The sequence below is a fragment of the Polypterus senegalus genome, chromosome 17, assembly GCF_016835505.1.
Source record: "Polypterus senegalus isolate Bchr_013 chromosome 17, ASM1683550v1, whole genome shotgun sequence".
NCBI lineage: Eukaryota > Metazoa > Chordata > Cladistia > Polypteriformes > Polypteridae > Polypterus > Polypterus senegalus.
Window position 1 is genome coordinate 10839559 of NC_053170.1, and position 117930 is coordinate 10957488.

The 117930-nt window shown below is 39.4% G+C and overlaps 2 protein-coding genes across 3 annotated transcripts; both read left to right on the forward strand.

Annotated features, from left to right (window-relative positions):
* Positions 1–9517: 9517 nt before the first annotated feature.
* stat5a (signal transducer and activator of transcription 5a) lies at positions 9518–84398 on the forward strand. The gene is made up of 18 exons (XM_039740705.1): positions 9518–9655; positions 13468–13624; positions 13916–14005; positions 28763–28937; positions 36076–36206; positions 36928–37079; positions 38181–38336; positions 45611–45790; positions 46682–46769; positions 46845–46967; positions 48783–48875; positions 54327–54533; positions 56106–56200; positions 56669–56811; positions 60100–60255; positions 69257–69308; positions 77906–78010; positions 79720–84398. Exons 1-18 carry the CDS (start codon positions 9528–9530, stop codon positions 79844–79846), a joined length of 2358 nt encoding a protein of 785 aa, XP_039596639.1. The 5' UTR covers positions 9518–9527; the 3' UTR covers positions 79847–84398.
* Positions 84399–89573: 5175 nt separating this feature from the next.
* ghdc (GH3 domain containing) lies at positions 89574–105106 on the forward strand. Of its 2 annotated transcripts, none has more exons than XM_039739997.1 (10): positions 89574–90457; positions 95593–95900; positions 95989–96185; positions 96276–96569; positions 100708–101005; positions 101594–101783; positions 102042–102113; positions 102202–102335; positions 102451–102539; positions 104536–105106. In XM_039739997.1, exons 2-10 carry the CDS (start codon positions 95609–95611, stop codon positions 104755–104757), a joined length of 1788 nt encoding a protein of 595 aa, XP_039595931.1. In that variant the 5' UTR covers positions 89574–90457; positions 95593–95608; the 3' UTR covers positions 104758–105106. The 2 variants fall into 2 exon arrangements, with proteins under 2 accessions (XP_039595931.1, XP_039595932.1); XM_039739998.1 differs by having other exon boundaries at positions 89574–90064.
* The last annotated feature ends 12824 nt before the right edge of the window (positions 105107–117930 follow it).

Genomic DNA, 117930 nt, shown 5'->3' on the forward strand with positions numbered 1-117930 from the left:
ATATATCACAGGATTATATCTCAATACTTAATGTTTTTACAAATATAAAAAAATTGTATATTGTTCTATTTTGCCCCATGTATCCCGATGGGTCCTTGACAATTGCCAACCCGTTTATATCCACCTAAAGGTTCTTTGCCATTTGAATATGCATAAATAAATGAAACATTCACAATTATCATCATAACTTCAATGTTGACTCTTAAGTTAAGTAACATGATGTAAGAATCAAATTTCAGAATCTGACATTTCACTACAAACGAAATGCTTCTCTGACTCATCTTTTCAGGGAAAACCAGAGTTTTCTTAAATTTACACTAGTTTTTAAAATGCTGTTTTAATTTCAATACTTCTGTCTCCCTCTTGAGTCTCCATTTCTCCTGTTCCATATATCACTCAGGCTTTGTTCTAGACATGTGCTTTGCCTTTTTTGGCTGGCAGGGAGGAAGTTGGCATGGTGGTTGCTAGTGTGTGCTTCTGTTTGGTCTGCACAAACCAGCTGACATGCTGCAAGGAAGTTAGTCTCTACCTCCCTTCTTCCTGTGATAGTGGGCGCTACCATGTCAGCCATCCGTTTTGCTCCTACCACCTACTTACTGACTGAAGTAGTTTTGGCCAGTGCCCTGTGAAACTGTACATTAAGAAAGTTGGAGACACCAGTTAGGGCGATAAAATAACTTGCAGTACACGTGATGAAACTGTAGTAAGTTAATGGCGTCCGCCGACTGTTCCTAACTGATTTTTTTTTTCTTGACAGAAACATAGAAGCAACAGTCAGGTAAGGGAATGAGACGGCTATTGCCTCAATATACAGTAGGTTAAATGTACGGTAGGCGGTGTTAGCAGAAAAGAAACGGGACTTATTTATCCCTTCCTTCCCTGTTTAGTACATTTTTGTACTTGAATGTGTGGTAAACACTACAGTAACTGTGTATGGACAATATTAGCAATAGACCAAAGTCAGCCTTCTTATGTTTTTTAATTTTATCATACTGTATTGTCATCTTAACTTTATTTTAGTAAGACTGATAACATTCTTTACACATAACAATGAACATTATAATTAAAGATTTCTATAATGATGTACTCTAAAGTTTCTGCCCACCAGTTTAATATTTCTTTGTTACATGTATTTTTTGTTATGAAAATATATCCTTTAAAGCAAGATTGGGCTTTTGTTTCTTGAGTATCCTGTGTACTTATGGATCACAGAACTTGAGGCAAAATGAACAGAATAAAATAACTTTGAATTTTCTGCTTTAAAGACATCATCACCCTGGAGCATGGCAATGAGTATTGGACTGAAGTTCCATTAGTTGGCTAGAAAACAAAATATCAAGTGACCATCAATCAGCATCAGACAGACAACTTGCAGGTTGTAATAAGATGCTTAGGGCATTTTTTTTTATTTATATTCCTTAATAATACTTCATTTTCTTAAATCCTAAACCATACATAAAAAAAAAACAATTTTAACTCACTCTGGCCACCACCAAGCCTAAACTAGATTGTCTCTATATATTCTATATATGATGCAGCGTTTTTTTCTGAATGCCATTTTAATATATTGCCATGGTTCTACTCATTGCTTTAAGAGTCTTTGTGTACATATATATTTTTATGTACATATGACACAGTTCATTAAAAATTATATCTCACTTTAGGGCCCTTTTATACATCACAAAGGACTCTGCATTTGAATGCAGTTACCTTGAGTCACGCTACAAGTGTTGATCTCATGTTACAGCATTTTGTTTCTCCCTTTTTCTCTGAAACATGCAAGCACTTCTGTCCAAATCTTGAATCATTACTTATGTCTTCTTGAATTTCTGCGTGTACTGTTCATTTTGAAGTGCCCCCTTAATAAAGAGAGAACCTTGTCTTTAACATCTTTTTTTATTCTTACCTCTGCTGTATGTGTAATTTCAGAACTATGATTCCTGAAATTTAGCAGGTAATTGTATTTTCAATTTTAGTCATGTTAATCAATAGTTCTTGCTTGGAGACTAAATTAATTTCATCATATACAAGGGTAGCTTGTAATTTCCCTGTGTATTTTGTCGATGACAACAATAAATAAGAGACCTATCTTACCAGTAACTGATTGATGGATACTTTTGATTTCTCATTGATTAATTAATGTGGAGAATAGTAAATATTTTGGTATATAACACAGTCACACTAGTGTAGTCTGATTGAGGTATATACAGTATAACCAACAGCATATTCAGTTGCTTAACATTAGTGCGTGAAACTTTAGGGCTATGTAATTGATGTGGTGGCCATATTTGTCATCTTGGCCTTAACTCATTATTGTGAAGTTTAGGGGTGAAAAACCTAATATCAAGAAATGTGGTCAAGGTGTTAATCTTTGACAATTGTGTACTACTTTTCTGAATACATTAATGTGGCTGGAATAGAAAGATAGTCTGTTTATATGTCCTTTGTTCTTGTATCCTTGTCTTATTGCCTGTGTAGCACTCATGTAAGCAGTATCTCGTTCTTAGCCTTCCATTGTTTGCTTACATACATATAGTCCATTAATGTGCTACAGCTATGAATTCCTGCCGATTTAAAGATGTTTTCAGACTGCCTTCTCTACTAATTAAGGGTTTACTGCTGTATGCAAGGAAACATGCATTACAGTGGTTTATTTTTTATATTAATAAGATGCTCTATAAACAGTGAAAGATGTCATAACATATAGTTATGTTTTTAAAAGACTACTGTAATATTTAACTCTCTAAACGAAGACAGTGAAAAAATGCTTTTGCACGGAAACCAAAGAGTTAGATTAAGTTAAACAAATACATTTAGGATATTTGGGAAAATAACACGTATCAGCATGTATGTTTTATTTGATTAAGTGAAGCATGTCAGTCTCCTAGTATTTACGTATGCTTAATAAAAACAGATTACTGTTCTTTCAATTAATAAACCAAAATAATTTTATGACAGATCTCCCATCAGTACTCTAAATGCTAAAATAACAGAATCCGTGGGGGAGATTGATCCAATTTCATCACAAAAATATCTCTAAATCAAAAATCCATTAATGTGCTTATTCACAAGAATCATATAATCCAAACAGAAAATTAATCATATATGACCTTTAATTAATGCTTGAAACTTTCTTTCCATGCAACCAGTTGTTTACCTAAAAAGATACTGTACTTTAAATATTGCACCTGAAAAAGTAACCATGTTTGGGGCGATTGGAGTACTGAAATATACATATTTACCTGTTTTGGCCAAACTGTCATGTATATATTGAATACTCTAGAAAGTGTATGGATTATCTAAACACAGATTATCTGCAACAGAAGCATCAAGTTAAATTTTTTAAGTTAGTGGCTCAGTAGAAACAGTTATGACTCAAGTGGATAGCTTATGTATGCATAAGGAAAGTGGTGATGGCTAACTGCACACAGTGACATCACTGGTAATGAGTTTAAAACCACCTGAGCTTTTCATCATAGATTCTTTTTGGACTGTCAGTGTTTACCCTTATTTTAGACTATTTTATTTTTGTCTAAATAATTGAAAGACGGATATTAAAAATATTACAGAAGTACTGTATTGTTTTTTCTCTATGTTTTGATTGGTTCTTTATAGAGATTATCTGGTTTTAAAATATATACACATGCAAAGTACTGGTTTTATCTTCATTGTAAGACCAAAAGTAGTTGCTTATGGTGATATTTCCATAGCCTTTCACCCGCTTGGCAATGCAATTTTGGATGGAAGTCATAAGTTTTTGTGATAGCTGGCTTTAGCTGTCTACTATGCTGCTCTTTTATAATTAGAAGAACACATTTGAATTTAGTTTGGAAATTAACTTTTTGTGCTCGGAAGATTTTTAAGACTCCGAAACAAGCCTTTGATTTATTCTAACAAGATCTAGCAATATACAAACATGTTACTGGTGTAATTGATCTCATATGTTGAGAGACAGTTAATTCCTTTATCTTAAAATTTTTGATTTAATAAGTAAATATACAGTCCCTACACAAACACTAAGTGGTTCTGAAACTATGCCAAAATGGTGAATAAATGGAGGAGCCTGTAGATTTCAGGAAGCCTGTATTTAACCAGGGCATACATAATAGAGAAATTAACAAAATAATGACATATGTAATAGAGGCATTGAATGATACCAAATAAAAAATAAAGTGAATCACAAAAGTAAATATGCTTGGTGCTCAACTTAAAGTAAAACATATTAACAAGCGATGTTTAAATTTTGGCTGAAAAAATAGATAATGCTGCTGACAAATAATGACTTCTTCGGAAAATAAATGTAAAACGGTTTTCAGTAAATATATAAACCCCCAAAACCGAGCAAGAATGAAGAACATTAGAGTTCCTGGTATTTGGGAAGAATTATAATGTGTAAATAATACCAAATTTATTTTGGAATTATTCACAAAATGTGTTGGAGATACTGTTTAAAAAAACCCTGAAATTGAAAAAGCTCATTACTTGTCTCTTTCTTGAAAAAGAGAATATGATAGTCTAGAGACAGGAGAGGTTCTGCTTCAGAACAATCAGATCTGCATTTTCCAAACTTTCCTTGGTAGCCACTGAGTAGAGGGCTGTGTACTTTTATGTAATGGCTATGAGCTGCAGTACTAAGATAAGGCCTCTGTTTTCCCAGCAAAAATGATGGTTATGATCGATTCAAGGTTATGCCTACACATAGAGCATTCCTGAAGGGGCAGAAAAACAAATTAATTCTCTGTCCCACTCTTTTTGAATTCTATATACAAATAAGCATTCTGAAGAAAGCAAAAGCTTCAAGTATTGCAGATTTCAGAAGACTTTAATGATAAGTAAACATAACATGTACTGTATATGCTTAGCATTGTATGCATCCTTAACTTCATCTGTTATATTTTAGTAGTTCACCTTTCTCCTAGTTACTTTTGTTTTTCTCTGTTTTCTTCCCTCTGTGTTCTTATTTTAATAGGGAAAGATGCTCTCTTAAATGTTTAACTCTTGTGTATCTTAGTTTAGCACAAATTATTTATCTTCTGTACTCTAGTCGTTGTTTTTTTTTCTTTACCTTGTCCCATTAATTTTGTTTCTTTATTATTTACCTGATTCATATTTTTATTGTTTTGACTGTTTTACTGATACTAGGGCTCACTTTGTCTATCTATCAGACCGACAGGAACTGCACTATATATCTGTCTATCATTTGTAACTAGAATAATTTCTTTGTGAGGAATGGTGCAAAGCTGCTTCAGAATCTGGCAAGAATTTGTCAGTGTTATTCTAAAGCAAGTCTGTTGGGCTTCAACCTGCATTGTTTTTCTTTAGAGCAATGTTTTTCAACCACTGTTGGTTGTGGCTGCCATGGTAGGTTGCAAGTTGCCATTGTTTACAATGGTAGTCGTACATCACGAGAGATTGTTCTCGTGTCCCCAAAACCCTTCATTGAACATTCTTATCCAGCTCAGTCAATCTCGCTCAGTTCCCCAAGGGGGATCATCCAACCCTAACTCCCCCACCAAGATCTTTCCTGGTTCATGAATGGGGAGAACTCTGATGATCACGCTTGATCCACTCAGGGGAAAAGTGGGTCGAGAAGACACTTGCATTGGAAAAAGTGGGTTGTGTCACCAGAAAGGCTGAGTAACACTGCTTTAGCTGTATTAGTGACATGCTGTGCAATAACTTTTATAATGGGCCTTTTATTCACACAGGTTTCTGAACTGTGTAGGGCTTGGGCTTTAACAGTTAATTATGACTTAATTAATTTTTAATTTTCTTTTGATTTTGAATGTTTTAATGATTGTATTTTTGAGATGTATGTTTTGCATTTTGCAATTTGGATTGTAAACTTAGCAAAATGTATTGAAAGATATATACATGAATATTACATAGTGCTTTACATCCTAAAGATAATTGTTCATATTTTAATGTAAGAAGAAGAATAAATAGGTAAATTTGACAGCATGCTGATTGTTATTTTTTTGTATTGAAAAGGGAAATGACTATTTTAAGTTGCCAATAAATGCTTAATTTAATTTTTTCCTTGGTACTAATAATTTGTATATTCTGTGTGTCAGAAGTATAGTTTTCTTTAAAAACTGTACTTTGAGCTTTTTTGATACTGCCAATAAGACATGTTTCATTTGGAAGGATTTCATAAATTTTCTGGGCATTTTCAAATTCTGGTCCCGAATCCTCTTTATGACATGACTTCTTTTTTTAAAAATCCTTTGCCCTTAATTTTATTTATTTACTTTTGAGGATGAATTTATTAAAAAAAATAGTTTAAATGTGGCACTTTTCCAAACCCATTAATCCAAGTCTGTGCTGTGTACTGTTGGCTTTTACTTGAGATTAATAATTTTCAGTGAGAAGTGGAAAACAAGAAATTCACTGTAGATGAAAAAGACTGTCATTGACTTTGAGCACTTTTGAAGTCAGCATTTTTTTGTGACTCTAAAGCCTTGATTCCAGGGAGTTTTGTTTGTCTTTAAGATATTTGGCCATTCCTTTGTCCTGTCCTTGCTGACTTGTATGTTCTTTTTCTATCTATACTTGGTAACACATTTTACATTTTAATGTTCAAGCTCTACTTACATTGGAACGTATCATTTGCTGCCCTGAGCCGATTCCTGTAGTTCAAGTATTTTGATTTGAATGACTGACTTTGTTTTAAAATCACTACTTCATGCAGTCACTTGTTGCCAGCAATTTTCTTTGGTACCTTTTCATGTATACTTTTAATTATCCATCCATCCATCCATCCATTTTCCAACCCGCTGAATCCGAACACAGGGTCGGGGGGGGTCTGCTGCAGCCAATCCCAGCCAACACAGGGCACAAGGCAGAGACCAATCCTGGGCAGGGTGCCAACCCACCGCAGGACACACACAAACACGCCAAGCACACGCTAAGGCCAATTTAGAATCGCCAATCCACCTAACCTGCATGTCTCTCTGGACTGTGGGAGGAAACCCACGCAGACCCGGGGAGAACATGCAAAGTCCACGCAGGGAGGACGCGGGAAGTGAACCCAGGTCTCCTAACTGCGAGGCAGCAGCGCTACCACTGCACCACCGTGTCGCTCACTTTTAATTATTTTCCCCTATATTTAACAGTGAAGTAATATTCAAGAAATTACCATCCATTTCTGAGTCAATAAGCTTGCCACACGTGCCCAAAACCTTGGATGCCAAAATACAGCAAAGAGACAGTCTTTTAATTAAGGATAGTAAAACTACATTTAATAGGGAAATGTTAATGTTAAATTGGTAATGATTCGTCACTCTTTTTTAGTTCATAAAGATAATGCTAATTTGTGCTTGATATTTTAGTCTGCATCTCAGTTATTTCCTGTATGTATGTATGTATGTATGTATGTATGTATGTATGTATGTATGTATGTATGTATGTATGTATGTATGTATGTATGTATGTATGTATGTATGTATGTATGTATGTATGTATGTATGTATGTAGTCCCGATCAAAAGTTTAAGAACACTTGAATGGTTGGATCTTAACAAGGTTCCAAGTAGAGATTCAACATGCAACAAGAAGAAATGGGAGTGGGACAAAACATTTTTTGAGCATTCAATTAATTGAAAATAACGATTAAATTGAAACAGGCTGTTTTACAGCTGATCAAGATTTTAGGACCACATGCCTTTAAAAGGCCAAAGATGTGGATTCATTGTCATTTTCTGTCAGGTAGTCACACGTTCTGATGGCAAAGGCAAAAAAACTCTCCCTTTTTGAACGTGGTCGGGTTGTTGAACTGCATAAGCAAGGTCTCTCACAGCGCACCATCGCTGCTGAGGTGGGACGCAGTAAGACAGTCATTTGGAATTACTTAAATGATCCTGAGGGTTATGGAACAAAAAAGTCAACTGGAAGACCCATAAAAAAATTCACCAGCACTGAGCCGGAGGATCCAATTGGCTGTCTGTCAAGACACTGGACGATCCTCGACCCAAATTAAGGCCGTTACTGGTGCTGACTGCAGCCCCATAACCATCAGACGGCATCTGAGACTGAAGGGCTTCAAAAACTAAAAATGTCTTCAAAGACCTTGTCTCCTTGAACGTCACAGAACTGCTCTTTTGGACTTTGCAAGAGAGCACCAAACATGGGACATTCAAAGGTGGAAGAAAGTTTTATTCTCTGATGAGAAAAAATTTAACCTTGATGGTCCTGATGATTTCCAACGTTACTGGCATGACAAGCAGATCCCACCTGAGATGTTTTCTACGCGCTACAGTGGAGGGGGTGCCATAATGGTCCGGGGTGCTTTTTCCTTCAGTGGAACAATGTAGCTTCAGGAAGTGCAGGGGCTTCAAACGGCCGCTGGCTATGTCCAGATGTTGCAGAGAGCATTCCTCATGACTGAGGGCCCTCGCCTGTATGGTAACGACTGGGTTTTTCAACAGGACAACACTACAGTACACAATGCCCGCAGGACAAGGGACTTCTTCCAGGAGAATAACATCACTCTTTTGGCCCATCCTGCTTGTTCCCCTGATCTAAATCCAATTGAGAACCTTTGGGGATGGATGGCAAGGAAAGTTTAAAAAAATGGACAACAGTTCCAGACAGTAGATGCCCTTCGTGCAGCCGTCTTCACCACTTGGAGAAATGTTCCCACTAACCTCATGGAAACGCTTACATCAAGCATGCCGCAACAAATTTTTGAAGGGATCAACAATAACGGTGGAGCTACTCAGTACTGAGTTCATGTTTGGAAGTTTGATTTCTGTTTTCGGGGGGTTTACGGGTTTTTTTGGAGGTGTGGTCCTACACTTTTGATCAGCTATAAAACAGCCTGTTTCAGTTTAATCGTTGTTTTCATTAAATTGCATGCTCAAAAAACGTTTTGTGTCTCTCCCATTTTTTCTTGTTGCATGTTGACGCTCTACTTGGAACCTTGTTAGGATCCAATCATGCAAAATATGATTTTTTGCCATTTTTCAAGTGGTCTTAAACTTTTGATTGGGACTGTATATATGTGCATGTGTATATATATATATATATATATATATATATATATATATATATATATATATATATATATATATATATATATATATATATATATATATATATATATATATATATATATATATATATATATATATATATATATATATATATATATATATATATATATATATATATATATATATATATATATATATATATATATATATATATATATGTATGTATATATATATATATATATATATATATATATATATATATATATATATATATATATATATATATATATATATATATATATATATATATATATATATATATATATATATGTGTGTATATATATATGTGTGTATATATATATATATATGTATATGGGAGTTTTATTCTGTTTTCTTTGAATTATGGTTCTTTATTGGAAACTAAAGGTTTATAACTACTACAGCAGGATGGAAGAACATCTGTTTTATTTGTTTTTGGTGCAACCTGTTTAGCATATGTTTATTGTTTTCTCCTTTGTAATGCAGGTTATAAGCCATGGCAGTATGGATCCAAGCCCAGCAGCTGTGTGGAGAAGCCTTGCATCAGATGCAGGCCTTGTATGGACAACATTTTCCAATTGAAGTACGGCATTACTTGTCCCAGTGGATAGAGAGTCAGACATGGTAAAAGAGTGGACTTACGTATTCATGGCCATACCTAATAAGACAAATATACTAAATGTGTTTAATTTGTTTACTTATGACTGTGGTAAGAGTTCTTTGGTGTATTTGTTTTATGCTCATAATGTTTCACCGTAATATGGTTTAAAAAAAAAAAAAAAGAAGACATATATTACTTTTCTGAACATGCTAATTCAAATCCAGGGTTAGTCGCTTCTGTTTACATTATAAAGAATTGTTATAAAATATTCTTAAAATTTATAAAAGAAAATACAGAATTATTTAAACTGAGCTAGATGTGCCGCATTGCTAATTTAATTGTTTTATTTGTGTTGTCTCCAAAAGTGTACAGGTTAATGAAAATCAATTCTAATATTAGCTTCAAAGAATAATTTCTGCCATTATTCATTGAAATAAAATCATTTTCAGTAAAAATATTTAGAACTAAAATGTAAATATAGCTCGCCATTAATGTAGCATCACGTTCATTTTCACTCAACATTGTATAATAGGATAGCAAGGGTCTGTTAGAAGTTGTTGGTATGTTTTCATAATTTTAACATATTGTTACCTTGGAACTACCCTTGCAATGACTTTCCAAAACTTTGTGAAAAACTGTCTTAATGGTAATTATTGGTTGACTGTATTTTTAGCTAGTGACCTAGTTTTTTTTTATTAATTTCGCATTTCTGGTTATATTTATTTGTCTTGCATTTCTTAATAATAAAATGTAAAATAAATGTGCACTTCTTTCATAGCCTTTTTTTAACTCGATAACATGAATTTGAATTAAACATAAAGGGACAAGTACAGTAATCCCTCCTCGATCAAGGGGTTATGCTCCAGACCCCCGCGATAGGTGAAAATCCGCGAAGTAGAAACCATATGTTTCTGTGGTTATTTTTATATATTTTAAGCCCTTATAAACTCTCCCACACTGTTTATAAATATTCCCCACAGAGTTATACAGCATAATCCCTTTGTATTCTCTTAGATATTAGGTAAGATTCATTGAAATTATGTATATAAACACACTGTTTATATACAGTAAAACCTAAATATTATTTTAAAGATATTGAGTGTCTCCGATAGCACATATGTTACAGCCATTACGATAGACATGCCACCAGCAATAAATACATACAATACAAGAAAAATAGTATACAGTAAATGTGTGTACAGTGACACTAAACGCACGTACATGTACTAAGTACTGTAAGTAGAAAATTAATTATGGTTACTCACCAACAATGACACGATGACTTGTCCGATAACAATGAGTTTTATTTTACTGCACAACAAAGGAGAGCGTTACAGCCCTTAACGGAGCCACTTCAGGCGATTGTGTAGCACCGCCGTTGTTCTTCTTCTGGCAGTCTTCAATGCAAATCCCTAAAGCAGATTCCATCCAGACTACTGCCTTATTACATCCACTTACAACTCGTTTTGCACCCTGGTTAAAAGGACACTGCGGCCGTAGATCTTATATTCCTTTCCTACTTTTAAATAAAAAGAATCGTAGCCTTCAACAAATCCAAAACGCTTACCTTTTCGCAATCATTAACATCTTCCGTTTGCGCTTGGGCACGGCCCCTGAAGCAGTAGCAGATCGTTTTGGAGCCATAATGAAGGGCTTGACTATGCACAAAGATAAACACAAAAGAGCACAACTCTTTACACAGCGAAACACGTTGATGCTGAATGAGCGAGACGAGACTTCCTGGTTAAAACTGCATTCAGCAGGCAGGAACTTAACTGCGTGCTCTGATTGGTTAGCTTCTCAGTCATCCGCCAATAGCGTCCCTTGTATGAAATCAACTGGGCAAACCAACTGAGGAAGCATGTACAGGAAGTAAAAAGACACATTGTCCGCAGAACCTGCGAAGCAGCGAAAAATCTGCGTTATATATTTAGTTATGCTTTCATATAAAATCCGCGATAGAGCGAAACCGCGAAAGTACCGCGATATAGCGAGGGATTACTGTATAAACAGTTTAAATTTAAGTACAATTTCTCATTTATTGACATGCTGTGCTTGATTTATGTACTTTGGCAGATATTGATGTAAAATGTATTTCTCCTCGTGTAAAGCTAAAAAGATTTAGGTTTGAGTAAAATTGCATCTAGACATTCACATCAAATTTGTAAAAGTTAGTGTATGTACAATATAAAAATTGCAAATGATTTGACTTTCTTAGGGAACATTGGTTTTCTTTTTTAATGTCTGCAAATTATTTGGCTGTGTGCTTAGTAGTTGTGTTTACTACAGAAGGCTTTACCTTTTGTTTCCTTGGGGTTATTATATGATCTCACATTACTATTAATGTTTTTAATTGGACATTTGCTACCTATGGGGTAGTGCTGTGCATGCAGAGGATTCAAAGCAATATTGTACCAACGTCGAATGTTATTTATTTGGCATGGACATGTCTGCATGCAGTTTTTGTGGCATTACACATGTATTTTTTGATCATGTCCGTGCCAAATAAATAACATTTGACGTTTTGAAGAAATCATTTTATGACATGATTTACCTTTATTTATTTACTTACTTCCTAAAGCCTAAAGTCACAAGTAGAGTGCAGAGGGCATGCTCAAAAATGTGTGTAATGCCACGAAAAGTGCCTGCTGACACTTTAGTATGCAAGCAATGGTATGTGCATCCTTGCTCCGATGGAGAAGGGAGCTGAGTTTACCTCTGTTACAGCGCGTCTATGTGAAAACAGCAGTGTCAGATGCGGCAGTGGGGTGTGTTTGGGCTCGTGAACGCGGCTGAGATAATAAAACTGACTAAAAAAAATATACCAAAGCTAACCTTTACAAGTATCATAAATTACACCGGCTGTTACAGACTGAAATCAAATGTATGTTTTTATTCTAAAATAGTAAGACTAAGAGCAGTTTACTTCTCAAAACAGAGTGGTGCAGGATTGAACTCGCGACCTTATGATTCCCAGTCGGCAGCTGATTCTAATGCGCCACGGAGGCAGTCATAATAAATGGGTGTCAATGTCGCATGTTAAGGCGGCTTTTTGTTTCTGTAGTTATATTAAGTGCAATTGTTGTGTTAGATTTGTATCTTTTGTGAAAGTATTTCTTTGATGCTTCAGGCTTCATACATTATATAGTTTATGCCTACATTTTGTCATCTACTAGTAGAATATAAAAAAACGTTTCTGTTTTAACAATGTGTTTACACAGATTACTGTAGAAACGTAACAGACATGAAATGCATGTGTTCCAAACAACAATCTATTATTTCCACTCTAAAACTCCCCTTCACTCCCAGAAAATCAATCAAGGCATGAGCTGGGAGAAGTTTGTGCACGTTCTAAGTCGGTGGGGGGATGGAATAGCCGGCTGCTTGCAGCCCGATTTTTATCAGCACATTTAGATGACAAAAGACGCTGTTGGAGAGCTGTGAACGATTTTAAGAAGCGATTTAAGGTGGGACGGATTTACGAGTTTTTTCGTAGGCTCTGGTAATTCTAGTGTTAATGCTATGCTACAAGACAAATTAATTGTGAAGACTAACATTGTTAGGGTGTAGCTTTTTGCCAATTTTCACTTTTATCCAGTTCTGCTACCTAAATTTATATTAATTTGATTTTCATTACACCAACATTATCTGTCATAGAAGTAACTGAGCCCTGTACTTGTGGAGTACATTCTCGTATGCAGCAATTTTATTTCTATTAAAATATATTTACATTTATGTGAGACTAATTTTTATATATTGGAATGTTTATAAATACATATTACTTAATTATGGTATGTTTTTCATTTTTTTTTCCTTATTAAAATAATAAATGTAGGGACACCATTGATCTGGATAATCCTCAGGAAGAATTCAGAGCAAAACGGCTGCTAGAAAATTTAATACAGGAGTTACAGAAGAAAGCAGAGCATCAAGTTGGAGAAGATGGTTTTCTCTTGAAGATAAAACTGGGACATTATGCTAACCAGCTTAAGGTTTGTGAATTCCTGTGGCAGGTATTAGGGAAGATTGTTGCTTTTTTATTGCCTTTCTTAAATCCTGTTCCTTGAGCTGATTGCTTTTAAACTTATCTCTAAAGACCACATGGTATTTAGTTACTTACTGGGTTGTGAAACGCGTTCACATTGTTTCTTCTGGTGAAATACAGATTGGAAAAAGTCCAATACCTTGATCATTCATACTTAAAACACATACACATTTGCTCCACTTGAAGACAGATTAATTGCATAGATAAATAGTCTTTTTTTTTTTTTTCTTCTCTCCAGACAACCTATGACCACTGTCCCCTGGAATTGGTACGATGTATAAAACACATTCTGTACACAGAACAAAGACTTGTGCGAGAAGCATCAAATGTAAGTGTTCCCTTCCAATTTATTCATTGCCAGTATTTGAAGTAGATGGATTTCTTTATTTAGACTGTAAATGATTCTTCTCATACACCATTTAGAGCAATTTCAATCACTTCTTGATATGTTTCATGTGTGTCAGTCTTTATTCTTTTCTTTTTGTACAAGAGGACTTTTCTTCATTTGTCAAAGATAGCTTTAGACTTTAAGTTGGAAAGTTAAAATGCTTAAAATTATGATCATCATTTAAAAGCCCTACCCCTATGAAGTCCACAAAGCTAGGTGACAAAAGGACCATTAGTAAGGAGTGTAGCGCTGCGGCCTTGCAGTAGGGAGATGATGGATTTACGTCCTGGGTCCTCCCTACGTGGAAGTGCTTTGAGTAGTGAGAAACGTGCAATATGAATGTTAAAGAATTATTATTAGTAGTATTATTAGTAGTACTGTATATTAAAATATATAAAGAAAAACTGAGCAGATGCAGTGGCCCATCAGGCTTATTTTAGAAGGACATTATTGAGTTTTTGACAATTTCTGGAGAAACTTTGCACTGTTCCTTATATAAATAAATGTGTTATTTTCTATTTGTACTATTTTATTAAAGCAGAATATCAAATGCTGTTACATTTAAAATAAGATGCTTTTCATAATTACAAGGCACAGTTCTAATAAAATGTTTGTAAGATGTCTATCAATAAAAGACGCAAGGCTAACTTAACGTTAAATTAGGTGCTTAATGTAAGAAGCATATTGTTACTAAGCAGCAAAGCCAAATTATTCTTTATCTGTAATTTTCTAATTCAAAATGTGAACTGCTGTACAAGGTTATTATAGTTTTGCCTTTTTATATTAGTTTTTATTTCTATATTTTTTCTGAACTTACTTGGAAATTCAGTTTAGTTTTAGCTTTCCTTCGTGTATTTTTAGTTTTAATTTAGTTTTTCTTTTACAAAGATATTGCTATTATATATATACAGTGGTGTGAAAAACTATTCGCCCCCTTCCTGATTTCTTATTCTTTTGCATGTTTGTCACACAAAATGTTTCTGATCATCAAACACATTTAACCATTAGTCAAATATAACACAAGTAAACACAAAATGCAGTTTTTAAATGATGGTTTTAATTATTTAGAAAGAAAAAAAATCCAAACCTACATGGCCCTGTGTGAAAAAGTAATTGCCCCCTTGTTAAAAAATAACCTAACTGTGGTGTATCACACCTGAGTTCAATTTCTGTAGCCACCCCCAGGCCTGATTACTGCCACACCTGTTTTAATCAAGAAATCATATAAATAGGAGCTGCCTGACACAGAGAAGTAGACCAAAAGCACCTCAAAAGCTAGACATCATGCCAAGATCCAAAGAAATTAAGGAACAAATGAGAACAGAAGTAATTGAGATCTATCAGTCTGGTAAAGGTTATAAAGCCATTTCTAAAGCTTTGGGACTCCAGCGAACCACAGTGAGAGCCATTATCCACAAATGGCAAAAACATGGAACAGTGGTGAACCTTCCCAGGAGTGGCCGGCCGACCAAAATTACCCCAAGAGCGCAGAGACGACTCATCCGAGAGGTCACAAAAGACCCCAGGACAACGTCTAAAGAACTGGAGGCCTCACTTGCCTCAATTAAGGTCAATGTTCACAACTCCACCATAAGAAAGAGACTGGGCAAAAACGGCCTGCATGGCAGATCTCCAAGATGCAAACCACTGTTAAGCAAAAGAACATTAGGGCTCGTCTCAATTTTGCTAAGAAACATCTCAATGATTGCCAAGACTTTTGGGAAAATACCTTGTGGACTGATGAGACAAAAGTTGAACTTTTTGGAAGGCAAATGTCCCGTTATGTCTGGCGTAAAAGGAACACAGCATTTCAGAAAAAGAACATCATACCAACAGTAAAATATGGTGGTGGTAGTGTGATGGTCTGGGGTTGTTTTGCTGCTTCAGGACCTGGAAGGCTTGCTGTGATAGATGGAACCATGAATTCTACTGTCTACCAAAAAATTCTGAAGGAGAATGTCCGGCCATCTGTTCGTCAACTCAAGCTGAAGCGATCTTGGTGCTGCAACAGGACAATGACCCAAAACACACCAGCAAATCCACCTCTGAATGGCTGAAGAAAAACAAAATGAAGACTTTGGAGTGGCCTAATCAAAGTCCTGACCTGAATCCAATTGAGATGCTATGGCATGACCTTAAAAATGCGGTTCATGCTAGAAAACCCTCAAATAAAGCTGAATTACAACAATTCTGCAAAGATGAGTGGGCCAAAATTCCTCCAGAGCGCTGTAAAAGACTCATTGCAAGTTATCGCAAACGCTTGATTGCAGTTATTGCTGCTAAGGGTGGCCCAACCAGTTATTAGGTTCAGGGGGCAATTACTTTTTCACATAGGGCCATGTAGGTTTGGATTTTTTCTCCCTAAATAATAAAACCATCATTTAAAAATGCATTTTGTGTTTACTTGTGTTATATTTGACTAATGGTTAAATGTGTTTGATGATCAGAAACATTTTGTGTGACAAACATGCAAAAGAATAAGAAATCAGGAAGGGGGCAAATAGTTTTTCACACCACTGTATGTATATATATATATGTATGTATATATGTATATATATATGTATATGTATATGTGTATATATATATATATATATATATATATATATATATATATATATATATATATATATATATAAAATATTTATATAAAATATATATTAGTTTTAGTAATTATGGTACGGTTAAAGAGCTACTATGTGTCACAATGGGATAGAACTGTACACTTAACAGGTTTGGATATAATATGAGTTTCATGTTAGTGGAAGCTCACTACATGCACTTACATGGTTTACTGTTTGGTTTTGGTTTTGTCTGATAAAAACAAGCATAATCAAAACCAGGTACTGAATATGAACAATTGCACACAATTTTATAATTTTTAAAATATATTCTGTCATTTGTAGTGAAAAAATCTGCGCTGACTGTTGACACTTTTTTCTCTTTTTTATTGCCCAGAATGGGCCAATTCGTTGTGAAATTTACGTGAATTTTAAGGATTGAGGTTTTTTTTTTACTCTTTACTCTAAATATCTACAGCACACAACATACAGTACCTACCCTGCTCCAATGGCAATGTGCTTATAATGAATGCCTTCACCATTGCATTCAAAAATCTCAAATATTAGGCTTTGTTATTTTCTACCAGCCATATTGATCTGTGATTCCATCTCAGATACAAACAATATATAGACAGAATTTTGTCACCTTTAGGCCTGAAAAGATATATAACATTTAAAAACCGAATCTGCTGTGTGCTGACAAGGTGTGACCATAAAAATCATGGGGGTTAGGAAGAGTGTGGCTCTTAGGCTTGAATCAGTGTGCAGACCCCACCTAGCTGTATTGAGGAAAACAAAGAAAAGCGAGCATGTGGTGACAAGGTTAGGGGCAGTGAGACTTGAATAACCCATCATAAGAACAGTAAACCCATATTGAGCAGAGTAAGAGCAGGTAATAAGAGTATGGACAGAGACAACATCCAAGATTAAAAACAATATATACATTATCTAAACCTGTTTATCCAGAGCAGAATCACAGGAAACCTGGAGCCTACCCTAGCAGATTTGGATGCAAGGCAGGAAAAATCCCTGGTATACAATATGTATGACATGGCTGATATTAAGAACAAAAACAATATGATGATTTAAACTATCTATTGAGTGAGAGACAGAAACATTGATAAAATGGGGACAGATATTTTAAAACATAATTCTACTACTGAATTATTCTCACAATTTAAGGTATTTTGAGCTGTGAATATTAACTAAAAAAAGATAAATTAATAAATATAGAATAAATACTAAAACATATTAGTATATTTAGCTTTTCATCACTTGGCAGACTGTGCTCGCCGAACTACCAGTAGTTCAGCAGAGACATTGCCAACTCAGGAATTTTACAAGGTTTGTATTTTTTTGTTGTTAAACAACATATTTAAACCAAAAGTGATTGGTCAACAACAATTTGATGACCTTGTCAGTCTGTCGATCAGTGCTGTTTTATTATCAAAAATCAGGGAATGGATATTTGAGGAGTAAACTGCAAGACAATGATTATATTATGTGCATTAAAGAACCATCAGCAACATATAAAATTAATAATATATTGAGCAATTATTTTAAAAGTAAAGTTGAATAAATTGGACTCCGCAGCAGCATGAATAAAAAAAAAATCGAGTATGTGTTCAGGTAAAGTACCACTTCTGGTTACTGGATTTGGCCCAAAAGTTAATACAGATCTACAATTTTGGTGTAACAATAACATGCCAAATTTCATCCATCTATTTAGTTGTGTTTTTGAGTTATCATGTTTATACACACACACCCACACACATACTCAACCACACACATACTGTACATAATTCCAAAAAGCAGTATTTTCGGATTCAGGGAAATATAAAACGTCATGATTCATCAAAATCTTGATGTAGAATTTTTTTTCATGATTATTATACTTTCTCTGTACTTCATGTGTGAAGTGGCAGGTGAATTTGCTGTCAACAAAAATCAGGCACCTGAGAAATAAACTGAAATGTTACTCACTCGTGATTTTTCAGTCCATACGCTAATGTTTTTGTTGACCAGCACATTCCAATTTCAGGCGTTTAAGTTACATCTTGATATATAACAAGTTTAAAGAAAGGCAGCGCGTACATCACTTTCTATTCCACATGCATTACGCACATATTCAGCTTGCTTTGCCACCGCAAATGCTATGTGAACTGCCACCCTGCCACGGGTGTCTCGTGGTGGATGACTTTCAATTTTAGAGTTAAAAGTTATAAGGGTTAACAACTAACAGCAAGAATATTTATTCAAAAATGAAAACTAAAATTATTTATAGTAAATTATTTTATTATTTCATTTATTCTTTCTAGCTTCTTTAATAGTTTTGTTTAGTTTTTGTTTTTAATTTTGGTTTTGTTAATTATTTTATTTCAGTTTATGAAAATGTTTTTTAATAATAGTTTGTTTTGATTTTAGTTTTCGTTAACTATAATAACCTTGCTGCTCTACTAAATAAAGCTCACTTACAGTCCACACTCAGACAAAAATTGTCCATTTTAATTCAAGTTCAAAATGAAAAGGCCTCAACTAACCAAAAGAACCTCTCTCTAAAATTCTCCCAAATACACACCTCTCTTTTTCCAGTGCTTACACTGTCAAGTTCAGCTGGACAACATAATGCATATATCTGCCCTTCCCTATATGCACACAAAGACCTGTATTACTTAACTTTCATTAAATGTGAAAAACAATTTTCTGGTCTTTTCTCTCATCTAAATTCTGTCTGTGTTATTTCTTACCACTAGGAAGTTCTGGAGAACAGATCAAATATTACCATTTTATTTAATGCTTTCCAACATATTGCAGAAATTGAGTTTGAAAAGAGTTTGACATTTCTTCATGATAGTGACTGTAGACCCATAAATTGTTCTTAAGGCAATTCTGGAATGTTCTCTAATATAATGTTACACACAAGTGAGTTGACTGTAATGTTTATTCAAATTAATTTTGAACCCAAGGGTCAGTAGTAGATTTAGTGCAATTGGCAATTGAGGAATTTAAAACGAGTAATGAAGAGAATCATATCTTCCACAAAGAGAGAGATTTTTTTGTTCCATTCTTTTATTTATAGTTCAGTCAGCAGTTGGATAGCAGTTGCAGAAAGCACTGATGATAGTGTGCAGCCCTATCTCGTTCAGAATTTGAATGTGAAATAATCGGTTAGCTTAAGTAAAGTCACATGATCCAAACACAGATATTATATTCAAACCCAGATTTGTTTAGCAGGTTAGAGATATTCCCATTCTACTCTATTAAATGCTTTTCTGCATGCAGAATCAGCAAGAGCTCTGAAAACCTGAAATACTGAGTGAATGTATAATACATCAAATATTTGTCAAAGGTATAACAATAGATGTACAGTATGTCCAATTTGATCTTGTGATGTCTAATTCTGTTAGCTAAAACTTTTATCAATACCTTGACATCATTATTCATTATTGAGATTTATCTGTGAGGTGCACATGCCAGAGTCATCAATTTATCTAGGACATTGTTAATGGGCTTTCCCTTCTTTACCCTTTAATGTGATGTGTATAATACTCCTTAAATATAGTAGTAATTTCCTAATTGTCCCTAAGTTTGGTTCTAGTTACATTGTTAATCTCTGTAAATTCATTCTATATTTAAAATTGTAGGTCAAAAAAAAAAAAAACTTAAAATTTAATCACATGTTCTCTATGGTCATAGTAGAAATGGTATGTCTTAAAAACTAGTTGCTTCATTTTTTTGCAGAAAGAATACAGTATATTTTTCTCAGAATTATTTTTGTCAAGACTTTGTTTCTCCAGTAAAAAGAGTATCCCTGTGGATCACGAATCACACTCTTGGATTCTTCTTGTTACAGCAAAATACTTTCTAGTTTCTTTTAACTTAAACCGAGGAGTGGTGTTTAAATGGGCCAACTACAAAATAAGTATATAGCATTAAAGAACTGCATTGTAAAAGCACTTTTATCTGTTACGCTCATGATTAAAACTAATTTCAAGTTCAAATTTATTATACATATTGCAATTCTTACTTACATGTCTTGTCAGAATAGTGATAGTAATAAAGTATCAACACAAACACACACACACAAAATGGTACATGCATATAATGAAACATGTATATATTATTGTGTGTGGGTGTATTTTAAAGTACACTTAATTTGTGTGTGTATATATATATATATATATATATATATATACTCAGCAAAAAAGCGTCCCTTTTTCAGGACTGTGTATTTCAACAATAATGTTTTAAAAATCCAAATAACTTTACAGATCTTCATTGTAAAGGGTTTAAACAATGTTTTCCATGCATGTTCAATTAACCATAATCAATTAATTAACATGCACCTGTGGAATGGTCGTTAAGACCTTTAACAGCTTACAGAAAGTAGGCATTTAAGGTCACAGTTCTAAAAACGCAGGACACTAAAGAGACTTGTCTACCGACTGTGAAAAACACCCAAAGAAAGATGCCCAGGGTCCCTGCTCATCTGCATGAACGTGCATTAGGCATGCTGCAGGGAGGCATGAGGACTGCTGATGTGGCTAGGGCAATAAATTGCCATGTCCGCACTGTGAGACGCTAAGACAGCGGGAGACAGGAAGGACAGCTGATCATCCTCGCAGTGGAATACCACGTGTAACAACACCTGCACAGGATCGGTACATCCGAATATTACACCTGCGTGACAGGTAGAGGATGGTCACAACAACTGCCCGAGTCACACCAGGAACACACAATCCCTCCATCAGTGCTCAGACTGTCCGCAATAGGCTGAGAGAGGCTGGATTGAGAGCTTGTAAGCCTGTTGTAAGGCAGGTCCTTACCAGACATCACCAGCAACAACGCCGCCTATGGGCACAAACCCACCTTCGCTGGACCAGACAGGAGTGGCAAAAAGTGCTCTTCACTGATGAGTCACGGTTTTGTCTCACCAGGGGTGATGGACGGATTTGTGTTTATCGTCGAAGGAATTGAGCACGTCTGGGACCTGTTGGATCGCAGCGTGAGGGCTAGGGCCATTCCCCCCAGAAATGTCCAGGAACTTGCAGGTGCCTTGGTGGAAGAGTGGGGTAACATCTCACAGCAAGAACTGACAAATCTGGTCCAGTCCATGAGGAGGAGATGCACTGTAGTACTTCAAGCAGCTGGTGGCCACACCAGATACTGACTGGTACATTTGATTTTGAGCCTCCCTTCATTCAGGGACACATTTTTAGTTTATGTCTTATGGTGTTGACTCTTTTAGTCTTCATACAAATATTTACACATTAAGTTTACTGAAAGTAAAAACAGTTGAAAGTCAGAGGATGTTTCTTTTTTTGCTGAGTATATATATATGTATGTGTATGTGTATGTGTATACACTAACCTAAAGGATTATTAGGAACACCATACTAATACGGTGTTTGATCCCCTTTCGCCTTCAGAACTGCCTTAATTCCACGTGGCATTGATTCAACAAGGTGCTGAAAGCATTCTTTAGAAATGTTGGCCCATATTGATAGGATAGCATCTTGCAGTTGATGGAGATTTGTGGGATGCACATCCAGGGCACGAAGCTCCCGTTCCACCACATCCCAAAGATGCTCTAATGGGTTGAGATCAGGTGACTGTGGGGGCCATTTTAGTACAGTGAACTCATTGTCATGTTCAAGAAACCAATTTGAAATGATTCAAGCTTTGTGACATGGTGCATTATCCTGCTGGAAGTAGCCATCAGAGGATGGGTACATGGTGGTCATGAAGGGATGGACATGGTCAGAAACAATGCTCAGGTAGCCCGTGGCATTTAAACGATGCCCAATTGGCACTAAGGGGCCTAAAGTGTGCCAAGAAAACGTCCCCCACACTATTACACCACCACCACCAGCCTGCACAGTGGTAACAAGGCATGATGGATCCATGTTCTCATTCTGTTTACGCCAGATTCTGACTTTACCATCTGAATGTCTCAACAGAAATCGAGACTCATCAGACCAGGCAACATTTTTCCAGTCTTCAATTGTCCAATTTTGGTGAGCTCGTGCAAATTGTAGCCTCTTTTTCCTATTTGTAGTGGAGATGAGTGGTACCCGGTGGGGTCTTCTGCTGTTGTAGCCCATCCGCCTCATGGTTGTGCGAGTTGTGGCTTCACAAATGCTTTGCTGCATAACTCGGTTGTAACGAGTGGTTATTTCAGTCAAAGTTGTTGTTCTATCAGCTTGATTCAGTCGGCCCATTCTCCTCTGACCTCTAGCATCAACAAGGCATTTTCGCCCACAGGACTGCCGCATACAGGATGTTTTTCCCTTTTCACACCATTCTTTATAAACCCTAGAAATGGTTGTGCGTGAAAATCTCAGTAACTGAGCAGATTGTGAAATACTCAGACCGGCCCGTCTGGCACCAACAACCATGCCTCGCTCAAAATTGCTTAAATCACCTTTCTTTCCCATTCTGACATTCAGTTTGGAGTTCAGGAGATTGTCTTGACCAGGACCACACCCCTAAATGCATTGAAGCAACTGCCATGTGATTGGTTGATTAGATAATTGCATTAATGAGAAATTGAACAGGTGTTCCTAATAATCCTTTAGGTGAGTGTATATATGTATATGTATGTGTGTGTGTATATATATTTATATATATATCTATTTATATATATCTATATATATATATATATATATATATATATATATTTATATATATACACATATACACATATACATATACATACATATACATATACATACAGTGGTGTGAAAAACTATTTGCCCCCTTCCTGATTTCTTATTCTTTTGCATGTTTGTCACACAAAATGTTTCTGATCATCAAACACATTTAACCATTAGTCAAATATAACACAAGTAAACACAAAATGCAGTTTTTAAATGATGGTATTTATTATTTAGGGTGAAAAAAAAATCCAAACCTACATGGCCCTGTGTGAAAAAGTAATTGTCCCCTGAACCTAATAACTGGTTGGGCCACCCTTAGCAGCTGTAACTGCAATCAAGCGTTTGCGATAACTTGCAATGAGTCTTTTACAGCGCTCTGGAGGAATTTTGGCCCACTCATCTTTGCAGAATTGTTGTAATTCAGCTTTATTTGAGGGTTTTCTAGCATGAACCATCTTTTTAAGGTCATGCCATAGCATTTCAATTGGGTTCAGGTCAGGACTTTGACTAGGCCACTCCAAAGTCTTCATTTTGTTTTTCTTCAGCCATTCAGAGGTGGATTTGCTGGTGTGTTTTGGGTCATTGTCCTGTTGCTGCACCCAAGATCGCTTCAGCTTGAGTTGACGAACAGATGGCCGGACATTCTCCTTCAGGATTTTTTGGTAGACAGTAGAATTCATGGTTCCATCTATCACAGCAAGCCTTCCAGGTCCTGAAGCAGCAAAACAACCCCAGACCATCACACTACCACCACCATATTTTACTGTTGGTATGATGTTCTTTTTCTGTAATGCTGTGTTCCTTTTATGCCAGATGTAACGGGACATTTGCCTTCCAAAAAGTTCAACTTTTGTCTCATCAGTCCACAAGGTGTTTTCCCAAAAGTCTTGGCAATCATTGAGATGTTTCCTAGCAAAATTGAGACGAGCCCTAATGTTCTTTTGCTTAACAGTGGTTTGCGTCTTGGAAATCTGCCATGCAGGCCGCTTTTGCCCAGTCTCTTTCTTATGGTGGAGTCGTGAACACTGACCTTAATTGAGGCAAGTGAGGCCTGCAGTTCTTTAGACGTTGTCCTGGGGTCTTTTGTGACCTCTCAGATGAGTCGTCTCTGCGCTCTTGGGGTAATTTTGGTCGGCCGGCCACTCCTGGGAAGGTTCACCACTGTTCCATGTTTTTGCCATTTGTGGATAATTGCTCTCACTGTGGTTCGCTGGAGTCCCAAAGCTTTAGAAATGGCTTTATAACCTTTACCAGACTGATAGATCTCAATTACTTCTGTTCTCATTTGTTCCTGAATTTCTTTGGATCTTGGCATGATGTCTAGCTTTTGAGGTGCTTTTGGTCTACTTCTCTGTGTCAGGCAGCTCCTATTTAAGTGATTTCTTGATTGAAACACGTGTGGCAGTAATCAGGCCTGGGGTGGCTACGAAATTGAACTCAGGTGTGATACACCACAGTTAGGTGATTTTTTAACAAGGGGGCAATTACTTTTTCACACAGGGCCATGTAGGTTTGGATTTTTCTCCTAAATAATAAAACCATCATTTAAAAACTGCATTTTGTGTTTACTTGTGTTATATTTGACTAATGGTTAAATGTGTTTGATGATCAGAAACATTTTGTGTGACAAACATGCAAAAGAATAAGAAATCAGGAAGGGGGCAAATAGTTTTTCACACCACTGTGTATATATATATATATGTGTATATACAGTGATCCCTCGGTATGGCTTTTGCGCCTTCACTCCATCGCGGATTTTAAATGTAAGCATATCTAAATATATATCACGGATTTTTCGCTGGTTCGCGGATTTCTGCGGACAATGGGTCTTTTAATTTATGGTACATGCTTCCTCAGTTTGTTTGCCCAGTTGATTTCATACAAGGGATGCTATTGGCGGATGGCTGAGAAGCTACCCAATCAGAGCACGTATTACGTATTAAATTTAACTCCTCAATGATATACGATATGCTTCCCGCACGGTGCTTTGCACGCTTCAAAGCTCTAACAGCCCGTTTTGATTTTTGATTGTTTGCTTTTCTCTGTCTCTCTCACGCTCTCTGACATTCTCTGCTCCTGACGGAGGGGGTGTGAGCAGATCGGCCATTTGCACAGAGGCTGTTTGCTTAGAAGATTCGGACGCTCCTCTAAAAAATGCTGAAAGACTACCTTCACATTGATCCCTTCATTGCGGCCGCTTTATCGCGGTGCTTCGAAAACTTAAAAGCCCAACAGCCCTATTGATTTTTGATTGTTTACTTTTCTCTGTCTCTCCTGACGGCCCTCCTTTGAAGAGGAAGATGTGTTTGCATTTTTTTAATTGTGAGAAAGAACTGTAATCTCAGTCTTGTCATGGAACACAGTTTAAACTTTTGACTAAAGGGTGTTATTTCATGTCTAGAGGGCTCTAATAATGTTAAAAAAACGTATTTAGAAGGTCGTAAACAACTTTTCTATGCTCTGACTGCGAAAATATTAGATTTATAAATAAAGAATCCTACTTCGTTGAAATTCATTTATCTGTCTGGAGCAGATTAACTGTGATAAACGATGGTTTAGTGTATAACTGTGCGAAGAATATTTATAAACATTGTGGGAGAGTTTCCAAGGGCTTAAAATATATAAAATTAACCATACAAACCTATTGTTTCTACTTTGAGGATTTTCAAGTATCGCGGTGGGTTCTGGAATGTAACCCCCGCGATCGAGGAGGCACTACTGTGTGTGTGTATGTATGTATGTGTATATATATATATATATATATATATATATATATATATATATATATATATATATATATATATATATACATATATATATATATACAGTGGAACCTCGAGATTCGAGTTTAATTCGTTCCAGCACTGAGCTTATATAGCGAGTTTCTCGTATCTAGAACAAATTTCCCCATTGAAAACAATGGAAATCCAGTTAATCCGTTCCGCACCCGCAAAAATATCAACATAAAAATCAATTTTCCTAACAAATAACACTGATAAATAATATATACAAGTGAAACCTCGGTTTGCAAGTAACTTGGTTTACGAGTGTTTTGCAAGACGAGCTAAATTTTTAATTAATTTTCACTTGATAAAACGAGCGATGTCTTGCAATACAAGTAGTATGGATACACTTTTTCTGCTGAGCGTCATGTGAGCATAACTGAGCTGATGGTTCTTCTCTCTCGTGCGCCTCTCTCTCTCCTTATCACTCTCGCTCGCACGTGCCTCTCTCTCTCCTTATCTCTCTCGCTCGCGCACGCGTCTCTCTCTCTCTCCTTATCTCTCTCGCTTGCGCGCCTCTCTCTCTCCTTATCTTGCTCGCACGTGTGCCCCTCTCACTCTCTTGAGGGACATCCTATTTTCCGTCTGCATGTCCGCGATATTTTTGGATACGCTTATTCAGCGAACTGCTACAGCGAAACAATGAAATCACAAGCGCACAAATGGGTAGATCCTCACGGTACGGGAGAACAAGGAACACTGAGTGAGCTGACGGGGTGGCAGCGTCAGCTTGGGTGAATCCCCGAGTCGAGACAGATCGGGAAATGCGTCACGCATAACCACAGCCTGGCTCGTGTCTCGTTATGCGAGCCAATGCTCGTATTTAGATCCAAATTTTTCGCTCTTACTTTCCTCTTATCTTGAATTTCTCGTATACAGAGGTGATCGTATCTAGAGGTTCCACTGTGTGTGTGTGTTTGTGTATGTATGTATGTATGTATGTATGTGTGTATATATATATATATATATATCCTATAGTTCTAGCATTGTTGCTGCCCTAGGCAAAGTTGAAAATGACTCCCCACCAACCCCTTTGCTTAGAGAGGAATCATCACTGCCAGACCTATACATTGAGACCTGGAGACAGGACTGGGGACAGCAAAGTATTTAAGACCTCGAATTTGCAATTTGAGAATGTTTAGTTATAGCAATGTCTGTTTTACAAGACTGTCTCAGAAAAAAAATATGGTGTTGAGGGGAGCCATTTCAGAAAGTAAGTAGGAATCGGGCTGTATTAGTAGTCTGTCTTCATTGCTTTTAATGTCTCTCTAAAGAAAATGAAATTAATAAACTAAATTGAAAATGTAGCATAATGACAACATTCTGTGAAACTGAGAACATAATTATCTTTAAATAGGAATCTTTACCCACAGTTCCTATTTACCCTATGCTCATTTATGCATATAATGCAATCTACCTATCCAAAAAAATGCATAACTGTTTTAGTGTGGCGAGAGCGAAATTCACACATGGTGGTGAGCAACAGAGGACAATATTTGCTTAGTTTTAACTAAAGTTTGTCCATTTGGAAGGCAGTCATAGTTTGGGTTAAATCAGGTTTTAGCAATTCACTCGAGCTACTGTCCCGTTGTCGTTCAGACCATTTAATTTTATTTTGCCATGTCTTTCTCTTCTGTACTGCAGTTTGGAGATTATTAATATTTGGGATTATCATTGTTGTTGTTCGTGTTATTGCTGGATTGTGTAGGGCATCAGAAGTTAAGATGGAAAATAATAGAAAACAATATAATCAGACATTCGGTTTGAGTCAGAGTGTTTGTAGAACTGTATTGTTTAAAAAAATTGTTGCATCACCCAGGGCCATTTCTGGGCAGCAGATTGTGCTGTACATAGTGCAGACAGTACGGGCACTGCTGAGGCCCACAACATAAAATTTTATTTGTGGTCCAGTCCGATCCAGACACATTTTTCTAAACAAAATAAAGATAAGAGTCTCTACATGGGGCTGCAGTAATGCACCCTGATCATTAGCGCTTGCCTAGACCACCTGTGTCCAGAAATGGCCCTGTGTGTGTGTGTGTGTGTGTGTGTGTGTGTGTGTGTGTGTGTGTGTATATATATATATATACATACATACACACATTCTTACACTTAATGTCCTGAAACATGCAAAATTATACCATAAACACATAAATTAGATTTAGTTTGATACCTATAAATTTACTATTGAATGAAGTTTTGTCCATTTTATCACTTGAATACCTTTGTAAATTTTGAGACCTTCTCAATATTAAAAAAAGCAAATAGTGTGGGCAAATTCTTCCAATCACTTTTGTGATGCAGCTTTCAGTTAAAATCAGTCTCTCAGTGCCTGTATTCAATTTCAGAGAAAGCATCTAACTTTCCCAATTGGATTCTACTACTGCATACTGTTTATCTCTCTTTCTCTCTCTCTTGCTATAACAAGTAATTTCTATATACCTGTCATAATGTTGTCTGCCGTGATTTTGTGATTCACAAAATAGATGACCTATTATGATTTATATAAAGTAAGAATGGACAGAGAAAAGAATGCCATTGGTTTATATAAAGTAAGAATGGACACAGAAAAGTATTTCATTGGCTGTTAAATCTTGGTTCTACAGTATTTTACCCATAATCTTTTGCTGGAGTCTTTTTGTTTGTTAATGTATGGCTGTTTTTAACCCCGAATTCTTTATATTTCTGGGAATTTCAGTCAAGCTCTTCTGGAGGTGGTCTTTTAGACAGCATGTCTCAGAAGCATCATCAGATAAACCAGACTTTTGAGGAACTACGGCTAATGACTCAGGACACAGAAAATGACTTGCGGAAATTACAGCATAATCAGGAATACTTCATTATCCAGTACCAGGAAAGCTTACGCATTCAAGGTGAGGACAAAAAAAAATATTTTTATTGTATTGTGACTACTGCTTTTACTGAAATTGTAGAAAGTTCACACACATTTTTATTGTCTGGTAACCTTCTAAAACCGTCTGTAGTAAAACATGTTGTTTTGTATTAATTCCCCTGTGAATATTTTGCAATTCATGATGCTAATTTGCAGATGTAGTTTGAAAGTTGCTGTCATTTTTATTTTATTATTTTTCCCTATGGATTGAATTTCCTTTTTCAGACTCTTTAAATTGTGTTAGGTGTCATAAAAAATTATTTTCTTAAAGCTGTTGCATAGCAGGTAATCAGTTTTTTGTTTCAACAAATGCCCATGAAAGATTTATCTGCATTTTTGTTAATAAACCTAATATGTCTCAAAAGTGTGGTATATGCTGGTGCAGTTGTAGTGACTGTATTCCTGAGACTAAAGCTAGGGAGGTTGAAATATTAAAAGTAAAAAGAAATAAAATGCCTAGAATGAATGAAGGGAAAGCTAAATAGCAGATATACCAAAGCAGAACAATAAAGTTTGTAGAATGTTTGGTTTTACTTATACATACATACATACATTCCTATACATCAGGAAGTTGTTCTTACACATTTCTGGTTTTCCATTTACCAAAAAAATCTTCCTCAACTCTGGTCTCAGAACACTCCCTCTTTCTATCTATGCACTGTTAATTTAGACATAGTTTCAATTCTCCTCTTACCTCTACACTTATTGGACTCAAGGCAGCTTTAAACTCCTCCTTTGGGATCAGTGTCAGACTAGCCTCAGAATCACTTTTGGTACAAGAAATTGGCATACGTTTTCAAAATGGATGCCAGATTAGAGGTACCTCTTAAATTGTTATATCTCTAGTTGTTATATCTTATTATATTTGATATTTATATAATTGGTTGTCTAGTAATAATAATTTGTCATTGCATAGTTTGAAAACTTTTAAAAAAAGCTACGGTAAGCAAATATGAAGGAGTCATCTTTACTCTTCCTCTATTCATTTTACAAGCTGAGTTACTTTATCTGTGTGACATCCATTGTCCAAAATAAACAAAATCAGAAACGAATGCTTGCTTTTCACAAGTGAACTTAGATGCATAGCTATCTTCCCTTATCTATATATATATAACTAGCAAAATACCCGCGCTTCGCAGCGGAGAAGTAGTGTGTTAAAGAAGCAATGAAAAGAAAAGGAAACATTTTGAAAATAACGTAACCTGATTGTCAATGTAATTGTTTTGTCACTGTTGTGAGTGATGAGTGTTGTTGTCATATATATATATATATATATATATATATATATATATATATATTTACACACACACACATAAATATATATATATATATATATACATATCTATACATATACACATATATACATACATATATATCTACATATATACATATATACACACACACATATAAAAACATATATATACATATACATACATATCTACATATATACACACACAGCTATTTCATTATCAGTGCAATACGCTGTTTGTTAAAACGGTTGACTCCGCTCTTACGTGCAATAACAAATCAAATCATTCAGTTGTCTTTGCTCATATGTCATTTTAGAGCTGGACGCCTGGCATCTTTTTGGCCACAAGTTCGTTTCTGTTTGGTGTGAGGTTCTGTGTTGTGGAGATTCTCAGGATGGATTGCAGGTGCTCATCAGTGAGGCGACTCCTGTGTGCTGTTTTGTTAGTCTTTATCACTGAGAAGAGCTTCTCACACAGATATGTGCTACCAAACATGCACAAGGTTCGAGCCGCATGTAGACGGACTTTTTGTTCATCAAAGTCACCAAAGCGCCGTGCAAACTCAGTGCGCAGTGCGCTCAGTTTATCAGCAAAGTGCGATTTGGGAACACCGTAGTGACGACTTGGTTTAACAGTACTTGGCAACAGGGAAAGTGGGGCAAGGTGAACTGGTGCATTTGTGTCTCCCATAAAAGCAGCTTCACTTGAAATCACTTTGTGATTGTGCACGCGGTTAAAGCGTCCGCTGAAGTGTCAGATTCTTATTTAATTATGCTGTTTTCTGTATCTTACCCTGATGCAAGGCAGCTGAAGCGCTGCATTATGGGATCTGTAGTTTATTGTGTTACCAGCGCTTCATATACCCGGGCTTTAATAACAATAATACAGTATATAAAATGATCTCGCGGGCGGATATAATTACACGGGCGGATGTGGCCCGACCCTTGAGTTTGACACATATGGACTAAATAGAACTTGAAAAGATATGTTTTTCAAATGTGATCGCAATTCAGATAGAGTTGGCGACTACAGCCTGCATGCCTCAATGAGTCATCCTCCCTCGCTCTTACTTTTTACCGTTCATCTAATGAATACACTGAGTATGGCTTTACCAAAACAATCATTGATGGCGAATAAAGTATCCATTATTCGAGTATGTAGAACGGGATATATATATATATACATATATACCCGCGTATCGCAGCGGAGAAGTAGTGTGTTAAAAAGCTAGAAAAGAAAAGGGAACATTTTAAAAATAACGTAACATGACTGTCAATATACAGTATTTGTTTTGTGAGTGTTACTGAGTGTTGCTGTCATCAAGGATTTGATTATCATTATTTCTTTCAATCAGGTTCGTATTTGTAGGATGTGTTGTGTTCAAGTTACATTCCGTGTTTGTCAATCGTTGTAAAGATGACAGGTTTCATTCATCGATTCGTTTCTTACTGCATCAATAAACAGCTTGTCTTCTTCTTTATCTGAGACCTGACACACTGCATGCACGGGTTTTTTACACTGTCTTCCTTTAGCGGGACATTGACTTTTTCCACCGTGTGCTTTGTTTCCACAGTAGCTGCATTTATGAATATGCTTATCAGGCGCTTCATATTTTTGCTGCCTTTTCAATTGTGTAATTCGGTTTTGTTCAGCTCTTTGGAACTGTTGCTTTTATCTGTGCACTGCGCCAGTTCACGTGAGCCACTCGGTGTACATGCATCGAAGGTTCCCAGCTGTGCTGGTGCCATCTCGTGCTATGTCCATGGCTGTATTTAATGTTACCTTAGTCCTGGCACTTAAAACTTTCTCTCGCAGTTTCGCTGAGTTTGTGTCAAACACCACCCTGACCATCTCATCTTCCTCTCCATAAGCACAGTCCTTCACCCGTGAATATTTACCCGTGGCAGTTTGCTATTGGATTGCCGCTGACGGACGGCCTTATATGGGCAGGCACTAAATTACAAACGCCAGCGGCAGCCTGTCTATGAACTTAATTTAAAGTGTAGGTTTACATCGTGCTTTGTTTCCGAAGTAGCAGAACTCATGAATATGGTTGTATATGTCACTCGCTCGCTTCTTATTGTTTCGCTGCCTTCTCAATTATATAATGCATGTTTTCTTAAGCGCTTTTTTGAGCTCTTCCTGGTTTTCTATGTACTGCGTGATTACATGGGAGGCGTGATGATGTCACCCGAAACTCCGCCCCCACGGCGTTGAAGCTCATCTCCATTACAGTAAATGGAGAAAAACTGCTTCCAGTTATGACCATTACGCGTAGAATTTCGATATAAAACCTGCCCAACTTTTGTAAGGAAGCTGTAAGGAATGAACCTGCCAAATTTCAGCCTTCCACCCACACGGGAAGTTGGAGAATTAGTGATGAGTCAGTGAGTGAGTCAGTGAGTGAGTGAGGGCTTTGCCTTTTATTAGTATAGATTCACTAAGGGCACGCAAGGCACTGAGGGCATGCAAGACAGTGAGCGCAAGCAAGACATCATGGGATACGCAAGACAGAGCCACGCACGCCAACTGTACCCATCCTCCCGAGTCCAGCGTCGCTCTCTCGAGGCACACAACAACTCGCCAAACACCGTCCACATGCACCTCTGAACCACATTGACTTTTCACAACATGCAAGACATAGAGCCACGATCGCCAACTCACAGAGCCCCACCTGCCAAATAACTTAAGGACAAGCAAGACAGAGAGCGCATGCAAGACAAAGAGCCCCGCCCGCCAACTCTAAGGGCAAGCAAGACAGGGAGCCACGCCCACCAACTCACAGAGCCCCGCACACCAACTCTTAGACCATGGGATATGCACACATTTAGTGTATAAATGGATATAAATAATTGCATGTAAATGATTCACCAAAATCTGTTGTATGTAAACGATACCGTTTAACACGTTATTGTTTTTTCATCTACCTGTATTAGTTTAAATGGCACTTTTACCACTTGCAATAGCATGGACGTGCTGACTTATCGTGTCGACTGGGCAACACATTGAATGCGGCGTCTTATCTATATGTTTATGTTTTCCGTAGCCTGCTATAGGAAGGTACTCTCTTGACCATTGGCATTGGTTTCACTCTTTGCTATTTTCGTTATACTGCGACAGTGGTTTCCTAAGCCTTTGTTATACTGAATTCCTTTCTCATTGTTTTCCGTTCCTATTCTTACACCACCGTATGCTACGGCGGGCTTCGGCTAGTAGTTATTAAATTTGGTATCAACCTGTAACTTGACATTTTAATTTTGGCCACGTTAGAGGAATTCCATTAAAACTGGTCTGAACACCGCAGGTACATTTGGCACAGAGTAAACACCCTATTGGTATTCAGATCCAGGACCCTCAAGTTTTAAGGCACTTTCCATTCAACCATGGTGCTGTATTTAATGAATCCATCATTCTTTCCTTCAGACATCTTTCTAATAATAATAACTTTTATTAATAGTGTTTTTTTTTTTACTCATTCTTTCTATCATATTTTAATTTCAATTAGCATTTTTAATTTTCTCACAAGCCAAACACTTGTAATACATCATGATAAAAAGCATTATGCATCAGCCATACACAGGCAGTCTCCGGGTTATGTACGAGATAGGGACTGTAGGTTTGTACGTAAGTTGAATTTGTATAAGTCGGAACAGGCAGGGCTGTGGAGTCGGAGTCGAGGAGTCAGAGTCGGAGACAATTTTGTGTACCTGGAGTCGGAGTCGGCAAAAAGTTAACCGACTCCGACTCCTACTAAATTTAAATGGGAATTAAAAAAAGTAAGTTGAAATGTCCCAATTCACAAACAGTCATAATGAACTACTTCTCTGCTGTAAGAATAAAGCCCAATGCATGCAGTGCATAATGTTACCACAAAACGAACATGTCAAGTAACCATGAAGCATGCTTTTCATTGAATGTATGCGTCACTATATGGGATGTAATGCACAGGTAAGGTGCGGCACCGCTTTCCATTGTGTCGTGTTTCACTGTTACAGGGAACTGTGAACCTAGCCTAAAGCCCCCCATACATTTACAGATGCACTGCCGATTTTTCGGCCGTTCAACGAGTCATCACGCGTCAAATGCCTGAAAAATCATCTGGTGTGTTCTCAGCTCCGTCGGCTCCCCTTCGCTATGCGCTAGTGAAGGGGGCCAAAGGAGCCGAGAACACAGATCTCCCTACCTGTCTCCAGCAGAGGCTCGTTCTGCTGATCAGCTGGCCGGTGAGTGACACAATGCACTAAACTTCCGGCTGGCTGACAGAGGAGACAGCCACTGCAGCAGACAGAGGCATCACATTACTTTGGATGGGGGCGGTGGTCGAGATTTTCGGCAAGCTGGATCTGCCCGTCCATGTGGACACCCGCAATCTGCGGCCGCCAATCAATTGCCGCGATTGTACACGCACATCGGTCGGTGGCAAAATCGGCCACGGATCGCTGCGTATTTGGGGGCCTCAACTCTCGCTGATAATTAGGTAAATGTTTTTTGCAGGACTAGAGACACTTGTATAAGTGAAGGGAATAAACTTAAACTTCAAACCTGACTATGGGATTCAAACATGATTCATGATTTCCTTTAACTATAACTGTATTCCAAGTTTAATATAGGTTTTCCAGATAATGTTTTTAGTTCATATAGTTAAGTTTTTTTTTTGTTTTAAAAGTTAAAACTACCAAAGAATGTGGTTTGTATTTTTGAACCAATACATTTCCTGTTCCTGATTTTTATGCCTGCTATTACTATCCAGACACTTGTTTAAAAAAAAATAAAATAAACAAAACCTTGTTTTCATTGTGTTTGTCTTTAATCTGGCATTATAGTAGAGTGTTGGCTTCCTAGCCAGTAGTTCTGTGGTGAAATGACATGTATGTTGCCTTCCTTTCCTTCAATGGATTTAGAAAATACATTAGCATAGTATATACATACAGAGGAGTCAGTCGGAAGATTTAGAAACTGAGGAGTCGGAGCATTTATCTACCGACTCCACAGCCCTGGGAACAGGTACATAAATAATAAATAAAATAGCATTAATAAATGCTATTGTTGACTGACTGTAACCAAGTGCTCTGCCAATGAATGGAGTTTCACCTCTCTCTGACCTTTTTATTTCTTCTTTATTTTCAATGGTGATGGTTTTTCTCTTCTTTACTGTATCACCAGCACTTGCATCAGTTTTGTGTTTCAGAGACATTGTTGAAGGGTGAAGACAAAAGATTAAGATGAGCTCTTCTGTGCAGCACTGTACACGCTATCACAGCAGGAAGGCACCCCTCGTCAGTACGTCTGGTGTACTGATGGGAGACAACTTTCTGCTATGTACGTAACAGTACAAGCAAGCTTGCTATTGAGAATGAATGGGCACATCGAGGGCAGTTCATCACCAGCCCACCTCACAGTCACCTCCACTACAGTATGCTGCCTGCAGCGTTCGTCCACCGAGAACGAACACGGTGCGGCCAAAGGCGGGTTGTGAATCGCCCTCATTCAGTAGGCAGCCATCTGATGCACACTACAATGCTACCCCCGTCGCCCCATTCACCCTCAATGGCCTTCGTTCAGCCACAACAGGGTCACCGCTTGCAGCATTACCAGCCGCCCACCGAGAACGAATGGAGTAGCCGTGTGTGGTGTGTGGGCAGTGAAACCGCTTGCCACCGGGAGCCGCCCGAGGGACGAGCAGCGAAATCGCCCCATTCCCAGTCACTGCTTGCAGTGTCCCCAGGCCGAAGATGATGGAACAGCAGTTACTGAGGCACGTGCGTTGCAGCTGTGGCCCCGTTCATAAGTCGTAGGTTGGATGTCCGTAACCTGGGGCCTACCTGTATATATGAAATATATGCTAATACTAAACCAATTTTTTTCTAGCCCAACTTTCCAGCTTGTCAGCTCTACCACCAGCTGATCGACTGCTCAGAGAACAGACTCTGCAGAATAAAAGAACAACAGTGGAGGCATGGCTGACAAGGGAAGCCAATACACTACAGAAATACCGTCTGGTAGGTCCAAGTATGGGTTTACTTTTAATTTTATTTTGCTTTGTAAATGAATTTAAGAATAATTACATATGAAGAAAGTTAATTTCTTTTATAAAGATTCACAAATCTGTTGAAATGAAAGTTGTTTTTACAACTGAATAGTTTGGAGAATGTTTGAATCACAACTTATATATGTGATTTAAAATCGCTAGTATACTAATTCTTCTCCTTTTGGTAAAATTAAAAATAAACTGATCAATGATGTCACCTTCATATTATAAATTTATAGCTAAAACATACTTTACCTAGTTACACAGTACACATACATGCCAAAAGACTATTACTATCTATTTAATATCACCGACAGTTGCCTTTAAAGTTATTGTTGAAGTACTGAAATATTTATAGCTTCTCCACATCTTTTATTGGATATTGTTATGTAAAAGATGTCATTACAGATTTTATTGCTTTTCTCTTTATTAATAAAAATGTTTCATATCCAAAAACGTTTAACCACGCTTTTCATCAAAGATGACCCAATCAATTTTAAAATTCAACCTTAAAACTTAAAACGGTTCAAAACCTAGAACCTTAATGTTAGTTTTGTTTCTCATTCAGCAGAACAATGAATTAATTAGGTTAACCTTACTAAGTACCTAAACTTTAGCATTTTTTTAAATTGGGCATTTGTATGAAACTTTTCTATTTAAACTTTAACTGAGTTTTGTTTCAATTTTAAAAGGATCTAGCAGAGAAACACCAGAAGACACTTCAGTTGCTCCGGAAACAGCAAACTATTATTCTTGATGATGAGCTTATACAGTGGAAGCGTAGGCAACAGTTAGCAGGAAATGGTGGTCCTCCAGAAGGTGGACTGGATGTTTTGCAGTCTTGGTATGTAAAGAACAGCATTCCCTCATGTATAGTGATATGCTGTCAAAAACCATTTCATATGCATCAATGGGTACTGTCTATTTGCATGCATTGCAAAAGTCAAAATTTAACTTTTGGGGCATTTTGTAAGGTCTTAACATCCCTCAGTTGCTGAAATGTTATTAGTTCATTTTTTTAACCTCTGAACAACTTTATTTCTTAATTCACTGAAATTTAAGAAAGCTGTTAAGATGGCAGAACTTATACAATTGTAGAGCATCCTGAAGCAGGAACAGACTTGTAATCTAATGCATAAAGTTTGTTACATAGTGTCTTGATTTCAGAACTTAAGGGATTTACATGTGGTTGATGACACAATGTCATGATTTTCCTTGATAATTTGTGCCAAAAAATTGTTTAAATGGATGCATAGTCAGTCACTCTGCATAATTTGATGTTTATTTGAAATATCACTTGCCTCATTTCTGAATTTTGCACAGTACAGTAAGTCTTGTAAAATTACTTACATTTTCTAACACACAAAAATAAGCTGTTGAGAGTTTTATGAGATAGGCCACTGTATGGATTTGCCATAGATTTTAAAGAGCTTTTTATGACTTTACTGTATGTACCCGATCTATGCTGTTATGCTGATAGAGACCCCATTGTGTTCATTAAAAAAAAAAATCCACATATCATACTTGTTTTTTGAATCAGATAGTTTTGTTGTAATGATAGATTTCTTTGGAATTTGACAGGGCAAGTCACTGCCATTGCACCACAAAAGAGATGCAGGTTGTTTTGGCTACGGCACAAAGCACAGCGGGATTCTTTGCCATTTTTACTGGATTAGAACTATTTAATTTCTGTGTAGCATACTGCAGCTATCTTTTATAAATGATTTAATGGCAATGGCAGAAAAGGAAGAGCTTATATTATTATGTGTTGCTAAAAAATTGGTGTCTTTTACTGTAACACTAAGGCAAATTGATTAATCGCTCTAAGTGTTAAATTAATGCACAAAGTATTCTTTGCTATATGTATGTTGGGAAAATTATCTGGTAGTATAGCAAGGGGCATTGGTAGAATTCCTAGTGTAACTGTTTTTGTTCTTGATAATAGGTGTGAAAAATTAGCAGAAACAATTTGGCAAAACCGGCAGCAGATCCGAAGGGCAGAGCATTTGAGACAACAACTTCCAATTCCTGGGCCAATTGAAGAGTTGCTCAATGATTTGAATGGAACGATCACAGATATTGTGTCTGCACTAGTAACCAGGTCTGCAACACTTTTTTTAATGTTTAAGGAAACAGAAAGTTTTCACTTTAATATCTTCCTTTAGGACTTAATTTTTTTTCTATATGCATATGCAACACCTTTACTATAATTCTTGTTAATGCTTGTTTTCTAAGCATTAGATTCACAAATAGAGGTTTTAACATACATAACTGCATTTTAAAATATATAATGAACAATATACCAGAAAAATTAAATATACAGTAGCATGTACACAATAGAAGCTAGTGCATGTGCAACCAGGGTTAGTAATGATGGATTGCAATCAGTCATTTTAAGGCAATGAAGATGTCTGCTGCATGGCAGTAAAACATTTTATTGAAAAGTGTTTGTTATGGCATTGATTGGCATTTCTTTAAAATGATTGCTTGATTCCCATCTCAAGCAATATCCCTTCAGAGTGTATTTTTGTATGTAATGTGCTATAGGATACTTGATTATGATCTGTCTACAGAATCGATGGCCTTATGTTCCCCAGCCTTGGAGATGCTTTCTAATTATGCACAAGAAAACCTACTAGTTACAGAAGTTGCTTTTGTGTGATCATAACTAAACTGTGCAGTTCCATATTTGAAACTCTCTATCCTGAGCTTACAGTTGCAGGTCAAGCAAATTCTAATAAATGGTGGCTCAAAATACAGAATTTTTTGTTTGAAATTGGTATAAGTAGACCCTTTATCAGATATTTCCACTCATAAGATTTAGCTAATAAGGAAGGTGCCAAGGAGGCTGAGTGCTTGTGTGTTTATTTTATGTTCTTTACTGTAGATGGTGTGCTTTAATTTTTGTTTAACTAGTTTTTGTGTTAAGCATTCATTCATTATCTTCTTTGTTTTTACTAGATGTAATTAATTATTTGTATTCATGATATTGCATTCATAAAATATAAAACTCTGCTTCCCTGGAGTTATTGACATCATTCAGTAGGGCTTCTGTTCTTGGAAATTGAACATAATAAATTTGATTTACTTGTCCCTGGTGTGATTTAATTAATAATATGAAAAGCATAACTTTTCTTGGACAAAAACTGTTGCTTGATCAAAACATTGCGAAGTATTCGCATATCATATATATGCACCTTGCAGAACAATCATCATCACCTTTCTAACATCCATTTTTCGGGTTTACCCAGATTACCCAATACCTGCACCCCCATAAATCTGCTTACTCCTCTTTTCGTTGTCCTGGGAATCCCATTTTGTTCACATGATCTGACGCCATTTCCAATCACATCTTATTTGGCCCGCTCCTGGGCTTCTTCCTTTCCGCGTCCATCTTGGTGCACCTAGTCCCCCAATATCTTCTGCCTTTCCCAGTTCTTTTCTCAACTATACGTTAATCTAACTCTCACTCTCTGGCACTCCACACATCCATTTCAACACTCTTATCTCTGTTCTTTCCAACTTTGCTTGATGCTCTGCTTCCATCAATGGTATCTCACTCTCGTAAAACATACTATTTTTCGCACAATATTTATAAATTTTACCCTTCACTGCTAGAGAGATGACTTTTAGAGTCAGAATGTGGTCAGTTACAAGTGTTTCTTCCATGCACCTCTCACACTTGCTTGCATCTGCTTATACCTCTGTGTACTGTATCTTCACATTCAACATGTCACCTAAGTAAGAGAATTTTCCTACTTTCTCCAGAATAACTATAATGCTGATGTCTATATTCAGTCTCCTTATATCACCATTATGTATCTCAGTCACACACTTTCTAAAAACAAAATTGGCACTTTCTACCTAAAGGTTATCTATCCTTCAGTCCACCACCCATTTCCAACAAATATTCCATTTGGTTGAGCTTCTCTCAACATCTTTAACCCATATGGCCATAGAAAGACATCGTTCATGCCTTATGCCTCTTTGCTTCCAAAAATTGCTTTGGTCTTTCCCGCATTTACCTTTCACTTCCAAATCTACTTCATTTCTATTTTCCACTTTCATTGTCTATTATCCCATCTGCTGTCATGACTGCTGTTTGTGTTTCCATATACATTGATATCACTCCAGACATTAACCATCCACCCACACTTTTTTCAAAATGCCCACCTCAACTTCCTGTCAGATGTATTCTCTAGATCTATATAAATATAATGCAGCTTCTTCCCTTCATCAGATAGTTTTACTTTACTGACTGGGCTGAAGTTATAATCCTGTGACTTCATGTCAGAATAAAATTTTATACCTCTTGTTTATCATAAAATGGGGCTAAAACAAGCCTTCTTCATTTTTGCTTGATAATGAGATACAATGATAAGAGTTACAACCAGCATAGGCTGGTTACAGCTCATAGTACCACATGGGTTCGACCCCCCCTTTGACAGATGGAACGTGGCTGAACCACAGGCAGGGGAAATCAGTTTCATGATGGTCCTGAACCTGATTCAGTGGGGAGGCTGCTTAGATTGCAGGGGATATGAACATGAGTTAGTGACTAAGAAGTTTGAAGGAGTTAGTATATAAGGATTACAGAAGGAAAAATATGTTGCTTACAGGAGAAAAGGTGGAAAGATGAAAGCTTAGGAATGTTGTTTGGGAATGGTGGGAGGTACAAGATTGTATGGCATGTGGAAAAGTGCTAACAGTGCTGCAGTTGGCACACTTACGGTATGTCTGAAAAAAGGGCAAAATAGTAGAGGTGAAGAGAGTGAATGAATGTGTGAAGATGGGTGCTGAGAATTTTACTATATTCTCAGCATGTGTCCCACAGGTTGCCAGAAGAAATCAAGTGAAAGATGAGTTTTGAAATATTTTGATGGTGGTGATATCTTAGGTGCCTCAGGAAAAGTGATTGTAATGGGTGTTGGCTTCAGTGGATGTCTTGGAGACAGGGTTGGTCAGTACATTGGATTTTCGAGTCTATATTTAATAAAAATCAATACATAAGAGTCAATATTGCAAGGGTAAGCATTGTTGTTTGCAGATGATTTAATTTTCCCATTATGACAGATCAGGTAGTACTGAGTCTAAAGATAAAACACATATTACTGCATATGAAAAGACTATCCAGGCAAGTGATGCCTCTATAGGGCCCATTAGTATCCATGGCAAAATGGGCCCATGCTAAGCAAATTTGTAAAAAATGAAGTATTAACAGACAAGCAGTGCAAGAAAATAACAGCTGCAGTGGCTACCATGTTGCTTAGCACAGTTTTACCTACAATTTGAGGCCAGAAAATACTCATACTTTATCAAGTGTTCAGATAAATGCAGTAGCCAGTAATTCTCATCACACCAGAAATGACACATCCATGCAGTGTGCAAGACCTCATCTGCCCATTTCATGTGCATTTAGCTACAGAAATGCTACAAGCACGAATAAAAGCTACAGCCTTCGTGTTTTTTTTTCTTTCTTCAGTGTTCATATATCAGTTATGGGATAAACTGCATTACTAGGACTTATTTTTCATGTTTAGCTTGTTTGTTTTTTTTAGCTGGTGAATGTAGCTTTTTAAAGACCGTGAGAAAGTTTGTTCCTAATGATTGTTACGTTGTTGTGTTGTCTCATCCCATTTAGTGTTCTTTTTTGTCTGTGTTCTTAATAAACTTTGTGAATTGCTGCTTTAAGAAACTATAGTGCCACCCTGCAATGTTTAACTTCACAGACATGTGCGTCTGTGATCAAATGTAACTATATACTGTACAAAATTAAAAATACATGTTAAGATTAGTTAAAAATGCGTAGATTAGCCATGTCTATGTTTATAATATTTGTCTTTAGTTATATGTTACCTTTCTACCAAGCATTCATTCACATCTTTAAATGTGGTATGTGAAAGCATTTGCAGTATGGTGTTTTTTTGTATAGATAAATGTAAGTTACTTTTCTACAGGTTCATTTTTAGCTTTGTTTTGTGATTTTGTTTTAAGAACTGGTGGATAATGTTTTAAAAACAATTTTTACTTGAACTGTCAAAAGCACTATCAAGATATTTTACTCATGATTTCATGTAGTTTAACTGCTCTGTTTAATTATTTATTTTAGATCAAACATAAAAATAAATGTTATTAGACTAAAAAATGGGATTTTCTTATTTTTTTTTAAATTTGTCAATAAAATAATTAGATCTATTATCATCACCCTCTGTGCTTAATTCATTGACTCTGACTGGAGTTAAGAAATATATGCAAATACATAATTTAAAATCTTTACAAATTATGTAAAGCATAAAAATGCACATGTATTACAATATGTGATTTGTGAGGTAATTAAAAGCTTTGGTTTTCCATATATAAAACAGTCAAACAGACAGAGAGCAATGTTTACTGACTGGCAGACACTGGTGCCGGCATGGCAGGCAAGAGTTTAAACATAATATGTACAGTGGAAACTCAAACACAGGTTGAGAAGGCATAAGATAAAAATTTCCTATTTGAGATGTTTCTTTGAGGCAAGGCTGTTCATGAAATTGTTACATTTTGGGGGAAACAAGTCGTCTTTGTTAATATTTAGTATTATTGTGAAATAATATACCAGTTTTATGGTATGGTATAGTTCTGAACTTTAATTTTAAGGTATTTTGAGGACATAGTGGGATATATTGAACATTGCATTTTGGCTAAAAATTGTAAATTCAATTTATTGTCCAGTCTTACTAGGAGCCAGGGTGCAAGGTTATGAGGAAGTCCATGGTGGCTTTAGCTTTGGTGCCAGGAATGCTGAGAGTGAGAGGAAGATTCTGCCATTTGGTGAGCAATAGAAATAGTTGTGTGCAGCACCATTTTTCAGAAGGAGAATAACAAGGTGGATACCACGTAAAAAAAAAAATCATAGTGTTATATAACACTTTTTATGACATGGTTTTAAAATTTGTATCGCTATTAAAGATGAGGGTATACACCAAGTTAGATCAGAATATTATGAAGACCATCCATTTTTTTGTTGTCTAGTCAAGTTTTTGGGGAGCCAGTGACTGATAATGCGACTTTGGCATAATTAATTAATCGCAGTTTGTGTTTGCTGTCAGAGCCTCTTTGAAGACTGCTGTCCAATTTCTTTTTAATTTTTTTATTTGATGAAAATAATCATAACACAAAGTAAATTCAGAAACATAATTGAAATGTGACCTATTCACAGGTGTAGGAGAAAGAATAAACCCCTGGGGGAGGGGAAAGTGTGAACACTCAGTTATAACAAAAAATGAATGGGCAAATCAAACAAAGTTAAAGTTCTGATGAAATAGGCCAAATGGCTACCAAACACTAATGTGCATTGTATAGTATCATAGGTTCTTACTGGACAATGTCAAAAAAGGATTCAGTTGTTTTGCCATTGAATTCTCAGTATCTCTTGGGCTGATTCCCATTGACACGAGTAACCTGGCATTGAAGCAGCTGTACCAAATGCAACGGTAGGATACTGAGTAGGGTCATCGATAATTCAGAATGATTGGCAGTGCTCCTTTTTAAGCCAGTGTTTAACAGTGTTTAGCATCTCCAATTAGGGTGCTAGACTGAAATAAAGGGATTTCATCCTGAGACTGTTGGGGCTTGTTTTTGCACAAACACGCAGATCAGTCAACACCTTTAGAGACTGCAGTAGTCAGTTCTTCTAGAAATTAATGCATGAATTATCTTCTCTCTATCTTGCATACAAAGAAAATCTCATTATTTTCTTGTATTTCGTGATGGAAAAAGTAGGTTTTGATTAGTGTAACGCGTGTGGTAAAACACTAGTGTCAAAGATAATAACCAAATTGCTTGCTGATTCAGTAAAAACTAATATTTAGGCCTATTGATTTAAAAAGTGACGGGATTATTTTTTTTATTTAGTATTCAAAGACTAGTAGTTATCAGTAATGGAATCTTTCTCTCTTTTTATTGCTGTCAATGAAAAGTAAAACGGAGTACCATCTTCATATGAGTGAAAGTGAATATTATGTTTTGTAATTATATCTTTCAATGGTAGCATGTAAAGTAAAACCAGTAACAGTCTGAGTTCTGGGCCCTAAGTGACACCATATGTAGTGAATGAGTAGTATTCTCATGTTTCTGTGCCTGAGAGCCCAACAGATTTTTGTCTCTCTCATAATAGATTGGAGTGGTCAGTTGTGTCAGAAGTTGTACTTGTATGTCAAACAAAATACTAACTGTAGCGTTTCCATTATCTTGACATAAAAATATCATTGACAACATAAGTTCATGTTGTTTCTGTTTTGTGACTTGTGTAAAAGGCAGATTAGGCTTATAGTAAGGTGCCTTAAGCTTTAAGGCTGCTGCTGAAATTTACAATTGGTGTGTTATTATTTAGCAATGTGCAAATTTTAAAAATATTTATTTGGTTTAACCTTTGACACTTTTAAGAAAGGTACCATTCCGTAATGATCTGTTAATAGTGCCATGAATCCATACCTGAACGTTGGTTAAGAATTTCACTTTTTGGCTGGGACTGGGTCTAAGAGACCGGTAGTAACTTTCATTTTATAAGACAATGTCAATATACACAAGGAGAACTTTTATTTGACAATGTATTATTTGACAAGGTAATATTAACTTTGTGATGTGAGTTTTAATCTCGGATCTTAAAATATCTATTATACAAGTTTATAAAATCCATTGAGGAAGATTATTTGCAGAGTATGTATGTCAGTTCACATTTCTCATTTCCCAAATTACCAACTGTTCTAAACAATATATGAGGGTTATTTCTGTTGTCATCTTTGAATTTGAAACAATATTCAGAGTGGGTCAGAAAATAGCTCTTTTTATAGCTTTTAATACTGCTAGTCTGTCGGTTTGTAAAATGTATAACTTTAAATTCCTCTCCACCAACACTTCAGTATTCAATATTCTAATTTCAGAGCTTAGTTGCAATGATTAAATCTAATAAGTTTTGTTTTTGATTTTGTATATTGTTTCTAATACCTTTTTTAGGGAAGTAATTATAGTTGTATGTCAACTGATCTATATTGTTGAATTCTTACATATTCATATCCTGTCAGTATTGAGGGTAATTTGGGAACCTAACTTGGACAATTTTTCAGTCCATCATAGACCACATTTGCCCATACTGGGTAAATTTAGACTCATTAGCAAGCTTCTTCTGCACATTGCTCATTGCCTTAAATAATGTTTGTTATACTGTTTCCTTTAGTGCTGCATCTTATTAAACTGGTAGTCAAATTATCAGTATAACAGTTCCTTTTTTTAATTAAAAAAAAAAAAAAAACACATTTGGATTATTATTATTATTATTTGAATTCTAAATGTCTGCATCCCTGTTTATCTTTCCAATTTGATTTCTCTCCACAGCACCTTTATAATTGAAAAGCAGCCACCACAGGTCCTGAAAACACAGACAAAATTTGCAGCCACTGTACGACTGCTGGTTGGAGGCAAGCTGAATGTGCATATGAACCCTCCCCAGGTGAAAGCTACAATAATCAGTGAGCAGCAGGCTAAAGCGCTCCTAAAGAACGAGAATACCAGAAAGTAAGTCCTTTTTGCATTGTGTGTGTATATTTTTTTTCTTTTTCTCTATAATATGCTGTACATGTCCTAATGTTCACTTTACAATGGTTAAGTTTTGTCATACTGACAGATGGCCCTGAACTTGATGAAACACTGAACATTCTGGATTAAGATTTAATTCTAGTTTTTAACTTCTGATCGGTCTACTTTATTGAGTCAGCTGGTGTGATTTTAACGTACAGTCATTTGACTGTTCCAGCATTTACAATAAGCTCATCGTTTTCTAGCTTGCATTCTAGCTTTATGCATGACATGCTGTAGTATCATCATTATCTGGAGTTTGACTCCTAATCACAACCAGCAGCATCTGATGCAAACAAAGATCAATTTAAAATATGGAGATTTTTTTAAATTTCACTTGTTTTTTTTTTTTGATTAAGAACCAAATTGAAATAAAAAATATTAGATACTCTATTGAATAAGGGCCAGAACTCCAAGTGAATACCTACTTAAAAGATATTATCAAAATGTATTTTCAACAAATAACAAAAGAGTAGCAGTTGTTCATACAAAGGTCGTCTGATAAGTGTGGTAAAAAAAAGCAAGTTCTGTTTTTTCGAAAAAATCAATGCAAACATCTGTAGAATGTAGGCAATATGTCACTTCTAGTCAAATGAAATGTGTTGCCATCTCGTAGAAATGTGCCAAACTTATCAAATGACCCTTGTATATGAAAAGAAATAATTATTCAGCTGATACAGGTTTTTTTTCTCATATAAAAGTATTTGTTTAGTTTAATTTGGTTTAAAAATATTAAGACTAAGATGATTATCACAAGCCTAATAGTGTTTTCATTTTGTGCATTTAGAGAGAAGAAAATATAATCACACTGTTTTTTCCTTTCAATTATAGTGATAGCAGTGGTGAGATCCTCAATAACAACTGTGTTATGGAGTATCATCAGACAACTGGGACATTAAGTGCTCACTTTAGAAACATGGTGCGTGCTGTACTGATTTGTGTATTGAATGAATTATGTTGCAGATGTATTATCTAAATTAGTTTTCTGTTCTAGTCATTAAAAAGGATCAAACGTTCAGATCGTCGAGGGGCTGAATCAGTTACAGAAGAAAAATTCACCATACTCTTTGAGTCCCAGTTTAGTGTTGGGGGTAATGAGCTTGTATTTCAAGTTAAGGTAAGTGGAGAGAATTGTGAATGCAAAAAAGTTATTAGTGTTTTTGAAATGCGGGAGAAATTTCCCCTTGTTTTTTAAATTTTAATCAATTAATGATTATGCTGCTCTGTTTCTATGATTAGCAGGCATTCAGTGCCCTAGCAATTAGAACCGAGTGTGACAGGATCTTGTTATTATCTTTGCTTGCTTATACATTCTGTCAGTCACATTGTTTAGTTACTTTTGTGTGTCATTATCATAAGCATAGTGGGAAATGTAAATGTTGAAGAGTTCTGGCTGTTTTAAATTGGTGAATGGAGAAGCACCTCCTCCTAGCATGTTCAGGAATTAGACGGCCAAGAATATTGGCTACTGCTATAAGGACTCCTGTTTTTCCCATCGCCATTCCTTTCACTGTGCACACTTTTAAATTGTTAACATGTTGCTTTTTAGGGTATTCTCTACACACTAATGTATGCTAGCTTAGCCTACCCTATCTACTTTAGCAGCAGTTGCGTCTATGTACACAGCCCTTGTTGACTTCTAGCCCTGGTTCCACCAGCCACCTGCTGCATTGGGTAATTGGTGGAAGCATCTTTCATTTTTTTCACTTCACTCAATGGACATTAGTGTAGTGAATACCTAGTTGTGGTTTCCAGGCAGCTTCTCTGTATTCACTAACACAAGAATTTAAGTGAAGCAGATGCCAGACCCTGTTTGTCAAGTGTCTCTATGTATTAACAAAGCAGAGTAAAGTGAAGCACATCACATTCTGTAATTGTCTAGTGGCTGCTGTGTATTTACTTTCATTATGAAGTAAATAAATCCTTCCATTATGAAGTAAATATATCCTCAAGCTTTTAGGAATATCTACATTTTTAATGTGTACTATCTGCAGGTGGAGCATGTAGAATATTGCTCAAGCAAAGCTAGTTTATTCTTAGTGGGACTTTAAACAAGTTTCATTTTTGCAGTTTGTTGTTTTCATTTGCAGGGTTTGTATAGTAGAGAACCACAAGTCAATGCTTCTGACCACTGGCTTGAAGCACAGTCATAAGTACAATAGCTACATAATGCATGAAGGCAACTTCAGGAAATCATTGGCTGGATCTACAGAATCACAGATAATCTACACTTAGGAAGTTAGCAATGTATTCTGCAGCAACTTCACATCACTACCATGTAAAAAAGTAATATGTCCTTTACAGTTCGACTGTTAAGTTTAAAAAAAATATTGATCTAAATTGACCATAAAAATCCAGGTAGTTGTACTCCTTGAAATTAAAATTTTTAGCAGCCAGTGAAGTTAAGAGTTGTATTCCCTTTGTAGCAACACTATGATTACTGTGGTTTTGTACATAAAGAGAACAGATTGTTGATTATAAAATAAGCATGTTTTGTTTAGGTGAGGATAATAGACCTCTACAAACTTTATCAAAATGTGGACTTTTTGAGAAAATACAAAAGAATAACAGCGTAGGTGCTGGTTTGGTCTGGTATGCATTCACAATTGCCAAATATATTTACAGTATTAAAATTTTGTGATTAGCACATTGTCACATGACTGATGTCAGTGAAATATTTAGTGGCTTTTTAGTTACTTTGGTTATGTTATATTTAGAACTATCCTCTTAAATAAACATGCACAGTTCTTATATGATATTTTGGAATATTCTACAGTACTTTGACCATGATTTAAAAAAATATATATTGCAAAGTTGAACTGCTGTTATGTCTACTTCATTATGACAAATAATTATTTTGATGTTGTATAATTATTGCAATTTCAGCAATATTTTAAAAAGATTATCAAAGCAAAGTTTTGTTTCTTTCCAGACATTATCACTTCCTGTGGTTGTGATAGTCCATGGAAGCCAGGACAACAACGCTACAGCCACAGTGCTCTGGGACAATGCCTTTGCTGAACCTGTAAGTTCTTGTTATTTTCCTGCCTTGTTTTAATAATCTAGTCTTTTTATCACTGACATGGTTTCCTTGTATATATAAGTTCACATTTAATGCGCCATTTTCATTGTGAATTATGTTAACGTCCCCCACTCCTTGTAAAAAATGGATAGATGAACAGGTATTTTTAAAAATGAAAACCACAATGAATCCTGCCGTCAAAGTAAATTGGATCACTGGTTCAGGATATATATATGGTTTTTTATAAGGGAAACAAAATTACAAAAGAAAACCCTTGGATATTGATTCGATAGGAATGGCCTACTCGGAATCACTCTCCGAATCGTAATTATGTGGTGGTGTAGGAGCATTTCTGCTTCTGTCCGTTCACAGTCCCTCTCATTTTCACGACGCTGTCGTTTCACTCACAGTCTCTTTCTCCAATCTTGCAGGTTGCTTTGTGGCAATCCAAAGAGTAAGGCAATATACACGGAGCAATGGTTATAAAAGGGGGACACATAGGTATCCAGGCTCTTTAAAGCATAAATAGGGATCACTTCACTGACATGTGAGCAAGCCACGGTACAACTGTGAGATGTGCAGCACTCGCCGGCTACAACGTAACAATAATTATTTCCGGAACGTGCTGTTATGTTGTCATTCATTTTACCCACTGTCTTTCTTTCATTCATATGTTACGTAGGCATGTACCTTTTATCTTCGGAAATCTCATTCTCTAACCAGGCCTCAGGAGCTAACCAGCGTAACACTGTCCACCACCCCTTTCGTTATTCCGGCACATTGTTGACAATTGTGAGTAACAACAACGTACTAAACTGGAAGGTGGTCTACATATGCATGGAATTCGCGGACAAAGAAAGATCAAGATCTAAATGAAGATCTCTTTAGTTAATTTAAAGCACAACAATTTGTTTAGTTTGAAGGTCTGTGTTTGGAGGTGTGACTGGAATACTACAGTCTTCAGTAGTATAAGCCTGGAGGAGATTCTTAATGCAATGCCTATGTTTTAGCTGTCTCTCTGCTGCTATCTAGTGCTTCTTCTTCTGATTCATTTGCGGACAAACAAAGATCAAGATCCAAATGAAGATTATTTATTTAGAGAGATATATATAGAGATATATATATATATATAGAGAGAGAGAGAGAGAGAGAGAGAGAGAGAGAGAGAGAGAGAGAGAGAGAGAGAGAGAGAGAGAGAGAGAGAGAGAGAGAGAGAGAGAGAGAGAGAGAGAGAGAGAGAGAGAGAGAGAGAGAGAGAGAGAGAGAGAGAGAGAGAGAGACTCTGCTCACAAAAATTAAAGGAGCACTTTAAAGAAACACATTAGATACATCAGATCTCAATATGAAGTTGGATATCTATACAAATAACGACAGGGCAATGTCTTAGGAACAAAAGGATGCCAAGTCTTTTAATGGAAATAAAAGTTTTCTGCCTACAGAGGGCTCAATTGTGTAGACACCCTAAAATCAGAGTGAAATGAAGATGTGGCAGGCTAGTCCATTTTTAAAAACTTAATTTCTGCTACTCAAAATGCTTTTCAGTATCTTGTGTGGCCCCCACAAGCTTGTATGCATGCTTGACAACGTCGGGGCATGCTCCTAATGAGACGACGGATGGTGTCTTGTGGCATTTCCTCCCAGATCTGCCTGAGCTGTTGTACAGTCTGAGGAGCAACCTGGCGGCGCCTAATGGACTGAAACATAATGTCCCACAGATGTTCTATTGGGTTTAAGTCAGGGGATCGTGAAGGCCATTCAATTGTTTCAATTCCTTCATCCTCCAGGTACTGCCTGCATACTCTTGCCACATGAGGCCGGGCATTGTCGCATTAGAGGAAACCAGGACCTACTGCACCAGCGTAGGGTCTGACAATGGGTCCAAGGATTTCATCCTGATACCTAATGGCAGTCAAGATGCCGTTGTCTAGCCTGTAGAGGTCTGTGAGTCGCTCCATGGATATGCCTCCAAGATCATCACTGACCCACCACCAAACCAGTCATGCTAAACGATGTTACAGGCAGCATAATATTCTCCACGGCTTCTCCTGACCCTTTCACGTCTTTCACATATACTCAGGGTGAACCTGCTCTCATCTGTGAAAAGCACAGGACGCCAGTGGTGGACCTGCCAATTCTGGTATTCTATGGCAAATGCCAATTGAGCTCCCGGTGCTGTGCAGTGAGCACAGGGCAGTAGACATTTGGGCCCTCAGGCAACCCTCATGAAGTCTGTTTCTGATTGTTTGGTCAGAGACATTCACACCAGTGGCCTGCTGGAGGTCATTTTGTAGGGCTCTGGCAGTGCTCATCCTGTTCCTCCTTGCCCAAAGGAGCAGATACTGGTCCTGCTGATGGGTTATGGACCTTCTATGGCCCTCTCCAGCTCTCCTAGAGTAACTGCTTGTCTCCTAGAATCTCCTCCATGCCCTTGAGACTGTGCAGGGAGACACAGCAAACCTTCTGGCAATGACACGTATTGATGTGCCATCCTGGAGAAGTTGGACTACCTGTGCAACCTCTGTAGGGTCCAGGTATCGCCTCATGCTACCAGTAGTGACACTGACTGTAGCCAAATGCAAAACTAGTGAAGAAACAGTCAGAAAAGATGAGGAGGGAAAAATGTCAGTGGCCTCCACCTGTTAAACCATTCCTGTTTTGGGGTCATCTCATTGTTGCCCCTCTAGTGCATCTGTTGTTAATTTCATTAACACCACAGCAGCTGAAACTGATTAACAACCCCTCTGCTACTTAACTGACCAGATTAATATCCCATAAGTTTCATTGACTTTATGCTATACTCTGATTAAAAAGTGTTCCTTTAATTCTTTTGAGCAGTATAGATAGAGATATATATATATATATATATAGATATATATATATATATATATATATATATATATATATATATATATATATATATATATAGTATAACAGTCCCTTTATCACTGTTAATCCGTTCCGGACACTACCGTGATAAATGAATTTTCTCAAAGTAGGATTCTTTATTTATAAATTGAATATTTTTGCAGTTAGAGTATAGAAAACCTGTTTATGACCTTCTAAAAACGTGTTTTAACATTATTAGAGCCCTCTAGACATGAAATAACACACTTTATTCACCATTACACTCGTATTACCTAATATATTAGACAAAATAAGAGAAAATAAGACATATTAGACGTTACAAATATCATATTATTACTAGGCTCACCCACCTTTTAAGGCGACCGACTTTTATCCTCAATTTGTGTGCACTCCATGTGTACATCAGGCATGCAATTGTAGGGAATGAGAACATTAAAGTGCCCATTCATAACATCTCCCGAAAACCTAAATTTTTTTATCCCCTCGAGTGCCTGTCCAAAGTCGTACAATGTCAGCCCGAATCTGTACCGCTAAAGACGGAGTTTCATGCACTAAATAAGCTATAGATGAGAATAAGCAAGCACAATCTCCCCTCATATTTACTACTCTGTGAGGCATTTGTACTCCATCAACATTAATTATTTCCAGAGACATAATCTTGTCTATTTTTCCAGCGCATCGCGCACAAAAGCAAGGGAATGATGGGAGCACCAGAACTCTGCTCACATCGCGTCGCTTCGTGCCGCAAGTAGTAAGTCTGTGATAAGCGGAATACCGCTACGCTTTGCACTCACGGGACGGAAGGACAATCCCGACTGCTTTTATATAGTAGATTATTGTACTGTACATTTAATTACACACACACACACAGTTCTTACACACAACCACGAACCTATGAAGGCACGACATCAGTAGGAGAGTCTTCAGGTGGTACAGTATCTTCAGCAGGTACATCATTGTCTTCTTCTGCTGGAGGAGTATTAAGAGTAGGCAGTGGGTATCTGGGTACGTGGCTGAAGAACATCTTGATAGGCAGTTGCTGGCACTGTCTTCATATGCGAGAGGAGGCTTTTGTAGGGTATTGCCATCGTTGATCATATCCAAGAGTTTCACCTTCTCCTGGACCTGGATAGTAAGCATCTTCCTCCGGCACTTAGTTTTATTGTCAGAAGGCTTAGAAAAAGCAGCACATTTAGGAGCCATCGTGGGGCTTGGATAAAAGTTCTCAGAAAGCGCATGCGTAGTGACGTAAGCATGTATGAGAAAAAATCGCGATAGAGTGAAGCCGCTTGAATGTCGAGCGTGATATAGCGAGGGATCACTGTATGTGTGTGTGTGTGTATATATATATATATATATATATATATATATATATATACACACACACACATACTATGTAATATGTAAATATGTAAGTTAAAATATTATATACTACTGTGTATGATTTTACAGCTGATGAGTCTGTAATAAACAAAAGTGAAGCAAGGTTTGGCTAGGGAAACCATCAGCTACTGTAGCGGTGAAAGGCTGACCACCTGAAAGAAGAACTTGTCAGCTGAATGAAATTAATTTCAGGTTTGTTCTGCAGTATTAGAAGACTGAAGCCTTGATGATAAGTATCCCATAAAATGAGACCTGGGTCTAACTATAGGGTACATACAACAGTGGGAAAAAAAAAACTTCATTTCCAAGACTGAAAGAGTTGGGCTCTTTTACCAAAAAATAGTACAGTTTTAATTCCAATACATGCTTTAAAAAGACTTTTTATGTCAAGCATGATGAGAACCAACATCTTGGAAAGAATCTTATAAGTGGTTAAAGAAATGTCCTTTCTGTGGTGAATCAGAGCCTTATGTAGACTTTTGTTTCATCGTCACAATATTTCTCTGAAAACTCATCATTTTTCAGGGATCTAAAATCCTGAGAAAACAAAATATATTAGTATATCCTGTTCACATTTGTCATGTTATTGCTTTGAAATGTTTGTATTAACAGGCCAGGTTGTAGGACTATTACCCAGTAAGGGAAATTACTTTCTGCAAATGGTGAATTCCCATAGTATGGCAAAGAGGAAACATAATTATTATTTTTGTATTAAGTCTTTCTTTGGATTTTAACATGTAATTTATAATGTGAATATGCAAATTGGTCACACTTGACAGTCTTAAAGTGAATTAACACAATACAGCATTTACAGCAGTGCAAACAGAAGTGAAGTTTACTAAGATTTTAAAGATCTTTGGAAAAACTAGCTTTATCAGCGTTTAGATAGATAAATATATGGGGCTTAGGGGCTGTTGGATTTGGTGAGTTAATAAGCAGTCGCTTGGTTTAACTAATGTCAAATTGCAGGCAGTTCTTTATTGAAAAAAAAACAAAGTTCTCCACCTGTCTCCTATATTTTGTCTCATCCCCTTATCAATATACCCAGTTAATACCAAATCATTTGAGAATTTCTGCAAGTGACATGAAGTGCTTGTTATATATTACAGAGTGAAGACAAAAGGAGACAGGACTGCTTTAATTCACTTTATTGATCTTTTTCCTGTTTGTAATTGCTAATGCATTTTCTGTTGTGTTGTGTTTTAGGGAAGGGTGCCTTTCATAGTTCCTGATAAAGTGCTTTGGCCACAGTTATGTGATGCTCTTAACATGAAATTCAAGGCAGAAGTGCAAAGTAATCGAGGACTATCAGAGGAAAATTTGGTGTTTCTGGCTCAGAAGGCTTTTAGCAGTTCCAGCATAAACCCAGAGGACTATCGTACTATGACAATGTCCTGGTCTCAGTTCAATAGGGTAAGTGAGATTTTTTAATTTTGCCATTGAGACCCAGCTGCTTATCAAAACATCATCAATGAGTACTTTGCATGTATTCTTGTAAAATAGTTTTATTATAATTGCTTCACTATAGTTACCAAAAACCTTGGGTTTTATTGATCTAATCTTAATAGTTTTCCAGCTGTAGCATTTTGTAATTTTCTGCATTTCTTTTGCTACTTTCATTAAAATGGAAGCAGTAAGGCAGAGAGCTGACTTATCCTGCAAAAGGAATTGTATCATCCAGAGACAGTTAACCCTGGTTTTGTAGAGCTGCAGTGGCTATAAAATTCAACTGCGTCCACTTCCTTAAAGATTTATTTTTAAGTTTAACATTTCTTCTTTCTGTGCTTCTTTCTTTTCCTATTTTTAAAATGCTTCTGCATTTTGAAACACTTAATAGTACAGAAATGTAATATTAAGGCTTTTTAGTTTATATCAGTACCTTTCTCATTTGAAAAAACCTTTAAAACTATAAACAGGTTTTTGAAATTGTCCTTTTAAAAACTTGCTTTTTGCAGCCTCAGACATGGGGGTTACGAGAGTCATTGTGAGTGTTAGCGCAAAAATGTATTTTTGTTTGTTTAAATAGGGCTTTTAATAAGCAGCCCAAGCATCCAGGTTGCTATTGTAATTTAATGTTGTTTGAAGAAACAGGTAATGAAAAAAGTTATCAAAAAAAGGAAGAGTTACAGTTCGTCTTGCTTACATAGTCAGATGACACTAAATATATGTAATTAGCAATATTTCACAATATCTGCTTCAAGAAGTGTAATTAGAATGAATGTAAAATATAATCCTGTACAACACAGGTGCTACTAAACATTAATTTCAGTAGGGGTAAACCATAAATGTCTGCAGTTAGTAGTTCCATTTTTACATATTTAGAAAAATAGGTGGGCCTATAGTGAATATGGCAGTTTATCTTGGAGTATAGCTTCTTTTACGTTATTGTGTTACTTGGCCATCTGACTAATGGTGATGGACTAAGTGGTGTGAGGTTTCAGATTACAGGAAGTTCATGTATTTGCTCTTGGCAGTGCTGTCCAATCCTAGTTCTGCCAGTTGGCTCTTAGGACCAATAAAAATAGTGTCAGCTGTGCAATTCATAATTAATTGAACATCTTGTTACTTATTGTCAGCTTAACTTGCAGCTTATCATTCTTTTATTTGTTGAGAGTCTCTGGATTGATTAATGTGTTTTTTATTAAACAATTAATACTTTAAGACAATTCTGATTTACATTTGCAAAATCTTACTGTTCAGATTTACATAAGGGTCAGATATTTATTTTTAATACAAGTTTTGGTAATTCGAAGATAGTTCTATGGCAGGTTGATTTGACGGACTAACACTAATTTCAGGTTGCTGTCTGAATGTGTTTTAGGCGCCCTGCAATCCACTTTTTACATAAGCAGGCTTGGAAAATTAGGAATTATAATAACTGGGTACTTTTGATCTTTATACTAGTGATTGTATTTTTAAACAGTAACAACAAATGATGATAAGTAGAGTTAAGGGTTAACTAATAATACTCAGTACTTTCAACAGGAGAGCTTGCCTGGTCGGAATTTCACATTTTGGCAGTGGTTTGATGGTGTTATGGAACTTACAAAAAAACACCTTAAACCTCATTGGAATGATGGGTGAGTAATCATTTTTTTCCATTAAAGACACATTTACTGTAATTCAGTAATGAATCCTTGAGGTGATTGATTACTTTTACTATTGATTTGACATCTTTGTAGTTTGAACATTCAATACAGTAAAAGAGCATACACCCATTCTCTGGTCTTTAACAAATTTAACAATCGCAATTATGTTCCCATTGCATTTATGGAATGAAGACAGGTGATGTGTTTTAAAGTCGTTACCTCAATAATACTTATATTTTCAGGAACACTACGTAGGTTTGTGAAATTCCTGTCAATGTTAAGATCCAGTTTCACCAAATAATTAAATTATTGCAGGAAACATTTAAGTGTTCAAAGCATGTACTTCAAAAGCATAGTAGAAAAAACAATATTTAAGTATCTTGATACTACTGTAGATGTCTCTTTTTTATCCTTGCTGTTTGTACTATCATGTTTAATAGTTTTTATGCATTTTTCCAGGGCCATTCTAGGATTTGTAAACAAACAACAAGCACAAGACATGCTCATGTCAAAGCCAAATGGTACCTTTCTTCTGCGATTTAGTGATTCAGAGATTGGAGGTATTACAATAGCATGGGTGGCAGAAAACCCAAACAAAGCAGGTGTGTTTGTTTACTTTTATTGAGTAAAAGTGACTATTATATATGTGGTTAAAAAGTAAATGTGTGGATAAAAAACAATTAATGCTGTGTTGAATTTTATTTTACTCATGCCCTGCTTGTGTTTGGTAGTGAATTTTGACCCTGACCTAAGGTTCTTTTTCCATAATGTAAAGTAGCAAAGATCAAATGTTCATTTTATACACGATCCTAAGGAATTAATGCACATGTTCATAAAAGAGAACTTGTCTTGCTTCCCTCAATACTGGGCATAGCCTGGCAAAAGTTTATTTCCATTGAATTTTTCCAAGTTTAATGGTTTGGTTGGTTTCTGCTGAATGTTGAACTCTTTATTTTTTGTGAACATCCCAGTGAGGCTGTGGTGGTGTTGCAGTCAGTGATTGCTTTTGATCCATTTCTTTAATCAGACGACCAAACTTTACTTAACCTTCACAACATCTTTGAGTGCTGGCACAATGCTGTGTCTTCTGGGTCTTTTGTTTTGTGGAATGTAAGGAAACAGTACCCAAAATGAAGAGTAAAATATAGTAAAGTAGATGCATAGATATGCAAACAAATAAACAGTACTTGATTGCCTACAAAAGGAAATTTAGCATTTATAGAATCTCGAGAAATATATAAATATCGTGGCTCAAAATTCACCTGAAAGACATAGCACTGTTTAAAATGTGTGGCACCTGTACCTGTGGCACTTGGAAACACTTTTCCAGGGTGCTTTATTAAAAGTATTCAAAATTCTGAACTGAAAAGATGACATTTAGCATATTTGTGTGAGGAATAAACAAACTAACTGCCCTAAATGCAGTGTAAAATTCTTCTTCTTCTTTTGGCTGCTCCTGTTAGGGATTGCCACAGCGGATCATCTTCTTCCATATCTTTCTGTCGTCTCCATCTTGTTCTGTTACACCCATAACCTGCATGTCCTCTCTCACCACATCCATAAACCTTTTCTTAGGCCTTCCTCTTTTTCTCTTGCTTGGCAGCTCTATCCTTATCATCCTTCTCCCAATATACCCCTCATCTCTCCTCTGCACATTTCCAAACCAACGCAATCTCGCCTCTCTGACTATGTCTCCCAACTATCCAACTTGAGCTCACCCTTTTAAATCCTCATTTATAATCCTGTCCATCCTCGTCACATCCCAGTGCAAATCTTAGCATCTTTAACTCTGCCACCTCCAGCTCTGTTTCCTGCTTTCTGGTCAGTGCCACCGTCTCCAACCCATATAACATAGCTGGTCTCACTACCGTCCTGTAGACCCTCCCTTTCTCTCATGCTGATATCCGTCAGTCACAAATCACTCCTGACACTCTTCTCCACCCATTCCACCCTGCCTGCATTATCTTTTTCACTTCTCTTTCACAATCCCCATCACTCTGTACTGTTGATCCCAAGTATTTGAACTCATCCACCTTCGCCAACTCTACTCCCTGCATCTTCACCATTCCACTGACCCCTCTCTCATTTACACACATGTATTCTGTCTTGTTCCTACTGACCTTCATTCCTCTCCTCTCTAGAGCATATCTCCACCTCTCCAAGGTCTCCTCAACCTGCTCCCTACTATCGCTACAGATCACAATGTCATCAGCAAACATCATAGTCCATGGGGTCTCCTGTCTAATCTCGTCTGTCAACCTGTCCATCACCATTGCAAATAAGAAAGGGCTTAGAGCCGATCCCTGATGTAATCCCACCTCCACCTTGAATGCATCCGTCACTCTTACTGCAGACCTCACCACAGTCACACTTCCCTCGTACATATCCTGTACCACTTCTACGTACTTCTCTGCCACTCCCGACTTCCTCATACAATACCACAGCTCCTCTCGAGGCCCTCTGTCATATGCTTTCTCCAGGTCCACAAAGACGCAACGCAAGTCCTTCTGGCCTTCTCTATACTTGTCCATCAAAACACTCAGAGCAAACATCGCATCTATGGTGTTCTTTCTTGACATGAAACCGTACTGCTGCTCACTAATTATCACCTCACTTCTTAACTTTGCTTCCACTACTGTTTCCCATAACTTCATGCTGTGGCTCATCAATTTTATCCCCCTGTAGTTACTACAGTCCTGCACATCCCCATTATTCTTAAATATCGGCCCACCAGTACACTTCTTCTCCACTCCTCAGGCATCCTCTCACTTTCCAAGATTCCATTAAACAATCTGGTTAAAAACTCCACTGCCATCTCTCCTAAACACCTCCATGCTTCCACAGGTATGTCATCTGGACCAATGGCTTTTCCGTTCTTCATCCTCTTCATAGCTGTCCTTACTTCCTCCTTGCTAATCCGTTGCACTTCCTGATTCACTCTCTCCACATCATCAAACCTCTTCTCTCTCTCGTTCTCTTCATTCATCAGCCTCTCGAAGTACTCTTTCCATCTGCTCAACACCCTCTCCTCGCTTTTGAGTACATTTCCATTTTTATCCTTTATTACCTTAACCTGCTGCACATCTTTCCCAGCTCGGTCCCTCTGTCTAGCCAAACGTTACAGGTCCTTTTCCCCCTCCTTAGTGTTCAACCTCTCATACAACTCATCATACGCTTTTTCTTTAGCCTTCACCACCTCTCTCTTCACTCTGCGCCTTATCTCCTTGTACTCTTGTCTACTTTCTGTATCTCTCTGACTATCCCACTTCTTCTTTGCCATCCTCTTTTTCTGTATACTTTCATGTACTTCCCCATTCCACCACCAGGTTTCCTTTTCCTCCTTCCTCTGCCCAGATGTCACGCCAAGCACCCTTCTTGCTGTCACCCTTACTACATCTGCTGTAGTTTCCCAGCTGTTTGGTAATTCTTCACTGCCGCCCAGTGCCTGTCTCACCTCCTCCCTAAACTCAACCTTGCAGTTTTCCTTTTTCAACTTCCACCATTTGATCCTTGGCTCAGCCCTCACTCTCTTCCTCTTCTTGATCTCTAACTTTATCCTACAGACCACCATCCTATGCTGCTTAACTACACTTTCCCCTGCCACTACTTTGCAGTCTTCAATCTCCTTCAGATCAACTCTTCTGTATAGGATGCAGTGTAAAATTCATTAAAGTAAATGGTGTGTCAAAATTAACCAAAAAGACAGATGAAATTTAGTGTGCTTTTACTGAATTCAAACACAAGAAATAACTGTAAAAAGTTTTAAGAGTTAATATCCTATAGCTTATTTTGTAGGTTATTAAAAAAATTCTAACGTTTTGCTGCAGAATCGTATCGTATTTGCTAATGAACTATTTCTACTAGCTGATTATTTTACTTTTTTTCTGTAGGTGAAAGGATGGTGTGGAATTTAATGCCATATACAACCAAAGACTTCTCTATTCGGTCTCTGGCTGATCGAATTAGTGACCTGAATCATCTACTGTTTCTGTATCCTGACAGACCAAAAGATGATGTCTTCTCCAAATACTACACCCCACCCCTTTGTAAGATGAGTTTGTTTACCGTTCTTAAACATATGTTAAGTTTACATTTTATAAGCAAAACCGGAAGATTTCCATTTTTAGGAAATGTTTATGTAATACTTGCAGTAATTTTGGAAACTGCTTGTATTTATATCATAAGAGTACATTTGCTGCTTTCTTTCCTATAATATTCTGAAAGAAGCATTTAACATGTGAAAAGTGACTTATGGAATAACCATTCCCTACATACACTTTATTCACAAGTTTAACAGTTTTATTTGGTTCTCAGCCTTGGTAAATGACAACTAAACCTTAAAACAGACTGAATAATAGATGGAATACTGTGACACATTACTTAGGATATTTGATTTTTTGTAGATGTAATGGACAACTTAGACTCTGTGTGAGACTGATACAAATAACTTTATCTGCAAATATTGCAGTTGTAGAAATATCTATGAATTTAACATGTAGGTTATTTTGGATTAAACATACAGTACCCTAGATATCTATAAAAGTATAAATGAAATGCTAGCCTGCATACTTGAGAACTAAAGCTTTTACTACTCTCTCTTACCACCCAATTTAACTCCTAATCACAAACTAGCACAGCTCAAACCCTGGCCTGGTCACTAACTGTTGTGTAGTTTCTGTATTCTCCCTGTGTCGGAATCAGTTTTTTTCCAGGCTCACCCCTTTAAATCCCACAATCCAAAAACAAATGTGAGGTTAATTGATGACTTTACCCTGTATAAGTGATTGTGCCCTGCAATGGATTTAGTGACACATCCAGGGCTGTTTCCTTCATTGTTTGGTTTGCTGCTGTGATAGACGTGATTGAGAAGTTCTGAAGGTGGAGAAATAAAGTGATTACAGTTTTGGCTTAATAAAATTTGTTTGTTTCAAGGAGTATAGTGTGTAGAGACCTCTTAAACTTTAGAATGCAGTTTTCAATTTGAAACTGTACATTTGTATATGTATGTTTCTTGTCTTTAAAAAGTTTCCACTGTGTGCAGATATGTTCCTTCATAATAGTTCTCATTCTGTTTTGCATTGTGGTGACAGACCTTGTCACTGGCTTTGGGGTTTTTATTGTGTGTGTGTGTTTTTATATATATATATATATACACACACACAGTGCATTCGGAAAGTATTCACAGCACATCACTTTTTCCACATTTTGTTATGCTACAGCCTTATTCCAAAATGGATTAAATTCATTTTTTTCCTCAGGATGCTACACACAACACCCCATAATGACAACATGACAAAAGTTTACTTGAGGTTTTTGCAAATTTATAAAACATAAAAAATTTTAGAAAGCACATGTACATAAGTATTCACAGCCTTTGCCATGAAGCTCAAAATTTAGCTCAGGTGAAACCTGTTTCCCCTGATCATCCTTGAGATGTTTCTGCAGCTTCATTGGAGTCCACCTGTGGTAAATTCAGTTGATTGGACATGATTTGAAAAGGCACACACCTGTCTATATAAGGTCCCACAGTTGACAGTTCATGTCAGAGCACAAACCAAGCATGAAGTCAAAGGAATTGTCTGTAGACAGGATTGTCTCGAGGCACAAATCTGGGGAAGGTTACAGAATAATTTCTGCTGCTTTGAAGGTTTCAATGAGCACAGTGGTCTCAATCATCCGTAAGTGGAAGACGTTCGAAACCACCAGGACTCTTCCTAGAGCTGGCCGGCCATCTAAATTGAGCGATCGGGGGAGAAGGGCCTTAGTCAGGGAGGTGACCAAGAACCCGATGGTCACTCTGTCAGAGCTCCAGAGGTCCTCTGTGGAGAGAGGAGAACCTTCCAGAAGGACAACAATCCATCAATCAGGCCTGTATGGTAGAGTGGCCAGACGGAAGCCACTCCTTAGTAAAAGGCACATGGCAGCCAGCCTGGAGTTTGCCAAAAGGCATCTGAAGGACTCTCATACCATGAGAAACAAAATTATCTGGTCTGAAGAGACAAAGATTGAACTCTTTGGTGGGAATGCCAGGCGTCACGTGTGGAGGAAACCAGGCACCGTTCATCACCAGGCCAATACCATCCCTACAGTGAATCATGGTGGTGGCAGCATCATGCTGTGGGGATTTTTTTCAGCGGCAGGAACTGGGAGACTAGTCAGGATAAAGGGAAAGATGACTGCAGCAATGAAACACAGACATCCTGAATGAAAACCTGCTCCAGAGCGCTCTTGACCGCAGACCGGGGTAAAAGTTCATCTTTCAGCAGGACAACGACCCTAAGTACACAGCCAAGATATCAAAGGAGTGGCTTCAGGACAACTCTGTGTATGTCCTTGAGTGGCCCAGCCTGAGCCCAGACTTGAATTCGATTGAACATCTCTGGAGAGATCTTAAAATGGCTGCGCACCGACGCTTCCCATCCAACCTGATGGAGCTTGAGAGGTGCTGCAAAGAGGAATGGGCTGAAACTGGCCAAGGATAGGTGTGCCAAGCTTGTGGCATCATATTCAAAAAGACTTGAGGCTGTAATTGATGCCAAAGGTGCATCGGCAAAGTATTGAGCAAAGGCTGTGAATACTTATGTACATGTGATTTCTCAGTTTTTTTATTTTTAATAAATTTGCAAAAACCTCAAGTAAACTTTTGTCACGTTGTCATTATGGGGTGTTGTGTGTAGCATTCTGAGGAAAAAAATAAATTTAATCCATTTTGGAATAAGGCTGTAACATAACAAAATGTGGAAAAAGTGATGTGCTGTAAATACTTTCCGGATGCACTGTGTGTGTGTGTGTGTGTGTATATGTGTGTATATATATATATATATATATATATATATATATATATATATATATATATATATATACACACACACATACACACTGGGTGAGCCAAAAAGAAGTACCATATTTCAAACATTTATTCTACAAAAAGCTACAAGATAAAATAAATTTATTTACGACACAAGATGTATGACTCATTCAGCCATTTTAAGGGGAATAGCGTTAATTTCGTGGCAAATAGAGTCCTTAAGGGCTTCAGGGTTTTGAGGTCGGTGTGTGTATACCTTCGACTTGCAATAACCTCACAATAAGAAATCGCATGAAGCAAGATCAGGTGGAACATGAAGACCACCTGACATTGCCGTGCATGGCTTTTAGCTTCCCCAGAAACATCTCCCGCAAAACTTGAATTGCTGTCTGCGCCATAGGTGCTGTTGCTCCATCCTGTTGAAACTAGGCATCCACCACATCCATTTCCTCCAGTTGAGGCCGCAAAAACATCTGTAGCATTTCAATGTAACGTTCCGAAGCGACGTTACTCAACCAAGTCCAATAGCGAAAGGTTTTACTTATTTACTCAACCATTCAAATGGAATTGTGCCTCGTTGCTGCACATGACAGTGGCATCTCGATGAACGGTTTGCACACAACTGTCTACGGCTCATCCAGTCTCTTTGTGAGTTCCTGCACTACCATCGTTTTGGATGGTTGGAAATTATAGGTCCTCTTGCAAAATCCTCCTCAAAGATGTGTTGGAAATACCTAAGGCAGAAACAGGTTTGCACTCTGAACGTCTAGGAGACTGCAAAATTGATGCTCTTACAGCTTGGATGTTTTCAGGCATTCGTACATTCTGAGGACAATCTGTAGATTTTCTGTGCAGTGTTGTTACCCATCTGTCTAAATTTAGCCACCCACTAAAGAATTGTTTTCTGATTTGGGACATCACCGTTAGGAGAAATGCTGAGGTGCGTTCGGAAGGCGTGTTGCATAGTGATGATGGATTCGTTGTTTTTGAAGAATGCTTCAACAGCAGAAGCATGGTGTGCACTAGATCAGTGCATGTTGCTGACTGAAAACTACAAGGGATTGCCTATCAAAGGACCCCTAACCCACTCAGCTGCCTCTACATCCTGCAATGACCTTGAGAAGTGTGGTACTTCATTTTAGCTCACCTTGTATTTACACACACATTTTTTTACATTGATCGTCTCAGATTCTAAACTTATAATATATTAAAGAAAATATTTTTCTCTTTGGTCTACAAAAGAGTGCACATTATGCCAAGAAAAAAGACACTACTTGAAAACCTTTCAGCACTTTGCAAAAAATAAAACTTTAAAATTGTGACATTTATGTATTTATATGCTTTCTAAATATATTCTTACTTTACTCATATGCAGTGTGTCACCTTACCATCTAACCCTATTTCTTAATGGTATGCAACTATGTAGGAAAAGGGTGACTCACCTGTTATCACTTAATTGATGACAATAATTCCTCCCTTTCCTCAGTGAGATCTTTCAGTATGGTATAGATTTTCTCAAAGCAAACCAAACTGAAAAGCGTGCACTCCAAACAAGTTAGAGATGTTATTCAAAAGAGGCAAAAAATCTGTGGAAAACTTGGAAGATCATTTCAAGGGCAGTTGAAAAAAATATATAAAATGAAAATATGAATGAATAAATGAAATGCCAAAAATGCTAAATAAGAATAAATCAATATACACTTAAATAATACAGATGTTCAAATAATAGATAAAGCAAAGGTACATTGTCTAGGTCAGGCTGCCCCTGTGAACTCCCCGCCAGACAAGAATGATACTTTCAGAAAGGGTATAATAATGCCAAATGTTACTTTGACTGATTTGCAGAAATCCGTGACTGCGATTGGGGTGGATGTTCATAGTTCAGAATTTGAAGAGTGACAAGGAAGAAGCACTGGACGGAATTTACAAAATGTCTCTTGGGAGATCCTGTCTTGTGGTCTGATGAGACTGAAGTGATACTTTCTGGTTTGAACACTAATACCAGGCATTCACAGTGCAATTTTTAGAAATCGTGGTCAAGAAGACGACTGTCCGTGCATGATAGAGTAGTCACTCACATCTATGCTTGAACTGTATGAGCATGTTTGGCCTTCTTGACATGACATTGGCCATTTAGTTGGATGTGTGTTTCTATATGAAAGTTATCTTTTTCAAATTAAAAAGGTGAAAATAAGCATGACAATAATACCCAATGTACTGCGGTCGTTGCACAATGAATTTCACGAAATTTGATGATGACTTCAGAAAAATGTGTCATCAGACTTCTTACAGTACAAAACAGCCAACAGAAAATTCTCCTATTACAGAAATTCTTCAGATTGTACGATAGCCCAGTTGTAAGATGCAATCAGACACTGCATCCCCTCTCATGCTGGACATGAAATGATGGGCAGTGAAGCTGAAATTTGAGCTGTCTTAAAAGATCAATTGCTAACTGCAGATCAGGCTTCAAATCTTGCCAAAATTATTGAAATGCTGGTGCCATAACCTTTTAAAAATGTTTTTTTCAGTATGTTATCTGTACTACTATAGTGTACGTCTTTAACATACACAAACACTGAATTCAGAAAGTGTTCACAGCCCAGTTTATTTTGTGGCCTTTTGCTGTTTAAAATAATATTTTCCTTCACCAAGCAGCACTTGGTATCATAAATCGTAAACAGGATTTTAGAAATGAAAATCTCACAATGACACAATTATTCAGACCCTTTACTCAGTACTTAGTTAAAATACCTTAGGCAGTCATTACAGCCTAGAGTCTTCTTTGGTTTGACATAACAAGTTTTACACACGTGGATGTGGAGATTTTCTGCCATTCTTCTCTGCAGATCCTTTCAAGCTCGGTCAGGTTGTATAGAGACCATCTATGGATAGCTATTTTCAGATATCTACAGAGATGTTCGATTAGGTCTGGTTGGGCAACTCAAGTACATTCCCAGAGTTTTCCTAAAGGAATTTCTGTGTTGTGTGTGCTTTGTTCTTAGGGTCATTGTCCTGTTGGAAGGTAAGACTTCAGCCCAGTCTGAGGTCTAGTGGGCTCTGTAGCAGGTTTTCATTGAAGATATCTCTATACTTTGCATTTTTTCAGATTTTGCTCAGCTCTGTCTATTTTCAAAAATCAATAAAGGCTGCAAAGAAACTCTGTTAATATTCGTGTTTACGCTCCATGAGAACCCTCAGTGCCAGGAAGCGTTCGATGGTAGGCTACTTAGGCATAAAACCAGTTTGTTCCTGTCACTGGTAGGTGAGCAAGTGATCACGGATACTATTGAGGACGACCCTAGCAAGGACCTTACCTGGCACCGAGAGCAGTGTTATCCCCTGTAGTTGCTGCAATCCAGGCGATCACCCTTCCCTTTCCAGATAGGGACAAGAAGTCCCGTTTTCCAGTCTGTTGGGATGATGCCAGTCTCCCAAATGGAAGCAAAGATTGCTTGCAATACCAGGAGGACAACCTTACCACCAGCCTGGAGAAGTTCACCCCGGAAAACCACAGATCCCTGCAGCTTTTTCCCCCCTCAGCTGGTTCACCACCTGTGCAATCGCAGTGAGATTGGGTGGTTCTCAGCTAATTGAAGGATCAGCATCAAGAACCGTGGACCCAGAGATACAAACGTCCTAGCCGGAGGATCAGCTTTGAACAACTGCTCAAAGTAGCCAGCCCAGCGGGTCACAAATTGCGGTGTCATCCGTAAGGACCATTCCATCAGCAGCCCTGACTGCAACTTTCTGAGGAACAGATTCAGATGTGTGTAATGCTTTTATTCCTCTGTAAGCAAGACGTGGGTCGCTAGACCACAGATGGTGTGTCACTAGCTCACAGATTCCTCTAACAAATGCATCTTTATCTGCCCTCAGAGCCCTCGCAGCCGTCGTCCTTGGTTCCTGGTACAGACCAGAGTTGCCATTGAGCCGTGCGCTGCGACTCCTTTCAATGATATCCAGGTTACCCTGCGAGATGAAATGCTTCCTTCTGGAAAAACCAGTAACACCAACACAACCGGAAGGTTTCCCACATCTCATTAGGATTGGCAGTCGTACCCAGATCTGAAAGTTCCTCACACATATTGCATACAAACTCATTAGAAACAGCCTGGTCTTGGAGTCTGGCTAAGTCCAGGCTCATTTTCCTAGTAGGTGGTAACCTACTGGACCTAAGCTGGCTCCTAGGTTCTAAGAGTAGCAACAACAAGTCTGTTGTCATAATTCACAAACCGGGCACTTCTGTAGACCCTGCAGTTTTGCAAGAGCCTCCAGCTTTTGCCCATTAAGATGTGATCAATCTCCTTCACCGCACCACCAGTATTGGAGTACCAAGTCCAATCATGTGGTTCAGGGTGCTGGAACCAGGGTCCAGCGATTCGCAGCCCCTGACCTTTTGCAATGTCAAGGAACATGGAGCCACTTTCACCACGGTCACCAGATCCATGGAGACCGAGACAATCCTCATAGCTAGCCCTGTCCGTGCCAGTGATTGCATTGAAGTCACCCATGACCAGAGGAGTGTCACCTCGTGGGCACCCAGCAACCACAGAGCGAAGCTGCAAATAAAATGTCTCCCTCACCAAGACATCACTCACCGCGGTCGGAGCATACACTGAGACAACAGACAAGGCACCAAGGGAATGCCGTAATCTGAGTCCAGTAATACACTTTTTGAAAGGAGTGACATTGGACACCATCGGAAGAAGCCAATCCGCTACAGCAACAGTGGCCAACGCCTCAGCACCACACCAGTTCCAATCTCCAACAGACCAGACCCTATTGCCTCTCCAGCAGGGATGGGGCTCCCGAGGGCTTTCCCCCATCCCATTCATGATGTGAGCAGCCTTCCTATGGGTGGCCGCAGCAGAGTTGCTCCTGTGGAGAGCAAAGAGGAGTCCTTTCTGTAGTCTCTGAGCTTTGTGAAATCACTCAGGAACCTTAAGTGATTCAGGATATTTTCTGTAGCCTTTCCCAATTGAATTGACCATAAGGGGGCTGCAAGGAAGGGGTTAAAGCATCTGAATGATTTTTTAATAGAATGGGATGCACCTGTGCCAGGTTTCAAGTGTCATAATGAAATGTTTGAATACTGTGACATTTCAATGCTTTATTTTAGCAAATTTTAAGAATAATAAATGTTGTTTAATTTGGGGAAAAATGTGTTTAAATGATTTTAGCACATGGCTTCAACATAGCAAAATGTGAACAAAGTGAAGGGGTCTGAATCCTCTCTGAATCCATTGTGTGTGTATATGTGTGTTATTGATTGTATTTTTTTGTATTCTTTTTAATTTGCATAGTTTCTGAAGCGTTTGTCTTTTGGTTATGTGCATTATGTACTACCAGCAAATAAGCAGCGAATTTTGTGTGTACTGCATAGTGACTTTAATTTATCTTCTTATTTAAATTTGGGATTTGCAGTCCCATAATTAACCTTATTGGCCCAAGTTCAGACATCATGTCATGAAGAAACACTGTTTTAGTATAGTACATTATTAACTAGAGCCAGAGATTATTTCTACCCTCATCAAGCAGTAAGCAGGAAATAACCCTGGATGAGAGATCAGTCAGTTGAAGGACATGTATGCAGGGGGTCCTCAGGTTACGACACTGTAGTTCCGTTCCTACAACAATGATGTAACCCGAATTTTGGTGTGAGTTGAAACATACCCTAGCCTAAATCACTTACCTATCCTAACACATTTGCAAAATCATAATCTATAAATAAAAACACAACTAAGCCACAGAAAAAGGAAAAGTACATACATATAATGTACTGTACACTGTACTGTAGTAACAGAAAAATGAGTGAAAAAAAAATCCTTACCTTTTATTCCTTCTATCATCTCAATTTTTAAAAGTTTTTATGGGAGTGAGCATTGTAAACTTGAAACGTATGTCGAGACGTTGCAACCCGAGGACCCCCTGTACATGTAATGTGTGCCCAATAGTTTAACCTATTAACTTAACATAAACATTTTAGTTATCTCTGAGGAAATTGACTTGCACACAGGGAGAATCTGTAAATTTGTCTCGATGGTTAGACTGATTACTGAACTAAGTACCACTGAGCTGTGTAGCAAAACATATATTATCATAAATCAATGTGTAAATTAGTGTTACTTTACTGTATTATGGCAAATAGCTTATATATAATGAAAACTGACAGGTAGGGTTGCTGGCTGTAAATTGCCACTCTACTTATTTGTGTTTGTTTTGTTTTTTTAAAACAGCTAAAGCAGTTGATGGATATGTGAAACCGCAGATCAAACAAGTGGTACCAGAGTAAGTCTTCATAAGAAGCTATATTTCTGTTTTGCCTTGAAGCATCATTTATTTTTTATCTTAATGCATTCCAGCAATTTAACATGCATTAATGCTTGTAACAAAAGGATTCTTTTTAAATTTAGGATAAGTATGCCATTTTTCAGCCACGCTTGCATCTGAGAGTGTTAGATAAAAAGTAGGCTATCTATAGCTCTTGTCAGATATTATCAGTACTGTAATAGCAGTAGGGATTGGCTGCAGTCATGTGCTGGCTGTTTGGCATTCTTTTTGACATCGCATCAGGATGTGAGATGGTAGGCATTGCAGTGTGGAGTATGTTTCATGTTAGTAGTTTCAAATATCAGTGCTGCAACTTGCTATTAACATACACTGGAAACTGTGCAACGGACCAAGTGTAGAATTCTTTTACTTGTTGTACTACAGACATACCACCCCATAAAGTTATTCTGGTATTGAAACTTGAGCATGCATCATCTTGAACAACTAAAATAGCTTTTCTTAACTGCATCGTTTTTAGAAAATGTTTCTTAGAGGTTATTGTGAAACTTAGTATGAAGATGCCATGAAAAGTGCAACTGTTGTAGTAAGATAATACACACTTATATTATGACAATCGTCAAAGCAGTAATTGGATTAGATAATAAAGCAAAATGAAGAATATAGTAAATAAAATGTCATCTTTCTCTAGGTGTTTTAAGTATGTTTAAAAATGATCTTACTTTCCCTGCCAGATAAAGCATACTTTAAAAAAAATTGAACAGTGCCTTAGGGAATTTCGAATTGTTTTAGATTTTTGAAAGCAAAGCAGCAAGTCATATGTTCATTCAGACGTCCCACCCAGGCAGAGTGACAGACATTTCAGGCTGAAACTGGTTGATGCTGAATTTAATCAGTGTTTAGAGTGTCATAAACGCTGACAGACAATGGGAGAAATGCAAAGCATGTGCTGTAAACAATCTATGCTTTATGTTACTGTTTTAATGTACTGAGATGATCTTTTGAGCTTCCTACTAAAGTTATTTCACTTATTTTAATGAACATAGGTTTGCTGATATCAAAACTGTAATGTTGTTCATATTAACAAAGTTAGGTGTATAACCAGTCACCTTTAAAAATAATTTAGTGAGTGCTTTTTGCTTTTTTCCCTTCTTAAAATGATATTTATGTTGTGTTTTGCTATATGTATGCAATCTCAAGATACAGATCAATACTTTCATTTTTCAAGGAAAAAAGCAAAGTATTCCATAAGTATTAAGGCTTTCTTTTATAATGGGACTGTGGTAGCCTTTAGTTCTATTATAAAGCACAAGTGTGGGCTAGCTATTTTTAAATGTATAAAATATGCCTCACTTTGGAATGTTATATATTCAAGTGTAGTCTAATTAATTAATTCCTAGTCATAGAAACAAACAAATTGTTTGTCGGTTGCCATTGTATTATTGTGGGGTGATCGGAGCTTTATAGATTTGTTATGGGTTGGCCTGCTCCCATCAATCTTAAGCTTAGGGGCTAGCTTATATTTCACACTCAGAATGCATACATGCACACATCATGGCTGCTGCATGTTCCCAGCGTTCTTTTGCTGTGTCCTCTAATCACATTGTCAGAAATTAATGTGAAGCGTGTGCAGGTTGCATTACCAACAAAAATATGGGTGTGCAAGGTTTAGAGCGTGATGTCAGCATCATTGTTTACTAAAAACATGTGACACAAGGCCTGCAGCTCCAACTGGATCAATCTGCGTGCTTTGATGTTTGATAAATGGTTTGATGCGGTGAAGCAAATCATTAAACTTAAATCCTGACATGCGAATGTCTTGTGCTTTTCTTCATCCATTTCTCACAATTGCGATATAAGCTTCACATATTCTCCATCATAGTGACACGTTACATTTAAAGATATCGCATACTGACATCCTGTGTCACTGTTTCCAGCTTTTTTTTCTCTCCACCTTCGCAGCAGCAACTCATTTCTAACAGCTTTCTTCTTTCAACTTGCAACACAGCGAAACCAGATGTTGTTTTCAGCCTCTGATGATTTCTCCCTCTTGACACCTGGTGGAATCCTCCATATTTACTTAAATTACGCATGCAAGTATAGACAGTACACTGCTTGCTTAGCAGTAGCATCCTCAAGTTCATGTGTTGCGTAGCGTTAAGTATATTCTTGGACTAACACATTTCAAATGCATGTATATACTTTAACCAAATTTGAGTAATGCCAGTACAGCCTATTTAGTCTTTAGTTCTCTGAAAAAGAACACCCTAGCTTTGGTTTAAGGATACCAAATGGGAGTTTTCTTGAAACTTGGGGTAGATGAGCCTTATTTATTGCCATTTACCAACTGTTTGCAACTGTTTCCCATGCTGCTCACTGTTGTGGTGTGTCGTCTCAACCACTAACCTTGTGGGAGTGAAATGGCAATCTGCCCACACTAGGTGACTTTTCTTCTACTATATTACCTCAACCACTCAAGATATGCAGACAACGTATAGACATTTAAATCAATAATTTATTGGCAGAAATGGATAATAGCAAAGCATGGGCATACATCCTTGATGAATGTATGCCCTTATTTCAAAGCCCATTATAAATGTTGAAAGGCAGTATCCAAAGGTGTATCTCTGTTAAGGAGATGAGGTACAACACCTGCACCTGCACTTGTTATTACCCAGAAGTCAAGCTGATAAATGGATAGTGTCTCTTGGGTCCAGCTGGATAGAGTCTCTCTCACCCTCAGCCAGTCTGTCCATTTTTCACCAAGTGTGGTTCGGGACCCCGTGATGATGATCACCAAAAACTGACAAAAAGTTGCAACCATGAAAGTGTGTGCAAAAAAACCTTCTCTTGTCAAGAGTGTGTGTTTGTACTGTATCCCGTTTTTCACAGTTGGGTACATTCCACCGCCTCTGATTTACAGAGTAACTTGTCTGTTATATGTGTATACAAAATAATAAACCAGAATAAAAAGCAGGCTACCACAGTCATTGGCCTATTTATGAAATATCTATGAGAAAAAGTCTATTCACAGTCAAACTCTTAGTTCACTGAAACTTGACTGAACAGCATAAAGCAATTCACTATATTTTTATGCAAATATCTGCAGTCACAAAATGGCAATTTTTCTGGTACAACTATGAAAACTGGAGCTTTAACAGCAAACGTACATAAATATACATGTGATTACAGCCACTGGTCTCACGGCTACTTCTGTAGCTTCCTTGATCTGGTTAGAACATTTAATGCTATTAATTAAAACATTCAATCCTGTAAGGTTTGTAGTCCAGAAACTTCCTTAATTTTGGTCAGTTGTGGAAAGTGAATTTGGCAAGCTAGACATTCAAGTCCAACATCCTTACCACTTTGTTAAATGAATTAATTTATTTTTACTAAGTATAGCTCTTTGCTTAAGTGCAGTTATTATTCTATCCTGGTCTTCCAGACCTACAGTGGTGTGAAAAACTATTTGCCCCCTTCCTGATTTCTTATTCTTTTGCATGTTTGTCACACAAAATGTTTCTGATCATCAAACACATTTAACCATTAGTCAAATATAACACAAGTAGACACAAAATGCAGTTTTTAAATGATGGTTTTTATTATTTAGGGAGAAAAAAAAATCCAAACCTACATGGCCCTGTGTGAAAAAGTAATTGCCCCCTTGTTAAAAAATAACCTAACTGTGGTGTATCACACCTGAGTTCAATTTCCGTAGCCACCCCCAGGCCTGATTACTGCCACACCTGTTTCAATCAAGAAATCCCTTAAATAGGAGCTGCCTGACACAGAGAAGTAGACCAAAAGCACCTCAAAAGCTAGACATCATGCCAAGATCCAAAGAAATTCAGGAACAAATGAGAACAGAAGTAATTGAGATCTATCAGTCTGGTAAAGGTTATAAAGCCATTTCTAAAGCTTTGGGACTCCAGCAAACCACAGTGACAGCCATTATCCACAAATGGCAAAAACATGGAACAGTGGTGAACCTTCCCAGGAGTGGCCGGCCGGCCGACCAAAATTACCCCAAGAGTGCAGAGACGACTCATCCGAAAGGTCACAAAAGACCCCAGGACAACATCTAAAGAACTGCAGGCCTGACTTGCCTCAATTAAGGTCAGTGTTCACGACTCCACCATAAGAAAGAGACTAGGCAAAAACGGCCTGCATACCAGATTTCCAAGACACAAACCACTGTTAAGCAAAAAGAACATTAGGGCTCGTCTCAATTTTGCTAAGAACCATCTCAATGATTGCCAAGACTTTTGGGAAAATACCTTGTGGACTGATGAGACAAAAGTTGAACTTTTTGGAAGGCAAATGTCCCGTTACATCTGGCGTAAAAGGAACACAGCATTTCAGAAAAGAACATCATACCAACAGTAAAATATGGTGGTGGTAGTGTGATGGTCTGGGGTTGTTTTGCTGCTTCAGGACCTGGAAGGCTTGCTGTGATAGATGGAACCATGAATTCTACTGTCTACCAAAAAATCCTGAAGGAGAATGTCCGGCCATCTGTTCGTCAACTCAAGCTGAAGAGATCTTGGGTGCTGCAACAGGACAATGACCCAAAACACACTAGCAAATCCACCTCTGAATGGCTGAAGAAAAACAAATTGAAGACTTTGGAGTGGCCTAGTCAAAGTCCTGACCTGAATCCAATTGAGATGCTATGGCATGACCTTAAAAAGGCGGTTCATGCTAGAAAACCCTCAAATAAAGCTGAATTACAACGATTCTGCAAAGATGAGTGGGCCAAAATTCCTCCAGAGCGCTGTAAAAGACTCATTGCAAGTTATCGCAAACGCTTGATTGCAGTTATTGCTGCTAAGGGTCGCCCAACCAGTTATTAGGTTCAGGGGGCAATTACTTTTTCACACAGGGCCATGTAGGTTTGGATTTTTTTTCTCCCTAAATAATAAAAACCATCATTTAAAAACTGCATTTTGTATTTACTTGTGTTATATTTGACTAATGGTTAAATGTGTTTGATGATCAGAAACATTTTGTGTGACAAACATGCAAAAGAATAAGAAATCAGGAAGGGGGCAAATAGTTTTTCACACCACTGTATATATATGTTGAACCTGGATTTATTTAACATACAGCAGTGCTTGCTACTCAGTCCTTTACTGAAATGCTATTTTCTCCTTATGACTAAAGAGTGCACTATTTCTCAATTCCTCAACAGCAAATTATTTTTTTTCCTCTCATCCTTCTTCAAAGTTGTTTTGTACTTCAGCACTTCTTGTCTGGCAGGTTTTTGTGTCTCAGGGATAGATCTCAAGTGCATAGTAAATATACTTTTTTCATACTGACCTCACAAAGTTTGTACCACCCAGTTTAAATTATGTGCATATTTTGATCATTGTAATCAGCCTTGACTTGTATAGTCCTGTAATTTTTCAGTGCCATCTACGCACAAGAAAAGGGAAGAATCAGATAGTATAAATTTTTGCATTGAGTTTGTGCAGATGGGCACCATAATAATAATACTGTACATTTTATTTTTATAGCTCCTTTCCCATGCTTAAGAAGCTATACAGAGTGTTAGAAAAAAACAGCATGGAAATAAACTGTGCTGTCATGAAAGAAACAAAATGAGAGGTAGCTCACTCTAGGACATTACATTCAGAATGAAGTAACTACAGATGCCCAAACAAGTAAAATCAGTTTCAATATGACTAAGAAATTTGGTAAGAGCAGGGAAGCAGGTAAAGACTAATTTAGCCAAGTTGGTTGAATAAGTACAATTCCTGGCTACTTTTTAGTCAAGCATGCAATGGCATGTACTGTAAAGCTTGTTAGTGAAAAAAGTCTTAACTCTTTCACAGTCTTATGATAAATGTATAATCTCTGCTCTCAGTACTTTCTATAAACAAAAGTCCTCCAAAGCACAGTGATGGAGACAAACTGTGAGAAACAAATGCAGTGAGTGTTTCAAAACACCTTTGAATAGCAAAGAAACGATAAGAACAGCAGTTCAAACTGCATAACTTTTGGGTATCACAAGGGGATATCGCAGTTTTAAAATATGAACCAACTTTTATGATCATATGATTATTAAAGTTTAAAACGACCAAATACAAGTTTTAAACAAAACAGCAAGCATGAATATATTACTAATATATTACTAATGAATTAACAACCCCTAATGGATCTCTGCCGCTTCATTCCCCATTTAGTTAATAATTTAATATGCATATTGTAGAGGAAAATGTTACAAAACATGCGGCAGGAACTTGCCCCACAATCTGTGTAGCAAGCTTGGCTGCATTCTATAACTCTCTAATCTACTTGTTTGGGCAAGCTTAGATGTTATCAGTTTTTATTGATCAAGTTACTTAACTGTACTCAATGATATACCCTGTAAGCATGTCAACAAACTCACCTTTTATTGACACAGGACATGTTTTGTAATTAAATTGACCCAAGTGTAATATATCTTGCCTAAGGTGTCTATGTGTAGGATCTGTCGTATTTTCATAGTGTTTTGTATACCCTCTGCAGTTCCTATTGTTGCATTTAATAAAAAGGCTTGGTATTCTCCCACCAGAAGTAGGAATGAACTATTGTTGTTTTTTTCCCCTCACTGTGCCTAACCATAACATTTAACACATTACCCATTATAGGTTTATGCTAATTGTAAAATTTATTTAGATTTTCACTGGCCTCAAGGCAAGAAGATTAAAAATAAGCATGATATTGAACATCTGATACCATTATTTACAAGTCATGCAGAAAATAAAGTACTTTATATGAAGACATCTCACAAGATAATAACTTCACTGTACTATGATTTTTACATTCTACTCTTGAGTGTTGCAGAACTGCTTTAACTGTGAAAGTTGTTAAGCTTAAGCTCTATTTAGGTGTTTTGAACCTTAGACAGTCATGTAAAAACAACAGAATGACCTTAAAGGCATGGAGATTTTGAAAAATATTACCATATTTGAATTTTTGTGTCACATGCCTGTATTTATCGATGATATTCCAACTCTGATACAGCAGAAATGATAGACCATGACCTTGCGTTAGTAAGTCCATTTTTAGATCGTTGGGGCTCAGCTAAGAAATGCGCTAAGAAAAGATGGTGTTCATTTTATGCAATTCAGCAGAGAAGCCGGAGACTTGCTTGACATTTACTAAAAAGTCAGTGTAACTGATTAACCATTATAAAAGTAGTATGTCAGGACTAAACTGATAGTCCATTCTATGGAGGAGTTATATAGAAGATTTCCAGAAGATGCAATGGATCTTGTATCAACATGCCTAAGGAGTAAGTGGGTAGTCATGGTGAATGATAAAGTGGATGTCCTTATTGAAAGGTATCTTAACAACATTTGCCCCTGAGTAGTGGATGCATTCTCTAAATTGCACAGCTGATGTAATGAGGAGCTTAATTGCAAACAACTTTCTTATTCCCAAAAAACTAGCCACTCTCCTCACAGCAACCAGGAGGAACAAGATGGGAAATATTTTGATTATGGGACGGCACTAAAGCAAATAAGAGAAAAAAGCAAGGATTTTTTGCTAATTGAAAACAAAACGGGATAAATAATATTCTACAACATCAGCGCTACTGAATACACTTCTTTCATTTGGCCGTTTGTCTAGAAATGTTTGTGAGTTAACCTTATTTTACCATACATATTGATACAGCTGCCATTATTATTATTACTATTATTATTATCTTTATCTTTATTATAGATTAGTCCCTTGTTTCAAGACTCATGAAAATGGCATGGAATCTACTGATTCTAGTGATATGTCATTTTAGCTTATGTGCCGTGTCCTTGTGTTAATCTATTAAATATAAACTTAGTCCATCTGGCAGTGGGTTGCTTTATAAATCCACATATTTTTTATTTTAGAAAAGGTTGTACTTATCAAAATGTTTCAGTTGTCATGTTAAATCAGTGAATCTTCCATCTCCAAACACATGATACCTACTTGTATGTCTTGTCACAAATGGGGCAATGCATTCTCAATTGTATTAATGCAGCTGTTTAAAAACAAGATTGATTATGAAATCATAATTCACTTGTAATATTTTTGGTATGCCAAATTTTAATTGTGTGATTAGTGTCTATGCCTTGACTTGGTTTTAGTGGTTGGCAGCAATGACATGATGTGACCAACATCCAAGGAAGGCAATTATAATTTCCTTGAAATTTTTTTCCCTACACAGGGGTGTTGGATATCAGGTTTTCGTTTTGCATTCTGATAGCCATTGTATAGTACTTCACTTTATTTTTAAGAGTTTTTCCAGGTATTTCTACCAGTCTCAATGACATGTATATTAGGATAGTCAATAAACTTATTGTCCTCTAATGGACTGGCATCCAATCTGTGTTGTTACTGATACTGCTGAGATAGATACTGGCTGTGACCTTTACTTGGAATGAGTGACTTCAGAACATAGAAGCCTGTGCACCTTTTTTTAATCTGAGATGCTAAAAGAATTCCAAATACTGTAAACATAAATATAGAGAATTAATATTGTTTCTGTTACACATTTCCCAGGTATTGATAATAGATTTTATTTGATTGCTTTTTATTGATAGTAGTTTTATCTTGATTATTTTGTTCTGTAGGTTTGCAACAGCATCCTCTGATTCTTCCAATGCCAACACATACATGGAGCATGCTTCATCACCAGCTGTTGGTCACTCACAAACATACAGCATATATCCTGCCAGGTAAGCATCCCTGATATTTGATGTATTCAAACAGATACATTTCATGAAAATGGAAAACGTTTTATATTCTAAGTGCATATTTTATGTTAAATTCTTTAAATCTCATCCAGATCCTGTTTTTATTGTTTGTAGGTATCTATGTGGTAGTGCAATATGTCAGTTTCTACATTTGTAGATCTGTCAGAAAAAATGTTCTGCAGTACATTTTAAGACTGTTTGGGCCTGTCACATTCCTATTTGACTTCTGAATGTGTTCAGCTATGTTTTACAATTTCATCATTCAATTTTGACTGTCTACTGTGGAGTCCTAACTGTGCTAATCCAGTATTTATGTAATATATCCAACTTTATGAACTTACATATTGCTTCTATGGAACAGCCTATTTTTTATTTTTGGTTGGATAGCTTTTAGCTGTCCACAAAGTGGATGGTCTTTAGTCCAGCAAGCAGAATTTTCTTTTCCAAATCTGCATTGCTCTGTGCAGGTCCAGTGCCACTTGGCTTCATCCTCCCTTTCATTTTCAGTAGCCAACTTCTGTGTAGGTGCCAAATCTTTTAATTCCTTATAAGTTAGAAGGTAAAGCTTGAAGGCCTATTTAAGCTTAATGCAGAGCTAAATTTTGAATACTTTTTTGTGTATGAAATGATGTAATCGAAAGAAAAGGAGTGTGTGCTAGGTATTGTAGTCTCATTATATCTGTTGATCACAGTGAGGCTACAGAAAATTTGACACAAATGTAACCCAGGAAAAGTTGCTGCTTGTTGGTCAAATACATCACATACAATAATTAATCTGTTGTTGTTGTTTGCACCCACACTTTTCATTGTGCAGCCAGAGGCTATAGCACATAATGATACTGCTAATCTCTCTTCTTTTATTTAAACAGAGGCATTCCAAGTCTTTACATGTTTTTAAAAATAGAACAAATAAATGTATGCACATACAAATAAATAGTATAGAACAAATAAATGTAATCATTGACTGCTTAATAGTTATTATCTGTATATCATTCGCCTTTACCTATGGGGAATTGCAATTAAACCACTGTAACAAACACACAGAAGGCTTACTATTGCAGTATATCCCAAAGCTAGATATATAAGTTGGAAATCTAGAAAATGATAGCCAGATGATAGCAAAGAAGTAGGAAATTAAGCTGTTCCAAGGTGCTTTGTATAGAAGTTGTTTTTCAGCGTTCAAACATTTCTTTCAAGCAATAATGTGCTCATTACAGGCAATTAATAGTTTCTGGGCATATTGCATGTCTTCATCCACACCAGTCAAAGTACACTTGTGTGTGGAGTGAAATTCTGCACTAAACTGCTGATAGAAAAAAAGTCAAATAAAAAGACATTGGTATTTTGAGTATATAAAAGTTTAATTGGGAAAAGACCATGTAAATGATCTCCTTGTTAGTATCATGTAATGTGTATAGGAATGTTCATGTAGATCGTATCATTTTTGAATCCATGTAAACATACTCGGACTAATGCATATCAGTTACTGATTCTGGTGACAGATTCAAGAATTTTTGTAAATTCACCACACTTTTTAAATTGACATATTAGAGTGTTTATATTGTGCTTTGTTGGCCATGCTAAATTTGAAAAAAAAAAAAATCTTCTTTATTGCTGGCTCCTTCTCAGTGAAGGAAAGTTGAACAAACTTTTATTTTTGTTTTCTTTTTTTCTCTCTATTTGATTTCCAGTGGTGACCCAATGCTGGACGCAGATGGTGATTTTGACCTTGATGATACAATGGATGTGGCAAGACATGTTGAAGAGCTGCTACGGCGACCAATGGAAAGTCAGTGGATAAGCCACACTCAGTCGTGACCTTTAACCTTTGCCCTAAAAGAATATTTGCAAAATTATCTGATGGTTTAATTCCATAGAATGTTGTTTCATATTTTTTTAAGGACCGTAATGTGAAATGTTAATAATAATGGTTGTGAATCTAATATTTGGAGCATGGCAAGCATATCACATTTTCTTTGTTTTTGTCTTATTGACTTATTACTGTTAATTTCTTTTAATTGCTTGTAATACAAAACAAAACTGTTGTTTTTACTGCAGTGAGAAAACATATGATATATTGTAAAAAGACAATTTGCATATTTTGTGTTTTAGAAAATGAAAGCCTACTGTACAAAGCAATCCTTTAAAGTTTTTATCTTGGTTTGTTGGCACACAAATGTTACCTTTATTGAATTTCACTGCCTTGCCATGAAACAGGATTTTATTGTTTATCTTTTTTATTTCATAAAGGTTCCAAACTTTTGCAGTCATTTAACAAGATAATTATTCCTGTCAGTTTCTGTGTTTTAGAAATATTTGTGTTTTGTTTACGCTATGTGGAAACAGTGAACCCAGTTTTTGGCAGTGAACTGAATGTTTGATGAGGGTGCACTTTGACTCTTGATGAATGATAGAAGGAATCTCCATTAAGCAGGATTATGGATCTAGTGATACTAGCTTCGTTTTAGGCCTATTTCTTTGTTAATTATACAAAACAGTATATGCATTTAAAAGATGGAAATAAGTTGGGGTTGAGAACTTTTTGCCCTTTGTATCAAATGTATTATGCATTTTGTAACATTTATTTTGTCCTAGATCCATTCCTTTTTCTCCAGTGGCCTTAGTATTGTCCCTGCAATTGGTATTTATGAAATAGTTTAAAAGTATTCCCTCTAAAATGCTTTGAAAACTTACTTTGTTATACCACATAGATAGGTCCTAACTAATAAGCCATAAGGATCTCAGGAATGTAACTGACTGCAGAAAACAATGTATTCTTGGGTTTTGTAGCATTACAGTGTTACGAGTATAAAGAAATATTTTTCTCAAATGTTATTTTCCTATCTATATACCTATTGCATACAGCTGTATTCCTGGACATATAATGAACATTCTCCATTGAATCAAATGAACCTTGGAATAACAACATAAAAATGCCATACAAGAATCTTAAAGGTATACTGAAAGATGTAATGTTACAATGAAGCTTGTTAATGTGTTTTGTGTCTGATTGACTTCTTTCTTGAAAAGATACTCCAGGGAATTATATTAACACCCATTATTTCTAGTATATTGTCATATAACTTAAGATAGCTGGTCCAAATGAGCTGGGCTCTGTCTTTCTCTCTTTCTTTCTCACACTCATGTATGTATAAAATACATACACAAATATATAAAAGTAGAGGATGAGCTGTGCTTTTTTACGTGTTTTTATTCAATTCTTGGGCGCAGGTTTACAGAAGACATTAAGGTTTTTCATTAAATAAATACAAAAAAAATAAATAAATAAATAAATAAATGCATGTGATACATAGAAACAATTCTTCATGACAGAGACGAGGTGACCATGTGGGAGGCTAAATGTACAACTTTTAGTTTGTTTTTAAAACTGAAATATTTTTAAATGACGAGTGACTACAGGAATTAAGTGTAATTATTCATGATTTATGTATTCTTATCTGGTGGAAGCGATTTCTTTCAGCCATTTAAAATGATCAATGGTATTACCCCAACTCCTTCATTTCATTGAAATGTTAAAAATCTGAAAAAAGTCTATTACATGTTATGCTTCTTTTCATTCTTTACACCATAATACCAATATTTATTTGTATTATTTCCATGGCGCTTTTGAGGGTTGCACTTCTAAATGTAAGGCATTTGTGTACTTGATATCATTCTCTACTTATATGTAATCTTTACAAATTTGATACACAGCAGGACAATGGAAAGGATTTTAAAAATTAACAAGTGGATGTTAAAATTGAAAATCGACAATTATTAAACTCTGACTTGTTCCAATTGTAACAGACAATGAGAAAGGAAAAAGGAGACCATCCCCATGAAGCTGTTACACGTGGGTTGTATTGGTTTAAAATTGACACAGCTGTTCATTCTTCATTTAATCCAGATTTTTATAGAGGTTTTGGTTTTCATAATTACAGTCTGACCCCTGCCCCAGTGCCTCTTGGATATGGTAGATTTGTCTGATTCTATTTCAGCATTTTCAGACTTGAAATATTTGGCTTTGAACTATTATCAGGTGATTGTAATTCAAAGCAAAATGTAGTATCAGTCTTCTACAATCCTTTTTTTCCAGAATTACTTAAGAATTAAAGTACAAGAAAATAAATTCCTTGAAATCGATCAGAAAACTAAACAAATGCAAGAACAATGGCAAAAGCACTTAGAGTATAAACAATTAAAACAAGCAAAATGCTGAATTTGAATATGAAGCATTACTGTTTATGGATGTCTTGTTTTTTAGCTGTGCAATTCAGACATATTACAAAAGGACTACACGGAATGCTGTGTGAATGTTGGAAGAAAGTGCACATATAATTACTCGAGTGATGTTCATACCTCTGGCATTGTGCCATTCAGTTAACTTGCCCTCATCAGTCTCACTTTGGGGTAGTGCATTTCGATGTACCTGGTTATTAATCGTTGCATTTCTTTCTGTTTTACTGAACTCTAAGTGCTGTTTTACATTTGAAAGTACCACAGTGTGTACTTGTGCCCACTGTTTGATTTCTTGGCTTGCAAATGATTTTTCAGCAGTTTTCCTATTAAGATTATCATGTTCCTTCATGGACTGTTTTAAATCACTATTTGCACTACACATTACTATTATCTTTTGGATTTTTCTTTGATTTAATACAGTTAATGCATTGAAATAGGTATACATTTACAGTTGTTCAGCTATTCATTTAGGTAGATATTAAAAATATCAAATAATCTGTACAACTCTTGCTGCTGTATGTGAAATTAAGTACATACTGATTACTACACAAGAGCATAGCAGAGCTGCAATTTGTACTTTTCTTACAGGCCTTGGCCTTTGTGTCTTATAGACATTTGGAATGAAGCAGAACAGTATTCACTTATAAGATGAATATTTTAAGATAAATAGGAAACAAAGTAACCTGTAACCTTGCTGTTATTCTTCAGTAGGAACACCATCAAGCATTACAGGTACTATATTTGTGTTACAGGTTATAAACATTTTTCCCTGAATCGTGAGCTCTAACATTTTTATTTAATGATAATGAACCATTTGTTTTAAAAGAGTTTGAAAGTGCAGGGTGACGTTGACTTCAGCTACTTAGTGTTTTTCTGTTGAGTTGAACAGTAATCACTGGTTTGACAGAAAATAATGCCTTCATTTAATAAAAAGTTATTTGTTAGAGCAGACTGGAATTTCTTTTCAAGCTTCTGCTAGGTAATGGATTTGCAGGTTTTTATTCTGTTTTGGAAAAAGCAGGCCTCTATTTTGTATTAACTTGTGTGTATGCTTAGAAACATTCTTAAAAGTTATTAAAAAGATGGTGTGGGATTTTAAAATGTAAAAATAAAGCTCACTCCTCATTTTTTTGACAATATGTATAATAAATGCAAAACGTTTTTTTAATACAGTGAGGCTGCCTGGAGGGTACTTAAGTTGCAACTCTATAAGCATTGGGAGTAGGTTGGTGGTTTAAACAAAACTGGAGGGATGTAAATAATACAAACTCTAGCCAAAATAACTATCCCAATAGCTTTACAATAGTGTTTAATGTGTTTAATGATGCAGTTTGTCACATTTGCTTGACTTGACAGGGTTTAAGGGTTGTGACATCAAAACATTATTGCAAATATCATTTTGTTAATGTATGTTTGTAATCAAACCCCAAATGATTTTACATGAGACACAAGACTAAGTGATCCAAAAGGCCAATTTGGAGTAGCTGGAAGCAAAGTGACATTATTGTTGACTTCTTTGCCAATGAAAAGTATCCATTTTCTTAAAAGAACTCTTGTGACGTACTTCTTTACAAATGTACTGCCACTAAAAAGATATAGAAAAGGCAAACAAGTGCCTTCATTTGTTTCTTGCTTGTATGTCAAACCACGGCAGGCCCTAATTCATTACTCTGAACAGCACAGAAAAGGCTTTGTGGGCTGAGCAATGTACAGTAGATGCAATTTGACTATGCAAAGGCTGCAGCCTCTCAGGTGAGGAGCAGGAGGAGGTAAAGCGACATTGGCGCACAGGAGTGCTGCCACCAGCATCTCTGGGCTCCTGGACTGGAGGGGATATATCCTCCTGCCTATATCCTGTAAAGTGCTTTCTTTGAATTGTTAGGAGTGTGCATATCTACTGCCAAAATGCTTTGGTTTTGAAAAAAAGTATTGCTTATGAGATGGGAGAAACCTATTTTTTTTTTTTTAAACAAATTGTGTTTATTAAGATTTGCTAATTCTGGCTTATGACAATCTAGGTGTATTGTAAGTGTATTTTATCTTGTCATAACAGATCCCATATGCAATGCCAATGTCTTTTCACTTTCTATTTTGTCCTGGCGCTTAAGTAAAGGGATTATTTTTTCAAGCAGTGTTTGTACTTCTCTTGTCTTTTTTTGCTCATTGTATAAATTACATTAAATGGTTTAGTAGGCAAGGTTTTGCAGTATGGAATCGGCTATAATTTACTTTTTTTTTTTTTTAAATCTTAGTCATGACAAAAATAAGATCATATTTAGATTCACACTATAGATTTGATTAAATTGAGCCTACATTTTTAGGTAACAGTCATGGGGGGGAAAAGTCACATCAGCCAAGATCTTTCATTCTGGCCATTCTGATTATCTAAAGCTAAATATATATTTTAAGTTAACCTCTTTCTTAATTGGACTCTTTGTTTAATGTGCTTAATTTTCTTTTTTTTTTATGTCCGTATTTGTTACTCTGTAGAAGTCATTTGTTTATAGCCTCTTCCTCCTAAAATGTTCTTTTAAAACAGCAATTTCTAATGATTAGATACTCGTGTGAATGAGTAATGGATTAATTATACTTCAGTCATGCTGGTGTCTGTTCACCTTGAATTACCCTATCTTTCTGATCTGGTAGTGATTTCAAAATCAATGCAGATTTGATTTTGAAAGTTGACTTTCAGCATGACTGTTACTGTTAAATGTGGAAGGAAGCAAACAGAGGATAAATCAACAACAGGAGTGGACATTGAGACTCCAAGTTCCACTGATCAGGTAGGCCCAGGCATTGCTACATAGAAGAAAGCAAATCTCTGTATATGTGATGTGTGGTCAAATAGTTCTCAGCTTGAACTTGAAAATGAAGTCCTACAGGGATGAGTTTGTAGCTGGTCCAGGATTAGCTTCTGTATACTAAAATTTGTGAACTACAACTTTTTTTTTTTTTTACCATTTGTGGTTTATAGTGCATATTTTTTTGTTTCAGAATCAAGTCAACATGAATGCCAATGACCACAAGTTCAAGTTTTGTGCTCTTGTTGAATTTCTTTTGTTAGAAAAAAAAAAAAAAAATTGTGCATTTGGATATTCAGTCTTTCCAAGTCAATGAGTACAAGGAACAGCCAGTACCTTTTCATATGCCATTGCTGGGAGATGGGCTGCAGAATTTCATCATGACCAGATATTTCGTCAAGATGAAGCTGGCCAGTGTTTGACATTGACCAAGGATGAAAATTTTATCATGGAGTGGATTGTAATAGAAAGTCAAAGAATCATGTCACTTGAGAGAGCAGACACACTATGGGCCAGGTGAATCCAATCTTCATGATTTTTTAAAAATGAGCAAGGACTGTCCATACTGAGTGCCCAGAATGTCAGCTCTTGAAATGGAGTATCACTTCATACAGTGTTACGAGGAGAATCATGATGTGATGTATTCAGATTGGGAAATCAGAAATTTGATAACTGAGAAGGTGAAACTTGGATGTATCACAATGAGCTGAAGTCCATAAAACAATTGAAAAATGGAAGCATGGTGATTCCCAAGCACCACAAAAAATCCAAGCCACAGTCAGCAATATTTTGTGAAAATTATTTTTTTATATAGAATATTGGTTTGTATTGATTACATGCCTCAAAATGTCTACCTACAGTCATGTGAAAAAATTAGGACACCCTTTGAAAGCATGTGGTTTTTGTAACATGGTTATTTCATCTGTTTCAACAATACAGAGAGATTAAAGTAATCCAACTAAACAAAGAAAACTGAAGAAAAGTCTTTTCAAGATCTTCTGATGTGCCTATTCTAACTGAGGAAAAGATAGGACACCCTTCAGATGTTACCTCCTTTGGCTGAAATAAAAGACGGTTCTTGTAGCCATCTACCAGTTTGACATCGGTCTGAGGAAATTTTACCCCACTCCTCAATGCAGAACTTTTTCAGCTGTGAGATGTTTGACTTGGAGCCCTTTTCAAGTCACCCCACAGCATCTCAATGGGATTCAAATCTGGACTTTGACTTGGCCATTCCAGGTCAATCTTTGGTTGATTTACTAGTATGTTTTGGGTCATTGTCATGTTGCATGGTCCAGTTCCGCTTCAGCTTTAATTTTCTAACTGATGGTCTCACATGTTCTTCAAGCACCTTCTGATACACAGTAGAATTCATCGTGGATTCTATGATGGTGAGCTGACCAGGTCCTGCTGCAGCAAAGCAGCCCCAAACCATGACACTTCCACCTCCATGCTTCACAGTTGGTATGAGGTTCTTTTCTTGGAATGCTGTGTTTGTGCTGTTGTGTCCAAATAATTCAATTTTGGACTCATCTGTCCAAAGAACATTATTCCAGAAGTCCTGGTCTTTGTCAACTTTATCTCTGGCAAATGTCAGTCTGGCCTCGATGTTTCTCTTGGAAAGCAAAGGTTTCCTCCTTGCACACCTCCCATGCAAGTTAAACTTGTACAGTCTCTTTCTGATTGTAGAGGCATGATTAGCCAGAGCCTGCTGTAGTTCCGAGATGACACTTTAGGGTTTTGGAGACCTCTTTTAGCATCTTGCGGTCTGCTCTTGGGGTGAACTTCTAGTCCTGGGCATGTTGGCAGTTGTTTTGAAAGCCCTCCACTTGGTCAGTTTTAAGCTGATTTGCTTTGGTGTTTGTAGTGGCTCTTCAACAAAGGCAACAATCTGTCCGAATACATGTGAGGGTGTCCATCTTTTCCTCCCTGCAACTTCATGATTATGTTACAAAAACCACATGCTTTCAAAGGGTGTCCTTGCTGTAACTGGTCAGTTTTAAGCAAGGCTGCTCTGTGAAAATGTGGGTTTAAAAGGGTTTAAAAATGACCGATCTGGTCCAGCATGACTACCATCTTTCCTGCCAATCTGAAGGACTGCCTCCAATGATGAAGGTTCCATCTCAGCTGCTGCAGAGTGCTTCCATGGCTGAGAGTGGCATAAAAAGCCTTGTGAACCTTTAAACAAGTATGTTGGTGTTGATGTGGATCATGTTGCAAAATAAAACTTGTTTGCTTTTTACTGGCGTTTCTTTTTGACACCCCACCACCCCTAACCCCCCTCCCTGGATTGTCTTTAAAATCAACCATACATTGCACTTTACGTTACAGTAGATAGAATGGAAATGGTAGGGTACGGTGCACAGAAAGGTTCACGTGCATTCTTCTAAAACAAAGAAAACCGAAAGTACACAATCTTGGGAGAATGTGAAGATATGGTGAAGAACTGACTTTATGTACTTCGTGATTTGCCAGAAGGAACCAATACATTTAAATTTTTTCATTGTGTTTTTCCAGATTATTCTGAAAAGACACCTAAAGAAACTGACATTGGTTTTGGGGACTGTTGTATGTATCAAAAACAAGTCAAAGGATTTTATGTGGTGGTGGAAACCATCTGTTGAGCATTCATTTATATGTTAGGCACAAGACTAAAAAGTTCATAGAAACCAAGGCGAGGACAGTATTATGTTTTAGTAGGTCATGCTGCAGCCTCATGAGGTTTGGACAGTTTTTTTTCCCCAGTTGGTCTGCTGCCTCTCTGTCATGTGTGTCCTTATTTCAGGTGAGATTCCATAAATGAGCTCTCTAGTCCATTAATGGCTCCTTCCTAGCACCCCATCCAGCATGTGTTCTCACTGTAGGTCTGTTGCTGGTTTGACAGCATCACACTTCATGTTTGGTTCAATGTCCCTTGGCACATTTCACCTCCTTTAGACATTTCTGGTAGCCATTAAGAGAATTTTGGCATAGTTTTGTATGGAAATTTGACCGCTCTTCTTGACAGAATTAGTTTTGACCAAATTTGTTGGTTTCCTGCTTTGGGCCTGACTTTTAAGCACGGTTTACATATTTCCAATAGGGTAAATGTCAAGACTTTGGGAAGGCCATTCCAAAACTAGCTTTGAAGTGTGTGCAAGCTCATTGTCCTACTGCAATTGTGACCTAGATTCAATCTTCTAGCTGATAGTTTGAGGTTGTACTGAAAAGTAACTTTATACGTAGAGCATGAAGCTAACCTTAATTAATTCTAATTCTTGGCACAGAAAACCTCCCCTTCACTCCCCCAAACATCCCTCTGGTCATTGTAGCCAAACAACTTGGTGACTGTCTAACCTGATCACAAAATGTTTTCTCCAGAAGGCATTTCTTTATCTATGTGACCAACCATAAATGCTCCAAACTTAAAAGGTATTGGTTATGGAGCAGGGGCTTCTTTTTTGGATTGCAACCTCTCAGCCCATGGCGATGTAAAACTTGCTTGTCTGTAGACAGTAGCCCTGTTGTTTCAGCAGCTTGCCGTTCATGGTAGACCTGTTCCTTGGTGGTTTTTGGATCTGGACCAGTTTCCTCTCAGCAGAGAGTGACAGTTTGAGTCTTCTTCCAAACACAGGCTAAGCAAAACATGGAGAAGCTATCAGCTGAAATCGATCCCCATCGCTAACGGTCACCTGGGAGGCACGGTAAAACACATTTTGGGACCTTCAGCGCCACTTGGTAATCGAAAATAGGTGCGTGGATATTTTTTTATAGTTTAAAAAACCACACAATAACCAAATAACTTGTGCATTATGTTTGATATATTTTTGTTCTAAAGATGATGATCAGTTATTCTTCCACAGAAGAAAAAAAAAGTTTGTAAGAATTGTTGGGCACTTTCCCACCGAAGCAACCCTGTTTTCAGGAACTAGTGAGTTTCTCTACGATGGAGACCCTGGGTAACTTGTGGTCCCTGGCCACTTTCATGTGTTGCATTCCCACCATGCAACAGGAACTGTAACCCTCATGCAAAATATGTGATGTGCATAGAAAAGTGATGCAGTGCAAACGCTGGTGTGTTCAGAAGTTCACAGGGGACCACTCCCACCCTGCATTGCTTTGAAGTGGTGTTTGGAATGGCATACCAAGGAGGTATCTGTGATGAGTGATGTGGTACGAAATGCGATGTTCTATCTTCACCCACAACTGTCCTCAATCCAAATTATTAACAGATTTGAATGCGGACACTAGTGATTGTAGTCCGCTAATCAGCACAGAGCTGGTCAAGATGACATAAGTGGTCTCCGTCCTCTGAGGGTCGCTGTTTATGAAAAGGGTACATGCACCAAGGTCATAAAAGTATGACAATAATGGCTGTGAATTGTACACAAAGGAGAGTGTGATCCAAACGCAAAGGGGGACTTAAACCTCCTCAAATTCCCCTCCCCACAGGTCATGAAAAAAGTCTAATAATACAGACTACCTGCTATGGACAACGAGGGGCTATATCTGTCAAACCTGCTCTAAAAGGGCTTCGGCTGGCACTGTTCTGCACCCCACCTTTGGCAGGTCTTGGTTGAATAAAAAGTACATAGCTTGAAGTATTTGCTACAAAAAAAACAGTACTAAGAACTACAAATGGCCAGAGTACATGCAGTGGGGATGCTACAAAAGTTTATGAGGTTCTTGATAAAGTTACTGGGATGGGAAAGCGCCTATTGAAAGTCCAACTATGCACCGACATGTATGCCCTATCATATGAATGGGTGGAAACGTGCCAGCATAACTGTAAAAATGCAGACCTGTTGAAGTGATGCCTCTCGCTCAACGGCGTGGGGGCTGTGGGCTTAGCTGCTCTACACTTTAGCGACATCTAGTGTCCACTCGCCATTATAAGTTAAGTTGGCCGATCACAAGAGGGCGGTTTAAAGAAGCACATCCCGGTGCGAAGGGTCACTGTCGTGCGGAGGAAAGTCGAAACATCCGTTGGAAAGAAATGCTTCCCTTTTGTTTTTAAGTAAGGCTATGCAGTCCTTGCATTTTCGATACTTTCCGTAAAGAGTTAGCTCGAGCTTCTTTTCTGTTGTTTTTTTTTTTTTATCCTCCGATTTCAACTTTAAAAACGGCGGCCACGTCGCGAACGTTTCTTGTGTTGGGACAGGACGGAGTCGACCTGACAAATCTTCGTCAAACTACAGCCGGACCATCGCGAAACGCGACACGGCGCTTTCTGACCACTTACTGCACTTTAAAGTGGATTTAAAAAGTACCTGCCGTATGGGCCGGCCCTGCATTCCTGTTGGAGACTCCTTCGTCCCTGTCATATGGACGTTGTTACCTGATTGGCTGTGAGCCTGCGCACGCCGTACGGGAAACCGCCAAATCACAACACGGAAGTAGACTTCCAAAGGTAACACGTCGTTGTTGTCGTCTTGTTTCAATGTGCGGGTTTTATTCTCCCTTTACCTGTCTGACGCTTTACTTCGACTGCGAATATAACAATGCCTCATATTCGTGTTTACATATGTTTTAAAAATGAATAAGACAGACTATGAGGGTCGCTGTATTGAATAGATGGGCTTTGCTGTGGTAGATAGTGACGCGCCTTTCGATTCCTTTGATCTATCAATTTAAATGAATCGATCCTTTTGAATAATTTAATCAGGGTTGTTCCTTCTGATTGAATCACAGATATATAAATGTATGATTAGCACATACTGTATACAGACGTGGACAAATTTGTTGGTAACCCCTCCACTACAAAGGAAAAACCCACACTTGTCTCCGAAATAACTTGAAAAGAACAAAAGTAATTGACATCCGTCGTTGTTGTAAGTATTTACCAAAAATTAGACTTTGATTTAGAATTTTTGAATTAAACAGAATGTTTCAAATAACAGCACAAATGAAATTGGCAAGGACAGAAATAACGGGATCCTTAATATTTTGTTGCACAACCTATAGAACAGTGATTCTTAACCTTTTTTTGAGTCACAGATCCCTTTAAGAATCTGATGAAAGCTATGGACCCCTTTCCAGAGAAATATTCACATAGACGCAACTTTACATGCAATGAATATCATGTACTTTATTTATTGAGAATTTGATTGTCTCGTACATATATGCCATACACAAATTATTATTAAACTTTAAACAATCTAAAAAGCACTCATTTTGTATGCAAAAAGTAAAGGCCATTCATAATAATACAATCCTCTTGTGCAAATTAAAACAGATCAACTACTATGCATTCTACTGGCATTGCTACTCCTACTACATCTCCTCTCTTGTTAGCTCCTTTTTTTCAATGAGAAGGTTGTTCTTGTTTTGCCTTGAATAAGAAGATCACGGAAGGGCATTTAAAAGAAACCACGAGATGAAAGAGATTGGCCACAGAGCGTCTTGCGGGGACCTCAAAAATGAGACTTTGTGCCAAGAGATTGACCCAGGACCGTCTCGCGATGACGTAGAACATGAGATTCTTGCAAGACACGCCGTACTTACAATCAATATCAAATAAGCCGAGAGGCAGCAAAACATCTAGTCGTCTAAAGGGTTTGAGCACACACAGATCCAGGGCTCTCGGTGCATATAAAGCGTAGAAGGACAATACGTTATAAATGATACGTAAGCGGAGAAAAGAGACTCAAAAGCGTTGGAGAGGAAAAAGAGCGATAAAGAATAATCTAGATGCAAATTCAGGAAATAAGGAAAGTAGTTATCAGTCCGGAACAAGTACGTCCGATCCGGCTCAGGATTAAAAGACAGAAAAGTAGAACTTCATAAAGACGTTCACAAACACTGGCGCTATACACATGCAGAGCAGGTTAGAGATTATGAAAGCAGTGGAATTCGAAAGGCTCAAAAAAAAAAAACGTTGACGCGATACACATGTGGAGAAAGTTAAAGAATATGGAAGTAGGAAAATTAGAAAGTATAAAAAAAGAAAGTAAAGATGGCAGTAGCACAAACAAACAAACTGCCTCATTTAACTATGCACCAGTCTAACTTTGGTTTTGCACAATAATCACGGCACTATTGCACCGTAACACTAAATTCTACAACCCCAATTCCAATGAAGTTGGGACGTTGTGTGAGACGTAAATAAAATCAGAGTACAATGATTTGCAAATCCTTTTCAACTCCTATTCAATTGAATACACTACGAAGACAAGATATCGAATGTTCAAACTGATAAACTTTATTGTCGTTTTGCAAATCTTCACTCGTTTTGAATTTGATGCCTGCAACACGTTCCAAAAAAGCTGGGCCAGGGCCATGTTGACCGCTGTGTTATATCGCCTTTCCTTAATAAGCGTTTGGGAACTGCGGACGCTAATTGTTGAAGCTGTGTAGGTGGAATTCTTTCCCGTCCTTGCTTGATGTACAACTTCAGCTGCTCAACAGTCCGGGGTTCCCGTTGTCGTATTTTGCGCTTCATAATGCGCCACACATTTTCAATGGGAGACGGGTCTGGACTGCTGGCAGGCCAGTCTCGTACCCGCACTCTTTTTACTACGAAGCCACGCTGTTGTAACACATGCAGAATGTGGCTTCGCATTGTCCTGCTGAAATAAGCAGGGACGTCCCTGAACAAGACGTCGCTTGGATGGCAGCATATGTTGCTCCAAAACCTGTATGTACCTTCCAGCATTAATGGTGCCTTCACAGAAGTGCAAGTTACCCATACCATGGGCACTAACGCACCCCTATATCTTCACAGATGCTGGCTTTTGAACTTTGCGCTGATAACAATCCGGATGGTCCTTTTCCTCTTTGGCCCGGAGGACACGACGTCCATGTTTTCCTAAAAACAATTTGAAATGTGGACTCGTCAGACCACAGGTACACTTTTCCACTTTGTGTCAGTCCATCTCAGATGAGCTCGGGCCCAGAGAAGCTGGCGGCGTTTCTGGGTGGTGTTCATATATGGCTTTCGCTTTGCCTGGTAGAGTTTTAACTTGCACTTGTAACTGTAGCGACGAGCTGTGTTAACTGACAATGGTTTTCTGAAGTATTCCTGAGCCCACGTGGTAAAATCCTTTACAGAACGATGTCGGTTTTTAATGCAGTGCCGCCTGAGGGATCAAAGGTCACGGGAATCCAGTGTTGGTATTCGGCTTTGCCGCTTACCTGCATAGATTTCTCCAGAATCTCTGAATCTTTTGAAAATATCATGGACAGTAGATGATGAAATCCCTAGATTCCTTGCAGTTGTACGTTGAGAAACGTTGTTCTTCAACTGCTGGACTGTTTGCCCACGCAGTTGTTCACAAAGTGGTGAACCTCGCCCCACCCTTGCTTGTGAACGACTGAGCCTTTTGGAGATGCTCCTTTTATACCCAATCATGACAAACGCCTGTATCCAATGAACCTGTTCACCTGTGGAATGTTCAAAACAGGTGTTTTTGGAATATTCCTCCACTTTCCCAGTCTTTTGCTGCCCCGGCCCAGCTTTTTTGGAACGTGTTGCAGGCATCAAATTCAAAACGAGTGAAGATTTGCAAAACGACAATAAAGTTTATCAGTTTGAACATTCGATACCTTGTCTTCGTAGTGTATTCAATTGAATAGAGGTGGAAAAGGACTTGCAAATCATTGTGTTCTGATTTTATTTACATTTACACAACGTCCCAACTTCAACTTTAACTTACATTATTCTGGGGTCTTCACAAGTGAGCAAGTGGATAACCGCCGAGTGGTAACAGGGACTACTAAAGAGGTGCTGAGGGATTTGGAAATTGTAAAGAGAGAGAAGAGCTGCTGAGATTAAATAAGCTGAAATCAAACAAATCACCAGGAGCACATCAGAGTTGCCCTCGAGTTCTTAATGAGGCTGGCGAGTGCAGATAGAAACCCTTGGCACATATTTATAGGAAGTCACTGCGCACGTGGAGACTCTGAAGGACTGGAAATAACAAACATCATCCCGTTATATAAAGAGGGTGAGCGGGCAGATCAGAGCAACTACAGGCCAGTAAGCTTAACGTGCATCACAGGAAAAAGAATGGAAGGAATTATTAAGGATACGGTTGAGCAACGCCTGGCGAGGACAGGAGTTATTAGGAACGGTCAGCGTGGGGACAGAAGAGGGAGGTCGAGTTTTACTAACACGCTGAAATTCTATGAGGAGGCAACAAAAGGATACGACCAGAGAGGAGCTCATGAGATTATTGATGTGGACTTTCAGAAAGCGTTTGATGAGGTGCCACCTGAGAGGGTGGGCATCAAACTACAAGAAGTGGCAGTTCAGGGTGTGTTGTGTCAGTGGGTGCAGAGTTGGCTCAGACACGGGAAGCAGAAGGTGAAGATATGAGGAACCTCATCAGAACTGGCCGATGTTAAGAGTGGTGACCAGCAGGGGGCAGTGCAGGGGCCGCTGCTATTTTTAATATCTAGAAATGATTTAGATAGGTTTGCTTCCTGCCTTGCGCCCTGTGTTGGCTGGGGTTGGCTCCAGCAGACTCCCATGACCCTGTAGTTAGGATATAGCAGGTTGGATAATAAATGGATGGATAAGTTAGCAGAGGATACCAAGATAGGTGGATCAGCAGATAATCTGGAATCCGTTATATCATCACAGAAGGACTTCAGAAGCAGACAGGCTTGGGCAGACTTGTGGACGATGAAATTTAATGTCAGTAAATGTAAAGAATGAGACGTAGGAAGTGAAAATGTGAGGTTTGAATACACAATGGAGGTCAGAAAATGGAGAGTCCGCCTTATGAGAAGGACTTAGGAGTCGTAGTGGACTCTAAGATATCAACTTCCCGACGCTGTTCAGAAGCCATTAACAGACTGTCAGGTTATATAGCGCCTTGATGTGTGCAGTACAAGTCACAGGATGTTCTGCTCAATCTTTATAACACACTGGTGAGGCCTCATCTGGAGTCCTGTGGGCAGTTTGGATCTCCAGGATTCAAAAAGGACATCACAGCACTGGAGAAGGTCCAGAGAAGAGCGACGAGGCTGATTCAGGGCTACAGGGGATGAGTTATGAGGAAAGATTAAAAGGGCTGAGCCTTAAGGAGATGAAGAGGAGACCTGACTGAAGTGTTTAAAATGATGAAGGGCATTAGTGCAGTGGATCAAGACAGAGACTTTAAAATGAGTTCATCAAGAACACTGGGACACAGCTGGAAACTTGTTAAGGGGAAATTTCACACAAACATGAGGACGTTTTTTTTTACTCAAAGAACGTTAGACACTAAGTGACCAAGTAGTGTGGTGGGCAGTGAGACTTTAGGGACTTTAACAACTGGACTTGATGTTATTTTAGAAGAATTAAGTGGAGGGGATTGGCGAGCTTTGGTGGGCTGAATGGCCTGTCCTCGTCTGATTGTTCTAATGGAGTTTGACACCCGTCCTCTAGATGGTCTCCAATCCCAGTACTGGCTGGGCCTGAATGCGCTGAGCTTCAGGTGGTATGGCGGCTGGCACAAGTGGGCATTGCTGCTCTATAAGGACTCTTGGCCTTTTCTTCCTCTTGTTTAAGCTGTCCCTTAGCTGACGTGAGCCTCTTTTGTGTTCTCGTTGTTCTCACAGCCACCCCGCTGGCGACATGGTGCCCCTACAGGACGTGTGGCCCTCGGCGTGGCTGCTGGCACCTCTTCTGCTGCTCCTGCTGACTGTCTCTGCACTGCTATGGAGGGGTCAGAAGCGGCCAGTGGCCGCCCTGCTTGGTCACTACCTGGCCATGAAGATGGTAGCCTGGCTGGGCCATCGCCAGAGGCGTCTATTGGAAGCGAGCACGCTGGACGTGCGGAGGGTCCAGGAGGGGGGCTTGTTGTGTCACCTGCGGCTGAACCAGCACACGGAATGGGGGCAGCGGCACAGGTTCAAGGAGGTGACAGGTGGGTGAGGAGGTGGCCATCTTTATCAGAGACCTTTAGTCCCAACTCCACCCGTTATTCACATTCTGCTCTCCTCTTCTCCTTCCAGACGCTGACTCCTTTCGCCAGCTTCACCCCCTCACTCAGTATGGCGACTACGCTGAGCTCATCCACAGAGTCATCCAGGGGGTCCCGGAGGTGCTCACTGCGGAGAGGCCCTGCACGCTGACCCTCAGACCGCCGTCCTCTGAGTGGGACCACGTGTACCTCTGCACCCCTGCAGCCAACGTGCACTTTTTCTTACAGGTGAGGCTCTCTGACAGCCCAGGGTTGGTATGTCGGGCGCGTTATGATCATCCAGATGCCCTAAGGGGTTCGTCTGTCTCTATCCTGCAGGGCTCTACTGTGTGGATGGACGCCACCTTCCATGCCTTCCCCAGCACGTGGCTTCTGCAGAGAAGTGCCAGCTTTGGCAGGCTATCAGCCTGGAGGCGGGCAGAGTCCTGGATGCCCGCCGGAGTCTCGGTGGGCTCCTGGCTCTTCCGCCGCTTGCATGCTGCCCCTTTCCAGATGGCAGATGAGCGAGATGCCCTCTATGTGGAGCTGCTGTTGGCACTGAAGGACCCCACGCTGGAAGTACTAGAGGCTGCCAGCGCTCGAGAGCTGTGTGCTGCGTTTGCCACCCTGCAGGTAACCGAGTTAGCAAGAGATGGGGAAGCTTCTGGCAAACTTATTTTTTCTGATGTAGCGCCTTACAAGTAAACACCCAGCAGGTTACCCAGATGTTGTAAATTCCATTTTAGCCATCTAATCCAGACAAGTCAATAGACACTGGCACAGAACAGTCCGTATATACAGTGGCACCAGTCTCATGGCATCTCACAAACTGAGCCGCTCACTAAGTTTTCTCTGGCCAGACACAGTCATTCGTATTTATGAAGAGTTTGGGTTTTGAATCATACCTTTCACAAGAAGCGCCATCTGAATTAAGTGCCTTTCAAAAGGAAGTTTATCTTGTACTGTTTATTTTTTATATAGCGCCTTTTATTATCATAAAGAACTTTAAAAGCGCTGTGCTGTTATGTAGTGCCAAAGTCATTCACAATGAGAACACAGCGATCTGTTTATAGTGCCTTCTATCTCTGGCCAGTTCATAGACATCTCTTTTTCTGTATATAGTGCCTTTCACCCTGTTGCCTGTCGGACCGGTAATGACTGGTTATGTACAGCGCCTTTCATCTCACAGCACTCAGTTTAAGATCTTTAATCTTCATCCAGTTGTTTTATAGAGCAGCTGTTTGCTTTTTATAGCTCCTTTCCTAATGTGCAGTTGGCACATTTCATATTAATTAAGGTGACCATCCGTCCCCGTTTTCCGGGCAACTGTCCCCACTCAGAAACATGTCCCCGGTTTCAGCAGGTTCACTTTTTTTGAATGTACAGTATCTCATCACCACGATAATTTGAAGTCGGCGCGCGTGCGCGGTGTTTTGACGGAGGCCGTGCTTTACCACGAGATAAGCTTTCGCTTTGTTCTCTGTGGTGTTTGGAGTCCCAACTCGTGATCTCTATGTGATTCTACGCTCCTCTAGCCCCCAACCTCCATGTCCCCGGATTGGCCCAAAACAATTCTGGTCACCATATATCAATCCTTGATTATCTTTATTTTAATGTCAATGCGTGTATAATGATGAAGCAGTTTACTGAGACCTTCTGTATAAAAGCACTTTTAGACAATCCCCTCATTCCGAACAGGCGATGTGTTTCGTGTGGTGCCTTTCATAAGTTGGTCGGTGTGCAGTGCCATTCACGAGACGCTGTGCAGATGCCACTCACCGCGGATCGCTCGGGTTGCCACTTTTGTGTTTTACTTTTTCGTATGCGAAGTGTTGGGAAAGCATTGGAATCGTCGAAAAATTCCATTTCGAGATTTGGGTGAATCTCGACGTTTTAGACCGTCTTCCCTGAGTCCGAAAATACCGTTTTTGGAATTGTTTGTGTGTGTGTGTAAACCGGATAAACTGAGCACACTTTCACTCAGGTCAACCAAATGTTGCATGCAAGTATTAGGGTACAAAACGTAGATTTCTATCAACTGTTGGGCTAGTTCCGCTAACCGGAAGTGGTACTTTTACTCATGGAGCCGCGGAGTCCGAATTTATTCAACCTTTTATAATAATTGTTCAATATATTATTCATTTGATTTGATTTGTTATTGGTGGTTCTTTAATGTACATAATATAAAATTATTGCGGTTTACTCCTCAAATATCCATCCCCATAGCTGAGTATACGAGAAAGTTAAGGGGCGAGCACTCCCGACTTTTTGTTGTAGGAAGTGACGTTTTCTGAAGAAGCCATCGTGTGTGGGGTTGAATCAGATAAATCGCTCATTTCGGTGTTACATACCCATTCTAAGGCGCTTTATAAGTACTGTATACATGTTTGGGGGGGCGGCATTATTGGCCAAAAGGCTCAGCAAATTCGTGCGTAAGCAGCAGGGTTCGGAAAAATATCACCCATGAATGGAAAAAAAAGTAAAATTCTCTGATTTTTATCCACAAATGTTTCAAAAATCATTTTCAGACTGGCCTTCAGTGACGGCATCAGATACAGCAGTTGAAATTCACCACAATAACAGAAATAAACATTACGCCGATGATCATTTCTAGGAAGATAACTAATTTATAATTTCGTTTCGTTATCAACCCTGCTCTGCGCAGAAAATATCCCCACCTATCACTTGCACACCATACTGGTGGTTTTCGCAGCGTAATTATATTAAACTAACAATGGGAACAGGGCTTATCAGTGCGTCTGTGCTATATTCATGTCTAGTTGATGCTTATAAATAATTATATATGAAAAACTATTGCTGTTTCTCTATATGTGGACACATCTATGCAAAATTGATCTTAATTTCTCTCTATACGTTATTTTAATTTTTTATTTAACTAGGCTAACATATTCAGATATGACGGAGGGGCAAACTGAAGCACCGAGCGGCACGAACTCGACCTTTTTTTTTTAATGTCTACAATCCATTACTTAAGACAAACACTATTTTGCTTGCCCCCTTTTCACTTACATTTAATATTTCTTTTCAGTGTCTTAGCTTTGAACACACACACACACACACAAAGTCTGGCCAATTTGCTAATCCACTGCCACCCATCACCTTTTCACCACTGTGACACAATTTTTTTTTCTTTTGTCTTTCCCAAAAAAACTATAAAATAGTCTTTACCTTTATCTTTCATACCTTGTTCTTATTCGATCGATCTTCTTTTATTTTCCATGCCTCCTCTGCTTCTCTCTCACATTTCTGTAACAGTCTTTGAATTAAAACATTCTTATTCTGTATCACCAGTTCATTCCTTTCCCACCATATATTTTCTTTAACTATGTTAATTAGTTTCCATTGACTTTTTGCCATTTTCTCCTTCAGATCCTTACCCACTAATCCATACAGTACCCCCCTCCTTTGTAATATCCTCTTTTCCTAAGAACTCATCCCATTTCTCTGATACACCCTTCCAAATTTCTTGTGCTTTTTCACAGGGCCAAAACACATGTGCAGATGTTTTCACTTCTGTACAATTCCCTCTCGGACATTTCGAGGTTTTTGCTACCCGCCTTTTATACATTGCTGCATTTGTCGGTAGTACTTCATGCACAGTATGTTTAACCAACCCAAGTCCTTTTGTCTATTTGTCAGCTCCTTTTCATTGTTCTGTTGCCATCCTTTCTTTTGCTTGATCTTCAGTCATATGTTGTATTTTAAACGTTGCTTCGTCTTTCTTTATATATTCTTTCAGGGCCCTTTTCCTTCCCCATATTGTTGCCTCTCCTTCCTCCCATCAGTGTTTCCTTAAAAAATGTATCACTGTCTTATAATGCTTTGCCATATTAAAAGCAATGGGTCAATTGTTAGTAATTTTGAACAGTTTTGCTGCACGAACTCGAGCTACGCCACGGATGCAGGTTCACCATAATTGTCTGCATTGGCTGTTTTTACAAGTGAGCCCCAAGTAAGTGAAGGGACACGTGTGGAGTCAGCGGTGGGGACTGCACTGGCATCCCCGTGCTTACAGTTTAATGCCTTGACCTCTCCACCTTGCAACTTCTTCTGTTTTATTATTAATTTTAACTAGCTGCCCCCCTTTTACCGCCCGCGTAGTAGTGAAACGGGACAAACTTTAAAAATCAATAAACAAGCAGGTATCAGTGGCTAAGCGGGTGCAAAGTTCCGCTCCAAAACGTGGCTTGGGGTAGAGCGACTCGAACGGAAGCTGGCGCGTGAGTGAGTGAGGAGAGCCCCGCCCAGCTCTCCACTCCTGACGTCACGCTTCCCCCTCCCCTTGGCCCATAGTCTCTGTCTGTCGAATTGGCGCGAATATGTCGCTCCAGCAAGCGAACTATGATACTTAAAGCCGTTAGAGGAGTCAAAATCAATCGGAATGCTCAAGCAAATTCTAGAAAAAAAAAAAACCCGATCTAAATCCGGAAGTAAGAGACACCGCGAGGCTAGCGCAGGAGTGAGGATGACCCCGCCCCCTTCCTCTCGGCCCGCCCCCTCTGTCTCGGATTAGCGCGAATATATCGCAGCAGCAAGCGAGCTATGATACTTAGCACAATGAGAGAAGTCGCAGACTCAACCAGAATGTTCAAGCAAATTCTAGAAAAAAAACCCGATCTAAATCTGTTAAGTACTTCTCTCGTGAAAAGCGGACAGACAGATGTTGGATTTTATATATATATATAGAAATATGCCAATATTAGGATGGCATCAGGTCTCTGACTGTTGCTGTGCCCCTTTGCATTCACAGGAACGCTGGCAGGAGCTGATTGAAGACATTCGAGTGGGCACCCTCAGCCAACGGCTGGAACTGGAGCAGGACCTGCGGCAGCAGGTTAATGGTTTACTCTACGGTGATGCCCACCGAGCCGACGATCTGTGCCTGGAGTTTGAGAAGGGCTTTCGTGGGATCGCTCGCCGGCTCTGGCCCAACCTGAAGCTAGTGGCGGCAACGCTGATTGGTCCAAATCAGCTGTATGGTGCCATCTTGCAGAATTACTGCTGCCAAGACGTGCCCATCTACTCACCAGTCTACACTGTGGCAGAAGGTCAGCGGAGGTGTCAAGTGAGGTGTTCGGGGTGATCTGGTTTGTAGGGACCACTGGACTCTGTGGCTCTCGTTTTCAAAGGGTAGTTGGCTTTCCCAAGCCTAAGGGGTCACCTGTATGCCAGGGTTCTCCTCAAGGGCCATTACAATTTCAGTGTTTCGACTCCAAATCTGGAGAGCAATTGAGCTGCCAGTTTCAGTGCATAGGAGCCATAGAGTTGCCCACTGCTTGGCACTGAGGGCCATAAGGCTGCCCCTCTCCAGTAGCGGAGGGCCATTCTGGTGCCATCTCTTTTATTTAGTACTTCTTATTCTGGTCAAGTCTAGTTAATGATGCCCACTGACCAGGCATCCGCTTTGAGTCTTGAGTCCAACAAGCAGTCTGTATTCTCGATTTACACAATATAAATCCATTGACTTTAGTAGACGCCACCGATGCCCAAGGGACCCTTTTGCCTCCTTCTTGGATTTTCTGATTTGAAGCACATGGCCCCTTTGTCACTTACTGCACCAGCTTGGTCCCCCATACTGGTCAATCAGTAGTACAGGGTCAGGACTTTCTAACATCTGCCTTTTGTGTGATGTGCAGGGCTGGTCGGGGTGAACATCTGGCCTGAGAAGCCTGTCCCCACATACCTGTTGTGCCCAGGCTCCATATTCTGTGAGTTCATTCCAGATAATTCATGGAAAGAGAAGCAGCCTAAAACATTACTCATGGATGAGGTGGAGGTGGACAGCGTCTACGAGTTGGTGGTCAGCGGTGTCGCTGGCCTGTGCAGGTAGGCCCAGGAGTTTTCGTTTCATTGTCCTCTTCAGCTCAGCTGCTGTTTATGCTGTTGCTCTCCTGCTGATGAAGATCTACTTGTATCCACTAGGTGGCAGCAGAGCACTGCTTCATTTCTATTTCTGCTCATTTAAGTTTAGTGAAGCCCATCAACTGACTGAAATGCCCGATAGGTGGCACTAGATTGATATCTGGTGACTAATTGGTTGATTAGTCAGCCAGTCATATTTTAATTCCTAATTTCCAATTGCAGGTTCCGCACTGGCGATGTTGTGAAGGTGACAGGCTTCCATAACCAGTGTCCCATAGTGGAGTTCAAGTACAGGTGGGCATCAGTGCTGGCCAGATATGTGCCTCATACCAGCCCCTGCATCCACGGGACTTAATGTGTCTGCGTGGTAATTTCTTTTCAGACGTGGGCAGACTCTGAACTTGCGCGGTGAGCAGACCACCGAGGAGATGTTCGTGCAGGCCCTGCAGAGTGCGGTGAGACAGTGGGCTGGCGCCGAGCTTGTGGACTACGGCTGTGCTGAGAGCAGCCTGGCAGGTGGGCACAGGTTCTGCTGGTCACACGTGTTCCTAAGCGGGTCGGCCACCCATTCAGCACTGTAGTGAGCCGCTCTGTTTTAGGCTTAGCTTTTTGACTCTTGACTCTTTTCCAGGGTCTTTCTCTGTGGGGTCCGATCACCATTATGAAGTCTTTGTTGAACTGGTGGGCATCAGGAATCTGTCAGAGGACCAGAGGCTAAAGGTGTGTTGGAGTGGGCGCTGAGAATGAACCACAAAACCTGTGTGTACCCCATGACATTGCTTGTTGTACTGCACGGCGAACTGGCATTTTGTTGTACCATCATGATGCCAACCTACCCACTGTTGTGATTGCCAGGGTTGCAGAACTAAACTGCCACCCTGTACTGAGATGACATCCAGCATTGATGTCCAAGTTTAGTTTTCTACTCAATTCATTACATTGTGGCACCCACTATTCTCCTTCCCCATCTTGGTGATGCCCACTGTACTCCATCTTAGTCTACACCATTGCTTGTTCATTGATTTGTGGTGCCCTTTGTTTCCTCTCACATTGGTTTGAGGATGCCAGTGTTGCCCTCCTACTGGTTTGTATTCACCAGTATTGGATTTGACGTTAGTACTCATTGTCACAGGATTCCTGCCTACAACACTGAGGGGCCCAATGTTATGTGCCCATCGCTTTATGGCACCCATGAGGTTTGTTCATTAGCTTCTGGCACTGCCCTCTCATTGGCTTGTGGTACTTAGTGATACTTGTGTATTTATAACTTGGGTGCCCTGCATTTCCTGCCCATTACTTTATGATGCCCAGTGCTGCAGTGATACCCTTCCCTTGGTTTGTGGTGCTGGTGAATCATCTTTATATACCACTCAGGTGCCCAACTCCATTTGCCCCTTGCTGCTTAGTGCCCAGTAGTGCCCTGTCATTGGTGTGGGCTTCCCAGTGTAGCCCTGTCATTGGTGGATGCTCCAATGTGCTGCCCTGTCACTGGTGTATGGTCTGCAGTGTTGCCCCTTCACTGATTTTTAGTATCTGGGTGCCATGGGTGTCTGTCCATGGCACTGAGCCACCCAATGATCCCTGTTCTCTGCTTTACACCCCCATAATTCTGATTCATTGGTTCCTGGCACTACCCTCTCATTGGTTTGTAGACCATAGTGACACCAATATATACACGTATATACCATTTAAGTGCCCATCAATTCCTCCCCAGTGCTGCCCTCTCACTGATTTGTCCTGCCCTTTGCTTTGTTATTCATATGTGATGCCCAGCCCTTGGGTTGTGGCCTTGGTAATTACTCTTCTTAGACCTCTCAGATGTCCCTGTTGTCCATATTGCTTAATTGTGCCCTGCGCTGCCCACTCATTGGTTTATGGTCTACGATGTTGTCCTCTCAGTTTATTTACTGCCCATTGGTGTCTGCCTGTGGCACTGAGGTGCACAGTGTTGGCAGACTGTTGCTGTATGGCACCCATGGCATTCATTGCTTGTCTCCCTGGGCTGCTTTCTTATTGGTTTGCTGTGCCCTGGTCAATCACTGCCTACATATCACCAAGGTGCCCCAACTGTGCCCACCCATTGCTTTGTAACCCCAGTTAGTACCCTCCTCTTAGTTTTTGCTGCCCTCTCATTGGATTCTGTTCTAAAGTGTAGCCCTGTGATTGGTCTGAAGTGCCTTGTGAAGCTTGACTAATGCCCGGAGGTGCCAATCTTTGTGTGTCCGTTCCTTTGATGCTCACTCATTGGCTGGAGTATCCCGATGATGCCAACTTCGATTGTAACAGCAGTCACTGGCAGTTTTCCCTTCATGATGAGCATTGCCAGTGCCAGCTGCTGGTACCCCTGGATGATTATTGCAATGAGAATTTGCAGTGGTAGGCACTCAGGTGCATGTCGGTAACTGGGTGCCCAGCGTCATCGGCATCACCTCCCCCGCCCCAGCGCCCTTTCATCTCGTTTCGGTTACATTTCTGTATTTCCTGCCACAGGAAGCTGGCTGGCTTCGCCGAGCACAGGTTTGTGTGGTGACTTGTGGCGTCTCTCAGTGTCTGCCACGTTTCTCATTCTTCTCGTCCACCCGCCTCTTAGACTCACTGCCCGCCGTTTGCTCCACCTGGGAGCAGGTGGGCTGAGGGAGATCCTGACTTTTTTTGTTGTGCCCCTCAGATCGCCCCCCCCATTTAATCCCACCCAATTCTCCCCCTCTCCCTACAGCTCGACCACAGCCTCCAGGAGACGTCGGCCACATACAAGTCGCTACGCTTCAGGGGCAGCGTTGGACCCGCTCAGGTGCAGCTGGTCCGAGGTGGATCATTCCGGGAGCTTCACCGTCATCTTCTGAACGAGTGCCCGGGGACCCCTGCCAGCCTGGAAGTCCCCCGTGTCCTGCGTCGAAGGGAGCATGTCTCTTTCCTTCAAAGCAGAATCATCTCGTAGTCTTGCGTGGAGGAAGAGGAGGGTGAAGAGTCAGGGCCACCATAGACCATTAAACAAATTGCCAGGTGTCCAAAACATCTGTACGAGTGACAAGACCACCACCTGCTCCCACCAGTGGGTTTACTGGAATTGAACATATCAGGGGGCAAAATGTCCAGCAGGGTAGGGGGTGGCAGGGGTGAGGTGGGTCAAGGCATGCTGGGCACAGATGGCTGAGTTGCGTGGGGGCTCCTTACTACTGTTTGGGTCACACCAGTCAGTATCCAGTAGCAGGAAGCACAGCGGAGACCACCCATCCCTTTCCCACCCTGAAACTTCTACCTGTCAACCTGGGGTTCTTGTAGGTGAGCTCCAAAAAACCATATGGACCAGGGTGGTCAGTCACGATGCTCAGAGCGGTCAAGAATGCAGACCAGTATAGCCATTTGTGTGGGAACAGGGTGGTCATCATGTGACCTGGTGGGGTCAATCATGTAAATTAGTGGTCAGTTGTAAGGAGTGTTGTGGTCAATCATGTAGGCCAGTACAGCAATTTGTGTGGATCTGGGTGGTCATCTTGTGAACTAATGCGGTCAACCACATAGACCAGAGGCCACTTGTGTTAATTAGTCTAGTCAGCGGTGTGGAGCTCGGTGGTCATTGATGTAATCCATTGTGGTCAATCATGAAGACCAGTAATCAGGTGTATACATCAGTATCGCCAATTCTGTGGACCACTGTGGTCAATGATGTACAGTCGTGGCCAAAAGTTTTGAGAATGACACAAATATGAATTTTCACAAAGTTTGCTGCCTCAGCTTTTATGATAGCAATCTGTATATACTCCAGAATGTTCTGATGAGTGATCAGGGGAATTGCAATTAATTATAAAGACCCTCTTTGCCATGAAAATGAACTTCAGCCCAATAAAACCACTGCATGTCAGCCCTGCCACAAAAGGACCTGCTGACGTCATCTAAGTGATCCTCACAAGTGAGAGTGTCGAGGAGGACAAGGCTGGAGGTCACTCTGTCATACTGACCGAGTTAGGATAGAGAGGTGAAGAAGGCTTCAGGGTGCCCAAGAAATCTCCAGCAAGTGCCAGGTCCGTCCCGTAAAGTTGGTTCAGCTGTGGGCACCATCAGGGCAGCGCTTGCTCAGGAATGGCAGCAGGCAAGGTGTGAGTGAGGTGAAGACTTGTGGAGGATGGCCTGGTGGGCATCAAGAAGGGCAGCAAAAAAGCCAAGAGAAACATCAGGGACAGACTGATATTTTGGGATCGGACTGCTGGGGTCAAATCATTTTCTCTGATGAATGCCCATTTTCGATTGTTTGGGGCATCTGGAAAAAAGAAAAGGTGAGCGGCGCTACCATCAGTCCTGTGTCATGCCAACAGTCAATCATCCTGAGACCATTCATGTCAGCCAAGGCAGTGGGCTCACTCACAATTTGGCCTAAGACCACAGCCATGAATAAAGAATGGGACCAAAACATCCTCCGAGAGCAACTTCTCCCAACCATCTAAGAACAGTTTGGTGACCAACACGATGGAGCAGCAGGCCATAAGGCCAAAGTGAGAACTAAAAGGTGATTTGGGGGGGTTTTGGGGCAGGAAACTCCCCAGACCTTTAATCCCATTGAGAACTTGAGGTCAAGAGGTGGGTGGACAAACAAAAACCCACCGATTGTGATTATGCAAGATTGGGCAGCCATCAGTCCGGACTTGGCCCAGAGGTTGATTGCCAGCCTTCCAGGGTGAATTGCAGGGGTCTTGAAAAAGAAAGCAGGGCCAACACTGCAACTATGGACTCTGCGCATAAACTTCATGTCATTGTCAGTAAAAGCCTTTGAAACTTCTGAGCTGCTTGTAATTCTACTTCAGCACACCAGAGAAACATCTGACACAAAGATCTGAAAACACTGAGGCAGCAAAACCAACACTTGGGTCATTCTCAGATCTTTTGGCCACGACTGCAGGCGAGTGATCAGTTGCATAGCTGGGTGTGTGCCCTTTTTATGCCAGTACTGGCAGTTTGTCTGCTATTGCTTCTCAGACTCAACCTGCCCAGAAACACACAAATAAAGTAAAGTTGGTTTGTAATGTGCACAGATACAGTAAATTACCCTAATAATGCTTTCTTTTTATATAGCGCCCTTCACAGGACTTTGCTTCATAAAAATGCAAATGAAATAAACTGGGTTGGCATGTGATACACGGTAAGTCAAGTTGGTTTGACACTCGGTGCTCATCCTAATTTGTTTATTTTTATGTATCATTAAAGTTTGTTACATGACAGTATGGACTACAGCAGCTGCAATGAATTCTCAGTCACAATGCCACAGCCTGTGCCAGCAGCTTTGGGCACAAAACAGCAGCCGACCCTAAATGGGATGCCAGTCCTTCATAAGGCACTCACTCCAGTTGCCAGTTAATCTAACCCACAGTAATGTGAGCGAAAGGCCGATGCCAACATTACTCAGGCATTAAACCCATGTACCTACAGCTGTGGGGCAGGGGCACTGGCAGGTTTTAACCAATCTTACTCATATGGGGTAAATTAGGGGCTGATCGTGTGCACAAGTGAGACAAACCTGGAGTGGAATGCCAGGCTGTCATAGGGCACTGTCACACAGCCACCTTCTGTCACAGCAGGTCGAGTCAGGGTCACTGGTTAGCTCAGCACCCACACGTTTGGGGGAGTGGGGGGTCAGTATGTATACACCACATATGGCACTGACCAAGCCCGGAATTGAACTGGGGTCCATGGAGCTGTGGCACAGGACCTCCAACCACAGCGCCAAAGCACAGATCGTAAAAGCAGAATTTGATTAACTGTGTGTGCCTGGAAATGGAAACCTAAAATTAAATGAACTTCAATGAAGGAAGTGCAGGAATGAAAAAGAAGAAGAACTGAGGAGGTGGCTTTGTGCAGACTGGCTGTGCCCAGCAGTCCTAGTGACTTTGTGCTGCTTTTTGTCACTTGTGCCTGCTGCTGCCGCCTGAGGGGTGTGTGTGTGTGTGTGTGGTTAAAATAGTAGCTGGGTCAACTAGGGATTGGGTTGCAGGCCTCTGTGTGGTTAATGGGGGTTGAGTGGGTGAGGCTGATGTTCTCTGGTAGTGAGTAAGTATGGCTATTTGAGGGTGAGTGGGTGTGGCCAAGGTTCTGGAGGAGGGGTGATGTTGAGTGGGTGTGGCTGATGTTCTTGGGTAAGTAGATGTGCCTGTTTAAGGTGAGTGGGTGTGGCTGATGGGCTCTAGGAGTGAGTGGGCGTGGCTGATGGGCTCTAGGAGTGAATGGGCGTGGCTGATAGGCTCTAGGAGTGAGTGGGTGTGGCTGTTGTTCCAGTAGGAGACCAGGGTGGGTGTCACTTGTTTCCTAGCAGATGGAGGCCAGAGGGGCTGTTCTGTTTGTGCCGGGGGTCAGTGTGGCTTTTGTACACGATGAGGGGTAGGGGGGGGGTCACAGAGACTGTTCTGTATGTGATGAGGGGTGGCAGGGTGGGGTCAGTGGGAAGGTGGCTGGTTGTTTTACGAACCAGGTGGGGGGACACATGAACATTGGCTGTTCTGCTTACTGCTGAGTTCAGGGAGGTTGTTCTAGGAGAGGCTGTGGCTTTTGCTGCATTGGGACGATGGCAGGGATTTCATGGCTGCATGATGATGCCAGGTCTCAGTGTGCCAGAGGTTGTGGCAGTCAGTGTGGCTCTAATGTGAATGTATCAAGTTTGTCTGTTTTTTGACTGTTTACCAGTTAGGGGCAGAGTGGGGGGGGCCAGAAATTCCCTAGAGCCAGGGGCTGAGTTTTGGATATTCTCTTAAAATGGGGGTTTGGTGTTGTGGCTGTCTAACAGTGGGACTGTTTTTACAAACCTTGGTGCAGTTCCCCCTTGGTGGTACTTCTAGCAGTGGGTTTATTCTCATTTCTGCATTCGCGTCATGCTATTTTGGCACACGCCTAAGTGACGGTCACACCCAAATGTCACCGAGCCTTGTGATGCTTTGTTTCCACAAACATGTTTGCAAAGTGCCACTTGCTCAAGGGGCGTTGGTCCACCACCAGGATGGTGTGCACTTAAACTCCTTAGGACGCCCTTTGAGAAAAACACCAAAAGCAGAAGCGGGCGAGCACAACGCACTGCCGGGCACTGAAGAACGTCTCCCATCCTGTCCTTAAACCAACTGTCCCCCCAACCCCCCCCCACAAGGCATTTTGTCATTTGAACAGCAGTGGGCATCAGGTGGCACTGCACTGCCCACTGCAGCCTCCCTTGTGAAAGCCCCTGAGGTCGAGCATTTCCAGATCTGCCCCCCCCACTACCCCTGGCACCCTTCAGTATGTGGGCGATGAGCCCTCTGGGCACCTGCATGTTGTCCTTCAGAACTGAGTCTGACTGGGCATTGTGGGTAACCTGACACCCACCACTGGACACCTGCTTGTTGTAGTGGCATCTTGGGGGGAGGGTAAATGTAGGACTGTACCCCCTCCACTCACCCCCAGACTGGCTGGCAGCAAGTGGCACACAGCAGAGCACCACGAAGTCAGCAGTGCCATGGGGTGGAGTTGGGCGAGCCCACCTTTACTTTGTACAAAGCAGCTTTCTCTGTCATAAATAGTAACTGCTGTTCGTTTTATTGTCTCTAAAGAACTGAAACGTGACGGTGTTGTTGTGCTCTGGGCCCACCTGCTCTGATAATCCCCCCGCCCCCCTAATCTGACTTGAAACTCTTTGAAAGGGTGGGCACGGTGGTGCAGTGGTGGCACTGCCACTTCACGGTAAGGAGACCAAGGGGGTTCACGTTCTCTGCGTGGGTTTCATCCTGGTGCTCCCATCACCTCCCACAATCCAAAGACCCTCAGGTCAGGTGGACTGGCATTGCTAAACTGGCACTGCTGTGTGTCTCTGTGATGGACTGACACCCTGTCCGGGGGTCCTTCCTTTCTTGGGCCCAGTGCTTGCTAAGATGGGCTCCTGCTCCCCCTTTGGCCCTGCTCAGATTTGGAAAATGGATGGGAGTCTTAGAATTTGACTGATCGGGGTGCTGGCATCCCATCGGGGGTCTCTACCTGCCTTGTGCCCCCAGCATTAGAAAATCAGGGGGCACAAGGATGCAACTGAAAGCAACTCACCATCTGTGTGGGGGTCTCTGATTTGGATGTCACTGTGCCCTGTGTTGGACTGGCACCCCCAAACTGGATTAGCTGTTGTGCCTTTGTGAATACTGGAGGGCACGTCACCCCCCAAACCCCCCAACACAACTGCATGGCTTCAAAAGCCTCATTTTCTTGTGTGGCGTCTTTCCGCCGGGCGATTCTTTAGCTTGTCGCTCCTCCTCATCCTCGTCACCCAATTTTGGTGTGCCAGTCCCAGTGGTGCTTGATGTTATTTTGGACAATCAAACAGTGCGCTGTGAAAAAGTATTTGCCCCCCTTCCCAATTTCCTGTATTTTTGCTTATCAAAAACACTTTGTTGTTTCTGATTTCCAAACAAATTCAGTTCAATACCAAAGGAAGCTACAGTGGGCCACCTACATGGTTTATCAACTATCATTTGATTTATTGAACGAAATAAGTTCACCAGCTTCTCATCCTTCATTCGTTTGTTTGTTTTCCTCCTTTCATCTGAAGACGGGTCGCGGGGGTCAGCAGTTTTACCTGTCAGGTCCACACGTGTGCCTGTCCTCAGCCACCCTTACCAGCTCAGTCCATGGGATCCCAAGGTGATATAATCCTCCCAGCAAGCCTGGGGTCTTCTCTGGGGTCTTCTCCTAGCTGGTTGTGCTCGTGAAACCTCCACACAGAGAGAGTGGTCCATGTTAGATGCCTGAATCTCCTCGATTGTTTTCTCTCCTGGACGTCTTCTCTTACCGCCATGTCTCGAAGGGAGAGCCCAGCCAGCCTACTGCTTGTACCTGGTGGTCTCGTCCTTTCGGTCCTTACCCAAAGCTCGTGCCCCAAGGTGAGGGTAGGAACACGTTGAGAACTTCGCCTTCTAACTCGGCTCCTTCTTCACCACTGCAGATTGATGTGGAGACCACCTAACTGCACTCGCCGCCCCAATCCGCCTGTCAGTCTCAGTTGTAAAGAAAGACCCTGAGAGACTTATATCACCCTTGCGAAAATGTCATTGCCCCGTCAGTGACTCAGTCAACCAATGACCCAAATTTAAATGGTGAGTTTCATTCCCAAGCTTGACTGGTTCCTCAGTGGAACCTTTCCAGCAATGTGATGTGGGCTTAAGGGTCTCAACAAGCAGCCCACCATACCTCTGAAACCAAAAAAAAATCTAGAGGCCCTCAGAAAGAAACTTCCCGAAATGTATCAGTCTGAGAAAAGGATCACTGAGCGACCACTAAAACCCTGGGACCCCAGGGCCATCATCTCCAAATGGAGGAAGCTTGGAATGGTGGGAGATGTGCCCAGGAGTGGGCGGCCTGGCAAAATGACTTCGAGAGGGCAGAGAAAACTCAAGAGGAGGACCCAGATGAGCATCTAAGGGGGCTGCAGACCTCCACCAGCTCAGTTCAGGATTCCACCATTAGAGAGAGTTAGAAGGCAAAGACCACTGAGGAGCAAAAGGCCTTGTTTCCCGTTTGCCAAAAAACAGTTTGATTACCAGCACAGCCTGTGGACGGGGGACTCAAACGTGGAACTTCTTTGGAGGACAAGGGGTCCTGTTCCACCCGAGGTGAAGCTCACTCAGCTTCCCAAACACCCCATAAGGCCAAACGTGGTGAGAATGTGATGGTGATGATGGTGATGAGAAAGGGAGGGGGGGGTTCTTCCCAGAAAATACTGAAGGAGAATTTTGTGACCTGAGTCTGGGATGTGAAGCTCAGGTCCCACTCACTTAGGTAGCAGGACAAGGACGTGACACCCAAGAGAAAGTCCACCTCTGATTGGCTCAAATGAAGGGAGTGGCCTTGTCAACATCTTGACTTGAATCCCCATTGAGATGTTGTGGTGGGACCATTCATAGTTGAAAACCCTCCAGTGTGGCCGAATGAGAACATCTCCGTAGAGAAGAGCGGGCCAAAGACGTCACTTTTTCACAGCGCTGGGGGATGAACAGGATGGAAGAACCTGTTGGACTGAGTGGCCTGATCTTGTTGCAGGTGTTCTAATGTTCTGTTTCCAGTACCACAATATTGCACCTTTGGGTTGGACTACAACTCCCATCAGCCCAGCTGGTGTGCAGTGGACGCCTGGGTAAAAAAGGGGGGCTGCCAATCAGCACACCGAGGAAGCCCTGGGAAGTGCTCTCTCTCTCTCTCTCTTTCTCTTTCTCTCTCTCTCTCTCTCTCTCTCTCTCTCTCTCTCTCTCTCTCTCTCTGTCTCTTTCTCTCTATATCTGTCTCTCTCTTTCTCTTTCTCTCTCTATCTCTCTCTCTCTCTCTGTCTCTCTCTCTCTCTGTCTCTCTCTCTCTTTCTCTTTCTCTCTCTATCTGTCTCTCTATTTCTCTCTCTCTCTCTCTATATATATCTGTCTCTCTCTCTCTCTCTCCCTCTGTCTCTCTCTCTCTCTGTCTATCTATCTCTCTCTCTCTTTTTCTCTCTATATCTTTCTCTCCCTCTCTCTCTCTTTCACCCGTTCTTCTGATTAAATTTCATCTTAACCAGAAAATGGAACGCACACCAGCTGTCCATCCATCCATTATCAAAGTGTCCTGGCCAAGTAAGGTCCCATTGGCTCCAGCTGCGGTGCCAGGCAGGGCATATCCTTTATTATAACTTGCCCACCTCACACTGCACCCTCAGAAAATCTGAGTTAGAACAAGTGGACTCATTGAATTGATTACTTTTATTATGATATATTATTTGGCTGATGGGCGGCACGGTGGTGCAGTGGTAGCGCTGCTGCCTCGCAGTTAGGAGACTCGGGTTCGCTTCCCGGGTCCTCCCTGCGTGGAGTTTGCATGTTCTCCCCGTGTCTGCGTGGGTTTCCTCCGGGCGCTCCGGTTTCCTCCCACAGTCCAAAGACATGCAGGTTAGGTGGATTGGCGTTTCTAAATTGGCCTTGGTGTGTGGGTGTGTTTGTGTGTGTGTTTGTGTGTGTCCTGTGGTGGGTTGGCACCCTGCCCAGGATTGGTTCCTGCCTTGTGCCCTGTGTTGGCTGGGATTGGCTCCAGCAGACCCCCGTGACCCTGTATTCGGATTCAGCGGGTTAGCAAATGAATGGATGGATGGATTATTTGGCTGATGTGTTTATCCAAAGTGACTTACAACATCTGAGATACAATTGGTGACATTTCCTTTGTCTTTCCAATTGGGGCACAGCCAGGTGAAGTGACTTCCTCAGGGTCACACAGTGGTGTCAGTAGTGAGGTTTGAACCCACTGCCTGATTATTATGCATTTTGTTTTGATTTTGTCATTTTTGTATAAACAAGCTGTGCTACCCGTCTAAGTAATCAACGTAGACTTCAGCTTATTCAGTGATCCCATCTGTTGGAATGCATTTTGTAATGCATACAGTAATAAACGCGCTGCGTTTTTCATTCCAACAGATGGTTCATCTCAAATATCTGTAGTAATAAATATGTTGTATTATTTATTCCAACAGATGGCGCGTCACAAACATTACTACTGCTTTCACAAATCCCTTACCAAATGGCATATAACAGAGATGACTCACACACAGACGCTGGTCATTTTAAGATTTCCATTTATATTTCCTGTGGATTTTCTAACCCACTTCTTCAGTACAGGATCTCTGGGCGCTATGGGGGTGCCAATCCCTCATTGACACTTCACGCTGGGCCAATTTAACTAATCTGTTCATGTAATTGGATCTGCAGTGCTGCAGCTCTGTAAAAGTAATTATTGCTATTTAATCTGTTCATATTGTAACGCAATTAATGCGATTTGATTATTTATTTATTTATTTTTCTGTGCCATCACAAGGCACCATCCAAATACAAATCGTATAATCAAATCCTCCAACCGGCCTAATCCATTTAAGGGTTGTGGGGGTCTGGACTTTATCCCAACATTGTATGAAGCGACCCTATGACAGAGGTGCCAGTCCATCGCCAAACCCCCTCAGACACACCCACAGGCAGTCACCAACCAATCCGAGATCAGCCGTCAGTCACAACATTGAACAGCATGCTGACTGGACGCAGGAGATGAGTGACAACTGAAAATGGGCGGGTTTAACAAATAAATCGCAGCAGCTGATTTAAAAAACAAAGGTACAAACTTAGCACTCTGCTCATCCTGATAGATAGATAGATAGATAGATAGATAGATAGATAGATAGATAGATAGATAGATAGATATGAAAGGCACTATATGATAAATAGATAGCAGTCACGGGGGTCCACAGCGTTGCCTTGTATCCTCTGATGTGCTTCAGCAGCCTGAATTCACCCATCAGACAGGAGCCTGACGCCCCCTCGGACTTTAGACACCACATGCCCAGAGCATTGAAGAGCTCGGCCTGGCCGATAGAGGGTGCTGGTGACTCGCATGAATTCAAACAGGCCACTGCGCTGAGATTACTGCATTAGGAAGCGCATCACCGTGGGATCCGTTTATTCAGCAACGCTTTATCCACGTTCATAAAAAGCACACACACAGAAACACACACATACACAAAGTCCATAATTCGGGAACTTGAGAAAACTGTTGCATCAAAATGAAATCACCTACTGAACCCACTTAATTCAATTTATCTTCGTCTGTGCAGCTGTGCTTATTCCAGCAGCATCTGGGGAAGGCAGGAGTAAACCCAGGACAGGAAATAACGGGAAAAGTAATAACGTCAAAGCAATGCATTTTTCATTTTTCCAGATACATGCTGCTTTAAAACTAATATTTTGTTTCCGTTAATGGCCTAAATTTATATTAATATAAATACGCTTTTGCATGTACAGTAGTCGTATAATAAACGGTTTCTACACCTCGGGTCCTATTTCGACGCATTTGAGTGCCGCGGTCATCTCACGACTGTTTACACGCCACAGTTTCCTTATCAGGTTTTTGCTGATTTATAACGGGATGCAATCAAGTAAAAATAGTAACTAAATAAATAAAATCCCTTTGATGTGCCAGATATAAAACAACTCCACGCTTATTACTTAATCATTTAATACGACGCAAGAGTAGCTTGACTGGCGGAGCTGTGTCTGTGCCAAGTGCTCTAAGGCTCTTTTGGCGATTGAGATAATTTATTTCGCTTAAGAAACCAAAAGCGATGCCAATAAAAGGGTCCGCGTCCGTTTCCGCAGCATTTAGAAGTCGTCTCACTCCATTAATGCGGCGCGGAATCAAGAGACAGACGCGCGTAAATCTGCATTATTTTCGCCCAAAGGTCCACCACCTTAAGAAACAAAGGAAACACCGCGGGAACTAATTTTTCCATTCATCCATTTACTGAATGAAACCAATTTTAAGGTCGCATCAGACGCTATTCGAATAGCACTGGGCAGAAGGCAGGAACCAAACCTAAACTGGACGCCAGACCCGTGCTGCTCCTAAACAGCGCAAATTCCGTCCCATTTATTTATTTATATATATATAGTGCGGCACGGTGGCGCAGTGGGTTCGCTTCCCGGATCCTCCCTGCATGCAGTTTGCTTCTTCTCTCCGTGCCTACGTGGGTTTCCTCCAGGTGCTCCGGTTTCCTCCCACAGTCCAAAGACATGCAGGTTAGGTGCATTGGCGACTCTAAATTGTCCCTAGTGTGTGCTTGGTGTGTTTGTGTGCGCCCTGCGGTGGGCTGGCGCCCTGCCCGGGGTTTGTCTCCTGCCTTGCGTCCTGTGTTGGCTGGGATTGGCTCCAGCAGACCCCGGGACCCTGTAGTTAGGATATAGCGGGTTGGTTAATGGATGGAGGTGTATATATATATATATTTTTTTTTTTTTCTTGCTGTTTACATCCAGCATCCCACAACTTTAACGATCGAATGGCGTTTGGACGCTCTCGACGTCTTCACGTGGTTTAGAAACGCCTTTTCAGCTTTCATTTTCCATATCTGAACCTGTAGTCTAATTTTGAAGTTTATTTAAAGCAACTTAATTGTTCGTACTTTCATTTAATATACTTGCATACAATTGTCGCTCTTCTCGTTATTCTTTCAATAATTATTGGTAAAGATGCAGGTCATTCTTTACGATTGCTATGAAATATTTGTAACTCTCTTAAATAAATGGTCGACCATTTGAAAGTACTTGATGTGAAGCAAACGTCTAGAGGGACCTGTCTTGTCCAAGCGTCCATTTACTTAATTTAATGGGGTTTAGGGTCCCCCATCCTTGATGGCACACACTGAGCCACTTCAGATAGCTCTTTACACGAAATAACACAAGCTGCACAGACTTTTGCTCCCGATCTGCAGCCCTAACCACTGCGCCACCTAGCCGCCTCAATTTACCAATAGAGTGGAACGTCAATCCTCTAAAACATGGCAGTGAAGCCAACTAGGGACTCCAGTTGTCGAAAATGCAGGACGGAGCCCAGGATGTGACGCCACTAGGACCCTAATCTGAATCCCAGATGGGACCCCAACATTCTAGCACAGTGGGTTAAACCCAAAATGGGGTGCCACTTACCCAGTGCATTTAGTACACTTAGTGCAGGATGAGCATCAAATCAAGATGGGATGCCAGTTTCCAAATATTTTGGACCAAACCGATATAGGACGCTATTTTCTGATATGTTGGACCGAATCCTGCGCAGGTTTCCAGTTTTGTGATATTTTGGATTGAACCCAGGACAGCATGCCAATTTTTTGCATTGCACTGAGCCCAATGGGGGGCGCTAATTTCTGAATAAACTGGACCCAGGATGAAATGCCAACTTCCTAATATGCTGAACCAAACCAAAGATGCCTAATAGGTTAGACTGAGTCCTGGATGGGACACTAACATCATAACACATTGGGCCAAACTCAAGATGGGGTCCCAATTATTCAGTACATTTGGTACTCCAAGTACAAGACGGGCCATCAGTATCCTAAAAGAGCGGTCCAAATCCAGGATGGGATGCCATTCTTTGAATACTTTGGACTGAACCAAGGATGGGACAGCAAGTTTCTAATACGGTGGACCGAGTCGTAGACGGGACACCAATACCCTGACACATTGGGCCAAACCCAAAGTTGCCAATTTTCTAACATATTGTACTGAACCCAACAGGGGACACTAATTTCCAAATATATTGGACTGAATCCAGGATGAGACCTCAATTCTGTAAGAGTGTGGACAGAGCCTGGGAAGGAACGCCAATTCCTAGTATACTGGACTGTACCCAGGATGGGATGCCAGTTCTCTAGCATGTTGGGCAGAACCAAAGATGAGACTTGAATTTTTGAATATATTGGACTGAAGCACGGATGGGACGGCAATTTCCTAGAACAAGTCCTGGACGGGACACCAGTATCCTAACACACTGGGCCAAACTCAGATGGGGTGGGTGCCAGTTATTCAGGATTGGTACTCATTGTACAAGAAGGGGCATTGATATCCTAACAGAGTTGATTGAATCTGTGATGGGAGGCCAATTCTTGAGTACTTCGGGTAGAACCGAGGATGGGACAGCAAATATCTAATATGTAGGACTGAGTCCTGGGTGGGATGCCAGTTCTGTAATACATTGGACCGAATCAAAAGATGGGAAGCCAGTTTTCTAACACATTGCACTGGACCCAATGGGAGATGCCAATTTTCGAATCTACTGGACTGAACCCATGCAGGATGGACTTGCTGTGGGATGAAATGCCAATTCCTGCAATACTGGACAACCCAGGATATGATGCCAATTCTTAATATATCGGGCTGAGCCCAATGGTGGACGCCAGTTTCCTAAAACACAGGACCAAACCCAGGACGGGATGTTGATCTCTCAGTAGGGTGGACCAGAGATGGCCCCCAAAGGTTTGGTTTTGTGCTGACCCCCATGTGATTGCGTGTCCCGTCCAGGGGTTGCTCCACGTGACGGATTGACGGCTGACAGGTAACACCAACCCCCAAACCCCCCCGCCCCCTTGTGGGTCCGCGTGTATAAATAAAGCAGAGCGGGGGGGCTGCTAGGCTGGCAGGCAGGCGTCTATTTCCAGAATCGCCCATTAGGACAGAAAGTAAAAGCCGGGGGTGAGCGCGAGGACGCGCGGCTCTATTTTTATTCTGGCTAATGTGTCTGGCTCCTTCATTAAATAAGCATTAGTCATCGCGTGCGGTGGCACAGGAGCTGA

Excerpts from the sequence above, each read along its gene's own strand:
- stat5a (XM_039740705.1), top strand. The coding sequence starts at position 9,528 with ATGGCAGTATGGATCCAAGCCCAGCAGCTGTGTGGAGAAGCCTTGCAT. Across the intron at positions 36,207-36,927 it reads CACTACAGAAATACCGTCTG|GATCTAGCAGAGAAACACCA; the intron begins GTAGGTCCAAGT and ends CAATTTTAAAAG. Across the intron at positions 46,968-48,782 it reads AGCTTGTATTTCAAGTTAAG|ACATTATCACTTCCTGTGGT; the intron begins GTAAGTGGAGAG and ends GTTTCTTTCCAG.
- ghdc (XM_039739997.1), top strand. The coding sequence starts at position 95,609 with ATGGTGCCCCTACAGGACGTGTGGCCCTCGGCGTGGCTGCTGGCACCT. Across the intron at positions 95,901-95,988 it reads CAGGTTCAAGGAGGTGACAG|ACGCTGACTCCTTTCGCCAG; the intron begins GTGGGTGAGGAG and ends TTCTCCTTCCAG. Across the intron at positions 101,784-102,041 it reads GGTGTCGCTGGCCTGTGCAG|GTTCCGCACTGGCGATGTTG; the intron begins GTAGGCCCAGGA and ends TTCCAATTGCAG.